The 129,978-nt window shown below is 40.0% G+C and overlaps 1 protein-coding gene and 1 long non-coding RNA gene across 2 annotated transcripts; both read right to left on the bottom strand.

Annotated features, from left to right (window-relative positions):
- Positions 1 to 26,912: 26,912 nt before the first annotated feature.
- On the bottom strand, positions 26,913 to 94,302 carry ntsr1 (neurotensin receptor 1 (high affinity)). Its single transcript, XM_061074331.1, has 4 exons — positions 93,513 to 94,302; positions 55,269 to 55,470; positions 38,437 to 38,521; positions 26,913 to 31,737 (listed from the first exon to the last, which is right to left on the bottom strand). The coding sequence occupies exons 1-4, from the start codon at positions 94,179 to 94,181 to the stop codon at positions 31,482 to 31,484; spliced, it is 1,212 nt and encodes a 403-aa protein (XP_060930314.1). The 5' UTR covers positions 94,182 to 94,302; the 3' UTR covers positions 26,913 to 31,481.
- On the bottom strand, positions 48,481 to 48,920 carry LOC133004808 (uncharacterized). Its single transcript, XR_009678343.1, has 2 exons — positions 48,833 to 48,920; positions 48,481 to 48,741 (listed from the first exon to the last, which is right to left on the bottom strand). It is a non-coding gene; the product is annotated as an uncharacterized LOC133004808 (long non-coding RNA).
- Positions 94,303 to 129,978: the final 35,676 nt, after the last annotated feature.

Genomic DNA, 129,978 nt, shown 5'->3' on the forward strand with positions numbered 1-129,978 from the left:
TGCTAACTAAACCAAGTGTTTATGTTTATGTGGTTGGCAGTTTGTCTGGTAAAATATAAAAGTTAAGTAGGCAGGAGAAGAGAGAGCTTTTGTTAGTGTCAGACTCACAAAGGGAATACCAGCCTTCCCTTGTTCTCGGTCCCAGTGATGGGACATGGTGGTAGAGTTTATAACAAATATGACTCAATTACAGCAGACAAAGAAGGCAAGGATTTCTGATTAATGCCCTGACAGTCATTTATTATCACCGGGTACATTAGGGATAGATTAGGATTAAAAATGAAGCTTCCATATAACTGTCTGAATATATGGAGAAAATAAAGTCACATGAAAAGCAGAGAGAGTCTTTCTGTTTCAAAAGCCATCACCACAGTAACTCACTTTCATATTTTAAATGGTTTGAGAGTGGTCCAGGTGTACCGCATTTTGTGGAGACCAAAGTTTAAAGTGAAGACAAGTTTTAAGGTTAAGTTAAGGTTAGGGTTATGGATGGGCAAGTACTCTAGTAACTATGGTTAAGGTTAGAGTAACTCTCCAGGAAGTCTCTACGAACAATCTGTCACACTTGGGCCTGACCATGTTCACTTCAGTGAAGCCAGAACATTCTTAAAACAATATACAAATGAAGGAGCAACGAGACAATATTGACACTAATTGTCTCATCTTTATCGAACCGCTGCAGAAAAAGACCTTTGAAACAGCTAAACAGTAAAATAGAAACACATACAAATAGAAACATAGAAATATGACATTTTTCATAAGTGCTCTGACATTCATTCCAAGTACTTGGCATTTCCACTTAGGCTTTTATGCACAAATTGAAAATTACACGTAATATTAGGTGTTAATTATCACATGAACTTTTGTCCCTGTCGTGGTTTGCCATATTCATCTATTTTTAATAATGGAGCAATGTGTGGGAGCCAACTCCAGCTGAGCTGCTCTCATCATGTGACATGCCTCGCTCTATACTGTCCTCTGTCAATACAACCTCCCAGTTTATTTCAGCTGCAAAGATCCCATTGATTTAATACTGAGCTAATGAAATCAAAAGTAATTATGAAATCACTTTGATACATGGATTTTTTTAAATTAAATTTCATTTGTACAGCACCAAATCACAACATACAGTATCTCAATACACTTAACATTGTAAGGTCAAGACCTTCAAAATGATAAAGAATCCCAACAGTTCTTTGCTGGAAGAAACCTCCAGAACCAAACTCAGTCATACTGTCTTATTCTATTTTATTGATGTGGTGTGTTCATACAAAGCTGTCACCCAAGAGGAAATGGGCTCTGAGCAAAGGATCTAGGCTGGTTTGAAATAATTTGCTTTCAGCTTGTCCCAAGGAGGATCTCCAAAGAATTGGGTGCGGTCTTTCTCCGCAGTTTTCTTTTCACTAATGCATAATACAGAGTGAGGTTCTCTGCTCAATCTCATTCACAACAGCAACAAACTGTCCACAGGATTCAGGTGAGGGGTGGAATGGCAGACAGAGGAATAATATAACGTATTCATGAATTAATATCACTGCAAACTCTCTTCATCGTGTATTCTACGTGTTTGACACCACTTTTTCATCCTAACATTTGTTTTCTTTTTAGTTTTATTCAGTCTTGTGTTTTTTTTAGTAGCGTCATCAACCCCCCCACTCACTAGCAGTGAATCTAGACAGGGATCTCCTGCTGCGTTCTCTTATCAGATTCTGCAGACTTTGTGCAGACTTTATACTAGGGGGTACCATCGAATGCAAGTACCTCAATATGTGACGTAAATAATTCAATAAATTTGCTTTCAGACATGCTATGAACTCTGTAAATCTGATAATCTTCTGATAATCTTCTGATATTATGTGTGTATTGCTGATGTTTCTAACATGCAACAAACGCGTAACAGAAAAAAAACAAAACAAAAAATAGACAATTAACTCAGGAGGAAAAGGAGGATTCATACATGTACACTGATGAAAATGTCAACTTGGAAAGACTAAATTTGAGAGTTTATGGTGATATGAGCAGACACCGGTTCTAATGTGCTGTAAACCAAATCATGATTTCCGCAGGTGTCGGTACTGCTCCACCCTTCAGATGGACAGATTTCTGTGTTGTTGTGAACATGTCTGAGCAAAGAATCTCTTGCTGTGTTGTTCATGTGTGTTCATTTTTAACGGCTCAAGAAAACAGCTGAGGCATATTTGAGAATGAGATATTATGAATTAAATGTTCAGAAGACATAAATTACTCACTTAAGATCATTTAGAGATTTTATATTTATATTACAGTAAGACACAGTAAGATGAGTATATGCAATTTAAATCAAATCAAATATTATTTAATGTCCCCATGGGGACATTTTTCTTGAGCCAAAGTGCTACACGGTTGTTTCTCTTAAGTTAAATTTTAGAAGAATATTTAAAAAAGCCTTACCTTAATATTAACAATAGCTCATCTGAGAAATTTAGGAAAAAAATCCCAGGAATTTGGCTTATTTATGTCTCCTTCCCATAGTTAAACCAGCCTTTCTAGTATGTTTTCATCCGATGGAACACAAAGTCTGTCACAGATGCTCACTAAAAGCAAAGATCTTCTAGGTAACATCTTTTCACAGTTTGAAATGATCCAGGTCAGATTATTCAGTCATTCTCTATTTGTACCTGTTAATTTATCAATGGCCACAAAACAAAGAGACATAATCTAATGGGTAAAACATCATTAGACTTCCTGCAGCCATGTACCGTCAAAATGAAAAATCAATTAACCTTTTCAGATGGTGTATTAATTTATATGATCATAAAAAAAAATTAATTTACCAGCGTAAACCAGCAAGAAGGGAGGATTGGCAGCTCTATAAATAAAATTACCAAGCTTAACATTGTTGGTGAAGTGAATACTGCTGAGGCTGATAGACATGAAAGATCCAGCTCAATTTAATAAAATAAAAAAAACCTTGTCCCAGAGGATTTTAACCTTTAAAATACTACATGGACAGATGACATTGCAATCACTGAGTCCTTATGAGGTTAAATGTATTTTGAGCAGTCTTTAAAAAGGAAATATTTGAAAGAAAAATATCATAATAGGCAGTGGGCAAAGCAATGCTTCTATTTCCTGTTTTGATCTAATCAGCTCCTCTGAACAGATCCTCAGGGTGCTGGAAATTGTGGATTTTTGTAGCTTTCATTATGTGAATTGTCAAATATGAAATGAATCCAGAGGGACTGTAATAAAAAGACGGCACAGATTTAATACTTCCTCTGATAAACTTGCGTCGTAATATGTATGGCTCATTGGCTCCGCGTCGAAGCAAGCAGAGGCACCAGAGAGAGCAGTGGAGATCAACACTTTTAGTTGGAGTTGATGGCTTAAGAATGAAGTTTAGCTGCAGGGAGCTAAGTAGAAGGAGAATTTTAACATCAGGCAGACATCCTTCACAGGATAAAATCTTAATCCCCTTCCCTGCCTGAGAGTAATGACATCACTGGAGCGTGGTGTGACGGGCAGAATTCTCAGCTGAGTGTTTAGCCTTCACTCTTCATGTGGCCCTTTAAACCTGTTTACTTTTATGCGTTGTTGTTCTCCAGCAAATACTCCCCTTTGTTTCATTCATTTAGGAGCAAATCAGAGAATAAAACGATTTACTTTGTCTCCTGTTAATCCATAGGACAGCATGGTTCACTTGGGTCCACCTGGGAGCACTGCTGCAAATGCCCCAAAGTCATTATTACCCGATTACAAGAGAGTACATCTGCAGCTGTGACACTTGTCAATGGCAAATAGCCGCAAGTTACAATTCCTGGTTAAAGCTCTTTTGTGCTAGACAGAAGGAGGCAGCTCAATTTAGTTAGTTTAATTCTGTACAAAGAAGGATTGAGACCAATAACTTGTTTCTTTCATCATTGCCGAGCCTGCAGCAATGCAATAACTGCACTCCCAATGTTCCACCATTTGCCCCCTTTTCCATTTGAGACTATGTACTCATCTGAAACTTGAAAAATGTCTCTTCCTGTGGCCCTACCTTCCAGTGCTTTGCAAAATAATAATTCCTCAACAAAGTTGTCCTGGGAAATAAATCGGATGTATACATCTGGTAAGATGTATACATCCGACGCCAAAAATTATGCAAATCTCCAAAGACCCTAAAGTTGTATACACTTTGCTTCAGGTGACCCCACTCTCTCTAACACTGTTTTTACAAGAGCCATGAGCACTGATGAGCCAATCAATGGCCTCGATAATGACACCTGAGACTCCATACGTCACTCTAAACTGAAGACGCCTCCTGGATGAGATGGGGATGTCTTCAAGTATCTACAACCAAGACAAGCCCTTGATTTTACCCTTCTTTGATTACCACTGTCAGATGTGTCCATAAGACTGTCCCCTTTGGAGTAAAATAATACATATAACTTTTTTATTAAAAAGAATATAACCATTATGTATTTAAAGGAGACTTAATATTCTTTCTTCAGTTTTTCTTTTCTCGGGTGTATAGAGCCTTAACACTGTGGTAAAGGGAGCTCGTCTAGCCAAAGAAAGCTCATGAAGCTCTTAAAACCCCTCGACAGTAGTTCAACCTATAATTTCAATGCGATGGCCACATGAGCAAAATACAGTGGCACAGAGCCTCATTAGCCACGTAAAGTGAGTGGAGGCCAACATTTCCTATGTGCTGGAAGCAGTTGACTAATCCCAATAAATGGGCCAGCTGGCCAATCAAAGAAGAAGACCTAATAAGCTACCTGCTTAGCATTATTTCAAGATGACAGCAGATCAGCCTCTTAACATTTTAGCAAGCTTGTTAGGCAACCGTATCAAAATGAACCACAGAGTGCAGACCATCCAGTTTACAATATGCATGATGTGGACTATATCATTTCTATTCAGTAATGTAAAAACCTGCCTAAAAGTCTGGGAACTTTAAATAAACGATATGTGGACTAGCTTCCTCGCTCTGTGCATCACTTCAGATTTACACTGTGTCATTTCCCCATTTGAAGAAAAGAGAGAAGGTCAAAATTGTACATGATATGTAGTATTTACTGAAATGCAGTTTAAAAGAAACAAGTCATATCAAATACTGAATAAACCAAACTGAAGCCAGACTCAACACAATAAACTGTGGCAACTTTCATGCTATTTGCACTTTTCACAGATATGTTTTATGCCTTGCAAAAAAAGCAAACAGGGAAAGTAGTAAAATACATTACTTACACCACATCCTAGTCACCTCTGTTTCTTATAACAAGAGCAGGAGAAGCTCCGGATGTTAACTTGTCCTCATCACTTGCTGCTGAATCTGTAAATCAGGTCATTCCGGACCTTTATCCTCTTTTTCCTATTGGGGTGTTTTTCTAAAGAATTCTCCGGATTACCATTTGAAGTCGCCGTATGTTTACAAGTCGGCTCACAGCGGACGTAACTAAGTGACAATCAATCTAATTCGGTTTTAAAAAATGTAAATCAAAAAGTATCTGTATATCTCCAATATCAGGTTATTGGAGTGGGAGGCGCCCCAGCACCCCTTATTGACCAGCCGCCACTGGATGCTACATGAGGTACACTTAAACAATTGTCCTCTGAATAAATAAAATAAACTCTAAAGAGATACTGCAAAAGACATTCTAAATAGAGATTCATACATATCTTCTAAGACCTGTACTGAAACCACTTTAACCCACCGCCTTTGAGTCACAGTCTCCATGCTCTACTTCTCAAAATGTCCTTAAGAAAACCAATTCTAAAGCTGTATTATTGCTCATATCTGTCTGAGATCAGTGCATATCTCATGACATCCCTTGTTCTCCACCCACACCTCTTTTTGTTTTTTCCACTTTATGTCCCCTCATGTTTATTCAAGTGAAATTTAAATGTTGTATAATTCTATTTAGCAATCGCTGATTATGCCAGATAATCACATTCAAGTGTGCGCTGCTTAGAAATACCCTTAACAACCACTTATGCTTAGGTTCATTTACTTAAATACAAGATCTGAGCAACACTCCCACTTCCGTATATTGGCTTTGTTGATTCTAATGAATGTAAGAGGCACTTTGTCTGTGTGTGTGTGTGTGTGTGTGTGTACACGCACACAGGTGAGTTGCTACAATGTTTTCTTCATGTCCAGAGAGTCAGGGAATTTTTTGACATTTTATCTTTACTGTTTGACCGGTGTTAATCCAACATTATTTTCTTCTTAATTGTTAAATTTATGCAACTTTGACTGAGCCACAGCGCCCTCTGCAGCCACACATGGTGATTAATTCTGTTAAGCACTGCGTCTGAGCCATGAATTGGTTTTCATGTAGAGAAAATACAAAGTCTATCAATGTTTTGATCAGAGCTCTGTCTCTAGAGTCCCACTCAGTATACTGGAACACAACTGAATGGTGGGTACCACTCATGATCTGCGGCTTCCTGAAACAGAAGAGCTGCCTCTTTAACAAATCCACCAAACTTTGTTTAGAATTCTTTATATTGTAAAAGTTAACTTACTTAAATATTGTAAATAAATTCTGGTTTTATGACTTCTAACTCTTTTAATTTTAAATAGAAGTATACTTGTATTTGAAATGAAGGTGAAATACATAGTGTAATAATCACTAGAAAACTAAATATTTCTATTGTAGACTGGTTTTCCACAATTAATACTTAAAGTACCAAAATAGAACTGTAAGCGTAACAGAGAGATCCATTTTAATTGTAGTGGGATACTCTCACACAATAATAAGGGTTGCATTTGTAATGCTGCCATAACTGCACTGCAATCTCACAGGAGATTTTGCCTGTTCACCAGGTGAAGGTTGGAAATAAAAACATTCTCTCGATTGAAAGTCAGCGAAAAAGGAAACTAACATAGAAGGTGCTATTTGTAGGAAAAACAGTAGCATAGTGTTGCTTTTAGAGGCAACAATAGTGGATAAGCTTGCACTGATCCATCATCTCTGTGCAGAAATTTGACATTGCAGTGTTACACAAATTGTAAACAAGTGAGGCGTGTGAGTTGAAATGTTGGAGAAAGAGTGAGTGTGTGACGGTGAGGCTGGTGACTGCAGCAGAGATTTAGAAGTTTGCTGTGAAACTGTGAACTAGCAGTGACATGTTCAATCAGTTCAGACTAAAACTCCTCAAGAACCAAGGCAAGTTCCAGTATTCTCACCATGCAATGAATAACAGAATTACTAGGCCTTTTTTTTTATCTCAAAGTGAAAAGTAAAGCTAGAGGAGAGTTTTGTTTAAATTAGACTCATTGATCTCTGCGATCTTAAATGTTTTAATTATTCTTGGTTTTTCTTGGTCGAATGTTAACCTTTTGAAAATGATGGTGGATCATATGACTTTACCATTCCTCTTGCTCTTCTGCTGTGATAGACCACTCTACAATACACGTCACATCCACCCATTCAGACACCCATAAAGTGCATATCAAGGCTTCAGGCTTTGTCATAGGACACCTAGGGATGCGGACTGTGGTAGCTAGGGATTGAACGACTGACCTTCTGTTTGGTGGACAACCATCTTTACTGTCTGTAATATTACTGAAATCATTCTTGTGCTCCAGGGTCTTATATGAAGTGCCCCCTTGAAGCATTTTCATTTTTTTCTCCTATTTTTCTCCTATGTGACCCAGTTTTCCCTCAAACTGCTTTCTTTCCCTTTTTCGTTCTTTCTTTTCTTTTAGGTATCTCTTTCTCACAGCAGGTGCTGCAGCCTCCAGCTCTAGCAAAAGTAGTCAGTCGGCTGAATTAACTGAGCGTGGAGTAGTCTCAACCAATGTATTCAGAATTTGGTTTACTAATGACAATAATTACTTGGAAATAAAAAAAAAATACAAACGGAAAAATATACTCTTTATTCCAGGCTTTATGAGAACCCCCCCCCCCCCTATCAATTCAGGATGCTCAAGTGCTCTTGATAATAAAATTGCTCAAAAATAATTAGCTCATCTTATCATTAATATAAGTAAAAACTTTGGATACGAGCAGAGGCTCTGAAACGGGTGAAGAAACAGGGCTTGCTGATAAACATAATTGGGCTGTCTCTGTGATTGACGCACAATGAAAGATGACTGAGATAGAACGTAATAGCTTGAGTGTGTGTGTTTGAATTCATGCACAGTCCCTCATTTTGTGTTGCTTTCATTCTGTGGGTGAACAGCTGTGCAGTTTAAACGTTACAGATAGTGTTGGCTGACGCTTTTTCTAAAATATGTTATCTGTTAATTACAGGGGGCGGAACCAGCTGACAAATTGTATGATACCTTCTCTTGGATGGCGAATCAACAGTGCCTCTTTGGAAGTGTGGGAATTTATGCATTTGTCTGGGCAGAGAGCCAAGATGTTTTTTTTGTTTTTGCTGGTTCAGTGAAAGCTGTGAATTTCCTTTCTTCCAGCAAAATCAGCTAAAGACTCCAGACACTCAATAGCTGTAGGGATTAGCTCACGGCTGTTTGTCCTTCCCATTTCCTGCAATTACTCCTCACAACCACTTACCCTATTATATTAGGCTATGTTGAGAAAATTAGCTAACGAAGGGAGTAAAGTGAATGAGATTAGGAAACAGATGTAAAGTTGCCAACTTGTTGCCAAGATAAAGGAGAATAGTTTCCCCAAGACTAAACAATTAAAACATGTCTACAGACAAATAGACACTGTACTCCATCCAGTTTAATACAAGGCTTGATGATCCTTGGCATGCAGATAACATAGATCTACACTCAGTTTCTTTGTCTCTTGCTTTTCTCTTTTCTTCTTCCTATAAAACTCCCTTTCAGTACAGTGCTATCTATTCAGAGTTTGCTCACTTGCTCTGAAATTCCAGTGCAGATTTGTCCAATTTATGAATGTCTGGAGCATCTGTGTGTTACAAGTGGACATAGTCATCTGTCAGGCCAAGCGGAAAGAGTTCCACTTAATATTCCGACTCTGTCTATGTCAGTGAACAGTCTCTATTATCTCTACTCACCTTGTGGATTGCCTCCTCCTATCAACAAGAGCTAAACTTTAATAAGTGATGGAAAAAATGCTTATCATGGGAATAACTCCAACTTTCATTTCAAGCTAAATCCTTCTTTTTTCCAGAAGGCCTTCCTAGGCGTGTCTGTGACCATTTCATGAGTGATAAGCAATTATTTCCCCCAGTGTTACTCGAGGCTTCCCAGCTCAGCTCCGTATACTATCAGTTCTGACAACAGATTAATTTTGTACCAGCGAATGTTTATCTACTATATAACCTGATGAGCTGTGGGGGAAAATGTGGCACTGCACCCTCAGGAATTCATAACAGTCCCATTATTGACTCTCCATTGATGCTTGTGTAGCCAACTATCACCCGTTGCATGCAAACATTAATTTATCATCCATCTCTTTGACTCATGTCATCCTGTACCCTGTTTATTTTCCTCCATTCACTCATTTTCAAATGTGCTTTTGTGGTTTTTACTTCATGTTTTTGCCCAACTGGATATTTTTATAGCCCTATTTGTGTACACAATGCCATGGCACATAATCCATCATACCCAGTCACTGTCTCATTAGTGCCATGCAAAAGAAATAGATTGCTATAGTGAAGGTCAACCATGCATTTCCTCCAAGGCTTAGACCAGATTTGGCATGAAAAGGCCTCAGTAATTGATTGATGGGTTATTGCTTTGTCTTCTTCCATCTGTTTCTCTGCATATCCAACCTTTGCATTGTTCAAATCTCTGCAAGGGTAACATTGTTGTTTTTACTCCATATCATTTCATATATGGTGCTATGGTGTCATACTCATTACCTTTGTCTCTGTGTATCTTTATCAAAATGTTCTCTCTATTTCTGCCACTTTAGATTCATGATGAAAATCTTTGGTTGTGTCCAATATCACCTACTCATTCCTTAACCCCTTCTCACAATATAGGGACATCTATGTAGAGAGGTATAGTGAGCTAAAGGGCAAAAGAAAAAAAAACAGACACTACTCTGCATATTTTCTCTGCGCATGTAATTATGTCATTGTTGCAGGATTATGACGTACAACAGTGGAAAGTCCCATGATGAATTTCAAATGTTTAGTTAACACTTAAGTATTTAACGTTTAGGTAAAAAGCACTTTGAAAGACCATGTTGAAATGTAGAAATAAATGTATATGCTGGAGTTTGTGCTGTAATGTGCTGCTCAGCTGTTATTAACATGTTGTACGACAGGTCCGGCTGTTCCTGCTGCCATCCCTCTTCATATCTCTCAATGCATGATGGTATATAGTTCTGTTAGTGACCACACACCATTTTTGATGATGCATTGTAGGAAACAATGAGAGCACTACATAGGGTTTAAACAAATTTACTAAACATTCGGACAGCACGACAAAATGATGAACTCACTATATAGTGGACTAGATAGTGATAAGTTGTGATTTTGGAAACAGCCATTTGCTGAAAAATGACAGTATCAGGCAATATACCATCTACACAAGAGTGTTAATGGTACGGTTCGTAATTGTATTCAGGTGACACTTTTTGTCATATTTGATGAAATCCTCTGAAAGTCCTGATGGCCCACAATGAATTAGTCTGTCTGAAAATAAAAATGAATAGTCGTTTTTGTAGCACTCACAGCCCAATAAAAAACACAACTGTAGTATCTGTCTGTTACAACTGAACCACCTTCCTGCACACACCCGTTTAGAGTCTTCTCTTGGAGAGATGCACCGCTGAACCAGAGACGATAGCCAGAAGTTAGAGATTTTGTCCTGGACATGTGTTGTACGGGTGTAGCTATGATGAGAGGGCTGATGGGAGGGGATGGAATGTATCAATTGCATTTGCTCTTGCTAGTTTTTCCAAGATTACCAATCCTCGTTCTAATTTTACCATGGAACCATTGGTGAAGACAGTGGGTTGGGGTGATGCAGTGTTCGTCACAACATGTAGCAGACTTATTTGTCTGGCCTAAAAAGCAATTCGGGCACCACTGGTTTAAAGAAACTTACTGGAGGGTTATAACAATACAGAGCAATCATTATAGAAGTGGGTGCTCGATGGTTTATGCTTCAGCATTAGGAGGCAGGGCACAGTGTGTTTCGGTAACTCTAAATCTTACGAAGTGTATTTCTTACAAGAAAACTGCATTGTGTGGCTTCATGGTTTGATGGAACCTATGGTGGATGTCATGTTTGCCTGAATGGTGGGTCATGTGCTGTAAGTGTGGGGACAAAATGCAGCACTTCCCTAGTCTTTTTAAAGAGGATCAAGTGTAAATCTACCACTATGGCTTAAGTAGTGTGTCGTGGTGTTTTTGTTGAGTTTCTAACTGCTACCCGCATGTATGCTTTCATCTTAAAACAGTGTTTTGAAACTAAAAAGGATCATAATCTACACAAGAGTGTAGCGTGAGCGGGGGATGAAAATTGTTGCAACGCCACCTGGGGGAATTTTACCCCCAGGAAATTACTGAAGCTACATTTTTAAGTACAAGTACATCAAAGTAAAAATGTGGAATATGGCCAAAATGGCCACTAAATGCAAAATAGCAGGCTTCCTGTTGTGTTTTTCCAATTGCACCTAAGACTTTTTTGTTTGTCTGGTCATGATACACCTGTATATCGATTTTTGTGAAGACCGGTCAATGTGAACACGTTCCAGGGGTCTCCGGGGCACCGTTGAGCCATTTTGCGACGCCCATTGAAAATTCCTTCAGAATACGTAAATTTTCACCAATTTTCTAACTTTCTGCAAATTTTGGTAAGAAGTTGAGCATGTTAAAGCCCTCAAAAAGCCAATTAATTTGCCTGAATAATAATAATAATAATAATCCTTACAATAACAATAGGGTCCTCCCTGACCTTTGATCAGTGCTCGGGCCCTAATAAGCAATGTCAAACAGGTTTGACAAATACCACAAGGCGAGAGACGGTTTCAGTTTAAAAAGAAAAGAACTTTATTTAAAGAAAATAATTGCCAATTTTTAACAGAAATTAAAATGTCAAACACCAGGATCAATTACACTAATAACGTGACATCAAATTAGAACTTAGTCAGAGGAATGAGGAGGAGTAACAGCAGTGCAAGACAAAAGACTCTTCCATGCCAGGCTGCAGCCGCACTGCCCAGTAAAAGCTGGAAGGGGGACGACCCCCGGCTACATCTGCACCAGCTACAAATCGTCATCCTTGCTAAGACAACCAACCATTCATGGACACTCCTGGGCGTGTGTGCCAGTGTTAACAGGAAGCAGATTGTATTCCCTGTAGTTAGTTGCTTAGTTAAAGAAAAACTACAAATGAGGATCCGCAATTGTAAAAAGTATGATGAGTCATTTGTTTTCTTCTTATGAGGAGGTAGCTGTTATGAGTGTATACTTTGCACTCAACACGGGTAGTCGAGTTGTGTCCATATCTGCTGGAGATGGTGTCGATGTGGATGTTAATGCTGAGGTATATGCAGCCAACCTCTTACCTAAATCTGATAAAACAAAGACAAGTTTAATTACAATCCGCAGTGACTTCACTTCATGGATGGTTCAAATTGAAGTTCAATTTCAACAGAATTGTATTTGTTCAGTGTATAAATAAACAAAGAGCAAACACTGAAGCAACTGTGGAGAGAAAAACGTCCTTTTCATAGGTAGACTATCAGGAAGTGTCAGGATATTGAAATGATTGTGAAGAAAGATCAACACAGACATGGAGGAAATTGCCTCTTTTGTCGGGAAGGAAATGTTGGTAGTGGTTGACTGAAAGGTCATCATTATTACTGTGCATCTGTGTGTTTTAGTCAAAGGGGTTTGGTAGTTTGCTAAAGATTCTAGATCCAGAGGGTGTAAAACTCCACCGAGAACTGGGTTTACTTGCTGCTTATGTTCTGAATAAATCTTTGTCTTTACTCTTTTGATATTGTGACTTTTTTCTCCTTAAATTACAACTTTATTTTCTCAATATTACAGCATTAATCACAAGCTTTTTTCCCTTTGATATAACCCCACTACTCAGTCTTACTTAATGCACACAAACCAGATTTCCATGTCCAGTATTACTTTGCTTTCACAGCAATCACATTGTGTTCATTAACAACAGTCCAATGGCTTCATAAGGAGATAAACCATGAACACTGTAATGATAACAGACAGCATGCAGTGCATTTTATAATCTTTCCTGCCATACTAATGAACATCATTATCAGCAGGATCTTATAAAGGACATAAAATTACTTTGAGGACTTTTTGAATATCTGTTATGGACTTTAGATTTTCTTTGCGAAACTTTGTGCTTGGATGCATTTTTGAATTCATAGACTTTGGATTTGTTTTTCAATTGGTTTTGTCTATTATTTCCTGTTTAACTTTAATAATATTTACCTTATTTTCTTGTCTTTGTCCGGTTTCCCTCCTCCTATGATTGTCTTTGTTCAATGATCCCTAACCCACTAGTCTCTGCTCCCCAGTCTTCTTTGTCATTTTATCTCCTCAGTTCACCTGCTGGTTTAGCTCCAGCCTTACCAGGACCAAAGTGAATACATGGGTCTGATGTCAATTCATTAAATCAGTCCTGGATCTCAAAGGATGTCTGGTGTCTACATTTTTTGGCTGGATTCCAGCTCCCATCCACCTTTCTGGTGCGGTGCAGTTCCTCTCAAGGAAGGCTCTCATTGGCAGACACCTCTGCAAGAAGGAACGACCTTCAGTCACTCAGGATGTTCTCAGAAATTAACTCTGGAGAATGTCAGTAAATTTGGGTCCAGACTTTCTCCAAAATTTGACATGAAAACGACTCAGGAGGGGATTCTCTGTTCGGACGATCTCTCAACAACTCTCTTTCTGTTTTTGTGTCCGTCACGTGTTAGAAACATCACCATCAGGCCCACTCCTGAATCCTGCAGAGGATCTCCTGCTGTCTTCTAACCTTCTGAGGTTTTACTTGGGGGGCGGGACGGAGCCACTACGGAGAAAGTCCAGAGGGTCTCACTCAGACACTTGCCTTACATACAGCCCCTCAGGAGAATGTCCAGAGATTGTCCGAAGTTCAGTGCATGTCTGTAAGGAGGTTTACAGTACAGCGTGATGAAATATGTCTCCAGTATTAGTATTGTAGCAGCAATTTCTATTTAACTGCTACTGGTGGCTGAGTTCGGTTTGATTCTGACGCGTGCATAAATTATGAGGAGTATAGGTTTGTCCAGTTGGTCCCTTTGACCATTTATTGTAGAAAAGATGGTTTACAATTTTTTTGAAACAAACTAAAATACATTAAACAAAAGAGTCTCTCGTAGAGCACATCGAACGTCACAAAACACGGTCAAAAAAGTGTTGCCTTGCTCAGCCACGCCCAGATGCTCTCGTGGCTGGCTCTTTAAGCCTTTCCCCTTGGCTCCACCCTTCGCCTCTCAGGTTCAGTTCAGGTGTCCTTTAGGTGGGGTAAAAACACCTACAGTAACAGTGTCACTCATACACACACACACACACACACACACACACACACACACACACACACACACACACACACACACACATACATGGCTAATAAAGAAAGATAACATAAAGGTTAATTTGGCTCTTACATATATTTATTATACATTATATTATACATTATATGTTTCTTGCCAGTTAGATAATAGGGTTTAGTTCATTTCGTGTTTCCATGTTCACAATGATCATGCTACTTCTGTGACAGAAATGAAATGATCCAATACATTGTCTATTAAAGCTACAGAAAGATAAATAATATTATTATCTCAACGTTTCTTACAGAAGAGCAACAGCAGCTGTGCGTGACACATTTTCACATGTCAAATATACTTTATTGTGACTTGTGGGTAAGATTTAGGTGAAAGGAATCTATTGCCAGAAATTCAATATAAAATCATCCTTGTGATGTTTTCACTAGTGTGTTTCATCTAAATTGTACTAATTGTTGCTTTCTTTACCCTAGAATGAACCCTTTATATTTAAATACTTAATATTTACAGGTCTTCTCTAAGGAGGCCGCTATGTTTTTTACAGTAGCCCAGACTGGACAAACTTTACACCTTTAGTTTTTTTATGACAACTGAGGGCGACCACAGGATCTACTGTAATTTATGTTTGGAAGAGTAGGGTGAGGTGAGGGGTATACAGCTGCAACGTGAAACTTCACCACTAGATTTCACTAAATTCGACACACTATACCTATAATGTGAAATTGTTCAGGACAGTTCTTGTAAAGGATTTGTTTAGTCTGTGGTGACCCTCTCTTCTTGGTCCATTCTATAAAATAAAATTGGTGTGACACCTGATGCACCATACAAACATGGCTCAATCATAATGTATCTATTTTCCTAAGCCTTTATTTAACCTCTACAGTCAAGAGTCAGAGCAACTTTGATACTTTGGCAACTTTGGAATCCAAAGATTTGATGACAGCAGGTGCGTGACATTAGTACGGTGGATGTTTCCAGATCTAGATTTTGTTCCTGACATGTCCTTGAAGTTATTCAACACTCTGCAGGTTTTCGGCTGGACACAAAGGTGACAAGTCAAAGAAACACGCATCAACTTTCTATGCTTGTTTTTGCTGGACCTCTTCTTTAATTCTGTCCAGATGGCTTGCAAGCTGTTTCTTTTTTTCTTTTTGTTTTCTGTCTGTTTTTCAGGCAAGGACGTGATGAATTCTTGTCCAGCCTCATATATTTGTGTGTGCGGGTCTAGTCTGAATCTCAGTCTTTGCATTTAAGGGAGGATGGTGACGTCATCAGAGGATGATGTGCATTTTTCTGGTCGAATTAAGGTAAGGACATTTGTCGGGAAAATTCTCCGCCGGCTGTAGTGGCAGGAAAACATTAAATTTATTTTTAAATATGGACTTATGTATATTTGTATAACATCTTAAGGCCCATTTGAAACACCCACCAGAATGTGCAGGTGACTGTCAGGATCATCTACAATTGGGTCAATTCAGCAGCTACAACCTTCAGAGGCTGCATTTGACGACCAATTGGCAACTTGCCAATGAAGATTGGCAAGTAACGCAAGCTTAATGCCATGCTTCAACTCAACTGAACAGCTAATGGTACACATGTAAAAAAACAAAAAACAAGGGGCATCAAAGTTTCTCGTCCAAATTTAGCTCTGTTGCTCAGTAGCTAAGGGCGGAATGAGCTGGTGATGCAGATCCTGGAAAGCCTCTATAGACCAGTCTTATTTCGGTCTACGTAGCCCACGAAGACCACCTCCTTCATTGGCTAGGAAGACCACAACGTCTGAAGGAGGTGATCCCTGAAATAGGAACTAGCTTTCTTTCTTCTATATGTTTGACTTTTTAATATTAAAATCTTTGCGCACATGCACACACACAAACACACACACACACACACACACACACACACACACACACACACACACACACACACACACACACACACACACACACACACACACACACACATAAACACAGATATAATGAATGGTTGCAATACTGGGTGCATTAGTTTAAATAACAGTCTGTATACATCCACTTTAACAATCCATACAATATGATGCTTGTGTTATATTTTCAATGTGATACCGTCTATGATGAGATTAATCACAGGCTCGATATCAGCCCTCAGTAAATATGGGGTGCCACAGTGTGCCTCACACTGCCTGCAGCGGTAAGGTGATTGGAACTGCTGGATAAATGACATTTTATATTCAACTTGTCTGCACTTCAAGTTTCATATTTGTTCTTTCAAGCCTGTGACAGGGGCACAGACATTATGACAATGAAAAGTGCCAAACAGTTTCACACATTAAATGTAATGGTGAAAATATGAACCAATTCCCTGAATTCCTAATGATTATTAACCTGATGCAGCAGATGTTGTCTTACATGTAGAGCCATCTGGGAGGGCTTCATGGGAAACAGGTGCTGGTGCTTTCAAAAGACACTTGGCAGGTGATTGAAGGGAGAAGGAATCAACATCCATCACACCTTGGCCATTGAGGAAACCCATCTGTTGAAGAATTTTGGAATGGGTGACGCAAGTATAGAGGAAGATAGATGGGGATGCTGGGGGAGACATCTTCAGACTTTGGGGGGAAAATTGCTCATGTTACTCTGTTAGTGTTTGTATATCGTTCCACCTTCTGGTCTCCTTGATGCATCAAGTCTGCATTAAAATCTTCTGCATAAGACATCAGCTGCTGCCTGAGTTCTCCTTTCACCAGCTTCCAGAAAACTTTCATAACACCGTCAGTGTTGTTGTTCTTTGTTCTTCTTTCAATGAAGAATGACTCCAGTTCTGATGTTGTCTCAGAGTTTACAGGTAACTTAAATCATTTTTTGGGATGAAACTGGTTAATATAATGATGATCACGACAAAAGTGCATTTCTGACTATTGCAACTGATTCTCCTGTTCGGGGTTCTGTGTTCTGACTGAAACTACTGAGTCAAACTTTGCATTCCAGCTTTTTTATATTGTAATGCCATTTCATAATGACATCATGATGACATCACTTTATACTACATGATAACAAATGATTGGCATCATGAATTGTTGTTGACCTGTTGTTCAATCAATCATCAATCAATCAAGTTTTATTTGTATAGCCCACATTCACAAATCACAATTCGTCTCATAGGGCTTTAACATGGTGTGACATCCTCTGTCCTTAACCCTCAACAAGAGTAAGGAAAAACTACAAAAAACCTTTTTAACAGGTAAAAATATGTAGAAACCTCAGAGAGAGCCACATGTGAGGGATCCCTCTCCCAGGACGGACAGAAGTGCAATAGATGTCAAGTGTAAGAAAACATCATCAGGGTTAAAGTTTTAGCAGCATCGATGAGGGTAAACATTTTTTCAATACTATATGTGAAGCAGTCCTGCTGCAATCATAGTCTCTGGTCAGCAGCCAGCAAGATCACGATCCAGCATCAGGATGGGATCCACTATAGTCCACAGTTATTGTCCGCTGCCGCCAGTTAGAATCCATTATCAGCTGCCGCCTCGGTCGTGGTCCACCATCAGCCGATGCCAGCGCGACAATGGATCCTCCATTACCACTACGATCAGCAGGCCCGATACAGAATCCACCGAACTGGATCCACCATTGCGACCTCTGACGTGCGATCCACAATCATATCCACGGTGCGGCCACAGCTGTGGCCCTGCATCCGCGGGCGCTAAGGCACAGAAACTCCGGGAAAGGGGTCAAGTTAGTAACATGTACTGATGAGATAAGAATTACCTTGATGTGTTAGGGATGGAGAAAAGGAAGGAGAAGCAGGAGAGGCAGGAAAGAGAAGCTCCGTGTGTCTTGTGTCATAAATTCCACTAATTAGCTCTAACTATAAGCTTTATCAAAAAGGAAGGTTTTGACTCTACTTTAAGAGACTTTAGGGACGACAAGTAAACCTGAATTCTGGGATCGGAGTGCTCTAGTAGGTTGATATGGTATTAACATCTCTTTAAGGTAAAAAGGTGCCATATCATTAAGGGCCTTGAAGGTGAGGAGGAGAATTTTTAATTCTATTCTAGATTTAACAGGAAGCCAGTGTAGCGATGCTAATACTGGGGAAATGTGCTCTCTTTTCTTAGTTCTTGTCAGGACACATGCTGCGGCATTTTGGACCAGCTGCCGAGTCTTTAACGACTTGCTGCTGGAGCCTGATAATAGTGAATTACAGTAGTCCAGTCTCGATGTAACAAAGGCGTGGACTAGTTTTTCTGCATCTTTTTGCGAAAGGACATGTCTGATTTTTGAGATATTACGCAAGTGGAAAAAGGCGGTCCTAGAAATTTGTTTTAAGTGACTATTAAAGGACAAATCAGGATCGAAGATCACTCCCAAGTTCCTGACTGTTTCATTGGAAGCAAGGACAATGTCATCTAGCGCAGCTATATCATTAGATAATGTTTCTCTAAGGTGTTTAGGGCCGAGTATTATAACCTCAGTTTTATCTGAGTTTAATAAGAGAAAATTGCGGGTCATCCAGGTTTTTATGTCCTTGAGACATGCTCGAAGTTTAGTTAATTGATTACTTTGATCAGGTTTTATTGACAAATATAACTGGGTGTCATCCGCATAACAGTGACAATTTACCGAGTGTGTCCTGATAATGTTTCCTAGTGGAAGCATATATAATGAGAATAAAATTGGGCCGAGCACAGACCCCTGTGGAACACCATGGTTAACTTTGGTGCGCACAGATGACTCATCATTAATTTGTACGAATTGGGAGCGATCAGAAAAATAAGATTTAAACCAGTTTAGGGCCGTTCCTTTAATGTTAATTAACTGTTTTAGTCTTTGTAATAAAATTTGATGGTCAATTGTGTTGAATGCTGCACTGAGATCTAACAGAACAAGGACAGACACTGATCTGAAGCTATTAGAAGGTCATTAGTGACTTTTGCCAGGGCTGTCTCTGTGCTGTGATTGGTTCTAAACCCAGACTGAAAGTCTTCATATATATTATTTTCCTGGAGAAACTCACACAGCTGATTGGCTACAACTTTTTCTAAGATTTTAGAGAGGAAGGGGAGATTGGATATTGGCCTGTAATTTGCTAAAACCTCTGGGTCTAGGGTGGGTTTTTTGAGTAGGGGTTTGATTACAGCTATTTTAAAAGACTGTGGTACATAACCTGATGATAATGACAGATTTATTGTGTTAAGTAACAAACTATCTATTAGGGGCAGAATTTCGTTAAGTAATTTAGTTGGAATCGGATCTAAGATACAGGTTGTTGGTTTAGAACCTGAGAGTATTTTAGTAAACTGATCACGGGTGATCAGAGAGAAGCTGTCTAAGTAATGGGAAGGATTCTCAGCCGTTTCTGAGATCTCTGTTGTTGGGAGGGTATTAGTGCCAATTGAGGGCAGGAGATGGTTGCTTTTATTTCTAATAGTTAGAATTTCATCATTAAAAAAGGTCATAAAGATATTGCTATTTAGGGATGGAGGAATACTGGGTTCGGTGGAGGTGTGACTCTCTGTCAGCCTGGCTACAGTGCTGAAGAGAAACCTTAGGTTGTTTTTATTCTCTTCTATTAGTTTTGAATAATAGGCAGCTCTTGCTTTGTGGAGAGCCTTTTTATATTCTTTAACACTACTCTTCCAGTCTAGGAGATTTTCAACACTGTTGCTGGAGCGCCACTTCCTTCCTTTCTAATTTTCTTGATATTTGTTTCAACTCATGTGTCTTGGAATTATACCACGGAGCTAATTGACTATGTTTTACACATTTCTTTTAATTTGTTTAAGACCTTTATGAAACAGAAACCTGTTCTCTAAATTCCTCGACTTCAAAACAGAAAAGTCAAGAGAGATCATCTGCCCGGCTCTGTGTTTTAACAATATGCCCGGCCAGCTCCATTTATACAGCATATCAGGTTGATTGTTTGCAACACGACTAATCAGTCAACCCCTCCATGTATACTGACGTGACCTGATCAATGGACATGACATATCAGGAATGAAAGCTGTCACCACAGGACTTTGTCATCTGACACCTAGTCGATAGCAGCTTCCGCCACCTGCCATGCTGCTCGCTCATGTTTACTGAGCACCCATTTGGTGCTTGTGTTCTCTCACTGCTCATGAGCAAAGTAATGATATGAGCTCCGGCTCGAAAAAGATCAACAATGTGTAGTTAAACAAAGATGTCAATATAAAAGGTCTTCTGTAAGATTACTGGAGCATTACATTTGATTGTGACATCATTTAGTCAATACAATGCTTTCTTGTAATCTGACAGCAGACATTTTATATTGACATCTTTGTTGATTTTATTCACACTTATGTCAAGCCCCTCAACATTTACCTTTCTCATGCACAGTGAGAGAACACAAGCACCATTCAATCACATTTGATTGTGTGATCATTTAGTCAATAAAATGCTTTCCTGTTTCTGAAAATGTGCCTTTTTTTATAGAGAGGTCTGTTCATGCAGTATTTTCTCTCCTCTACCTGTCCTCAACAATTATAACACTCACTGTTGCAACATCTTGTCAGTTTGAATGGCACGGAGCCCCTGAGGATCACCTCTGCGTTACCTCATAATACATTTTGTATTACCATGCAATACTTTTGTGTTACCAGACATACTTCTGTGTTACCTTGCAATTCTTGCGTAATCTAGCAATGTACCCAGTGGTATGTGTTTTCGGGTTGTCCAGCCGTCCGTCCGTTTGTACTTACGTCTGCCAGTCCGCCCAATTCTAGTGAACGGAATTCTTGAAGTATGCCTTGAGGGAAATTTTTTGGTACAAATATTGACTTGAAGTCGAGGATGACCTAATTTTGGCGGTCAAAGGCCTTATGAAGGTGATATATCTGAAATGCCGTCAAGCTTTCACATTGGGCACAAACATTTACTTAGAGTCAAGAATTGAATCACGTGATTTTGGCAGCCAAAGGTCAAGGTCAGGGTGGCCTCACAGAGTATGTTTTTCTTGAATGTGATATCTTAAGATCAGCTTGAGGGAATGTCTTCAAATTTGGTACAGTATATCATGAATTCCCAATGGGAATATCCTTACATGTGGCACACACTTTCATTTAGACTACAGGATGGCCTAAATAGAATTTGACGACCCAAGGACCAGAGGTCAAGGTCACTGTGACCTCACAAAGCGCATTTTTTGCCTTGAGGCTTCTCTTTCATATTCGGCAAAAACATTCACTTGGATTTCATCTTGGTAGCCAATAGTGTAAGGCGTGTTCGTTTATCCTATATATGAGAAGATGAGCCGAACTCGGTTTTCTTCAATCAAGTATTTATTTAGAAAGCAATGAACAGGTTATGAATCAGCAAAGCACTGGGCATCCAACACACTGCCTGGTACTCTAGCAGTACCGGACAGTCTTGAGTCGTATCAGAGCGCCAAACAGCCGGCGCCTGTCTATTTTATGACAGGAGATCTTGGTTGTTCCTCCCTGAAAGTGCGTAGGCCATCCTCCTGGAATTTGGAATACGTAGGTGCACAGGAGACACTCCCAATCTCACTCCTCCTTTGATAGTTGCTCGGCAACTTGTTCACTTCTTGAAAGGCCTTGACCCAGCAGATGCCATGAGGGGCAGTGGAGTTTATGACTGGAGAAAAGATTATTATGTTTCTGCTTCATCAAAACATGTCCTGACTGTGTAAACATTAGGATCCTCGAAACCAAAGCAACGAAACAAAATTAAGTCAACAAAGTCACTCTGTCTGACCCCAGAACTTATCAGACAGCTGTTAGAAATCTATATGATGTTGAATGAATCTAAGGGAATTAGGCTAGTGGCAAGTGGCAACAGTTATTAAAATCATTTGTATGAAGGCATAATATCTAACTAAAACTACTCATGCTTCCCCCCTTTCTTTATTCCAAATAGTTTCAGTCAGACCCAAACATCAGCTTAAATATTCAATTCTAACAATAGTCAAACGTTAACATCACACAGGCCTCACAAAGTATGTTTATGTTTTTGTTGAATATGATATTTTAACATCAGCTTTAGGGAATGTCTTTACATTTAGGACTAATGTTCATTTGGTACCTGAAAGTCAAAAGTAAAGGTCACAATGACCTCACATCCCTGTGATTGTGATATTTAAGGACTGCCCATGAGGAATTTTATTACATCTGGTACAATTCACTTGGACTCACTGATTAACTCATTAGATTCCCTGGTCAAGGTCCCAGTTACTTAAAAAAACGTATGTATTTTGGCCTCTTGAATGTGTAATCTCAAATAAGCTTGAGGGAATTTCTTTAACTTTTGATCAGTTGTCCCTTGGACCCTAATGTAAAGTGATTATGTTTCTGTGATCAAAGGTCACAATGACCTTATATGATCTGGAAAAATAAGAATGTTGAAATATGCACACAGTAACTGAACTGGTCAGCGGAGTCAGACAACCGCAGTTTGGTAATTCTAGTCCTATGATATTCTGTGTCGGATGTAAAAAATGTTTCCGTGATTTAGTTTTTGGCAATTTGTGAAACTGTGTCGGCTGACAGAATAGTGAGGAATGTTGAGTGTTGTGTCCGTGACCCGGCCATTCTATCTGACTGCTTTCTTTCCTCTCTGCAGCTGCAGCTAATGAGAGCGACGGCTCCCTCATGGAAACCTGTGGGAAAGCCATCTCTAAGCTCCTGTGTTGGCTCTAAAACAATCTGCTGTACAAATTCCCAGGGACTGGATTTGGATGCCTCCTGTGTTGATTTACCTACGTCCAGTGACTGGGCAGTAACATGCTGTTCATACGCTTGAACACTTATCTCCAACTCTCCCCCTCTCTCTGTATGTCTGTCTGTCTGGATCTCTTCCACTTTGTTTATCCACTTAGGCTTTCCCTGTTACTCTCTCGACTGTAAATCCTTTGCTCACACACTTTTTGTTTTTTTCTGCATTAATTCATGTTTCTTTGGGTGCTTCAAGATGATTGTCTGCCAGGTTGTGTTGTTGTCTTCACTGTGAAGAAAGTCTACCTGCAGGAGGATGAAGAGGCGAAGGAGAGTTATGGCTCATACACTCGGTTAGTCAGGGAAATAAGGACAGCAAGAAATATGGAGCGTGGCTGACTCTCCTTCTCCTGAAGGCAATTTATGCCGCTTTAGTTGGACTCAGATCGAAGAATATGATTTGTAAGTATCCTTCAACAGAATTATAAGTTAACTCTTATGCACAAAGACTTCTGCTTGTCCAATGAAATTCATGATTTTTTAAAACTTTGTGTCACTACTGCAGACAATAAGATAAGCTGTTAAATAGAGGAAGATGTGGGAGACAGTTACAATGTTTATCTGTCAAATATGTCATGTTGTTTTGAAAAGCGGAAGATGGACGGCTTCATACTGTATAGTACTGGTATTTATTTGAGTACTGGTGATCGTAAAAAAAAATCTGCTAAATCCCTAACGGAGATCATTCAATAACCTCAGCACTTTATTAAAAATTCTAACAGTGTGTCACGAATTCACCTTCCTATTAATGTTTCTACTTGTCAGATTTCCATATACTAATCCCTGTGTCGTTTCAGAGTCAGCCACTCCTCTCCTGCTCTGCACTTCCACACCGGCTCCACCCACATACGCACCTGTCTCCAATCGACTCATTAGTTACCACCAGTATATCTGCCTGCCAGTTTCCTTTGTCCACTGCCAGATCGTTAGTGTTTCGTACCTTACCTTCCAGCGTTTACCAACCTTACTTATCGCCTGCCTGACCTCCTTGTGATCTACCTGCCTGTTCTCTGGACCTCTCTCTCGCCTACTCCCTGTCGGACATTGTTGCCTTTGGACTGACCACCTGGCTCCTGACCTCGACTGTTTCCTGGATACCCCTTTTGCCTACTCCCTACTGGTTCTGTTTGCATCGGACTGTCTGCCTGGATCTTGACCTCTGCTTCGTAATAAACCAAGAACTTTGCTTAATCCTAGTCTGCTTCTGTGTCGTTGCTATTGGGTCCACGCCTGCCATTTCTGCCGGCCCTGACACAGTGGTTTAAGTTTATTGCAACAGTTATATCTTGAACTAACAAGAAGAGCAACCTATCGACTTTTTATGGATTAATCCGTCAGCATGATTAGATTTTTCTATGACCTAATGACGCTATGACGACCCAATAAAAAAAAAACTGACCCAAAAGCACAACTCGAACAACTTTAGTTTTTAAAAAGAAGTGGTCTTTAATACCAGGCAGGGTTGACATGGACTATGGGCATAAAAGGTCTCTGGTTCGTCTCTGGTTCGACTCCACGGAGAAACAACAAAAAGACAAACCTGGATTGATCTGTCCAAAAATCCAAGAGGATTCTCCCTACCCTGTCTAGTGCCCCTGAGCAAGGCACCTTACTCCCCCAACATCTGCTCCCCGGGCGCTGTACATGGCTGCCCACTGCTCTGTGTGTCCTGCACCAGATGGGTTAAAAGCAGAGGTTAAATTTCCCTCCTTGCATGAGCGTGCTTGTGCATGTCTGTGCATGTGTTTGGGACAAATAAATGTATCTTAATCTTAATATTGTATATAGTCTCTGTGAAAGAGATTATGTACAAGAGTCTGTTATGATTGTCTTTATTTCAAGGGAATTCTCTGTGGTTCTGGGATAGATCGGTGTTACTGAGTAACAATGCTCATTTCCCCATGGTCTGTAATGCATCATCATGAATTTTACTCCTCAGCCAGGCTACAAAATGCTGCGCATCACTGCTCACTGCCTGCCAGGCTTCTTTGTAAACTGTCATGCAATTCATCCAGACCAGCAAGCCTAACATTAGTCTTTACCGTACAACAGCTTACCCCTGCAGGAATGTGTTCAGGTGTTCCCCAGAGCTGGGTGAGGAGAACTCGCCATGTGAGTGACAGACCAAGAATGGAGGGATTATGGTCCCTTCTATGGAAGAAACAGGTTATTCTCAGCCACACAAAGCTTCGACCCATTTCTTATATGTGGAATTTTCCAAGCCCATGTTTCACTCGAACCAGGTGGAATTTATGCTGAAGGCCAGATATCGAGTCAGCTTTGGCCTTTTATATATTTTGGAATATATCTTATGAATTACATCATTATGTGCTCAAGGTTACACATAATTTGCATACAGGTTGACATGAGACACATTTCTGCAGACTGCAGATACAAGGTAAATGTATATCACAGCCTGTTTATTTACAAAGAAAGGACCATAAGGTATGTTTGATTGTATCAAATTAAAATGAGGTTGACATAGTAATAACCAAGGGAAGAAAAGAAGAGAAGGAAAAAGGAAAGACAAGTCAACAAGACACTGAATGAGATGCTGTTTTTCTGTTTGGACAAATGGTTTTATTATAAGTCTTGTTTTAATGGATTGAAAGCTCTTCCCTCACATTCAAGTGTGTGTCTGTGTGCATGTGTGAACAGCGGCCTGCTGTGATAAAGCAATTCAAATGCAGCCACTTGAATTCTGCCTGGTCATTAGAAGTGATATATGGACTTGAATTTGGTCTGCCTTGTGCTTAAATTTCCATTTGGCAGAATGGACCAGAGAGTGGACAGGGAGAGACAAGGGAGAGAATTGTAATTCCACATCCAGCTCCTAATGGCACAGCGAGGAGGCGGACCCTATTTATCAAACTGGATGAACTAGAATAGGGGTAAATGAAAGGTCTATGCATGGACATTTAAAAAATGGTAAACTTTAAATATGGCATGCACACATACAATCTGACATAATTGCTGGATGGAAATTTCTTTATTAAACTTAATCTGGTTGAGAAATATGAAATAGGAAGAGAGTAGCTGAACCCGAAACCTAATTCATGACTTTTAAAGCATTTATTTTTTCTGATGTGGCAGAGAATGAGCTCTCCAGTGCCTCAGGGTGACAGTAGACACCCAAACATACAGCCTTGCTTTCACTGCTGACAACTGCAGTTTGATTCAAGAGGTTTTGTTTTTTAGAAGTGGCATATGTTTTTCTTGGAAACATGTACCCAGCTGTCAATCACTTATGCGTAGTAGGGGAACACAGATAACAGTCACTAGCAGCTACATTTAGAACACAAAAAAAACCATTGAAATCGTAGCTGGTCCAAGCTCCCAAATTATATTTCTCAAGCTGGTTATGAGAATAAATGTCTCTGTCTTGTTATAAACAAGAACAAATTGGCTTCACCCCATTTTTGTTAGGTATATGGTTTTGTTGGTCAGGCTGCTGCTAGTGTATGGTTGAGGTTAAGATTAGGGCTAGGTAACTACAAATTATGGTTAAGATTAGTGTAAATCTCCAGAAAATCTAAGTAAGTCAATGTACTGTCCTCTGAAGTCATGAAGTGTTTGTGTGTGACTGTGTGTGTATGAAATACCCTGTGCCAGGAATACTACAGCCGAGACAAATCCAGTAATCATCAAAGTCAGAACATCATCCTATTTTTTAATTATTTTTATATTGAAATAAAATAACACTTTACAAGAGAAATGTGTGATATAGAGTTTAACATAGGTGATCTGAATCAAGTAAAATAAGCAAAATATTTATTTGAATACAGTGTGCACAAGGCCAAGACACATTACTGTAAAACGTTTGAGTGGTCATCAAGACTAGAAAAGCGCTATATAAATACAAACTATTTACCTTTTACATTCAACTCATAATTCATCCATGTGCAGGTCTGTACTGCCAAGTCCAGCGAACATAACTATTACTGCATGTGCAGTTGGAATAGTTTGCACATTTTAAGGGATATACAGTATCTTTTTCATTATAGCTGTCTGGAGAACCTGTTGAAAAAGGAAACTGAATGTTTGGCCTGAATGAAGTCAATAAAAGAGAATATATCCAGTAAAGTGGCTCCACAGATTACAAACACAGATGCTGTACATGAACACATAGCTACTGTATATCAACCATTACAAAGCACAGCAAATAACTGTCACCAACAACAATTAATATTATAATAATGACCAGTCATTGCAGAATATAAAAGTAAAACACAGATGTTGAGCTTGTTTTGGTAGGTTACTGCTGTGATGTGCACTGAGAAGGTGGCAGGAGTCTCAAGTATCCATACAGTTTAGCAAAAGTGCTGGGGTATGTTGTAGTTTCAGTGGGCAAACTTTACTGTAATAGATACCAAATTCAAAGACTAGTATTAACTTAACCTCCTTTTGGTTGATTTAAATCCAGACTGACATATCTCAACAACTGCCTGGAGGGGTCATCGTTAATTGTATTGACATTTGTGTAATAACTAGCTGCATTTCCCTGAATTCTCATCTAACACCATGTCAGCTCAAAATTCCCATTAGCCTCAAGGATACTTGTTTTAGTGCTAATTGTCAAATGGAAGCAACAAACATGGTGAATAAAATCCATTCATCCATCAATTGCACTGAATACACTGATGTACAACCTTTGGTCTCTGACTTAGCAAACAGCAAAGCATATTGAAATGTATCACCCCAGAAACACGAGCGTTACAATTGAATGATCCCGCTGCTATATCATTGCTACAGCCTTTCATAATGAAGTCCATTGATTTCCATTTGTAGCAAATCACTGTATATACTCTTCTAAATTGGAGACAGCCTCGGTTCTCTCACCACCAGTTAAATAACAACTGTCAATAAAAGTGCTGTTAATTCATTGATCCCACATGTTTGTTTTGAAAGACATTAAATGACTGAGGTGTAAACTGCACACGCCTATGAGTCAGAGTACTGACAGCAGCACCTGTCACATCTTACAGGGGAAAGTTTGGCCTATTTCAATTCATATGATTTTAATGACCCATTTTAAAAAGCCGGCGCCCCATAGGCCTGAATTAATTTTGATGTACCAGGGTAGAAATTACCTGACAAGAATCAGCTTAGCTTAGAACATATAACACATATTGTACAACATGGTGCCTGTACAACCAGAGTAGCTCAGGTTTGTTATCTGTAGTCAAAAACATTGTGGGCATGGTAATACTGTCATATTGCATGATGTAGTACATGAGCTGTAGATACCAAAGGTATTGAACACTTCTGCTTAAGGTCATTGACCAAATCTAGGTTCATAGCAATAAATCAATGTCTGCAAAAAGCAACTACAGTATGGTTGAAGTGATGGAAAGATCACTATGGAAAATAACGTGTGGTTAAAAAGTTTGAGCTGAGGTGATCATTGAATAACATAAAAATTATAAAAATCCATACGTCTTCATGTAACATTCTATAATGACAGGTAAAATGACCTCATGCGGCAGCCAAGCGTTTGACCTTCTCTCTTTCAATTCAGACACAGGACCATTATGTTTTTGAGGAAACCATGTCTAGACGCTTACGCCATTATCGATCAGCAGATCTTCCACCTTCTCTATGACAGCTCCTTTTCATCTCAATGCATTTGGACGTACAAAGTATTTTATTCTAGGCATTCCTACAGCAGCATTGACCATGGTTATGGTAAATAAACCTTAACACTTTAAGATCTGGAATGATGGAGGTTACAGTTAATAAGAATGGTAAACATTAAATGAAGGCATGTGGCCTCCTCCACCTCGAGATAATTATTTTCTGCCTCACTGAATAAAGGGCACAATGTTCTCGCAATGGTAATGAACACTGGCACTGGGCATAAATCATGAGATGCGCATATCAGACACAATTATTAGGATTACTGGCATGGTGCACTGGTCTAATAATAATTTGTAGAGAGAGGGAAATGCACTTCAGTTCATTTCCATTACATTGAAATAAGACCATTATTAAAACACTATCCTGTATAAATAATTTGAAAATGTTCTTTCAAAATGCTCTAGGTGCGTAGGTGTCTGTGAGTCGCATTGAAATTATACCTCCCAATCGTAGTGGCAAAAGAGTTTAAATGCAGGTGTATTCTGGTTTCTGGTCCACCTATTACCAAATTCTGTGGCTTCTCTGTTTACTTCAGTATAAAGGCGAGTGTTACTAAGCGGCTTGTGTTGGAGTTGGAACGATGTTGAAGAGCAATTCATTTTCTTAAAGAACAGCAATGGAGAAAAGACATATTACCTCACAGCAGTGTTGTTATTATCTACTGTAATTCATCTTACAACAATAGGACATTGTTAAATGGCAGAAATGTTAGACAACATCTAACACAACAACTTTTCCATACACTTAATTTCAGGTCATGTTGATTTAGAGGGCATCTATGACAGCTAAATAAAGTGAATTTGTGACATCTACTGATTATTAAACAAACACAGTACATAATGAAGGAGACTGACTTGGGCTCTGTCTGGCTCTTGTCTTGCTTTGTATGCAAAGAGATTACAAATATGTTTTTTACATAAGTAATTTAACGGTAGTTTACAACCTATCATAAACACTTACTGTTACAAAACAACCACAACACAACATAGAACAACACAACAGGCTGACTAAACCGCAGTATTTATTGCAGGTCTGTTGAACAAGCTTTTTTTTCATTTTGAAAACTTTATTTTTTTCTTGTTACTCTCTGATTGATTAATATTGCAAGCGTCCCTTAAAGGCAAATTTTTCTCATGGGGCAACTGCGACAGTCCACAAAATTAACTAAAAGTCCACAATTTATTTTTTTATCCTCCAACAAAGTTCTTGGTCTTTTCTAAGAATCTGGCAACACCATCTCGCTCAACAAAACGTCTGACCCTCAAGTCTGTTGAGGGAAGAAGGAGGTGGTAACGTGAATGAAAGTCAGAGTAAGAAAGAGATTTGGAGAGTGGAGTTTGGATTTTACGGAGAAAACTGTTATGGCTGAATCTTTTTCTGATGGACAATGTCAATGAAGCATTTGAATTTGATGGTTGTCACAACTTGTTGGAGCCTGAGTGTACTGACAAAGAGCTCCTTCAAACTGAAGAGTGAACAAAAACAGAGAGCGTCTACAAGCAGCAGAGGGACAACCCGCTGCTGCAGAGTTGAGAGTACGATTTTTAGTTTAGCGAGGCATGTGTAATGTTGCCAAACTATTGGTGAAAAAAAATCACTTTAAGTGAACATTTTAAGGACTGTCGCAGTTTCCCCATAAGATTACATCGGCTGCCACTGTAACAACCAGCTCTATGAAATTTTACCCCAAACATTTTAAGACTGAGCCAAGGTTCATTCAGTTTTTTTAAACTGACTCAAAAATATTAATGTTGGTTAAATATGACTGAATCTCAAGATCAAACTAAAAATAGCTGGTAAAATTAGCACAGTTTGTAACATATGTTAATTACTCCTCAAGGTCACTATTGATTTGTATGAATCCTTCAAATAATCAATTGCAGCCACTTCTGTAGCTCTGAAAGCTGTTTTTTATGTTTTTCTCTGGAAATCCCATAGCGTTTATATTTCAGAGTTTTAAGAGATAACCTGCCAAATTGTCTCCATTCTAGAATAACCTGGACATACCCTCTAAACTATTACATTTCTGATCAAAAACAATCCTGATAAAATGAAGAGAGGGACGAAAATGGAAGAGATTCTTCCGACACAGCTGTAAGTGCAACTCAGACACAAGGATGAGAAATGGCCACTCTTTGCATCCACCTTTTTTCTAACATCAAAGCAAGGATTATCCACAGATGCCCATTCTGAATTACTTAGAGGCTTACATCTGAAGTTTTGCAGCATTTTTGCCAGAGGCCATTCTTACTTTCAGGATACTTTTTAAAGTTCTTTCTTAAAGACACTGAAACATTAATTAGCACCAAGCAAGTGAGAATGACTGGTCTGCTAAAAATGTTCTACATGTACATATAGAAACATTGTACAAAACACCCATTTATCAGTTTGATGTTAAGGATTAACTCTTTTGAAATCCACCTTCCTTTCTTTTTTTCATTCTTCTTTTTACAATACAAACTCATGGTATGCTTAATAAGGATGTTACACCTCACAAGAAAATGTACAAAGTCTGAAATGAATGACCACGGTCTCAGAGTGAGCATTTGACCCTACATGACAATAATGGTGTCCCCTGTTCAGTCTCCAGCCCTGTCCCAGAATTTCCTTAAAGTCGGACCAGTAAACACCATGCAGCAGCTGATGGGTTTATAGTACAGCCAAAGTGTATTCCACCACACTTAGTAAGCCGTCTCTTTGATGATGTTGGTGCAGAGGGTGTGGTTGCTGGAGATGCTAATGGAGTGGCGGTTCAAGGGGTGGGGGTGCCCCCTGGGCCTATGTTGGCAGGGCATACAGAAGTAGCGTAGGGTGGAGAAGAAGATCTGGCGGTAGGTGGCTGACACCAGGTTGTAGAGGATGGGATTGATGGCCGAGCTGACGTAGAACAGGACATTGGTCAGCATGTAGAAATAGTGGTAGAAGTCATACAAGTCACTGTGAAATGACACAAACAAAGCAGAAATGTTACTTGGCATTTTTAACATTTGTTATAACACAGTATTTATAAATCTGTTGCCTATTAAACACTGACGAAATATTAGCAATTTTACTGCATTATTGGACTTGAGGTGTTAAAATTAAGATTTTTTTTTGGCATGCAATCTTTCTTAAAGACTGTTCAAATGCTCCTTGAGCCACAACCCCCTGCGGCTTTACTCAACCAGACTGAAATTTCTGGAAATCTCCCTTTGAAAGCAGAAATTAAATGGAAAATAAATCCATTAACACAGTTAATTTGATGGAATAGCTTCAATCAGAAGCTTTGAAGAAACTATAGCTACTTAGCTGTTTCGCAGTCCACTTTTATTTAAAGCTTTTGAACAAGCAGCTCTTGGTAGCTAAAACATGTACGTTTTAGTTACCAAGATACAACACTTCCCCTCGGTAAGTGAGTAAGAGGCACTGCCGTTGCGTCTATATTGGCAAACTAGGCAATTGCCTAAGGAAAGGTGGCACTTTGGCACTCCTAAGCAGGAGAGGACACACACACATACACACACTCACACAGGCCTGGGGGTCCGCCCCAACTCACGCACTCAAAGTGACACAGTGAGATCAGAAGAGCGTTAATGTGAAGCAGCCGGTAAGTTACTTCGTTGAAAAAGAGTGGAAACAGACAGTGAAAATACAGAGTTTCTCTCTTGTCAACAGCTGCAAAATTATCTGAAGGTTGGTTTGTATTGTGCTGGAGTTTCCTGTGTCCTCCTCCACTCTCCTGCAGACCTGCTCTCAACTTTAACTAATAAAAACCAACACCAAATCAAAATGTGGTGCTCAATGTTAGTACTGTGGCTGTGAACACCATGTGTGACGTCAGCGCTTCCTCAGTGAAGTCCAGGAGGCATCATGTTCACACAGCTACTCGAAAACGGTGTAGAAACATGTATGCATACATGTCCAATAAAGCTGATTCTGATTTCTAACAACATTTCTAACCACTGCGTTTGCTCAAAACTGGGCCTGAAAGATACGTACACCACTTTTCGCGCAAGGTGGCGTGAGGTGGTGAACTGCAGCCAGATTATTGTTCCACTTTATCATTAACATTTAAACCAACAGTGTTATTTGTGCTGTTCCATAAGAACAACGCATTTGGAAATTTATTTGAAAATAGTGCTATGGTCGTGATGTAAAAAGTTTGACGTATTTCTGTAGTACTTTGTACAATGATGTGTAGGATTGTTTGGCCTTGGTATTCACTCTGTCTTTGGTTGGAAGGCTGTGGACACAAAAGGTTTGCTTCAAAAAAACGTTATAACATTTCCAGCGTGAGCCAACACTTATAAGTTAGTTTAGATGAAGATTGTGTGTCCTACAGCAAAGTTGACACACATGGTCACAAAAAGGCTGAGGCCACCCGCTCCTCATTAAACTTTTGAATGAGTGGAAATCATATCTTTCTTTTTCCCCACTCGCAGATACTTAAGAACATTTGTGATGAGAATTGACAGACTAAGAAGATTTCGTTAGCCAACCAGAGAGAGTGAAGTCTACAGTGCGTACTTTTAGTTTGATTTGTTTCAAACTAACTCAAAATCTTCTCTTAAGATGTCACTGTTAATTTTAGGCCTCACTGTTACACTACCAGAAATGCTTTGAACGCCATCAACAAATCAACTATTGAAGAAGCTTCTCCAAGTTTGTACTACAGGTCTTCTGTAAAAGCTACAGTGAAAGGAAAGGGATCGAGAAACTGATGTAAATAATGATTCACACACACAAACGAGTTATAAATGTCATCGTAATACAGAACAAGTCTTCGGCAAGTCTGAAACGGATACCAATAATCAAATTTTCCTTTGCATGGACAACATAAAATATAAAATCAATTTATGCTCTCCAATACAGAACAGCTGTTTGGATTGACTGATCTGACTCTGATAGAGAGTTGCAGAGATGGATGAGGAGAAATAACAGAGCCACACAAAATAGGAGAAAATTATATGGCACTAAATATATCCAATAAATTTGGATGGAAACTGGATTATTGCCGATCCTGCACTAAATGTTTACAGGGGCAGGACCAGGGGACCTGAAATCTGATTGGCCACTGAAGTGTGCCTGTCCTTTCAACACTAATCACTTAGTCATGGGAGTGACTTGCTTAATAACAATAAATATGACAATTTGCTTATTTTTTATATTTTCTCCATTTTTTTTAGAGAACACAACGTTTAAATATTCTATAAATCATGAATTGTGCATGGCTGTTGAACATATAATTTGCCCATTTATGGCCTCCATTTTAGTAAAATCCTATCCAATGAGGGGTGTCTCGTGTTACCTGTCTCTGTCCGAAGAGTCTAGTTTTGTTGATGGAAACTGTCCAGACTGCCAAACATTGCAACATGGAGACACGGAATAATAAAGGTAGTGCTAAGTGACCTAAGCTAGGACTAGGGATGTCAGCTTCCAACTGGCTGCCTGCCTGAGTGCCTTGTTAAACAGGCATTTCACCAATAAAACAAATATTCAGTCATAATCAGGATCAAAAATCTACCCTCCACTGTAGGGTTGGTACACAGCCAGCACTTATCTGGTACCTCATGTCAGTGCCTGAGTTCTGTACTGAAATAGTTGCCCTTCGTCCAGGCAGCATCAACAGCACTACACATGCCAAGTTTACATTACACTCGACTCTGGTAACATCACACTCTCATCACACTCTTTCTGGCAGTAGGAAACAAATGACCTCAGGCCAAGCATTCTAAAGTGTGGCTGTATTTTTACACAAAAAGGATTCCGACACCGGGAAGTGCAGCAAATATCCGAGCAAAAGCCGAAAAGCAACGTACCGGTATAGGAAGAAATAAAAGGATACCGAACCCTACTCTGTTGAAGAACAGCAATTTATCAATGAAAACAAAAGTTAAGATTGATCAAATGTGTGAACAAGTCAGAACAGGCAATACAGTGGATGAGGTTCGGTGTGATAAGAGCAGATGATTTCCCAGGGAACATGCTGCAATCTATATGTCCCTTTAGTGCCCATGTTCTCATCACTTCTTGGAGAATCTGAGCCCCGTGTCTCTCATGAGAACACACAACATTGTATTTCTTTCAGTACACAGTCAGAGGAGTTACGGAAGGATGCTAAATGGAGAGTATTTATCACAGAAACAAGTGGTGAGATAAGACAGTGACACATGCAAACAACAGACAATAAAGGTAAAGGAAAAGGTTATGAGTCATAACATATCAATACATCTTAATAGATAGTGGAGATACATCTGAGCATCATGTCAGTTAGTAGTATCTGGTGTATTGATCTATTCTGCTCTCGCAGTGGACAAGGATCATTGAAGTGTGCAGAAAGTCAATGATGTGTGTCTGTCTGCATACAGAGACACATTAAAGATGAATGAGGAGAGGATTGAAAGGGACAACAGGGACAGTATTGAACATGACCTTTGTATTATACATACTCAGGTAATTCTGTGGGCTCTGCTTATGTAACGGACTATGACACATGATCCATGAGTCTTCGCTCAGGTAGAATTCTGACTTGGGCAGAAAAATCTGGCAGACTGTGCGCTTCAAGTGCAGACTTTTCACATGCGATGATTCTGAGTCAGTTTCCTCTTGTGGCAGCTTCACTCTGAGCCAATCTGGTTGTCAGGAATTAACCGAAGAGGACTGCTATTACTAGGAAAGAAAAGCAAAAATACTTGAGTGGTTATTTCCTGCTACCAGCCTCTTCATTACACACCGATTCCTCCTTATCCCCATGCACACTCATCTACACTTTGCCGCCTTTTGCATGAAATCATCGAAATCCATTAAGTGTTAAACTGAGCCCTGCTTGTGTTATTTTATCACATACTTAGAATCTTTGTTATTTTGATGCTTTTTCAGAGGCCAGTCTTTACACAAAGCAGGATGGGTGCGTGTCAGGTTGGAAGTGATAAAGAAATCAGTTAATCACCTTGAATTAAAATTGCACTAGCAGTTGCTTAGTATGTATGAAAATATACTATTGTGATTACTGTAGCAGGTGCAGATGGCAATAAGTGTGTGTGCTGATTACTTACAGAGGCTGCACATGCTGTAGAATAAACAAGCATCCCTCCTTCACTGTCAATTATCGCACATTTACCATAGTCCTTCCAATCAACATTCAAACTACAGTCATAAACTGGCCTGATGAGGTTTGTCCATCCCCGAGCAGCTGTTTTCAACAACCTCCAGTGAACTGATTGACTGTGATTTTACAGCCTAGGTTCACTTATTACCAGATAAAAGCAGTAAGATGACGTATGATGTCTGGAAATTGTGCCCAGCACATTTAAATACACTTGTGTGGTGTCCGCTCTCAACCTGCGTGTTTGGAATGGGCTGTTAGCTGGCCTGGTAATGCTAAGCAGCTGAACTATTCCATGTCATTTCAGAGTCTTCCTCAAACAGCTCTACAATATACTGTCACTTGTTATTGTTTGTTCGCTAGACGTTGTGTGCATCAACAGTCTATGATGCAGGTTTATCTACCTGGTTTATCTTCGATGACAGTTTTATTGTCAATGTTTTTTATAGAATGAAACATGCAGGGTTTAAACCCTATGATTTGAACAGTTCGTAAAATATATGTTCCACATACAGACAGGCATAGGCATTATTTGCTACATTTAATTGTTTGAATATGTCTAATGATAAACAACGGAAGAGAGATGCAGCAGCAGATATTTAACCGAAGGCATAATGTTTTTCATAATAATTATAAATAATTTTTTTCAATTTATTGTACAAATGTCTCATTTATATTTATTTAAAGTTTGCAGTGACTAGGAGCTATGCGATTGTTCTATAACAGCGTTATTATAGGAGAAACCTACTTTGATTTAGTTTTTTATCATATTTAACTGATTGCTTCATATTTGTTTCCATTTTCCAGTGCAAAGTCTCATTTAAAAAAAAAAAACATTTTAATCCAGACCGACAGGATAGTGCTTAAGTCACACCCATCTCACATATCCACCACAACATGGCTGTCTCTGTCCTTCCTCTGTCCCCATAAGTGTAGGCACAAAACTGATAGCTAAGGTCATCTGAACAAGCGGGCAGAAGTCCAAATCCAAATGTTACACGGCGACCTTATTTTATTGCTGATCTTTATCGTGCAGAGCATTTATGAAATGTAGCAAAACAGAAGAGCGTCGTCCTTTACTATTGCAAGGGAGTTAACTCATGGGGTCCTAATGACAGCCATGCTTATGCTGTATCCTGCAGGGCTTTGGATGCCTGTGGCAACATAGTGAGACGCAGACGGGATGCAGGAAAAACATCAACAATACAGGATCGGCACAATCCACTGATTTTAAAGACAAATGGCTGCTCACATGTTTTGAAGTGTTGAATGGGTGTTGCTTTTGATGTGATGCTAAAAAAATATTCATGAACATGTATTGGAACTAATTGTAACTAAATTGACTATTATAATTGAGTTGCCTCCAAGGTAAATCGGATCGAAGTGTCTCACTGTGCATGTCAAAGAAAAACAAAGATTATCCCTCCTGCCTTGCAGCAATGAAATAAAAAAAAAATCTGTGCATAAATATACAGAAGTGCATATGAACTAATGATGAATAGAAGCTTTCATCTACAGTTTAGCAGGCAGATAAGCAGTAGGCGTATGTTCAAAGCTCAGTGTGCCTCCTCAGGCAGCAATGATGAACTGACAACCTTAAAATAGGAAACATGACATGATTTTATCTGAAACATAAGTTATTTCTGATTAAAAAAATGGTTTCAGATACTTCAGTTCATTCATGCATGTCTAAAGCAAAAAATAACAGGGCTTTCATCATTTTACATTCTCATTTTTCTCAAGTGGGCTTTCTAATCTAACAAGTCAAAGTCTACAGATTTGAACTCTCCTCACTTAAAAATGAACTACATTGATACTGCAACTCTTTTCCCCATTTTGTCTTCTGCTTACACTGCTGAGAATTACCGTGCTTGTACATTGGATGGCTCCTCCTACACAACATCGCTGGACTTGTAGAATTTACACTGTGATGATGACACACAGATATCAAGTGCTGTGTTTTGAATAGGATACAATGTGTACACAGAGTATTAACTTTAATTCACAATGTACATTTAAACATATTCTTATATTAAAAAAATAAACAAACAGCTTCACTGCCTTCTTTGTTTGCGGTATGTTTTATTTTGTCGGCAATTGAGAAGAGGATGTAATATGAGCTGGACAGAAGGGCCAGATATAAAGCACTACTCCTGCATTTCAATGCAGTTTTTATAGTTTTCATACAGAGTCCAGGAAAGAGGTCTTCCCAGCAATTACATTAATTGACTGAAACTGTGTCTGCAAGACAGAGAGTGAGCCAGTGAGAGGGAAAAGAGGATGAGAATTTTAAATGAAAGCAATCTAATCAGGAAGATGTATTGGGCCTGCTCCTCTTTGTCAGGCGCTCTTAACTGATGACCCTAGATGATGGCCACAGCCAATGATTGTGTATGTCTGTGGGTTATGGGTTTGTGCACATGTGCGTGAATGTGTGTGTTATGTGAATGTCAATATGTGCATGCAGCTTGGGTGTGTGTTTCTGCAGAGATCAAGTAAGGAACAAACTCCTAGAGGTTCTACCACAAGAGAGGCCGGGAATCATTACTCACTCAGACCAGTCGGAGATGTAGCAAAACATGAGGCGGCGAGCGTGATAGGGCAGCCAGCAGACCACGAACGCAATGACCACCGCTCCTGCACACAAGGGACAGAGACACCAAAAGGATAAAGCAAGACAGATACAGTAAGGAGCAATATACACTGAGAGCATAAAACTGGTGCAATTATTCAATTGCCGTATTTGCAAATTATGCACAATGTTCAGAAGAGTAAGATGCAACAAAGAATAATAACATCATGTTGTAAAAGAATGATGGTGATGGTGTGCATTAGCCTCAACAAGAAAGCTGTGTTTTATTTTTATGCATAATTAGAATTAGAATGGAAGTATCTACCATGTCTGTGTGTTCAGATACCATTGAGAACATGTTGATGATTGGGTGTTAAAAACCTAAACCACATTATATCATATCCCTTTTTTTTGTGGCAGACACTTTTGGAACCCCCAGCATGATAAGAGGAACTGATAAGGATTCATAATCTCAGTATTAAGGTCCCTTGAAGGTTCCTTGCTGTGTTCTTATTGTGCAGGTTTGCTTTCCGACATGACCCATGGGGCGATTTTTATTATTGTTAGTATTATTAATTAAATTAGTTTAACCTGTCCGTGTCAAAATGCAACGCCATTCAATAGATCTATTAATCAAGAGACAAGAGACTAACCAAAAATTCAAACTGTGTGACTGTTAATGTTGGAAGTTGAACTGGGGAGTCAGAGTCAGAATATCAAAAAATAGAATATTAAAAAGTCAGACTGTGTCAGGTCACAACACATCATTAAAAAGTTATGTTTTTAAATAGACAGAAGACACAGGGAAATTTTGTGTTGAATTTTTATAGCAACAGAGCAAAAAGGAGATTGTGCATTTAATTAAAGGATGTCAAGATGACAATACAGCTGGTTTGAACGACAAATTAAAAGACACTTGCAAACATCTGAAAAGCTTTCTTGTCCACATTTTTGCATGGACATCAGTCTCCAACGATGAATTTGGTGTAAACCTAACAATCGTGGAGAAACACTTACCAAAACATGTGTCTGATGACACAGATTGTGGGTATGAGAGTGAGAGTGTGTCTAAGCAAATGTTCTTCCTTTCAAAACAAATCTGTACAATTTAATAAAATCAATTAAAAAGTTATTTCGGTTAATTCTACAAACAGGTTTCCGCTGCAAAATAAAGCGGTGGCCTGGGTACTTTGTACCACGCTGCAGAGGTGGACTTACCCATTAGGCAAACGTCGGTAATAGCCTTGGGCCCTGATCTATCAGGGGCCACATAAAGCACATAACAAACATAAATATGAATTCAGCATTCAGCAGGTTTTTATAAAGAACAGTTTTAGGTGTGAGTGATTAGAAAAGAGTGGAGGAGTCACTTGTTGACCATTGCTGAGTGAAGCGCCTCATGAGTGGGGGATAGGGGTGCATTAAATAATCATGTAAAAGCATTCAAGGTAAAAGTTTGAAATACTTGTGATATTGATTTGAAGTCTTTTGAAAGTATTGTTTGCCCAGCAACAGAGATACGGACAGAAAAGTTCTTTTGTTGATTAATTAAAGGTTTTTTAACATATTGTTGCCATATTGTTGAAGGCAGAGACACACATGGAGAAGAGAGACTGACACATGAAAAGAGCCACAGTAAGACTATGTCACGGATGAGAGCTGAGCTGCCAAGAATCAAGATACCTGAAAAGGTTATGTTTTAGAGCAATTTATATTTTGATTGATGAATTCATGTTGGTTCATTTGATGTATCAAAAATCTGCTACTACTTAGCAAAGAGTCTCAGTTGTCTGGTTGTTGTTTGGAGACCCCAGTGGCAAAGTCCACTGCCAGAAATATGAACTGTTAGCTGTTCAGTTGTAATTTCTCTTTAAAATATTTCTTTTAAAAATATTCGTCTTTGTTCCAACACTCAACCAGCTCATTCAGGACGCTGTCAGGAAGTCTAGTAGTGATTGTTTAAACTCAGATACACGCATGCATGACAGCATTCCTCATTAAAACAGAAACTATCTTCCACAGAAATCCATAACCCCAGAGAAAAGGCCCACAACATGCATTAGTGGGAGATCTGACCTGTGTCTCAAAGGAGCTAAAAATAGCAACTCTTTTCGTCCAGACAGGATGAGCAGTTGGGGCAGAGAAAGGCTCAAATCAATGGTTCCTTCCTTGTGTGTTTAACTAGATTATTCAGGTGGTCTCTTCCCGTCTGCTCGTCTTCTTTTCTTTCATTTCCTCACAGGGCCGCAGCTCAACTGCACATTACACTATGTTCAATACACTCTATTTACTGTGGCTAAACAGGATTAAAATGGCTTTGAGAGGAATGGGCATAAAGTATTTCAAATAAAGCTGAAATTGGTGTCCAGGCTTTACTTTTAGCCAGGAAAGCTTCTAGCCAGAAATAAATTAGATAAAACAACAAATATTTTTATAAATATAAATATATATTTTAATAAGTCACACGTACTGAAGAAATGTTACAAAACTTTGCAAAGACAGTATTACACTATAGAACATGCAAAACATCAACACACACACACACACACACAAGTATTTGAATGTTCAAACTTATCCAATAATAGAATCCAAATAAAGATATTTTAATAATCAAATACAGCTGTTTGAAGATCCCTGACAACAGGATGGAAATGGACACCAAAAGAAGCAACTCGAAAGGAAAAAGCAGCACTCCAGCATGATGACATCATGGACCATGTTCAACTGGGAAGAGGATGTTTGGGCCTAGGTCAGAGTAGACCCCTGTGGAACAAAGCAACTCCTTCAGAAGGGCAGAAAATGTTAGTCCTTGAAATATAGCGTCAGGATGAAAGCAGCTAGATGTGCAAACGCTGTCACTCAAGCAAGCCAGGGGCAGGAGCATAGAGAAGAGGAAGCTCAGCTGGGAGGACCTGTACGGAATGGAAGCAATACAGGATTATAAACCTATAAAAGTCCTTCCCTCACCCAAAAACCTACAGCAGTGGCTGAACGAAACTCAATCCCACCCACTATGCTAAACTCAGCTATCATCAGGCACAATCTGACTGGTTGTCCATGTCTTTCCCATGGTAGGTATACCTTGGGACACAACCAGGTTCTCAAATGTCTTTTAGCAACAATTGAAAAAAGAGTATTGCCACCAATGCCCTGCCATCGAGAAGGGGAACAGGGACAAAGAGGTCCTCCTCCACTGACCAGGAGTGGTCAGGTGTCGCACACCCAAGATTGGGATGTTGGTGAACGTGGGCCAGCGGCTTACAGTATCCATTACATATGGTAACTGCCACCCTAAGACCTGACCTTATATTCTGGTCCAACATTTTACTGCAGGTGTTTCCTTGCAACATAACATCAACCATAAGGTTGCTCAAAGATCTGGGGATCTATGGACAAGCCCTGCACCAGACCAGACCATAAAAGAAACATGAAATGCTGCAGAACGCGGCAGCCGATAAATACAAATAAGAAAAACACAACTGTTCAATTCGTCACACACACACATAACTAGAATGTCACAAAATTTTACATATTTTACAACATTTTAATTATCAATGTTGCTACTGCTGTTAAAATTAAGTAAACATAAATATAGATTAGTAAAACAGAACTATACAATTAGTCACACAAAGCAGAAGAAAAGTTACTATATCTGAAGAGGACAGTTTATATTGCACTACAGAACAGGCATTTTCAGCAGTTGCAGGAAGCTGTACAGATGCACACTTTCAGTCCGGTGCAGGGACCCAGGGAGCTAAGCACAGCTTCACTTCCCCATCCAGAGTTCCCACCACTGACTGCATTATAGGTCAAATTATGACTAGCTTGTTTCAGCTCACGAGGGTCTTTGCTGACATTATACTAGCTAGTCACATCCCTCTGGGACCTCTAGTTTGAAATCTTAGAGCTTGATTACTCCAAGAAAAAGAAATATACACAAACATATTACCAGGGGTGGTACCAATACATACATTTTTTTTTTGGGAAATATCTTAGCACTAAATGGTTAATGGTATATAGTTTATTTTTATACCATTCAGAGAGCTTTACATTTTGCCATTCACTCATGCACATGCATATATAGAGTGCATGTAAGTACAGCCCTGTCTTTATCACACATCAATTACACACTGCAGGTACAGCCGTCTGAGGCAATTTGAGGTTAAGTGTCTTTCCCAAGGCCAATCTACAAGGTCTTGGGCAAGACATATTGTCCTTAGATGAGGTTTTGTCCTTATTTTCAATTACATTTTAAACTGTAATGCTATGAAAAGAACGCCTCGACCTACAAGAAGGGATGGTACCATCTTTTAAGTGTCAAGTCAACAATAAAGGTCCATGTCTTATCCCTTTATGACAATCCGTCAATTGTAGAGGCATTACACTCAAAACCATATGTCAACTTCATGGTTTTGAGTGTATGGCTGGAGCAGTGTTAATTTTGACAGCAAAATTTGATTTAGTTTTAGTTATAGTCTTTTGACTAAAATGTAATTTTATTTTTAGTCATAATTTACTCATTTAAATTGTTTTAGTTTTAGTCTAGTTTTAGTTGACGAAATATCATAAGATTATAGTCGACGAAAACTACAGTAGATTTATTCGACTAAAGGGTAATATGTAAACTTTCCCTTCAATTTCTGAAAGTCATTACGTTCACCTAGACTAAATGAAACCTCTATGAATGTGTTAAGGAATTTTAAGGTACTGCAATTCATACACAGACACAGATTAACTTGTTATTTGCAAACAAACATTTATTTACCTGTAATACTGTAAAATCAGCAGTGCCATTTGTGCAAATTGCAAAAATAAAAAAACATGTAAAAAAAGTGCATAGGCTCCATTGGGCCTGCTCTCTCCAAATCAGTGTAACTGAGCTATTAAAAAGGCAAAAAAATTGTTCAGTTCACTGTTCAAACTGCAGTTCACTTCAAATCGCATCAGGATTTAAACCTATTAACAGGAAAAGAAAACATTCAAACATGCTATCAGTGGCAGGGACTGCAACCATTCCATTACAACATTTTCAACTTCAAAATAACGAGCAAATTATTTAATATATGGAGCTATACCATAAGTTAACAGAAAAACAAAAATCAGTACCATAAAATGTGCATACAAGCATCGTTACTGTAGACCACAGATTTATTTGGCCCGATTCATTTTAAGGAAAGTACTTCGTGCCAGCATGACCCTTGCTCTGTTGCGCTTGCCTCTGGTGAGGTCACCTGTGACGCTGAAAACCCTCTCCGCGAAAGCTTGAGAAGCTGGAATAGCCAATAAGTCTAACGCAAAAGGTTTTAAACTGTGATAAAAAGTGTCACTTTTTTCCAGCCAGAATCCTGTTGCTGTGGCACAGGTGATTGGTTGTGAAAGCTCTTCCTTATACTTTCTGATCTGCTGCTTAATGCTGGTTGTGGAGGAGAAGGAGATCCTCTGTTTAGGCTTTATGCCAGACTTTGACAAAAACCTGAAGGCTGGCTGCTTTGATGAGGATGGTGCTGGTTCTAGCTCCTCTGGTTCCTTCTCTTTCTCCTCTCCATCATCTTCAGGCTGGTCCTCAAGTTCAACATGTTGTGAGTGTGACAGAGTGGACTGGACCACGTACACTTCAGCCTGTTTCAGCAGTTCCTGAATGTTTTCATCATCAAGTAGGGTTTCACACACAGTAGGGTTGACAAAGCAGGCAGCTGCCACAAGTGGTGAAAACTTTTCATCTGTTGGGTCCAGGATCCAAGCAAAACGCTGGTTGATATTTCTTTCCGTTTTCTGTGCAAGAGCAGCAAAGCCTCTGTGGTTTGTGTTCTCTTTAAAGTCAGTAAGGTGGCTGAGCAGATCAAAGATGGCAGGGACCACTAGGGACATGGACATGGTGTCACTCTGAAGGGTCTGAGTATGTTCTGCAAAAGGCATCAGTAGTTCATGCAATGATTTCAGCTTTTGCCATTCACTAGGGAGCAAGCTGTCCCATCCCATGTCGGTGGCGACTTGGCAAACTGCGTCTTTCACTCTGAGGAGTCGTGCAACCATGTTGAATGTGCTTGACCAGCGTGTGGGGCAGTCATTCACAACAATAAGGCCACACTCTTCCATTATCCTCTGTGTCGCAACCGAGGACTTGCGAAAAAGTTTCACGACTGACCTTGCTTTATCAAGGACCTTTTTCACACCAGTCTCCTTCTGGATCATGTGGACTACCAGTTGTAATGTGTGTACCACACATGGCGTCCGGTATATCCAGGTCATCGCATCTAATAAGAAGAATGCACACAAATAAGCATAATTAGATTTTAAGAATGTTCTTTTTAACAGGCATACTCTTAACAATAGAAATTACTACATTTTTTCCAATGACTCACCTCTGATCATCTTCTTCAGTCTCAGACTCACTTTCAGTCATGGTGGGGTTTTCTTCTTCTGAATCCTCAGAGGTGGCTTCTTCTGCCTCTGGTGTGGTGTGTTTAAAGGCTGCCACCATATTACTCCCATTGTCTGTAATCACTGTGATGATCTTCTCATGTGATATGCCCCACTCTTGCATACATTTGTCCACACATGCTTTGATTATTTGTGCGGTGTGTGGATGGGCTACTTGTTCCAGGGCCAGCAATATGTGTTGTGGTTTTTGTAGTTCAGTGCAAAACAAGCATGAACTTATAGCCAGGAAGGAAGCAGTCAGTCCTTTTTTTGTCCACAGATCAATTCCAATTGATACCTTCCGCACAGCAGCCAATCTCCTTTTGAATTTTTGTGATTCAGCTTGCATGTTTTTCGATCAGATTACTTATTTTTGTTTTTTTTGGAACAGTCAGTTTCTTATCCATTGTTTCCATCATAAGAACAAAGTCCTCATCTTCAACTGTAGTAACTGGGAGTCCTGTGCATCCAATCCATTTTGCTATAGCCTCCTCCTTTGTCTGTTTCTCTTTCGAGTCAAGTTTGTACTTTGAAGCATTTAGAATGGCCACTGAAATGTTTTGCTGGGACAGTTTAAGTCTCTTTGCACTCTGTGGTCCATCTGAGGTCTTCTGTAGCTATGATGAAGAAGAAAAAAAGGAAGAGTTAAAATGTTTCTTGTTACACCAACATTTCTTATGCACCTTTAATCAGTAGGCACCTTTAGCTTTGCAGGACAGTGGTGTGTTATATTTGTAGCTTATATTCACGGCTCTATTAAAGTCAGTCGGTGTGTCTCACGTGCGTTACGTCTGACTCGCTCTCAGTAGAAGCTGCAGCGACTGTTGTTGCTGCATGTAGCGCTAAACATCAACAAGCTATAGCAATAGGCTGGCTGCATGGAAGTTAGCAGTGAAACACAACGCAGCCAGCCACACACTCACTAAACAGGGGTAGCAAAACAGTGGAAAAATCACGGATTTCGGAAGTCGTAATTTGATGAAAATCATGTCTCAAATTTAATATTTCACTAGTAAGCCGTGTAATAAACGGGATAACGTCGAGTGAGTTGTATGTTGTGGAAAATGCTTACCTGTGTGTGGATTTCGGGGTGATTCGACTGTAAATGTCGCTTCAAGTGTGTTTTTCCCCGTAATCCTCGCGCTGCATTTCGTACACTGAGTCTTGTTATCCTTCACGTCAAATATAAAATTCTCCCATATGTCCTCTCTCCTCTTTCTCCCCGGCATTGACATGCTGTCTTTTTCAGGTGCAGAGCATGCCCGGGCAAGTCTCAAACGCAAATTACGTGTTCACGTAACTTCCTTACCACGTCTCTGATTGGTTCTCTTCCCAACTCCTCCCGCCTCTTCCTAACGAAATGTGTTCCGATTGGATCTCGTCTCTGGCAGACATTTTCGTCTCGTTTTTATTCGTTGACAAATATGTCAATACACCTCGTCATCGTCTTAAGGCTCTTATATACTACTACGTGTCCGTTTCTCGGAGAGTTCTCAGCAGGGGGAAAAGACTCTTTTTGATTTTTACTTCTCCGTCAGTCTACGTCCGGAAAAAATTCACCGCCAAACCCATAGGTGGCGCAACGGAAGACGAGCTCAGAGAAGCCTACCCCATTTGGGAAGAAGAAGTCCACGTGTCTCTGTTTACATGTTAGCTTGCGTCCCACACACTGAACCATGGCAACTAACAGAACTAAATAAAGTGACACCCAGCGGGTCAAAATGCTGATGTAATCGTTTCTTAGCGCAGCGGTTCCCCGGTCTTGTTTCCGAACTGTGTTGCTGATTCCACAGCTTGAATCTGCTTGAGGCTACATGTAGCTAGAAGCTACACGGACCTAGCTCCCCCCAGCTTCCACACACAGTCAGTGGTTTGTGTTCTCTTTAAAGTCAGTAAGGTGGCTGAGCAGATCAAAGATGGCAGGGACCACTAGGGACATGGACATGGTGTCACTCTGAAGGGTCTGAGTATGTTCTGCAAAAGGCATCAGTAGTTCATGCAATGATTTCAGCTTTTGCCATTCACTAGGGAGCAAGCTGTCCCATCCCATGTCGGTGGCGACTTGGCAAACTGCGTCTTTCACTCTGAGGAGTCGTGCAACCATGTTGAATGTGCTCGACCAGCGTGTGGGGCAGTCATTCACAACAATAAGGCCACACTCTTCCATCATGTAGCTAGAAGCTACACGGACCTAGCTCCCCCCAGCTTCCACACACAGTCAGCAGGGACTCCCGACACTAACTACTACTGTCCAGTGTTTGCTTCTAACCTGACGGTATTATAGAAACAGTGTCATGATAGAAGTGGAATTAAAGTCGTGACGGCGGGTTCTTGCACTGTTACCACCGCAGTTAGCATGGTGGCTAGCCTAGCCTGCTAGCGCCGTTTTGAAAGCTCGTTATAACCGTCTGTGACCGTGCACACATGCCCTCAGTGCTCGAACGAGCCACCGTCAGCCGGACAACTCCGCTGGCTTAACACACACGTCACATTAATCGTAGAATCATAGTTGTGTTTGGGTTTGATGCTACATGGAAGTAAACAGGAAGTAAACAGGAAGTTTGAGGTCCGGAAATACGGAAATGACGTCATACGGAAATTATGTCGTTCGCGGACCAATCACAGCCAAGAGCGGTCCGTCGGGTCTCAAACATGAAGACGGATAGTTAGAAAAATCAGACGTGTACGAAAAGCTGTACGAAGCATTCGGAGAGGGCGTTTCACGACGGATAGGGCGGTCTTATCTGTCCGTAATAGAAGAAACGGAGAGGCATAAATTGGCCTTTAGTCGTCGTAAATCATTTTTTATTTAGTTATTGTCTCGTTTTAGTCAGGAAAAAAAGGTCGATGACTATGACGAAAATTTTTCGTCAACAAAATTAACACTGGGCTGGAGGATTAGTCCGGCAATCATTAAGATTCATCGTCAGAGGACCTTCAATTTCTGTACAAAATGGAAATCGCAACAATAGTTGTTGATATAAGGACCATCTGATATTTCAAGTATCATGCTGCTAGCTGTTTTTATACTCAAGTTTGAAATAATAGAAGGTATATCACTAGAAGAAAAGCAGTATTATTGTCACAGTAAACCTCTTCGGACAGGCCTAATCCCCTGCTGTAACCTACTGTTTCCATGATGTTACCTCGGCGTTCGCCAGTGACAATAAGCTGGGTCTATCAGCGTTTGCGGACCTTAAGGGGGATATGGAGAACAAATGAGAGAGCCGCGCGGACCTATCGCGACGTGTGATCTAATTAGCATATGAATCGGAGTCCAGCCGCTGGCTAGAACCTCTCTCTACTCACCATTGGAGGATACCACAGACCCTTGAAACTAATGTCACTCGTGATTGGTTGGTAGAAGTGTTGCTATTGGTCACCTTATGGGTCATTGCAGTGCACACGTGGGGTCACAGCATTCCGCACGTGGGGTAAGCCCCTCCCACACAATATTAATAATAAAAATGTATATATTAATATTTATTATTATTTATTAGTAAGCCTTTACCAAAAGCACTGCAGTTAATTAAAACTAAACATTCATGTGATGCTTGATGTTATAGGTGAACATATTGTACAGGGAACAAATGTGAACAAGGTATATGTGGAGTCAAAGCTTTATTTACATACAGCAAATATATTGTACAAAAACTCAGGTGAGGCTTGAAATGTTTCTCTGCAGCCTCTGGGTCATGACTTCTTTGTGGGACTCTGTCTGAATCTTCTCCAGTGTGTAGACGTCTGTGGTGTGTAGCTGTGAGATCAGTGTAGCTTCCAGTCTTATATGAAGTGTGGGACACAGGTCGGTGCGCTCCTGGCTGTGGAAGGATGGATTCCATGTCATCTGTCCCGCTTCAATCAGCTGTAAACACATTCAGTAAAATTAGCACAGTTCAATGACAACATACACCTTTACATGTAACTGGAAAATTATTTAATGAATATAACCTTACCCTCTTTCTTCTCCGACAACTCCTCAATGCTGATGTAAGGTCTGGTCGGATCATACTGGCTCATAGTGTGTCTTACTACGTCATGGACAGGCAGCTGGAAAACAACACGAGTAACATAAACGGAAATAGCCGCGCTGCATCACCGTTGGAAGATCCACAGCAAAAAAACACCAAAACAATTCATAAACAGTTACTTACATTTAATGGCTTCATTTTCTGCACTTTAAATCCGGACTTTCAGCGTCTCAGCCTAACGCCTCTTTGTTTGTGTGTGTGTGTGTGGGGGGGGGGCTGAGGCTGTGAAAACATACAGAAAAGTCACGTTGATGAAAAAACTTAATGAGAACAAACTGTTACATCTAAGTAATTCATACATATTTACACATGCACTAGATCTGCTCCAGCACTCGATGCTGTATTCGTATTTTAGCAACTTTCTCGCTATCCCAAAGTGGCGGACATGCTTTCAGATGAACGAGTTAGCTTAGTAGTTAGCATGGCGGCTCCTAGCTTAGCTTTTACCTTAACTCAGGGACTGTGCTTCCGTCTTCTCCGCCTCGACTCGTCCACACCGGGCCCGAGGCTCTGCTTCCCACGCACCCATCTTCTCCTCCAGGGAACAGCTTCGTGTCGACTTCAGCAAGTTATTTACCCCGAAGACAGAGTCACTCGTTCCGACCATGCTAAACACGAGCCGCTTCCTGTGTGCGGAAGACTCGACGCTGCTGCACTGCGTATACGAGGCTGTGATTGGACGAGTCCATCAGCTGATGACGCGAGCGGGTGACGTGAGCAGCGGTTACTTCATATGGGATGAGTATGTGACTGAGGCCCAGTTTATTTTTTCTGGTGTTTAGTAAATTTACACACATGATTCACGCTGTTCTGTGTTCGTAACCTTATAGTTTAATGCACTTATTGTAAGTCGCTTTGGATAAAAGTGTTGACTGTTTTAATGGAATACTGAGAAAGTTTAATAACAACAATTACACAATTGAAGTTCAAATTATGAAGGAATTTCAGCTCTATATTGTGTCTTCTTTATATTTAAAATAATAATCAAACTGAGTGGAGATGTATGTTGTAGCCAAACAGCCGGCTGCTGTGTTTTGTCACTGTGCAGTCCATGGGGGATTAAATATTACACTGAAAAAATAAATCATTAAATCAATGAATGTTTCATAGCAATTTTGAAAGCGGTGGTGAAAAGGTACCATTTATAATTCATGGAAAACAGCTTAGTTTGCCATTGACATGTGAATTTGATGCCAGTATTTTGGGAGGACAGATATTTTTATGGAAAGCCAGTAGAAGTTTGGAGCTTACAGGACACAGATGATCATACCCAGCATCATTTATTTGCTGGTAGAGGTGTGGTTAACGCTTCCTCTGTGCATTTAACCAGCACAATTGAAAAAGTGACTGTAATCATGCCACTCTGTACAGTTGTTGAGATTTAGGATTGTTTTGGATGACAATAAAAATTTGAAATAAAGTGCATTGTTTCATTTATTTTGACTGCATTGACCTTTGTTCGTGGTATACAATATAATTCATTATAGCACACTTACTTACTTAAGAACAATTTAAAATTTCAGGTTTAATATTTATTTTAAGCCTGGTTAACTCAGCCAGATAGTTTGTTTGGTGCCTCTTACACAAAGGTGTTATCTGCTCTCAGGGAAACTGATTTGCATTTGTGAAGCTCAGAGCATTGTCATTTGCATGTGAAAGCGTCCTCTAGGCGTTGGAGCAGGGGGGTCACCTCTCAACAGCTCACAGGCTTGACAACTGCAGGAACCCTGAGCGTTTCCTTTGCTGCCTGCAGATACGTGTGAAAGTCGTTAACCGAAGGATGTGCCAACACTTTCCTGCGACACAGATTGACACAAACGCTTCTTTTCATGCAGTGTATTTGACTGATGAAGCTCTGACAACAACCTCACAAAACAGTGATTTCACCTCCAAAAACATAAGTTTCGATTCAAGATATTCCATTCGCTTGGAGTTAAATTTACGTGGAGGTTAATGTTACTTTATTTAATAATGTTTTATTTCTGTAAGTGGTGGTCATGTACAGCTCAGGTATTCTTAAGGGTATTCTACATCTAGCGAAAAAATACTTTCAGGCCTCGACGTTGCCGGATTATTTTCTGTTCCATGAAGGACATACTAATGTTTACTGAAATACTGACACACCTTAAAAGGGCAATGCTTCTCCATCTTTTACCTTGAACTATCAACATCAAAATATACACATACAGTAAAGGAATACTTAAACCGATATATTCAAGTTACAAACACAGTGGGAGAGGACGAGTAATGAGTTCTAAAGGTGTTAAGGTATGTGTGTGTGTGTGTCTTATGGATGTTCACTTGCAATCCATCAATGAGGCAGCATCAGACAGGGCACTCATTTGTCTGGAATATATTGCAACATGCCACCTCCGTCTTCAGCATTCTGCCTTTAGCTATTTGTCACTGTAAGTCTGTCCCAATATATTAGTTGGTCATCACACTGGCATAATTATAAATGAATGTGTACGCACACAAATTTATAACAAACAGGGTGAGCCATCTTCTCTTAATGGATTCATAAATTAAATTTTTACCATTAATGTCTAATAATGATGGGACCCTGATTTCACCACAATTTCAACTCTAAACTTTGCAGTTTTGTTCCTGAGCACAATAAGACAAATATGTTTGACCAGAAAACACAGATAAAAGTTGTGGATTAGCCCAATATTTCTGTGATCGCCTTTCTCAATAGGATATTTTCCCCACAAGCAAATAAATGAATTGCACCTCTGCCATTAAACAAAGCAAATCTTGCCATGGAGCTGATGACTTAACATTTTTAGCTGGGATCCATTACAGAGTGAGAAAATGTTGTTGTACTGAAAAATAAAACGTCAGATTCTAACGGTTGGATGGCGAGGATTCACTTTTTGTAACCATGTAGTATAATTGGCCAAAGCACTTTTAAACTTTTAAGGGGCTGCTAGGTTTTTGTTAATGTTTGGCTGAGCCGAGGTTGTTGTTTTTCAGTCTTTGGGCTAAGCTAAGCTAACATGCTGCTTTCTTCATATCAAGCAGACACATATGAGAATGGTATCAATCTTCTCATCTAACAGTCGGCAAGAAAAAGTATATTTTCTAAAATGAAAAATTATTCTTTTAAGAAATCTAATTGAATGGTTTTCAACTGTCTTCTTGTTGCCTTGATATTAACAAATTTGTTTCAAAAATGGCTTGAATGCCTTGAAATGTGTTTTTCTCTTTTGTATGTAACAGTGTCTTGGATAATGATGTGTCCCATCTGTTAAACAGCTGGAAGTATTTCATTTGTACAAATAGAGACAACATACAAGTTGTCAGTCAGGTGAGTTGGTTTAGTTTAGCCTCTTCAGTACCACACCTCTGGGTACTGACTGATGCAGGAAGACGAAAATGATGACTTAAAAACTTCTTTATCTACTACATGAGGAATGTGTTGTTTTATATAATGGACTACAACTGTTATGTAATCAATTTTAAAAGGATTTTTGAATTGTATCTGGATTGCACTAAATACCATAATTGCTCTTACAGACCTACACTCATGTAAACCATTTTAAAGGGCCTTGTTTTAAAGCTTATAGAGTCTTGGGCCTCTGATTTGTGTATGTAAAGCTAGAGTGAGTAATGCATTGACTCTGGACTCCAGGATGCAATCTTTCAAAAGGACAAGAAAGACATTGACTGTATGAGTATCTACCAGAGCTCATAGCTCCACAGTGAACAGACGTCCCTAGAGCACACAGCAGGTGTAAAATAGACTCAATGACCACTCTGCTTTGTAGTGAAAAGAAAATGTCACAGTGTGTGAGGTGAATATTATATTGACGTCTGTGGCTGCTTTAAGAAACCAAGACTTACTGTGGACAGCTTTAATTAATGTTGGCAGGATCTAGAGTTTTACTGTGCAAGTGATTATTCCAAAGCTGATGCTGGATTAATAAACCATGCAACAGTTGTAAAAAGACAGGCTAATTATGACAAACTGGGGTTTCAATTTGGACCCACTGAATTGGGATTATTACACCCACACACACCCACACACACCCACCCACACACACACACAAACACGAAGAGCAGTTGTAGTGAAGTTACAGAGAAAGGCGGACAAGGTTGATGGGGATTTAAAAAGGAAGATGCGATGACTGTTCATCATCCTGGTCTGTATCTTACTTGGCTTTCATAATTGATGAATGCAGAATGGGAAGAACATTACAGAAGAAGATTAGTTTGTGTAGGTCTGACACAGGAGCAGAAATCATCTCATAACGCTCTTACTGTAATTGGCATTCAAACCAATTGGATTGTCACTAAAGTGCAACACTACTCATCGTGCATTAGGACGGATCGATGGTGGAACGAGCTCCCCAATGACATCAGGACAGCAGAGAGTCTACACATATCTTCCGTCGCAAACTAAAAACACAACTCTGCTGACTATACCTTGACTAAAAAGTACAGTTTTAGTAGCACTTAAATGGCACTTACCTATAGCACTTTGTAGTTTGGCTTTCTTGAAGAAAATTGTACTTTCTTGTTCCTTGTTGTTCTGGGTTTATATCCTCATGGTTGACTGCACTTATTGTAAATTGCTTTGGATAAAAGCATCAGCTAAAGGAAATGTAAAATGTACAATGTAAAAAACTGGGGGAGAAGGCTGTGATTTCTTAGAGAAGTTACTGGGGAAGATGTGGAGGGAAAAGCGATGCCACGTTCCCCCCCTAACATTGATCTCATGATTAAGACTGGCAGGAGAGCCGAGGAACTCAAATTGGTGCTCCCTATTAAGGAGGTGGAGGTGAGGAACAAAGAGTTGGACCTGCAGGTGCTCGCTCTGGAGCTGGAGCAGGAACCACTGCTTATGTCTGCTTATTTGATAAATGGTGTCCTGCTACAAAAAATAAGGATTTTGATTGGTTGCGGGAACTTGTGCTAGTTGAGGAGTTTAAGAAATGCCTGCCTGAAAATCTTTTGGTGTACTTAAATGAGCTGCAATTGGGTTAATTCAAACAGTTCCTAGAGCAGCTCAAACAATAGTTCCGGTACAACGGGGGGACAAAATAGACGCTGACTTTAAAGGGCCCATATTTTACACCTTTCTGGAGTTTAATTTGAGGTACTGGTTCCACTAAGATGATATATCAGTGGTTTAAAGTAAAAAAACTGCTGCAATGTGTATTTCCATGTCCTCTCTTCTGCCTCTGTCTGGAGCTGCAGACCGCACAGGCTATTTTCGCCTGCCTCTTGAGCCCCTCCTCTGATTGGCTGACTGCACATTGAGTGACGAGTGACTATAGGCCTAACCGGTCTCATTCTGGCGCATTTACAATCTCTGGCTGTAAACGCAGCTGAAAGTCAAATTGTTATGTTTGCAGTTATAGAAGACCAGCCACATATTTCGTCGTTTACAACGGGATGTGTCTGAACGGTAAGTTACACCGTCCTCATGTTTGTTCAAGTTTTAGCAGGACAATCGGCCAATGCAGGAGTAACGTTCTGAGTTAAAGGCCTAATTACAGTACAGAGTTTCGAAGTTTCAACACCAACACGGCACATCAGAAGAAATCAGTGGTGGGAAGAAACGAAGTACAACTACTTTGTTACTGTACTTGAGTAGATTTTCCACATATCTGTACTTTACTTATTATTTTACCTTTAACTTTTACTCGATACTTTCTACTTTTTATATTCTCAAAACTGGCTTGATATTTGAGGAGCGTAGGTTGGTGCAATGTGAGATAAACAATGAGGGCCTGCGGGGGGGCAGCGCGAGATTCTTAGCGTCCGCAGATTGGTCGAACTGCCTTGGTCGATGGGGGGTCGCAGATATTTTTCAGACCCATACCTCAAACCGAGAGTTATGAAAATTTCACAGAAATGGTAAATGGATTTGTATTTATATAGTGCTTTTCTAGTCTGATGAAGACCACTCAAAGCGCTTTACAGTACAGTTTCACATTCACCCATTCACACACACATTCATACAGTGCATCTACTTGCAGCACTTTGTTATTCTATGGGGGGCTATTGAGGGTTCAGCATCTTGCCCAAGGACACTTCGGCATGCAGATGGTTCAGACTGGGGATCGAACCGCCGACCTTCAGGTTGGAGGACGACCACTCTACCCCTCAGCCAAAGCCGCCCAAGAAATGCCTTGTGTATCACCGGCAAGATGGGAGAGGGACCCACAAATGTAGCATTCTCTCTATTACTAAGGATTTTAAAATTAGGATAATGATTTTCATATCTTAATTTAATATAATTTAATCATATTTTTTTTTTTTCACGACAACGTTTTATCTGTGATTGCAGCAGAATTTATTGGTGAGTGTGTGTGTGTGTGTGTGTGTAACGTGTGTGTATGTGTGTACTTACGGAGAACAAGAACTCCATGGCGAAGCGACTGAGCACGGTTCGGCTCCACCGTGACATTCAGCATGGTGGGATTTCCCCCAATGATGCAGATGCGGTTTTCTTGCTCTGCCTCGCGGAACATTCGCAGCAGCTGATTGGCTATGACCCCGTTCAGCACAGATATGGCCACCATGGGAACCACGAAGGACAGAAAGGCATTCACCTGTTCAGGGAGAAAAGACAGAGACCCGTGGTTAGAGTTGAAACAAAGATGATGGTCAAGTAAAGATATCGTCACCTAAGAATTTATCTTTCAACTTGATGGTTGAAAACAAATTGGGTCCCAAGACAAATGTTTTGGCTTTTCACCAAATGCCAACAGCCCCATGTGTCGGTGTGTGTGTGTGTGTAGTGAAGCAGTAGGTTCAGATGGATAGGTCTATGGAGAACCCGATGTTAAAGCTGTTGCAGCCAAAACATCTGCACAAATTACCACCTCACACGTCCGTGCACGTTTCCTCTCTTCACCAGCATCTCACACAGGCTCCACACAGCTCCACAGAAGCTGTTGTAAGAAGTCATCTGTCATAACTGATGTCTGGCAGCACCTCCTCTCTCTTTCTTCTTCTTTTTCTTCCTCTCTTTTCTCACTTCATTGTTCTCTCTCATTCATCTTCACCTCTCACTTTTGTTTTCCATCGGTTTTTCTTTTCTATCAGCAGCGAGTCAGCAGAGTGTGGGGGAAACCGATGAGAGTGTTCAAGGAAGGCGCTGTTCATTTTGCAACACATTTCTCGAGCACAGTCATATTCTACGAGAAAAGCTTCAAAGCCAGCACGGAGAGCTGGGATAGGAACAACAACCAAGACCTGTTCTCACATAATAATGAGCAGTCATTTTTTTAAGACGGACTGAGAAATATCTGACCTCTTGTTTACTGGTTCACATCCAAAAAAAAATCATGGCGGCCCAGTTGCTTATATAGCTCCACCCTCTGTTGGATTCTACATAAAAAAAACTAAACACTTTTACTATGTCATTGTTTTCACACCTTTCTCTGTCACTCCAGGTTTGTCAGTCAGAGGAAATGTAATCCTATCATGTCAAAAACAAAGGTAATTTTATTCTAATGCAATCCATTATTACTTCAAAGCAACTAATGGGCAGAAGCATGTATAATACACTGTTCAAACAGAGCAGACAACTTCTGAGAGAAAGACAAGGGATAAAAAGGAGGATTTAAATGTGAGAGGAGAGAGGGCACGAGAGGTGGAGGTGAACTGGATGATGCCAGAGAGGAAATAAGCAGTGCAGCAAAGCTAATTGAGAACCATTATTTGTGCGTTTAAAATTTTTTTTTGCAACCAATGCGAAGTAGTCCTGCTTTTATTAACATTCATTTGGCAGACACAGATAGCAATAGTTTCTGACTCATAACGCATATTGCCATCATGGTAATTTTTTCTTTGTCATTCAAAACTTACATCGAGAGACACTTGATAAAATTACATTTTCTGAGTGCCAACTTTGATCAGAGTCGGAATAGAACGTTTTTTGTTCAAATTATTTCCCCCACACTCTGCTGACTCGCTGCTGATAGAAAAGAAAAACCGATGGAAAACAAAAGTGAGAGGTGAAGATGAATGAGAGAGAACAATGAAGTGAGAAAAGAGAGGAAGAAAAAGAAGAAGAAAGAGAGAGGAGGTGCTGCCAGACATCAGTTATGACAGATGACTTCTTACAACAGCTTCTGTGGAGCTGTGTGGAGCCTGTGTGAGATGCTGGTGAAGAGAGGAAACGTGCACGGACGTGTGAGGTGGTAATTTGTGCAGATGTTTTGGCTGCAACAGCTTTAACATCGGGTTCTCCATAGACCTATCCATCTGAACCTACTGCTTCACTACACACACACACACACCGACACATGGGGCTGTTGTTTTTCTAAGGGATAATCATGGATGAAAAATGTTAATGGCTTTAATGAACAGGCTGGCTGACTCCTGAGGGTCCCCTGCCTTCTAGTCATTGATGACTGATTAAAGCTGAAAAGCACAGCAGTGGGAAAAGCAACAAGGCAAAGTCTGGTTTAATTGTGATACGAACCACCCCCCCCAAAAAGAACATCTGCCAAAAAGCTGGCAAAGCTAATGTTGATAATTGGGACAGAAATTTGAGGAAATTGAAGATGATGGGCAACACATTGAGAAAATCATAATTCTGAGGTTTGAAATGTCCTATTGTGACATTTCAATGAGTACACAAAGTGTAAGATGACATAAATACAAAAAATGTATATGTTTTAGGTCTCCTCAGACTACAGGACTACTGACTGCTGCCAGAGCTTCAGCTGTGTACAATATGTATCTCTTATAGAGTATTGAGATGCTAATTCTAATTTACCTCCTTATCCCTGCCATGTTTGGGGACACAAAGCTATTGAGGCGTAGGAGCCAAGCATCACGCCGCACGCTGGGAACGTAAGTGTTTACATGAACACATTGAGATCTGCTTGAGTATAACAAAGGGAAGCAAAAAGGAAATAGCTATTTTAGTGCAGAAAAGTGAAAAGGCAGGGTTTCTGCAGGGTCTAAACAAAACTTTTAAAATAAATACATATGAGATACTAGGTCTTAATTAAATATAGGCAGGTCTTGAATATGTTAACATATATTTAATGCTTCCATCGTGCTTTAAAAAGGGTCTTTTTTTTATGCGTAGCTTGTAATGTCTTTTAGCACATTGTAATAAAACTAAAAACAAGACCAATATAGAAACAAAGACTATGCATGCCTGCTGTATCTGCATGTATTTTGCAAGAAAGTGTAGCGTTGCAAGGGTTATTCTCTACTCGGCTTCTTTATCTTTAATCATGGTAAGATATAAACAGCTCTATTCCATCATATCTGTCGTTCTTTACATAGGTCTTAAATTGGACCCTCTCTGGTCTTAGAAAAATGACTTAAAGTATTTTTACTTGATGAAACCCAGAGTAGGTGTCAGTGTAATTTATGACACTTTTTATACACTAAGTGTCAAAGAGGCCCATGTGATAACTACCACTTTGTTCTTCTTTTTTTGGGAGGATATAAGGATGACCATGTTGGTGGGTTGGTTAGTCTAACACTGGGGTATAGAGCAAAGTATCTTTATAACTATTGGATGGATTGCCATTAAACTTAGTAAAAAAACATTCATGATCCCCAGTGGAGGAATCATCATAAATTTGGCTTTAAATGTATGATCTAGTGTTTTCATTTGGCGAATATTTCTGGAAATGACTTGTATTTGGAGATTTGATATTTAATTTTGTATAATCTGAGATAGCCAGAACTTTAGAACTGCTAAAAACAGCTCTGAAGAGTTTGTTGATTCATGGAAGAGCCCACCATCCAAAACAGATTCATGTTGGCTGCTTGAGAAAGCATCAGTGGATCAATCAGTCTCTTAATGCATGAGTTTCAGCCGGCTGTGCACTGCTACTTTATTGCACTGCCTCCAGTCTAAGGATTATGCTGCCTAGCGCTAGTGTGGCAATTCAGTTGTAGTTCATCTCTTGCCTACCAATGGAAAGTACTGGATTCCACATTATGCTCTCTTAACCTCCATAAAGTAGTTTAGTTGCCCTAATTTAATCATATCTTCAGCAATAAAATAATTGAAACATATGGCTATTGTAGAAAATAATGCATTTCAAAAGTTTTAACATTTCCATGGTTTGGTAACCAAGATTTACTTATTTCAGTAAAATCTCCCTAAACTGTTGATAAACTGTTGACATATTTATTTGAATCATTCAATTTCCCAGTCATAAAGTAGCAGACACTCTCAGATGACTCACTGTTGATGGCAACTCCTGTGTTTGATTCATCAGTAAATGATGAACAGATGTGTCGCAAAACATCTGGTGGTCTGCTTCATGTAAAATCTTATTAACTTTGACTCCCAAGATACATTATTGTGAGAAATATCCGATCACAGATCGGATTCTGTCACATCGAAGGGTTGAGCTTAGAGAACTGAAAATACAGCATGTAGCTCAAAACACTTTCAAATTGTGGGTTGATTTTGGACATATTCATTAACAATGGTGCCATGTTATCTTCAATCTAAAAAGCTTTGATTAATTAGCTCATTGGTAACATGGTGTCATAACTTAAACTAAATTACATAACAGAACCAATGGACTCTCTTGGACAAAGTACAGAAAATGTAGGACTATGTAATGAGCACTAGTTTTACATTTTCACAAATCTAAATACCCATGAACCCTGCCAACTGTTGCTATAATAATATAACAAAATGAAATAAGACAAAACTTAATTTAACCTTAAATTATTCATGTACACAGGCTTGTACCTTTGGAATTTAAAAGAAGGGCCAGTTTAAATGTAACATGGACATTCAGCTTGATTATTCAGCTTAGATATTTTCAAGGTGATTAATTACATAGAAAAGCTCCAGCTCTGAGTCATGTAACATTGTATATTGAGAAAATGAATGTAACTCCATGAAGCAGGTGCATGAAAGAGTGTCTCTCACAGAAGTAAACACACTGTGAAATTCTTTAGTTCTATTCAATGACTCTCAGGCTGCACTCAGCCTCCCATTAAGGAGTCGTATTCATCCGTTGGCTTGTTGGAGTTTAAAAAATTAAACATCACCCACACCTTCCAGTGTTAGAATGTATGTGAATTATGAACTATGTTTGTAAAATCCAACAGATATATACATTGAAACAGTTATTTAAGATAATTTTCACTGTCTACTTTGGTTTGAGCTAAATGCGGTACACGGAGAATGAAGGCGAAACCCCGACTCTAGAAGTGAAGAAGGGCTTTAACGTGAAAGAGACCCAGCTTGCCCAGGCCGTGTGGCTGCTCTAACCTGATAACATGAGTGCCAAAATGAAAAGCAAGGTATTCTGCGACACACTCGTGCCGCTTACGCATCCAGTGTTGCCCGGGTGTTATGGCGTCTTACCCCTCTCCCATATTCAGTCAGGAGCAGCTGAAAAAAGGACTATTTTGCAATTAAAAAGACCACCCTCCCACAACCTCCTGCTTGCTTCTAAAACAACACGTACGTCCCAGCTCATGTATGAGGACTACCTAGACTTAATGAGAAGTGTGGAGTGTGATCTTCACCAGTGTTGGCACGTATAACGGATGACCATAATTAATTATTATTTATACACACCCTCATGGTCAATGAATTAGTGTATTTCCAATTTACAAGCCACGTTAATGCTAACATGTTTTAGCATTGAATTGACAGATCTAACAGCATTTCAAACACCCTACTCAGAATAAGAAATTACTTATGGTGTTCACATGAGTTGCTCCTTCTGTTCCTATTCCTGTCTACATGTGACAAGAGCATAGCCCGATTATGACACATTAATTGACATATTACAATCCACTTTTCCATTTCGTCCCAAAATAATTCTGCCTGTTTTAAAATCCTAACCTTAAAGAAGTATAATGTAGCCTACAATGCTACCATATACCATTTTGGTTGTTTCTTTCAAATTTTGCAAAAGTCAGAACTGTTTTTTTTATTTTTTAAGCTTGTTTACATCCAGGACATGTGTTTTCAACCAAGTTAACTTCATGTCAATGTCATTAAATTCTGGGAAATCTGAATTAAGATGTTTTGGTGGGATTAGTGTCACAGCTCCTCTGTGCCCCCTAGTGTTTTTCCCCTTCCCTTGTTTTGGCTCCCCTCTGCAGGTGTGTGCCATTTCCCTCTGATGACTCAGAAGAGGCGGGGCCAGGGGCAGCAAAGGGGAAGCACACCCCCTCAACTGCAGCTCATTCACTCATCACAGGCAGGATATCTAGTTGTTCTTGAACTTCCCATACTGCGATGTGCTCTATGTTCTGTCTCTGCGCTGGGTCGAAGAGACATTTTACGTGACAAATAAAACATATACATGACTCCACATTTCTCAATTGGATTATTGCTCTTTCTGACTCTGACGTTTAATAGCTATATAATACTGGAGGCTCATATTATTAGCAATAAATAGGAAGACTAACACAGACTTTCCTAAATTCTGCCTGTACACAATAGCATCCAGCTAAGATGTATGTATGGCAGCAGTGTACAGACATTTTGTAGACATGTTGGCAGATAGCTTTTTCCCTGCAAGGTAATCGTCATGTCATAAGGTTGTCTGCCTTATGTAATAAAGCTCTAAAAAATTTGGTTGCCACTGTATAGAATAAGAGATGCATTTATTGAGGTGAATAGACAAAAACAGTGGCTCTGACACATATATTTATACATATGTTTATATTAACACAGATGTTGGTGACCAAAACTTTAATTTCCCTTAATGGAGGAATATTATTGAACTTGCCTGCTGTTCCTTTATTTTATTTTGGTCCTTTCATGTCCAAGCTTCAATTCCTATGAACATGTATGTGAAAGTCAACACACTCTCTCCTACTTGAATGTCAAACATAAGACAGCTGAGCATCTACCAGATTCATTCACATGAAAAAACCCAAGGACTACTTAGCTGACTCAATACGTGTAATCATAGTAGTGGTTGTGTCACTGTAACTGCAAATCTGTGAGCAATTATTGATGCAAAATCTGCATCTTCATCAGAAATAAAGTGACAATGTGCAAATACTAGCCCATTTTTAGGTGAACAAAATATGCAGGAGGAGTCTTACATGACACTATTTATAATAATGTTTATCCTTTGCTGGACAGGCTGCTTAAACAATTTAAGAAAGAAAGAAAATAGGATACCCACTTCTACAGACACCATTACACCACTGCTCATCAGTCCATCCCCTTTGCTAGAGTTTGAGAAATGTTTATCTGTGGACAGGGCTCTGACATGACAAATGTTTTTTTCCCAGCTGATGCTCGAAAGGACACCTGCTTTGCGTGCAATGAATGGAGTCATTAACTGACCAATGAAAACTACAGTTCCTTCATCTGTAGTCATTCACAATTAAATTGATGAGACATCTAGAATCCTGCACATATGCTACTTTTACACATTAGCTGGAACCAGCTTGTTTGCTAAATTACCATATGCGTCTCCCTCCGGCTGGCCCGAGCACAGCACAAACTGCACACACTCATATAGCATTTGCTTTGCTGTTGTGTCAAGTCAATTATGCATCTCAAGTTCAACACAGTGAGGCTGCCCTGTTGTATTTTGACCAGCTCTTAGACTGTTCACACGGTTAAACTCCATCACCTTGCTCCATCAGGCAGCCCACAGCTGTGGACGTCTTTTGATTTAATGCTTTGTGTTATCATTAACCTGTCCCCTAGCAACCTCTGCCAGATGGATTTTTTTGTGTGATATTTCAGGGTCATTTGCATTGTTTACCTGCCCTCTTGATTTCATTTGCATCACAGAGACAGGCCGCCGGAGGTTGAGACCTCCTTTCAGAAAAGCCAGAGTGAATTATCAGTTTTAACATTTATTCTCTCTGATATTTATTGTATCCTCAAATGCACAATATTTCTATATTAAATTTGGACTCAAATGTATTTTACATTTAGAAATTTCTTCATGTCAGATGAAATAATATGTAAAATCCCTGTTGCAATAGAAAGCACAGCATCCACATGCACAGTGAACAAACAATTTGGCAACTACTGCAGCAGGTTAACATGGTAACCAGGAACATGTGGGCACTTTTGCAGAAAGCAGTTTGTAACTCACTGATTCCACTTGCTATCCATTTAGAGCCTGTAATCTGTAATAAGGTTAGAATTGCAGAGTTACTCAGAGTTTGATGGCTGGATCACAGCAGTGGGTCATTGTGAGCTCAGTGTGAACACTTTGGAACATATTACAGAGGCAAGAGTTGGGGGAAACTAGCTAGACTCAACCAGGGCCATGCACATAACGACAAATGTGACTCTGGGTATTTCCAGACTTCATATTTTTAAACAATAAAATTAATGTTAAACTGTACTGCAGAGCGCTTTGTGTGGCTGTCAAGACTAGAAAAGCGCTATTTAAATACAAAACCATTTACCATTACACGTGATTCTCATGCATTGAGCTGGCGCCATCACCTTTGAAACTCGTTTCATCCCGGGATATATTGGATCCACCAATAAATAATAATAAAAACCATTAGGACAGTGTAGTCACGCCGCTGTAACACTATTGGTCTTCAAATGCAGCCTTAGATGGATGCAGCCCTTGAATTGTGACACAGCTTGTATCCTTTACAGCTGCTATAATTAGCTATTGATCATCATCATCGTGCATGAAAATTCACAAACGTTTCAAAACAGCATATACGTTTGTGTCTGAGTGTCATAAAATGTTTTTTTGCAAAGCAGCACATATATTGCATGCTCTGCTCAGTCGTTAACATATGAGGATAACCCAGAGAACCACAATCAGAATTGCGATTTGTTTAAATTCATTTTGATTTGTTTGGTGCCAAATCCCAACATCAAGCCACATCGATCTGGAGGCACTTTACAGATAAAAATATTATATAGAAACTCAACAGACAATGAGGGATCCAACAGTTCCCATAAGAAATTTTTTTTTTAACAGGAACTAAACTTCCAATAGAACCAGACTCCGAGTGGGCGACCATCTGCCTGGACTGGTTGTGTTGAGAGGAGAGAAATGGGTGATTAGACTGCTGAGGGGGTGTGTGGGAGCTGCAGCTCATATCACACAGTGGCATGGCTGTCGCATGTTGAGCCGCTATCATTATCTGCCTTGTGGTAAACATGCTGAGAAACCTATGAAGGCAGGTGATCAGAAAAACAACAGAACTCCTGCTGGTTTAATCATAAGCACTGCTTAGTGAAATAGAGGAAGAATAAAAATAATTTAAATATTTTTCTTTTTAACATTTTATGAAGAAACCATCAGAACTGACATACACACATGAACTGACACATGTGCTAGCAGCTGCTGCATTGCTATACAGATTATTGAAAGACTTGATTCAGTTTGAATAATGAACGATGCACAGTAGGACACAGCATACAGGCTGGCTCTTCTGATGTGACGTCGCTTAATGATGCAGCACAGGCTAAACAATTACAGCAGATGAGAGCAAACAAACTCTAAATGTTTGCAACCATTTCTAGGCTTCATGCCCTGCAGATTTTTCAATTACCAAACTTCTTTTTGGTTTGGAAGAGGGAGACGAAGAAGCCACACAGTCATGGCGGTTTGTGTGATATTGTGTATGTCTTGCAATAATGTTTTCTCCTATCTTTATTCAAGAGGGTGGTCTTTCAGTTTGAGAGCAGATCATAATGATTTCACGATACAAAAATGTAATGCTGTCATGCAAACCTCCAACTCTGTTCTTGCACTCAAATATACTCTGCTTATGTTTACATTCCCTGCACTTCAGCTTTAGCTATTCTGCTCACGCTGAATCTGTGCCTGTGTGAAATGTCTGTTTATTGTTACTAGTGGCAGTTTTCCCGCAAAGTAGAAAAAAATTAGGTCCTTGATTTTGCTGCTCCATGTTTACAAGCAATCTGCTGGAATCCTGCTCCATTAAGGTATTGGCCCCTGACAGGAAGCTGGTGTAATAATAAAGACTTTAATGTGAGTGCATTAACCCGTATGGGACTCTGAAAGAAATTAGCCTTCCACACCCACAATGGACAGGGCAGTTTTACTTGTCACCTTCACCTTCTATTGGTTGTGAAATGTTGTTGCACAAAAAAAGCTGGAGAGCAGGAAATCTAAGCACATGCAGGGTATATTTGAGTGAGTGCAGTGTTTTGAGTGAAAGCATTAGATAAGTCCTGCTCTCACGCTCGATTTGATTAAAGAAAAGTTCGAAGATCATTCCATTCTGCAAAAGTAGAACATCATAATCAGAAGCTTAAAGGGATAGTTAACCCAATATAAATTCACTCTGCTTATCACTATGCCAATGGAGGGGTGGATGAAGTGTTTGAGTCCTCAAAACACTTTTGGAGTCTCATGGGTAACCAGAATTGCAGCCGAATCCACTATACAGTCCCTGACAAAAGTCTTGTCGCTTGGGTACAAGTTGACCTTAAGTGCCCCTCAAATATATTTGTAATCAATTTTTTTTTACAAGAAATGGCTAATTTCAATCCCAACAGCTTTTGAAATAATGTTTTGGTGCCAAACGGAACTGCTGAAAAGCATTCTAACGTTCACAGCTCGGTAAAGCCCACTGAGTCAGTTTTTGCAAAGACAAAAGTCTTGTCGCCTTGTCATATGATGGACCCAATCCTAGATTACAGCCTCACCTTTGATCAATAATTGATCAATCAATTAGTGGGTGTGTATAAAAAGAACCCCAGCACACCAGACCGTCACATCAACTGCAACTTGACCTCTGACAACATGCCTAAGATTCACCCTGAGACCAAAGCATTGATTATCAAGAGGCTGAAGATCAGATCCACTGCTGAGGTGGCTGACACCTTCAATGTTTCTCAGCATCAAGTACAAAGAAAAAGAACAAGATTTGAAGAGACTGGAGATGTTTTTGACAAGCCCAGGTCCGGCAGACCCCGCAAGACAACTGCTCGGAAATCCAAGGCCAGCCCCTTTTCCACTGCAGCAGAGCTCCAACAGGCCTGGTCACCTCAAGTCCCCGTGTCAACCAGAACAGTTTGTAGAATTCTGTCTCGAAATGGCCTTCATGGTCGAATCAATGCCCAGAAACCAGCACGAAACAAAAGGCAATTAAAAAAACGTGTGGCCCACAGCCTGCTAAAAGGATGGACGCTGGAAAAGTGTCAGAAGGTGGATTTCTCAGATGAATCTTCGGTTGAATTACATCACAGCCGCCGCAAATATTGCAGGAGACCTACTGTAGCCCGCATGGATCCGAGATTCACCCAGAAAACAGTTAAGTTTGGTGGCGGAAAAATCATGGTCTGGGGTTACATCCAGTATAGGGGTGGAAGGCAATATCAATAGCCTAAAATATCAAGAAGTATTTGCTACCTCTTACATTCCCAACCATTAAAGGGGTCAAATTTTGCAGCAGGATGGTGCTCCATCGCATACTTCCATCTCTACATCAAAGTTCCTCAAGGCAAAGAAGATCAAGTGCTCCAGGACTGAACATCATTGAGCATGTCTGGGGTAGAATGAAAGAGGAAGCATGGAAGACGAAACCAAAGAACCTTGATGAACTCTGGGAGGCATGTGAGACTGCTTTCTTTGCTATTCCTGATGACTTCATCAATAAATTGTATGAATCATTGTCGAACTGCATGGATGCTGTCCTTCAAGCTCATGGAAGTCATACAAGATATTAAATATGGATCTCACAGCACCACTACTTAATTCACTGATGTTATGCAACATATTTTCGTATTTGAAGTAAATTATTTGTTAAATTTTCACATTACTCTCTGTAGGCGACAAAACTTTTGTCTTGCCAAAATCTGACCTTTCTGTGTTCATTAAATGATCAATCTTTCTTCAGTGAAGCAAATTTATTTTAGTATATTAAACATAATTTGGGAGGGTTTAAGCTTTCATATGAGCCATTTCTAAAACCAATGGATAAATTAGAAGTCAGGTTATAGGCTGTTGTTTCTACAAAATGGATAAGTGACAAGACTTTTGTCAGGGACTGTAATTGAAGAAAATGGTGACCACTTCTTAAACTTAAAAAAACAGAAAAAGCCTTTTGCATAAGTAACTGCAGCAATGGCGAGTTCATGATGTGAATGACTGCGTTTCGTTGAATTTGAAAGTCTGGCCTTACAGACACTTTGATGACACCACGGGAGCAGTATGGAGGCATTTTATGTATTTCTCATGTTTCATGTCACCCACCCCTCTATTAGCAAAGTGGTGAGTATATAATGAGAGAATTTCTTTTTTTTTTCCTTTTAATTTAAGATGAGAGGGGACAACATGAAAAACTATTAGGCGAGAAGGTATTATTTTTTATGCTGCGGACAGTAACTTAGTTTTGGGAAAGGAATTATTACAAATTACCAAGACAGAGACAAACTCAAATGAGATTGAAACCATGTGTACTGAAACTGATACAAGCAGTAAGAGACCAAAGCTCTGTTTTCCCTACATATGGTGTGTTGTGATCACTGTGCTTCACACCTTCTTTGGCTGTTGCCCCCGCACAGCTCAGCTTTCAGCTTCGATCAGTTGGATAACTCTCAAAGGAGAGGGCGGAGGTTTGGTGTTAACATGTAACAAATCGCCCTGTTTCAACCCCAGGGCAAAGTTACTACGCATTAAATTTAAAGGACACGGGCGGAGCCGACCCACTGTGTTTGTTGCACGCTGCCTGAACAAGTTAACATAAACGAAAAATCCCTAATTGGACCGATAACCTAGTTATCGGTCTTACCAAAAATTAACTAAATATATATATAAACGGAAAACACTCAAACAGGTTGCTTATTATATACTGTATTTACACAAAACACCAATAACCCCCCTCGCTCATGCCCGCAAACATTGGCGGACCCGTGAACATAAACAAGCTATTTACACACACTCAAACAACAATATTTTCCCACCCCAGGACCAAACATAATCCCCAAACAAACGTCCAAAACAAAAATGTCTGCAGGTGTGGCGAGGTGAGTGCCGCAAACAAATCAAAGTCCACGCTTTCTCACCCCCTTCCAGTGCCCAGAAAATGTTCAGTCCACGATATAAGCCATTACAAAAATCTCCCAGGTAATAATCCCGTTCCAGAGAAAAAATCCTTTCGGTTGTAAATTATATATCCAGTTCCTCGAACCACTGGCCGCACCGCCCGCCCGCAGCTCCAAAAAAAACACACCCCTCCCGGCGGGACGTCACTTCCCCATATTTAACACATTTCCTTTACAAAAACCCCATATTTACATAATCACACAAATAATAAACAATCACACAAATAATAAACAAATACATACATAGATCCACTTCCTCATTCCTATAGTTTTAAGGTGTCTGACCAATGACATATGTAGCTTTTTTTTTTGATCCATAAAGTGCACTGCGGTGACCTTTACATTCCCCCCCCCCCAGCCAGCGGCTTATCGGGACCATAGTAGGGTTTCAGGTCGACCACATTTATATTGTCCACCTTCATTTTGTCAGACACCCAACGAACTCGGTAATTAATAGGACCTAACCTTTTCTCTACCCTTACAGGCCCTGACCATCTGGGTGCAAATTTGGCAGAGAATTTAGCTGAGGCTTTAGACAAAGGATGTGCCCTAACCCAGACCAGATCCCCAACAGCAAAGTGTACATCTTTGCGTCGTGCATTATAATATCTGGCTTGTCTAGCTTTGGCCACCCCAACATGCCTTTCAACCTCCTCCAGCAATTGTGTGTGTGAGTGTAGGATGTGATATGCTGATGAGCTAGGTGCAGGGGACTGGTGTATGAGACGCTCCAGTGGGCCTTTGAGGGTGCGACCAAGAGCTAACATTGCAGGGGTCACCCCAGTGGTCTCGTGCACTGCAGTGTTGATCGCGAACCTAAATTCTGGCAGCCACCGGTCCCAATCATAATGGTAATTCCCCACAAAAGAGGCGATCATGGTCTTCAAGGTCCTGTTGACCCTCTCTGTCAGATTGGTCTGTGGGTGGTAGGCCGTAGTGAGCTTATGGGTTACGCCCCACGACTGAAAAAGGCTAGCCATCAGCTGGCTTGTGAATTGGGGGCCTCGGTCTGACACCAAGTACTTGGGAACCCCCCAGCGAGTGAAAATGTCATTTTTCAGGACCTGACAGACTTTTGGCGTCTTAGAATCCTTCAGGGCGAAAAGCTCCACCCATTTGGTGTAGTAATCCACGACTACCATCAGCACTGAATTCCGGCCTTTGCTTAGTGGTAGGGGTCCCATGAAGTCTACTCCAATCATTTCTCCTGGAACCTTGACCTCTGTGGATTGGAGTTGCCCAGCTGGTTTCTCGTTGGATGGCTTATATTGCTGGCACACAGAACAGGCTCGGACATGGCTCCACACATCTTTTCGGACCGTTGGCCACCACGCCACCTCCAATATTTTCAGGAGGGTTTTCATCCTCCCTAGATGTCCTCCAAAAGGGCTGTTGTGAAAATAAACCAGAAACTCTGGCACCAATACATCTGGGGTAACCATCTGGTAATTAAATCCCCCGTACTTTGAAGGCACACCCCGGTACAACACTCCTTGTTGGTATTCATAGTGAATGCGACCAGGTGTGGGCTGCTCGATGGAAAGGCCAAGCTCTTTACAAAGTGTGTCAGACTGCTGGGCACTTTCAATATCTTGAAGGGAGCTGGGTAAGGCAGACCAGTTTGATTTTGGAACCGCAACACAAACGTTCCCTTCTGATAATGGCGGTGCCCGGGATAGTGCATCAGGGACAATATTACAGCAGCCCTTCTTATAGTTGACTCTGAAGGAGTAAGGCTGGAGCCGCAGAGTCCATCTGGTCAGGCGAGACGACGTTTTAGGGCAGTTAAAGGCCCAGGTTAGAGCACTGTGGTCCGTGAATACTTGGAACATCTCCCCCTCTAGGTAGTGTCGCCACTTCTCCACTGCCCAGACGACAGCTAGGCACTCCTTCTCCGAGGTGGAGTATCTCAGTTCTGCACCCTGCAGTGTTCTTGAGGCAAAGGCTATGGCCTTCTCCTCCCCGTCAATAGTCTGCATCAGGACGGCCCCTAGTCCCACGTCGCTGGCATCACAGTGCACCTGGAAGCCAAGGAGCGGCTGCGGCTGAGCCAACACTGGTGGTGACTGCAACATCATCTTGAGATGTTCGAAGGCGTCGTGACATTGCTCAGTCCACTCCCACAATACCCCTTTCCTCTTGAGGTTATTCAGTGGAGCCACAATGTCCGCTAGTCTAGGTAGAAACTTGTGGTACCAGCCCACTAATCCAAGGAATCTTTGGAGACTCTTCAAGTCTGTTGGTGCTGGATAGGCTGATATGGCCACAATCTTTGCTGGGTCCACGGCTACACCCTCCCCTGATACTATATGCCCCAAAAATGTTAACTGAGTCTGAAGAAGATGGCATTTCTTCACATTGAGGGTTAGGCTGGCCTCATGCAGCTTTTGGAAGACAGCATCCAGATCTTGTAAATGCTGCTCCTGAGTCTTGGAAAAAATGATGATGTCATCTATATACACGAAACAGATTTTCCCCTTTAACTCCCCAAGGACAGATTCCATCAACCGCTGAAAAGTGGCACCTGCGTTCCGCAGTCCAAATGGCATAACTCTAAACTGGAAGAGGCCTAGATGGGTGGTCACGGCGGTCTTCCTTTTGCTTTCTTCGTCCATGGCCACCTGCCAGTAACCACTCTGGAGATCCAGTGAGCTAAAATATCGGGCCCCCTGCATGGACTCCAGAATTTCATGCACCAACGGCATTGGATATGCATCGTGATGCGTTTTGGCGTTGAGGCCTCTATAGTCCACACAGAAACGGGGTGTCCCATCCTTCCTTGGGACTAAGACCACTGGGGAGGCCCAGGCCGACGAGGAAGGCTCTATCACACCATCACTGAGCATCTTCTTAATCTGCTCCTCGATGACTGCTTGCTTATGTACCGATGCTCTATAGGCTCTCTTTCGCACTGGCAGCTCATCCGTGGTCATGATTTTGTGCCTTACGATTTCAGTTGCACCTGTGGACTCTGTCCAAACTGTAGGCCATTTCTGCAGCAGTGGCCTAACCACCACCGGTTGAGCCTCTACTAGAGGCAGGCTTGGCTGCTTGATGCTAGCCTCTTCAAATACTGCTACGTAAAAATTGATTATTGAGCCTTGAAACCCCCACTGCAATGCATCCCGGGTTTTCGTTAAAAACTTGTGCTCTGTCCCCCCTGGCATGACATACTTCCTAAGGTGGGGCATTAAGACTATCTGGCTTGCACACATAAAGTCTAACCCGAGTAGTAGAGGCATATACAGCTGATCATCACTCAATATATGAACGCTGATGGAGACATGAGTGTCATTGAGGGTGAGGAGCAGGTTAGTTTTCCCTAGAGCCTTACTCTCATGTCCATTGGCCATAACGAACCTCGGGACTTCACTCACGTTCAGAGTCTCTCCAGCCCACCTTAGGTTGTTCCATAAGGTTCTGTTCATCAATGTGTATGTGCAGCCTGAGTCAAGGACGGCATCTCCGTGTGATCCTCTGATCCTTACTGGTACGACCAGGAGGGTTGGACTGCCCAGAACCGATGCCACATCCGCACCATGTCCACGGCCCTGACAATGTTCAGGTTTCCTGCTGGATTTTTTGCTAGTACGGTCTGAAGAGTGGGACTGCTGAACGCGGTTCCAATAGTCTTTGGAGTTGCTCCAGTCTTTCTCGATCAAAGACCCCACCTTAACCAGCTGGTCGACTGTGGACACAATGCCACGTAGGCCACTGGCCAGCCGTGGATTACACGATCTGAGGATTCGCCGCACCACCTCTTCCTCTGCCATATCGGAACTCCACTTCAGGCAGAGTGCCCGGTGATCATAGGCAAAGTCCCTCAGGCACTGATCGGGTGATTGCACACTAGAACGGAGCTGCTCCTCAATCTCCGACTGGTAATCAGTGGGCAAGAAAGCTTCCAGGAATGCATTTTTGAACATCTCCCAATTAGCTATTTTGCTGCGAGCGGCTAACCACCAGCTCCGTGCTGGTCCTTTTAGAACGGCGTTAAGGGTGCCCAGGAACTCAAAGTCACTCAGTGGTCTTGAAGAAAGAAAGTTCTCACACTGTTCGATGAAATCAGTGACATCAGCTGAACTCCTCGAGTCACCAAACTGGGGAAACTCCATTCTAATAGGTGGTTTAGCTGAAGCTGCGGCCGCGGCCGGGAGTGAACCATCTCTCACAGATGTTTGGCGGCCGGCAGACAAGACCACAGCCGGAGTGGAGAAACTAACAGGCTTCCATGAAGACCGGCTTTTGTTGATGGTCTTCTTAAGTTCTTCATCCCACCGTTTATCCCTCCGCTGCAGGCAGGATACCAGAGCTTGATCAAATCTCTGCAGCCTTGTGTCAATATACTCCTTCGCCTCCTTAGCCATTGCATCAATTGCTGCTCGGAGCCCCTCCTCCCGATTGAGCGTACTATCGGCTGCTTCCTTAAACCGGTTCTCCAAAGACTCAATTTTTAACTGTAAGTCCTGCAGATGTTCCTCCACTCCAATGGCTCCATTATCATCACTGTCCTCTGACTGATGTTGATCCTCAACCTGGGGGTCAAGATACATCGATTCCAGCATGCTGGTTACCTCACTGAGGCCACTGCGGTTGTGTCTACAGGTAACATGCCGATAATTGTCATCTTCAGGAGGAGAAGGGATATTTCGAGCCAAATCGATGAGGGGCAGTGAGCTCTCTTCAGGTGCATCATCACACCTGGGTGACCCCTGCTGCCTTGAAGCCGCCATTTTAACTGACAAGTGAAGCTAAGCCCTCAGGGAAATGTGTGCTTAATGTTGCAGTATTCGTTAATAAAAGGATGTATTCACTGTACTGTAGTTGCAATATACATGTATGTATAGAGATATATATATATATATATATATAGGTAGGCCAGGTTTGCACAGCTACCCTGCTCTGATCCTAATCTTCACAAATCAATTAAACTTAACTGTCCCTGAATATCTAATACAGTTATTGGAAAAAACAACACAGTTATGCCACAAATCAATTAATTAAACTTAACAGTCACTGAATATCTAATACAGTTATTGGAAAAAACAACACAGTTATGCCACAAATCAATTAATTAAACTTAACAGTCACTGAATATCTAATACAGTTATTGGAAAAAACAACACAGTTATGCAACTTAATTCTTAATGAAATATAGATAACACGTAAAGTGCCGTGATACTGAAGAATTCGCTGTATCAAACACAATTTTCGGCCCGTGTTATTTTAACTTGAAACAAACAAAAGCCCGACGGGAGAAAAAAACTCCTCGGGACAAACGCACATGCTCCGTACACAGCGATATCGATTTTAATTTTATCATCCACTGGGCCCCATACTGGCCACCACTCTGTAACAAATCGCCCTGTTTCAACCCCAGGGCAAAGTTACTACGCATTAAATTTAAAGGACACGGGCGGAGCCGACCCACTGTGTTTGTTGCACGCTGCCTGAACAAGTTAACATAAACGAAAAATCCCTAATTGGACCGATAACCTAGTTATCGGTCTTACCAAAAATTAACTAAATATATATATAAACGGAAAACACTCAAACAGGTTGCTTATTATATACTGTATTTACACAAAACACCAATAACCCCCCTCGCTCATGCCCGCAAACATTGGCGGACCCGTGAACATAAACAAGCTATTTACACACACTCAAACAACAATATTTTCCCACCCCAGGACCAAACATAATCCCCAAACAAACGTCCAAAACAAAAATGTCTGCAGGTGTGGCGAGGTGAGTGCCGCAAACAAATCAAAGTCCACGCTTTCTCACCCCCTTCCAGTGCCCAGAAAATGTTCAGTCCACGATATAAGCCATTACAAAAATCTCCCAGGTAATAATCCCGTTCCAGAGAAAAAATCCTTTCGGTTGTAAATTATATATCCAGTTCCTCGAACCACTGGCCGCACCGCCCGCCCGCAGCTCCAAAAAAAACACACCCCTCCCGGCGGGACGTCACTTCCCCATATTTAACACATTTCCTTTACAAAAACCCCATATTTACATAATCACACAAATAATAAACAATCACACAAATAATAAACAAATACATACATAGATCCACTTCCTCATTCCTATAGTTTTAAGGTGTCTGACCAATGACATATGTAGCTTTTTTTTTTGATCCATAAAGTGCACTGCGGTGACCTTTACAAACAGACTTGTTTTCAAGCCTGTGAGCTGTCCTTGTGAATAAGGCTGTGTTTATATACATCCAACACTTAGAGAATGGTCTGTGAATACTTGGTGAGCTATGAAGTCAGTTTGACTTTTCCAGCACAAGTTACTTAGTTCAAATACCCGACACTAATTGAGATCTAGACTTTTAAATATTGCATGGTGAACTTAAATAAATGGGGATAGGAAAATAGTGTAAGCTTATTTGATAATTTGCCATATGTTCTTAAATACCACATGATATTAAAACCTATTGTCAAAGGGGAAGAAGAATGGGTACAGAAACACAAGTAGTTTTCAAATACAGCAGTCACGTGCTGTCAAGGCAAGCCAAGCAGGGCCTGACCTTTTAAAGCTAAAATTAGACATCATAGATGATGTAAATGGTTTTGTATTTATATAGCGCTTTTCTAGTCTTGACAACCACTCAAAGCGCTTTATAGTACAGTTTTACATTCACCCATTCACACACACACATTCATACAGTGCATCTATTCGCAGCACTTTGTTATTCTATGGGGGCAATTCGGGGTTCTGTATCTTGCCCAAGGACATGTCGGCATGCAGATGGGTCAGATCTGATCTCAGAGCAGCTTTCTTCCACATAAAGAATCTGATGTTGCTCATCTGCATTCAATTTGTAAGTTATAACTCACTTGTGGTGGCAGCGAGTTATTTATACAAATGAGGAGTGTGAAAACTGGTCTTGCCCAACTCCAACAGTCTTTTCTTCCTCCTTGTCAAGAGACAGCAGCAATATGTAAGTGTGGAGGTGAGGGGAGTGGGAGAGCACCTTCACCTGCACCACAGAGGATCGATCAGCACAGGAGAGAGCTGTTAGCTGATCGACCCTCAGTTTTAAAAGGTATTGGCTGAGCTACCTCAACAGGACGTTCCAAAGTCGGTGAAAGGCAACTCCTTTTCCGTCTGGCTGTGTGAGGGAGAGTCCCTTGGCATGGTCCTTTGGCACAGTAAGCAAGTAAATCATTATGATTTATCATCTCTGTGTAAGACATCATATACTGTATAGATAGATGAGTTGTGTGCCTAGTGAGTGGATGACGGAAAGAGATTTGCTTTTAGGTGGAGGCTGGTGAGTTATAGAAGTTGTCAGCATAGCTGTGAAATGCTGTTTAGGTTGTTTGCCAGTAAATTAAAGCTGCGTCTCCAAAGACCCAAGAGAGGTCCCTATACTCTCACGGGCCCTGGCTGCATAACTTCGGATATATACTGTGATCAACTGTCAACATCTGCTGTTGAATGTGAACACAGGATGAAAAGTTACAGTATCATTCACTCATTACTGTTGCTGTTCAACCCACACGATGAAAGAATTTTGAAACACTGTCACATACAGGTCGGCCTCACTTCTGTCAGTAACTGCTTTCTGCCGTCAGAGGCTCTGCTCCACCTCAAAAATTATAAAATAATATGGTGCTGCTTGACTCCATTCTTAATTTGATAAACCTGGTGTTTCATATTTATTACATTTACAAAACTCACTTATGAGCCTGGTGTCGACCAAACACATTTTTTAATACACTGGGGAATTTATTGTGTTACGCCCCGGGTCTAGGGGACCCCAGAGACGTGCCATGTGGTGCTCCCCCCATTCTTCCCACTCCCAAGCAGGCCAGTGTCACAAAGGGGTTTGGTTTAGTGGTAGCTTTTATTTGCTTCGGAGGGAGAAAGGCCAACACAACAAACAAAACAATCTTATTCCCTACGTTCCTATCTATCAAACAAAACTGTTAACAAAAAGACAAATGCTTATCTAACTCCTACTCAGGAAAACACAGGAGAAAACAGGGGTAAAAGAAAAGGCTTCTCCCTCCTACAGGGCTACCACCAACACCCACTTCAGATATATACAACAGAACAACACGGCATACAAACACTGGTCCTGGTTGGAGGTGGGAGATTTGGTGGAGAGAGGGAGACTGCAGTCAGTCCGTGCTTCTTGTAGGCTCCTCTCTCCAGTCTGGCCAATCCTGGAGCAGCAATCAGGCAGCTCACTCCAATCAGCAGGTCCAACCTGCTAACAATCAGGCCACACACACACACTCAAAGGGAGATGGCTCACATACAAGGAGGAGAAACAGACAGTGTCACACAAACACACAGGGTCGTAACAATTGTCCTATTAGGAACCACGTTAAACCAACAAGTCTCCATAATGACTCATTAGCCCTGGAAGCTTTCATTGCCCTCTTTGATAACTATAAAGCAACCACCACACAACATCTATAAGAAACACTATCGTTATTTTCATCATAAAAATTAATCTGACACAACCCTACTGTTCATGGTCTCTCACCCAGCTCCTCTTCCCTTGATTTGTCTCCCCTCCCCAGGTGTGCGCCAGCTCCTCCTGCTGACTCAGCGGAGGTGTGACCAGGGGCAGCTCACCACCTCACCTGTAGATCATTTGTTGATCTCCAGCAGGATATCTACCCTTATGGTCGTTCACCCAGTTATCACCAGTTTGTTCTTCAACGCTACAGTGGTAGTCACTTGTTCTCGTCAGCTCTGCATTGTTTATTCAGAGTTAATTTCATTGTGTTACTTACTGACTGTATTCTCTTCTTTGTGCCTCCAAGATTCCACTCCCAGGTCCTCCTGCTTTCCCTCACCACTAAGATATCTTTCTGCCTTTGTCATCTATACATCAGCCTCCATCCAGTTTTATTAGATAAATAAACACCCTTACAATTTCCATACTGCATTGTGCTCTGTGTTCTGTCTCTGCGCTGGGGTCGAAGACACACTGGACGTAACACTCTCTCTCTTTCTATCCCTTCTTTTCTACCCATGTCTCCTCTGTCTCTTTCCTTTCGACAGTTGCTCCTTGTTGGAACTGTTGGGTCTCTCTATCATTTTTAAGGTCTCAAGCTTCCTATGTAAAGTCCCTTGGAATTTGATGATGCAAACAATTTGAACAGATCATGTAAATAATAAGAACTCTTCATGCTGCCAATCCCTGCTTACAGGTTTTACTGAATAATAACAATTTACTGACTTAATGCTGTCCAAATTTATTTTATATTTGCACGCTTTGCCTGCCATTGGAAGACGATTTATTTCTCATGAAATGTTCTCAATGGCAGAAATTTCAGTCCCCCAAAAATTCCTTTTTCCAACTTTAGTGGACAATCAATTAAACAATCTTTTAAATTATGGATGTTGTAAACGGACCCCTGCTGTAAAGCATTTATTCTGTAACGTTCTGTCAAGTGGTTTCTGGACTCCTGGTTCAATAATACAGTTTCAGTTATTTGGCCAAAAGAGTGTGCAGAAATGCTTTATATGCTTGCTTACATTAGTGTCTGAAGATTTAAATACAAACTCCCATTCTAATATAAAAAAATATAAGCATTATGCAAATAGTGTGAGAAAGAGAGTGTATACTGTAAGTATAAATACAAATTGCATTTTTTGTTTGTGAATGTGCAGAAGTTGGTTAATCACCAATAATAATTTGCCTTCTGTTTTGTTATGTGGGCTTTATGGAGGGCTCACAAAAATATGCACTTCTGTTTTTTGTTGACTTTATCCATTATTTTTTCGCTTTTAACATTTGACGTGATGCATGGCTTCATACTCTATTTTTCTAGCATTTAGAATAGAATGTATACAGAGGGTGCTTTTATTTGAGGAGATACAGTGATTCACACCAGAAACCTCATTGTGAGGTATGGCTGGGCATGGAGGTGGCTCAAGGGGGCACCAGTTGTTCCATGGGGTGATAAGCGTATCTGCTTCTTGTTAACCCATCACTCCTTGTTTAAAGTTGTCATCATGACAAAGCTGCGATGGACAGATAGACAGAGAGATACACGTACAGAAATTAGATCCACAGAGATCACATCAGAGACTAGATAAATGAAAACAACCATTCGTCAGAGCAGCCAGGCAGCAAGGTGCATGATGATACAGGCTTTTTGGGCTATAATCTGTGTGCAGCAATAAAAAAAAAAATTGTTATACAAATATTCACTTGGAAGGATGAACTGGTATTAGTGGTCACAGGTCAAAGGTCAAGGTCCCAGTAAACGCTTCAAGGGAATCCTTTTACATTTGCACAAACTTTCACTTGGATTTGATTTTGGTAGCCAGAGGTCAAAGGTTAATATCACGGTGGCCTCGCCAAGTACTGTATGTTTTTCTTGAACATGATATCTTAAGATCTTCTTCACGAATGTCTTCAAACTAAGTCTAACTGTCTGATACTCAAAGAAAAACTGATTTGATTTTGGTGCCTGGAGGTCAAAGTTCAAGGTCACAGTGATGCGAATCAGGACTGCCCACTGGGAATTTAATTTAATTTGGCACAATTCACTTGGACTTGTGGTAGTCAAAGTTATTGGCGATCAAAGGTCACTGTGACCTCTCAAACAAAAGTTCCCTTGATCATGTAAGTTCCTCACTTGTGTCCTAATGTGAGACATTGTCTGACACACAGTAAGTTTCGCCTTGACTCAACTTCCTTCAAAGTTTCTATTTGAACATATAGCTGTAACCGTCTAAATAATAATTATGGTGCACAGTTGCGGCTGACATTACACTAGACGAAAAGCTGAATTTCCGTTAAAGGAAAGCTTACCCCAATTACTATTAGTTTTTACTAATGACCTTCCACATGCAGTAAATTTATGTAATTTTCCCACATGAAATCTTCAGACTAAAATATTATTTTGTATTTTGCAGTTAACAGTCCAACCACAGATACAGAAGTTAATGGATTAAGCTGCTCAGACATCTACATGAATTGATATTCTGTTGGTTAACCCATTTTTTAATAACCCAGGTTAAGAGGGGATTTAATATTATAAATTCAATACAGACTCTGGACCTCTTCTCAAAATACAAATTAAGTCGAGTGTGACTAACTGAAAATGACACAATAAGATATTGCAGTGAGTTTCTTGTTGAATAACAACAATCTCTCCTGCTCTTCCAGGACTTCATTTCATCCAAAGTTGAAATTTAAAAGGAAGATAGAAGATCAAAATAGTTCAAATTCTGTTTTCTGATTCCTCTGTTGATCAGATTTGTGTTAACACAGATCCTTAGTCAGAAAAAAATATAATCTAAAGGGTTGATGTAACATAGCAATACAATTCAATCATTATTGTCAGCATAAAAATCATGGAAAGGTATCTGATAAACAGAAGCACTGCTTAAATTAAAAAAAAAAAAAAAAATCTCCTCTCTGGAACCTCCTTGTCTCTCCTCCTCCTCCTCGAGACAGAAAAAAGGAGCAGCGTAATATCCTTCATGAAGGCACAATAAATCAATTTCTGGGTTACATGAGAGGAACGATGAAAGTAAGGAACAGCAATGTATATACACAAAGATTAATGGTGGGCAGCTGTAGAGACCAGCAGTGTGTCAGGGCTGATGAGGTGAAAAGCAACAATTGTGTAAGGTGAGAGCTAAAAACGAAGACAATGTATTTCTAAAATGCTGATGAGTTATTAGTCAGATTTTGAATATATGTCCATGGTTTGACCCTTATATTCAAGTGCAATTTGAGACAACCATTTGCCAGAATTACGACCCTTAAAAACCAAACAGCAGGCAGTTAGTGGTTAAATGATTGCCCTGACCCAGTTGCTCAATATCTAAATAAACATATATCTCACTTTCAGCAGGGGGATAATCCAAATGTTTGTATCATGCTGACATTGTTTAGACCCAAGTATCTGCTCAGACATAACACCACGTGTCACTTGGTGTGTTATGACTTCAAACAGAAACAAGTACGAAACACATCTGGCTATTGTCTGTTGTCGGCTGTAAAACACACAGATCAGAAGAGAATCACAGAAGTAGTACTGAAGTTGTTTTTGAATGACCTGCAGGTTCCAGTGTTGAGCGGATGAGCAATTGTTAGTAAAGAGGATAACCTAACTAAGACCTCATCCTACCCCTGGACAGAGCCGTTCTTCATTTGAATATATTTTTTTAACCCTGTAAAAACAAGAGGCACTTGTCTAAGGCTACATCTATACTACTACATTTCCGTTTGAAAACGGTGCATTAGAAGTAAAATGATATCAGTCCATACAAGTGTTTTGGCTCCAGATTAGTTTTAAGTCTCATCTATACTAACATGCCTGAAAATGCATTTCACGTGAACACGCACATAAGACATTTTCAGACATGACTTGCGGGGAAAATCTGCAGAATTGGCTAAAGGATTTTACCTTTTACACATGCACAATGCAGCAGGAGGTTCTCTGCTGTGTTCTCAAATCGACTTCTCCTGGATTTCTACAGACTTTATATGTACGCTGAAACTACGGATCGTCTCAATCAGACATTTGCGTTTACACATCCTACTACTCCACAGAGAAAATACTGAGGAGTTCAGTGCATGCCTGAAAGCAGATAAACTGGACGAATGTGAACCTCCCTCGATTAATAATCTATTTAGATTTTTTTATGTAATCAGACTAATTCTAATAGTTTTTTGTAATCCAATTATGAAACCCCATCAGACTATGCTATTGACACATTAAGGCTACAACAGGCTAACTTTAGCTTCCTCTTAATCTTGTTTTTACCTCATCATTCTTATTTTAAAGGGAGATTCGATCATTTTAAGACTATGGAAGGCTGCAGTTTAATTTTCCGGCTGTGATTCAACGCGGCCTGGACGGCTGCTTTGAAGAGGAAAACCAATCATATGGAGTGGCTCTACTGTAGCCAGGAAGGATGTTTAAAAGAAGAGTCCTGACTGTCACATCAATGAGTTACATATGAAGCTTTGTTGAGTTTCAGCAGAGCTCCAGAGTTGTTACAAGTTCCGAAATATTTGTTTACTCGTTGGGTAGCTCTTACGGTAGAGCTTAGCAACCATAGCACATTGATGTGTTGAAACCATGGGTAACATCTTGCTGTCTTCTCTGGCTCATGCACTGAATTACACAGAACTGGACACTGCAGGTGGCAAAATGAATCGAATGAGAACGGTTGATTGAATAAAGAAAAGCTTCAACATGCTCTGTTCACCAAACGTAATGACGGGCAAGGACTTGTTCTGTGTGACGGCGGGAGGCAAAAGGGTTAATGAGCAACATTTAGAAAGGCACTGTTGTCGGATGGAGATAGACACTACCAGTCCATGTGGATTCAGTCTCATCAGGTAATGGTACAGATTTGTTTAAGAGCATATTATGATTTATTTTGTAATTTATTTCAAGATTAGATCATGTTTTAAATGTTATGCATTCATCCTCCATATCAAAATTGACCCTTGGGTTAATGTGATGCACACTGATGAAGGCTTCTCCTTCAGTATTCTACTGCATTGCGGTAATAAGAATTGACTGGAGAATGGTCAATTTTGCTCACCATACACAGCAAGGAGGATGGTCTTATGAGACACCTTCTCTTTCAAAGCAGTTTCTGGGGTCCCACATTGGAAATACAGACTCACAGCTTGTCGTTCAGACATAGATTGAAGTCCTGTTCTGAATTCCCTGTTATAGACAAGGCAAACCCAGTGTGGCTTCCACAAGTGATTCGTTGCTCAAGACACAAACAAGTGGTTGCTTTCTTTTAACCTTTTGGTTCTATTCATATGCATTGGGCCTGTTACAGTGTGTGAATCCATCAGTGTGAACAGACAAGGGTTTAAAGGACAGAAAATCAATCAGGGAACATGATGCTAACACCTTCAAGCAGGGTTAGGTTGTGTGGTCACCCTTACATTCCCTGGAGAGAACTCACTGCACATTGGATGTAATGAGAACCTTAATCTCCCCAAATTCTGTAGCCAGTGGGGGAAATGCTACACACATTCATTAAAACAAGCGTCAAGAAAGTGGCCCTCCAACAACCATGTGGAAAATCACCAAACATGGAAAATAGTGTGAAACATTTAAGAAGGCCCTACACCAGTGATGCCAGGGTTACGGCCCGCGGGCCGGACCCGGCCCGACTGTACATCACATCCGGCCCGAGGGTGATAAGGGGAGAATATCAATTTTAATTTAATTTTGATGGAATTTAAAAAAAATAAAAAAAAATTAAAATTTTCGGTGGACTCCGTTAGTTGGTCTATTGCTGCTGCCCGCCTCAGCTGCAGCAGCGCCGGTAGTGCTGATCGAGATGTTGTCAAATAAGAGGAAGGTCGACACTGAAGCTCGCATCTTTCAGGATAGATGGAGAGAAAATTATTTCTTTTGGGAAGTAGGAGGCAAACCCGTGTGTCTTATCTGTCGTGAACAAGTGGCTGTACTAAAGGAGTACAACATCAAACGACACTACGAGACCCACGCCGAGAAATACGGCGAGTACACAGGGCAACTCCGGACTCAAAAGCTAAACGAGCTAGCATCATCGCTACAGAAACAGCAAGCCGTATTCTCCAAATGTCGAGATACACACGAAGGTTCGTTTTATTTTAATACATATTGTAACGAACTGATAGTTGAGTTCTGTTCTGTTTGACTGCTTGATATGTGGTTGTTATGAATGTTCCGCTAAGTACACCGTGTTGAATAAGTACTGAGATGTCCTGAGTGTCTGTGAATAGGTCGGGGTCGGACATGTGACAGTTCTTGACCAATGGCTGTGTGGGATGACAGGCTCTCATTGGCTGGTTCGTTGGCGTGTCAGGGGTGAATGAGGAAGTGGATGGATGGATGGATGGATGGATGGATGGATGGATGGATGGATGGATGGATGGATGGATGGATGGATGGATGGATGGATGGATGGATGGATGGATGGATGGATGGGTAAAAAGATGGACAGATAGATAGATAGATAGATAGATAGATTACTTTCCGAAGGGAAATTAAGTTGTCATAGCAGCCGGTACATTTGAATACAATAAAATACAAAAATACAATACAATAGAATAAAATAAAAAATATTGAGGTAGAAAGAATAAAAAACAGATGGTAATGTTATTGTTAGACAGTATATAAGAATAGAACAGTATATATAGTATATAATATAACATAATATATATTTATATATGATAGTAATTATACCAATATAAAAGCAGTACATAGTAATAATGGCAGCAACAGTATATATAATAATAATAGTAATAGTGATATAATAATAGTAATTATAACATGTACACATGTATAAATATGTGTATATAGACTTATGTATACAAAGAATATACAGAGAGTATGATATATTTTATAATTTCCAGTGTGATATGGGGGGGAGGGAATAAAAGGGGCTGGGGTTGACTGATAGCCAGGCTAGTGCCATAAAGGCACATGGGTGTGTGGAAATATGGGTTGGTGACTGGTGATGACTGGCAAAGTTAATGTGCCTCATCTGTTATTGAGCCAATTTAGTTTTTAGATAGCTCATATTTGCCTATTTTTTCAAGAACCGTTTTGTTTTACTAATTCCTACTGGATATTCAATCACATGGTCTAATGTTGGACTACTTTATTCTGGCGCTTTCTTTCTGTGACTCGTTTAGGCCTACTTGGCCTGGCCTTCTTTTAATTGGCCTTATTTTGCATTGACTTGTTTTCATGTGCAAGCCTTCAATAAATATAATAAAAGTAATTAACAGTTTACACTTGTGTTATTTATAGGAAATGTGTTTTGTTGGCACCTAGTCTATTTTGTTGCATTTCTAATTTATAAATGTAGGCTACTTGCATGGATAGGAAAATGTAACGTTTTTAGAGGGTAACTGTCTCCTGCTTTAGGCTATGTAATTTTAGGCCTCATTGTGAGGCTATTTTGGTGCCGATGCAATTTCTTATTGATGTGTAGGCCTTCATGAATAATTTCAAATAACCTACCTATCCATGTGTTGAGTCAGTGTTTGGCCTTTTCAGTCCGAAAGTGTAATCCGGCCCCCTGAGGTCTTGCTTGAAAAAATCTGGCCCCCTGTCCAATTTCACCCTGGCATCCCTGCCCTACACAAAGCAAGAGCTGCCTACTACTCCACACTAACAGAAGATAATAAAAACAACTCAAAGTTTCTCTTCAGCACTGTAGCCTGGCTGACAGAGTCACACCTCCACCGAACCCAGTATTCCTCAAACCCTGAATAGCAATATCTTTATGACCTTCTTTAATGATAAAATTCTAACTATTAGAAGTATAATCAACAATCTCCTGCCCTCAGTTGGCACCAATACCATATCATGAACAGAAATCTCCGAAACAGCTGTGAATCTTCCCAATTATGTAGACAGCTTCTCTCTGATCACCCTTGATCAGCTGACCAAAAATAACCTCATCTACTAAACCCACAACTTGTGTCTTACATCCCATTCCCACAAAATAACGCAAAGAAATTCTGTCCCTAATTGATAGTACGATACTGAACACAATCAATCTGTCATTATCATCAGGATATGTTACACAATCCTTTAAACTAGCTGTAATCAAACCGCTTCTCAAAAAATCCACCTTAGACCCAGAGGTTTTTAGCCAACTACAAACCGATATCCAACCTCCCCTTCCTGTCTAGAATCCTTGAAAAGGTTGTAGCCAATCATCTGTGTGAGTTCCCTCAGGAAAGTAATGTATATGAAGACTTTCAGTCGGAGTTTAGAACAAATCACAGCACGGAGACAGCCTTGGCAAAAGTCACTTATGACCTTCTAATAGCTTCAGATAAGGTATTTGTATCTGTTCTCATTCTGTTATATCTTAGTACATCATTCAAGACTATTGACCATCAAATTTTATTACCGAAACTAGAACAGTTAATTAGCATTAAAGGAACTGTACTAAACTGGTTTAAATCCTATTTTTCAGATTGGTTCTAATTTGTGCAAATTAATTTTGAGTCATCTGAGTGGGACATACTCTTTAATTTTCCTCTGCTATGCGGATGACAACCAGTTATACATTTCAATAAAAACCAGAACAGTGTAATCAATTTACTAAACTCCAAGCATATCTCAAGCGCATAAAAACCTGGATGACCTGCAATTTTCTCCTATTAAACTCAGATAAAGCAGGGGTTCTAATATTTGGCCCTAAACACCTGAGAGAGACATTATCTAATCTGACATTGCCCTTGCTTCCAATGAAACAGTCAGGAACTTGGGAGTGATCTTCGATCCGCATTTGTCCTTTAATTCACACTTAAAACACATTTCTAGAACCACCTTCTTTCACTTGTGTAACATCTCATAAGTCAGACATGTCCTTTCTCAAAAAGATGCAGAAAAACTAGTCCACACCTTTGTTCCATCCAGACTTGATTTAATGATAGCGCATCCTGTATCTAGCTAGCTGATTGTGATAATAATCCATATTCTTGTTGAGGATAAAGGGCAGAGGATGTCACACCTTGTTATAGCCCTATGAGACAAATAGTGGTTTGTGAATATAGGCTATACAAATAATTTTTGATTGATTGATACTTACACACACAGACACGTACAAACACGCATGCCATGGCAAGCTAAATTGCCTTCATTGTTAGCATTATGTACTCTACATGTTCGCATGTTACCAGAGTATGTTAGCATATTCATATTATATTATGGTATTATAATTGTGCTGCTTGTATTTCTTTCTGAAACCTTTTGGGCTTATAGTCCAATGGAGGAGGGATTAGTCTATCATTTACAATATTGCATTTTCACATTTTGTGTCTGCCACAAAGCCTCACAATCTTTGGACCAGTTGGGAATATAGCTTATAAATGTCTTTATTTTAAAAGTTCTCACACCAGCAAATATCAACAGGATCAAAATAATGACAGTTATGTAACGGACATTTTTTGACCTGAATATGCTCAGTGAGTTCAGTCAAAATAGCCTGATTCAGCATTATTCTCTACTAGGTATGTTTGTTTGGATGTAATACTTGGGAAATGTTTGTGTGCTGTGAGTTGAATGAACCGGTGAACTGTTTGATCAAATCCACAGAGTTTGTACACTAAGGAAAGAGAGATCAATGACCACCTCCTCCACCATGCAGCAGGTTGCAGGACGAATGACCACGGATTGATGGTGGCGTGACTGAGGACAGCTGTGTGTTCCTGACTTTGTGTATAAAAGCCAGCACGTCATAAGAGACATTTGTCTGATTCTTGATGCCTGCAGTGGCTTTGAGAACTCCAAAGCCAAATAGTAACACTGTTACCCTGTTTGAGTGCAATATACTCCGTGTAATTTAGCTTTGATCAATGTTAAATACCTTGATTACAATTATTCTGTGTAGTTGTTTATTTCCTCCCCAGAGAATTAAATGCAAATTCCCAGCACAAGTTAAAGTTGTTACCTGTAAGTTATAGTTACAGGCAACATGAATGCTCCCACTGAAAGTAACAAAACATGGATTTCCTCTAATTCTCCAAGCTGTTTATATCACTGAACAAGCAGTTGATCCATGCAAAGAGAGGCCCTGTCTACATATCACTGTAAATGTGTTGAACTAAGCAAGAATGTGCTAAAATATAAATTAGAATAAGGACTGTTATTTAGTGAATCCAAGTCAATTTCACAGATTTTTTGTGGAAAAAAGGCAAAAATTCTGTAGCACACAACAAAAGCAAACAAACATGTCAACTAATTTGATAAGTAATACCATAACAAAGTATTTCTTCCTGGATGAATTCAGATTGATTCTGCTGCACAAACAAGGCGGCCCTGTTCAATCCCAGTGGAGACTCCTGCACAGCAGCAGAGCACTCAGTTCAACGGCAGCAGTCAAGCTCACATGTACACAAACGAACCCAAAGTAAGTGAAAACAGTAGCAGCAGGAAAAACCCACATCATGTAAACTGTAAATGTACTGGAAACGTCCACTGCCCACTTCACAGTGTTAACTTTGGTCGCTTAAATCCTGCTACTTGGAAAGAATTAAACACAAATCGTCTTTCTCATTAAGTCCTTCTACTCCTCGCCCTCATTCACACCCCATCTTCCTGCGTCATTCACTTCGTCTGTTTCTGAGGATATACTTTACAGACATGCAAGTTTACAAGTTTTTCTCCCCTGAATGCTGTCGTGGCTGTGCAAACAGGGTATTGTTTTCACCCCAATGTGTGTGTGTGTGTGAGAGTGACTTCTCAAGGTTCTCAGTCAAGGTTTGGGCCAATATAAAGAGACAATCTAAAGCTTATATAGATCAGACCATTATGTCATATGATAAGTGATGTCATGAAGAAGTCAGAAAGTGACGTCTTGCATAGTTCCAAAATACATGTTTCCTGATATCTCTATTCTATAGAATTGCATTAACTTAAGCAACCAATAAGATAAGTCACATCTATTAATATTAACTAATAAAACTATCATATTGTATAAATAACATCATGATGAATTATTGTTAAATGGCATGATTACAATGCAGTACTACAATTACAAAGCAGGATGTTAAAATATAGTAGCTTTGAACTTTAACATAATGATGTGGGTTAACCCATACAATATAACTTAACAAATTGTAATAATCAAGTACAAACTTGCAGTACATTTCGCATTCAATTTTACGAGAACAAATTTCAAAGGTTAGTTTTCTGTTTATCGAATAATCATTAACAGTCTAAATCAGATATATTAGATAATGTAAACGTTATAGATCTTACACAGGGAAATTAAAAAAATGACTTGACCACATCAGTATCGACATCAGACAGTTCAGTGGCTGAGAATCAAACCTGGATCAACAGCTTTAGCCACCATACCACCGCTGCACCAACTCGTGGTTAGTGTGAGAATGTCAGAAATAAAAGATCCCAGGTTGTCTGTGCAGCTGCTTATTATGCACCATAGTAACGTTTTGTTAGGCAACCTCTAGTGGTGCTAATAATTATAATGGAAGAAAGAAGTCAGCAGCTGAAGTATAAAGTCCACGGAGGAGGTTGGGGTTGAAAAAAAAAACAGTAGACGGCTCTGTCGTCTGGCATCCCTTAAATTAGGGTGACCACATTAATGTCGAGATTTTTAAGTGGAATAATTATTCTAATCATTTCAGAATCAAAATAATAATGCTTAACGACAATATTAAATATACATTGTGAGTGGTGGGGAAGTAACTTGTGTTCACTCTAGTTGTTACAAGGATCAGTAAGGGAGCACCCACTTCTGCGTTTGTCATGTTATATGGAGGGAACAAGATGCACCGTGTCCTGAGAAATAACCTTTTACTTTCTTAATACAGGTCAGTAAACTGTCAATAAACCACAAATATTTACTTTATTAGACAGGGCTTTATCAGCGTGAGTGCCTGCATAGAGTTTAAGATTGTTTTTAGCGGTTTAGTTAAATGTAAAAGAGATTGAAAGTAACTACGTTTTCCAGAGCGGGTGCCATTTTGTGTCTAGGGCTTCTTGGCACAAGTGAAAGTCTTTGTAGATCCAACTCAGAGGCAACCTGGAGGAAACGAGACGCACAGTGTCCTCATTGCTCCTCTTACCTGAGTAGGTTGCAGTTTTGTGACAGTGGTCTTCAGCCTTTAGACCCCAAAGATTTAACAGTGTATCTATTGCAGCAAAATCAGAGACAGAAGAAGAAACCATTTTTTTAGAGTGGGGAGTTCAAGCATCCAGAGGGCGCTTGGAGTAGAACCGGTGCTCCATATCAAAAGGGGAGGGTTGAGGTGGTCCAGGTTTCTCCGATGCCTAATGGCACCTTGCTTCGGAGGTTTAGGTATAACCAACCGGGAAGTGACCCAACCAAGTCTCCTGCCGGTTGGGGAATTGGAGAGCGAGAACAATCGGTCAGGAAGGATAACAAGAGAGCAATCGTCTGTGGCCACCGCATGCAAAACTATTTCCTTTTGGGGGGGTTGTCATGCTTTTGCATCTCGTCTTTGTTATTATAATTTTTATTATGTATTTTGGAGGGGAATGTCAGGCCTGGACTGGAATGAGGACTCAGAAGCAGAGAATATCACGTACCAGCACACTTTATTGATTTCAGAACCTCAATGCAGAGTGACAAACAAGAAGGCTATGAAAATCTCACTAACTATATCTATAATATAATATAATACTTGGCAAGCAATAAATGGGGAAAAAGAACTTCCTAATAAATACAAAACATACACTAGAAAAAGAAAAAGCTTTTAAACATAAACCACTCCCGAAGGAGGACAAACAAATGGCAAGAGCAAGAAATCAAAAGCGCTCCCGAAGGAGGAAAACCAAACTACTAATAAATGGGGCAAAAGAAAAGGCTCACCTAAACAGGAGGCTCAACAAACACTTCGGCACAAGACAAAGGGGAGACGCAGACTATAAGCACATGAGGGTGAAGGGAACAGGTGGAAACAATCAGAGACAATCAGACCGGTGACACATGAGGAAGGGCAAGTGACCTGAAACGAGAGGAGAGTTATGATTTCAAAATAAAACAGGAAGTTACGAGACAAAAACCCCAAGACAAGACAAACCTCACCGCGGTGTGACAGGGAATGTGTTTTGAGTGGGGTGGGCTGACTAACTACACTAACTGTCATGACTCTTTGCTATGTTTCATTGTGAGATGTTAGAAAGAGAAACGTGTTGGAAGAAAATAAATGCACCAGAAATGCACCTGCGTCTCGGCTCTCAGATGGACACACCAATGACGCACTTCACCATAAACCACGACAAATTGTATGTTACCTACAGAGCAAAGGTACATACTAGCAGCCACCAGACTTTATTTCCCATGGTAGGTATGGGACTGTATCTTTAGTGGAACATTTTCACAGTTAGGGTAACTCACTGCCTGACTGATGCTGGTATGCCCTGCTGAGGGAGGATTAGTCACTCAGTCAAGCTGCATCTATTTGGGCAGTCACTTTGAACTGAAAGAATTTTAAACAGTAACACTTTTGTAACCCCTGAGACTCTGGACTTGTAGGTTCTCAGAGGTCAGAATAGTTTTCAGATGTTTCCATGCTGTATATTTCCCATTGAGATTAGTTTTCTTACATAAGTAAACACACAAACACACACACATCTCTCCATGTAGTGTCACTCCCTGTTGTCAAAACAGCCAGAGTGCATGGGGACCCTCCACAACAGCAGGTCCCATCGTGAGCCAGGTTATCCTGTCACACACACACACAAACACACACACACACACACACACACACACACACACACACACACACACACACACACACACACACACACACACACACACACACACACACACACACACACAGTATATGCACAAACAAACACGCAGGTATATAATTGTTACGGGAGATTTCCTCTTCAGAGCATCTACTGTCTCCACTCTGCTGTGATTTATTGATTGTTCTCGTCTTTACATTTAGTGGAAAAATAACAGGCTCATGCTATTTCTTTAGACGTCTGGTATGGGGAAATGTTTCCACTGGGCTGACAAATGCCAATATTCTCAAAGAATTGTTAGCCATTCAAATAGTCATCATGTAGAAGCAATGGATTGCCAAAAAAAGAGACGTACAGGGACAAAGAAGGGGAGAATAACACCAGACGTGGAGGACTGCTGATTGCTGATTAAACATAATGATCAAACAAACTACCTTCAAAGATACTTTCCACACCAGGTGATGCCATGGCCCCTTTTGCTTTGTAGAGTCCACCTCACATAATGAGTTCTAATTTCAGACAGCGTAGGTCACAACACCGAGAATTCTGACCACCTTCTCAGTCTATGTCAAGGATGTGCATCGTAAACAAAGCCGGGGAAATTGGCCTAATCATTAATACCACCTAAGACTTTCACAGGCACACTATTTGTCTTGGGGAGCAGTGGGGACAGCCTTAAACATATAGCCTTTTCTTTTGTCAAAGAGTGCTGCTGAGCTCAGAGTATTACGCAACTCTCTTGTAGGGCAGCTACACACTGGAGGATAAACCAGAAACTGGGAACGACACCAAGCGGATGTTTCGTACTTGTACAGCTGCGACTAAAACAACAATACATTTCAAACTCACCTCCAGCTCACTCTGCAAGACTAAGCCAATTACTACATGACTACATCTGTAGTTCCATAGCCAGCTGGCTACGTCAGTCCTCCTCCATGTTAGTTTTCCACTGAATCATGCATGTTTCTGAGAAACGGCAAGTGTGTTGTCTTACGTTCTGGCCAATTCATCTAATGTGTGTATTGCTGATCACTCACAGGCTCTTTACTACAAGCCACAAAACATCCACAGAATGATGATTTCATTACTGATTATTTTCCAGAGTGATGCGTACCTAGTTTATTCGGGAGTCTTGGAGACAGAGTAACTTCAGTTTGTGTCTCTCATGTATAATCATTATGTTCTCGTTACAGAGCCCGAGGATTTTCTAGGAAAATAAATACCATCTATTAAAAACCCAGAAGGTAATTTATCAACATTTACTGCTTTTCTAAAGCCATTTCCAAAATACTCAGACTCTTCCAAACATCTGGATGAAAAAGTAATCATTCTGCTGCACAGTGACGTGATTCATCACTTTCCACGAGGTGCAAATGTTTCTATTATTATTTCTTGCAGTCAGAAATGACAAATCTTTATTTTTTATCATACTTAATAATACTACATACTAACTATGCAAAATGATAGATGGATGTTATTGTCCAAGAGAAATAAATTCATACAGAATGAAGAGATTATAAGATAAATTTGGTAAATCAATGTACACCTATATCAACCTGATTTTTAAAATTTAGATTTTGGGTCACATCTACCTACTAATTATACAGCTGCCTCTATGTGGAACACATATTCTATGAACCATTCATCTTTGGTATATATATGGTTAATTGCTATAGAAAGTTCAGGGGGTCAGTGGGGGGTGGGGCAGTGTGCCTTCAGTCTGAGGGCCTAGGTGAACACGTCTTCTACATCTGCGGATAAATTACAGCAGTGGTCGGAAGATGGGTCAGAATCAGTGCCAGATCATTTAGATAATTGGACAATTTTTATTTCACCTTATTGAACTGACGGAGACATTCAAGGGAGTTGCAGGTGCTGATCTCAATTATGGCATCATTCATACAACCACTTCCTCTTTAGCAAGTTGTCTTCAAAGAAAAAGCACAGAGTATGTTTCGCTGCTCTGATGTTTAGTATGGGAGCGTGAAATTACGTAGATTTTATTTTGAAAAGTTGTGAACATGGCTGAGTCCTTCGCTTAACAGACTTCTGGAATAGCCAAAATGCAATGCAAAAAGTTAAGTAAAGTTAACTAAATCATTCAAACTATATAAACCAAACACATGGACAGAAAAACAATCAAATTTTGTTTAATTTTATAAAAAAGATTGATGATAAATCTTCACTGAAGATAAATCAGGTAGGATAAACAACTTCAATCTGCACCACAGACTGTTAAAAAAGCTCTGCAAACAAAAATTAAAAGTGACAGTCTATTGTGAAACTGTTTGAGGAGGACTCACTAAAGACATGGAATAATTATGAGGTAAACATCCAGGCCATAAGCACAGGCCAAGAAAAAAAGCAAATTAAGAACAAGCACTTCACTAATTGTAAACATTTAGCAAGGAACTGGCTGCCACCTTTGTTTGGATATGGAGGCAGAGTCGCAACTTAAGAAATAGGCCGGTTGTTAATTTTAATGTCCTTTATCCAGATGGTTAGAAGAGGCTTCTGGAGGCACACTCACATCAAGTGTGTGTCAAGTGAGATAGAGGAACATAAGCTGGCTTCAGAGGACTGTAAAACCAAGTAACTCAAAGATATTCCCGTTTACCACAAGGTAATAAAGCATGCCACAAATTCAAGGAGTTTAAACCATCAAATTATTATTATTATTTAAATTAACTTTTTTTCTTGAAAGATGATTTAATAAACAGATTATTTGTACGTCCAAACACAAAACAGATTCCTGATTATTCAGCTCTACCTGCACCTATAGGAACGAGGCCGTTTCACAAAACGTCCCACCTGTGGCGCCCTGCGTGCCGCTGTAACTTTGCGCACCCTTCGCGTCAGTCCCTGATGTTTTTGATTTCAGTGATTTTATGTTGAAACAACAGTTTCTGCTGTCAAGGCCCAGATTTCCTATGGGTTCAGCATGTTGTTTGATTAATTAAGGGAGTCTACCTCGTTCATTTGCTGGAAGAAATTCACCTTCAATGAAACTGAATTACACACAGCTCGCTGGTTTAATGTGTGTTAATACACCGAATTACGGCTATCAAAGCTTAATAAAAACAACGTCATGGGCGAAGGATTAGATTTGGTTTATTTTAATAGTTTCCGATGGAAATCAACAGATGTCCGCGCGCCAAAATCGAGTTGTCGAGACAGATTTCACGTTTAAAGCTGAATAAACGCCGATGAGACACTAAGACACAAGTGGGGGAAAAAAACTACCATCAACACCCACCTGCCTACTTCTTGTGGCTGGACAGCCCCAGAGTCATTTTAACATTTTCCACCATATTGGTGCGTCAGGAGCAGCCGAGGAGACCTGTGCGTAAAACCTCGAAACCAACCAGTGACAGGACTTTCCTCCGACACTCACCTGCAGAACAGACTTCATGGTGAGCGGGGAGACGATGGCAGTGCATATCTTCTCGCCTTTGAGCATCACTTGGCCCATGGTGAAGAGCATCGGTGAAGCGAGCGCGAAGGACGCGAGCCACATGGCGCTGATCAGCTTCTTGGTGCGGCTGCGGGACATGATGCTCTTGGCTTTGAACGGGTGGCAGATGGCCATGTAGCGCTCCACGCTCAGGCTGGCGATGTTGAGAGCGGTGGCGTAGGAGCAGCTGTCCCGGAGGAAGTAGTAGCCCCTGCACACTGCGTCCCCGAAGACCCACGGGTGGTGGAACCATATGAAGTTATAGAGCTCGATGGGCATGGAGAGGACCAGGATTAGCAGGTCGGACACGGCGAGGCTGGCCAGGTGGTAGTGCACGGTGCTCTGGAGGTTCTGCAGGGTCTTTTTGGTCAGCAGTGTGTACAGGGTGATGGAGTTCCCCATAGAGCCCACAGCGAACAGAGCCACGTAGAGGACAGTGACTATAATCTTAGAGTAAATGTCCGTGTTTACTTCCAGGTCGTCCTCCTCTGAATTGGAAGATTCGGAGCTGTTATCAAGTGGAGACAGTGAGTTATTCCCAAAGAGTCTGTGCGCCAGCGCGCCCAAGCCCGCCACATCGCACTTCGAGAGCGTGCAGTTTAAATCCATTTGCTCCTTTATGGGTGGAAGTGTAGGAACTGAAAATATCACAGAGTCGGCATTTGACGATTTTCACTGGGACATCAACAGGAGGGAAGCGGGTTCAGTGTCTGGAAGTCGGAGGAGAGCAGCTTTAATACTTGGCACGACAGGAGGCGTGCTCGCTATTGGCGCTGCTTCGATGACGCACAGCCATTCAGTGAGTGGAGCCCTTGTCATTTTGTCCCTTCATGATTTACCTTGGAAAGCTAAAGACCAAAAATAAAACATTTCAAATCTCTCTCTCTCTCTCTCTCTCTCTCTCTCTCTCTCTCTCTCTCTCTCTCTCTCTCTCTCTCTCTCTCTCTCTCTCTCTCTCTCTCTCTCTCTCTCTCTCTCTCTCTCTCTCTCTCTCTCTCTCTCTCTCCTCATCCAACAATGCAGAAGTACATATAGATAATTGGTGTTCAGTGACAGCTGGAGACAACAGTACAGTATATGAACTCGGGCCCAAGGCTGCGGTGTCTTCAGTGCTGATGTTCCAGTGTCACTATGGAGAAGTATTGTTAATGGACAGACAGAGAGGAAATGTCACTCTTACTTTGCAACTGCTGTCAGTGCAAGGACCAATGTAAAAGCACACAGACACACACAGACACACACACACACACAGTCACGCACACACAATTTAAAAGCATGTATGTGTTTACCTGCTGTAGTATTAATGTGGTCTCAGCATGGCATCAACAACCTGTTAGTATCGTTCATCACACTGCGAGCAGGGCCGGCCCTGGCAATGTTGGCGCCCTAGGCGGGGTTTCAGAATGGCGCCCCCCCCAACATACACATGCAAATTGTCATGCATCCCCAAGAACTTTTGGACTGTATACAGATGCACACACAGGCAGACAAAATTGTAAGCTATAAAAAATAATAAAAATATATAATAAAAATATAAAAAGTATAAAGTATAAAGACATATCATGTCATGTCGACAAAAATAAACATTAATGATGTCCGCAATTGGGGTGATTCTACCTCTATATTGTTCTTTCTTCTCCTCCCCTACTTTGCTGCGCTTTCTGAATCGTGCACCTGATAATTTAATCCTTTTTTGACTCATCTTCAACTCTTACCACAGTCTAACACGCCTCCCCACACACACACACAAGAGAGTATGTGCTTGTGTGTTTCTGTCTGTTTAGACACAACTGACAAATGTGTGGATGAATATGAATATGAACAGTACTGAACAGTCAAACACAATACATATATTTTTTAGACCTATTTATTGTAATCAACAGGGCAACAGGCCCATTTGTGGGTCATTTGGTACCGGGCCGCACAGAAAGAATAAACATTTTACATGTTTTCTGTTTTATCTATTATCCGGTAATTTTTCAAAATATAACCGTTTTATTTTGAAAAATTACCGAATCCTCTGCGTTATGACTCATGCTTTATGCATGTCAAGACGCTCGTCTCGGTCACGTCACTTTTTCGCTGAACAAAAACCAGCACGGTATTTGTCGGACCCATTTGTCAACAAACCAGGTTAATCCAGAATGTCTGGTTAAGAAAGAGATCAGCTGCTGGAGATCGCAAATGACGGCGGCCCTTAAAGTATGTTTGAGAAAACAACTCTGCCGGTGTCCTGGATTAAAGTCACGGCACAATGCCCTGAGATCGCCACAACAGCACTAACAACTCTGTTGCCATTTCCGACATCATATCTGTAGTGACATGAATGATAGATCGTTTGAAATATATCAATTTTCAGTGTGTTTTCCGGCCCAATTTGCTCGCGGCGAGCGAAAAAAATAGAACAGACCCCGGAACCATCGCTGCAGATCGCGAGCCAGCCGCGGCTCTTCCCGCAGCTTCCGGCACGACGCTGCCGGTGCGAACAGCCCAATTATTTAACATGGGCGCGGAAAGGAGGCGGACAGCTTTCGTGGCGCCTCGCGGCGCTCCTATCTCCGGTGCGTCCCCGGGTTTAGAAGATGATGTTGTGATGTGAATGTTTTGGTTTATATTGCATGTGTCACGTCATGAGCATTTTGCGCCCTAGGCAACCGCCTACTTCGCCTATGCCAGGAGCCGCCCCTGACTGCGAGGAAATATTGCATTTGCATATAAGACTCATAAAGTTCAGCGTCACAGAGGAATAAAACCATACAGAGTTACTCAAACTGTCAGCTGGTTAGTTCAACCTGTTTTCACGTTCTATAGGAGGAGAAGTATACATACAGTCAACTCTGCACTACATTAAATATCTTGTTTACTGCAGTACAGGATGTGTTTTGTCACTTCCTAAATGTGGTGGGCCAGTGAGGTGTTGGAGGGGAGAGAAGATAAAAAACATATTTGTTAAATTTGTTTTCCCCCTCAAGTACATTTTGTTGGAATTTGAGAATGTTTCAGGATCCACAAACAAAAACAAGATCAATAAATGTGATGATGATGATGATGATGATGATGATGATGATGATGATGATGATGTGTGAATAAATGATGGGGCTCACATATTCTCCAAAAATAACCCAGCACGCATTGGTTTGTCAGTGATCTAGGAGTATTTTCCCAGTTCGGACTTTTGATGAATACATCTTAATTGTTATCTAATATATATCTCTGTGGGCTACTGCTATGCACAGTAGGTGTTTACATTTGTGTTGGGGTAAATGAGAGATACACAGGATTCAAGAAGGAGTCACATCAACCAGACATATGTTTAGCATGAGTCACACAAGAAGAACAGATGACATATCTTGGTCACGTTATATTTGCAGCCGAAGATCAGGGGCCTGTAATACAAAGCAGAAGTTGTGGTTACCGGGGTAACTGTATGTTTAATTCAGACTTTACAGACCTTGCAGCTCATTCACCTGAGCCTTGTTCTGCCAGAGGTGTCTTCCAGTTAATGTGAGAATTGTTTTCTCCCCACAGTGGTCAAAGTGATGCTCATTGTGGGAGAGCTGTTTGGTTTTTCTAAAAAGAATTTAAGGTTTCTATGTAAAGTGCCTTGTGATAATTATGATTTGGCACAATACAAATAAAATTGAATTTCATTGAATTGAATTCTCTTCTTATCGGGGTGAATCACCATGGTAACCTATGCTGAACAGCTGACCTGCAGGTTAAGTTCGAGATCAGTGATCAAACCATATAAGAGCACCGCCCACTGATCAATCAGCTCATTTGAAACCACAGTTCTGAGAGGATCCTGTGGAGTCCTCTCTAAAGAGGACAAGGGTCCTCAGACACCCACAGAATCCTTTGACCTATCTGAATAGTGTCTTAATGAAAGACATAGATCTTCAGCAGAGGAAATGATAAACCTTTGTCACTTAGTTTTTTCCAGCTGTCCTTCGAGCCTTTAGCAGCTGTAACTGTCCTTCTTTGAATCTGGATAATGTGCTTGCACTTGTTTTCTAATATAATAGTTTGAGCCCCGTTTTTGAAATATGTCTCTATTTCACTATTTCATCTCTCAAGTCAACCTTTCACTAATATTTTGAGATTTATAGATTACAGATGCTGACAAATTTGTATGTATCTGGAAATTGACATATTATGGGCGTAAGGAAACATGACATTCGACTTGGATGACTATTTTGGACATACATAACATACATACATACATACATAAACATGTCATACTTTGAAACAGCGTTACAAATATAACAGCTCCGAAAAACCATTAAGGAATTTCAAATGCCTGTCTAACAATTGAAATTCTTTCACTTGGTTTTCAACTGACAGCAGCAATGTATGACAAATTGTCCCTTTGGCCCAAACACTGAAGATCTGCTATCTGATCTGAATTCCTCATTTACAGTAATTTCCTTTTGCAGCTTAAAGCAAACAAGCCAGGCCCAGAACATATACAGTTAATGTACACATCTTGCAGGGAGCCGCAGAACGAAAGGGGAAACTAAATGCACCAAAATTACAGACTAACAATTAAACAATAATAGCCCATTTCTTTCTTATCAGAAAACACTTTCCTGTTGTACTGTTTTGTTTTCATTAGGAACACAAAACCACAAACTTACAGGGGCACTTCAGGGGGCAATCAAATTTCAGTTGGAGGCCAGTGACCCCCCTGGATCTACCCCTTTAAGTTTTATACTTGTGGTCTTGAGGTATTCAGAAATGTTTGTTTTTTTCAAGTCAAATTTACTAGGAAATAAAATATTTTTGTCCAGGAACTTTCTGGAATTGATGACCCAATAAATCCACTTTGCAGTCAGGTTTAGCAAAAAGCTGTGATTTTAATCAAGAATAGAATATGAATGATAGGATGGAAGATATGGCCAATGCTTGAAGTTGTATTATTGTATTATAAACTACCTCAAAATCATACAAGACTCTCGTTGGAGAACTGGTGTTCATGGAAGCAACAATGTCCCGTCTGTTAAACTTAATCCAGTTTTATTTTTTTTTAGCCTGGATACATTATGTAATACTTGTGTTTTTAAGTAATATAGATGGTATTTTTATTAGTTTGTCAACTTTGTGCAGGCACCTGAGGAGTCTGCAATATTGCTTGCTTCATGGATACAAGATGATGTGTCTGACATGCATTCAGGCCGGCTACGTGGAGTCTCAAGAGACAATCAAGCCTTTGCTGAAAATACTGGATCCCCACGGAGTGCAACTGAGACGCCGGAATCACCTTCGGAGACGTTTGTTTCAGAATCCAGGTCCGAACTTTTTATGGCACATAGATTCATATGATAAACTCAAACCATATGGGATCTGCATCAATGTTGGATGAGGGTTAGTTAGTTAGAGTGGAGTCTTCTCAGATAGTTTTGCCATCAGATGGTTTTGAATCTGAAAACAAGCTATCTGCGTCTGAGATGTAGGGGAATAGAAGAATAAAGTTGCACAAAATAGCCTAAATGCAAATACAATTCAGGTTCTTGTAAGTAAAGTACAAGAACCTGAATTGTACTTTAAGTAGGCCACAGTAGTTCAGTAAACATCGTTAAATTCCCCCAATGCAGACAGTTGTGGTTGAGAGCTTGTGACAAAAATCCTCAAATATGAAGACTTGTCACGCACTGAAGACAAAAAAACACTAAGTTAGTTATTGCAAACTCATCTGTATGCAGCTTCGGCGAGAGATGCAACCCTTTGTTGGTTCTGTTAAGGTACGATCCGCTCTGGCAAACCCTTTTTTAATTCTTCTAAAAGCATGAGCTATCGCAGCTGCGCAAAATCCTTGGTTTAACTTGCCTGACACCATTTATCAAAGAGGATGCCTTTCTCACATGCAAACTCCACATAAGTCTGGTTGACATTTTTATCACAATTTCTACATTTTTGTCGATATACTACAGGCACTAATTCGTAAGAATGTAACATGCTAGCCTTAACAGTATCCTTATTGTCAAGCTCTGCTCGACTTTGAGGGTGGCACACACCTCCCTGAGCTCTCCCTACTAATTTGCATTCAAGCAATAAAGACCACACATCCTTTGGCCAATTTAAAGTGTCTACAATGCCAATGCTCCAAGTCAGCTTTCCCCTCTCCGTCTGCAGTGGATGGACCAGCCAAAAATCCCTTCTCCTCCAGCTTCTCAATCAAGAGCTGTTTCAGCTGCTGTTTTTTTTCCATGTTGTGGCACTTGCACATCAAACACATTAGCAACGAGAACTAAATCTACTTTACTACATTTGTCAACATTTTTTCATGTGGGGTATCTAACAAATAAAAATCAATAATGCCACTCTGGGAAAAAACAAATACCTATCGAAACTTATCCGACTAGAACATTTTGGGGAAAAACGGACGAGCCCCCAATTGTTTTTACGCCCCGCCTAGGAGCAACCAGAGAATTACATAACATGCTCCTTTCTTTCCCCACTCCCAAGTACAACCAGTGCCACAGCAGATCTGCAGTCCAAAACCGTGGTGATTTATTTGATAAATCAGGCAGAAGGGTTAATCACAGCGAAAAGTATCTATAATATCTAACTAACTTGCTTATGTCCAAAAGAAACAAAAACAAAATACAGGGATCTTACTACCTACACAACAACAGGAGAAAAGAGTTACAAAACAAAAAGGCTCTCTTCCCCTCAAATTATCAGGACTGCTCAGGCTTCTAACAGAAATCACTGCATATAGCTATCATAACACCATTCAGATCAGATGGGATTCAGAAGGCGAAGGCACAGTCGTGTTGGGACCCAGGAAAAGACGAAGGCCAAGACTGGCATCGGCAGGTGACTTTTTAAAGTCATCTCCATCAGCCTATCCTCTAATCACCTGCTGGACCTGAAACTCAGACACATGTAAAACACAGAGCAGGGTGAACAGCACCACCCCCAGGCAGGGAGGAAGAACAACTACCCCAAAACACACCCAAATAGAATTTAACATGCGTCCTTTTGAGGGTATATGCTACGAAACCTTTTCAAAAATCCCTGCTCTACTGTCGACGAAAGAGAATTTGTTTTCCTTGCAGTCGGTTAGCCATGTTAACTGATTTTCTCACTTCCCCACTCTTTCCCTTATATCTACAAAGAACTGCAAGGCTGTCGTTCTGGAAACACTCACAGAATTTGCTCATGCAGAAATGTTGTGTCCCCAGGAGGACGTCCGGTGATGATGAACACCCTACAACGACTATTTGGCACTAGGGCGTACCTTAAAGAGGTATCCCAACAGAAGATACAGGCTTTCAGGGAGGAATGACTACAGAGAGGACTGTATCCCTGTGATTATATTGTGTTTGACATTTGTTGCCTTGTCATGACATAAAACAGTCTTCATCCACCCACCTCTCCACAGGAAGCTATTGAGCTTTACATGTTATTATTACGCGCTTACAAGTTGTTCTACTGGATCAAATTACTGAATGTGAGCACCCATCCTCAGCAAAAAAACTACATCATTGCAGTTTGTCTATTGGTGGAAAATGTTATGTTGACTGCAAATTTCAGTTTAGGTGGTTGACAGAGGAATTGTCTTTAAGTAGTGAATAACAGTGAACTCTTAAATGATTGTCATCTCACCTCTGAGCATCCTGTCATCTCTTTTCAATCATCATTATGGAAAAATGATACATCCTAACAAGGTAACTGGGGCAGTCCTGAAATTAAGCGTTGCATCAGATTTTGTCACTGTGTAAAAATGTGATGATATATGCCATCCTTCATTTTTTTTCCCCTTCTGATCTAGTTATTTCAATTGCCACCAAATAATTAGATGACAGAGGTAGGGATAATGTAAGGGGTTGAAATATATTGTCTAAAATTTGCTGGTGATACATCAACTATCTTGGAGACTTTTAAATAAAAGCAGGTCAGTCTTCCTTCTGTAGCTTAATAAAATGTGGTCTGTCATCCTAATAATTCATCCTTCGTTTGCACTGTGGCTGCTATTACACCATCAACAATAAAGACTAATTTCCACTAAGTAAAGTATGCCTCGTTTTTTCTTTTTGAATTATAGCTCATGTTTGATCACATAAACTTTTCACAAAACAAGCGCCCATAAGTAACAGGGAAATGTCTACTTTAAAGATTATCTAACAGATTAGCAGTTATCCAAAGTCACCAATTTTGCTCTTTGAGACAGGATCCATGTTTTTCGATCACTAGTTTTAGAACATATAAATGAATACTGTACAGAGTCTAGGACCATTTTTGGCAAAGGGTAGTTAAACTTATCTGCAGTAAAAAATTAGTTTGAACACAAACGTGCAAAACAAGAGAGCTACCAGTGCTTTTTAGGTACCATAAGAACAGATTCACAAAATTCCACTATTAACAGCTGACATGAGGATACAGACTCCAATTCAATTATAATTTCATAATTATAATCATAAAATGCAACTGTGAGAGAACGTATGTCAAAATGATTTCACTCAAACTGATAACAGGAAAACTCGATACAATATTCTTTATCATTTATGAAATAAAATGTATGCAAATGTAAACATGACTTTTGTATTAGGCTCAATTAGTTTATATGTTCAGCTTTTTTTATAGAATCACAGTGTTCAACAGATATTCTTTTTTAATTAATGCAAGAAATTTGAAAGTACTAGAAAGGAAAATCCCAGGCTTTTCACGCATTTCAAACATCAGTATTTGCATTAACAACACTTTCAGTCTACTTTAGTGTAAAATCTTGGACATCTTAACACAACAAAATGCACAAGAGACTTCCTGCCAACAACATTATATCAAGATGTTTAGAGGATGATGTATTTTGTACCAGTTAAAGACTGAGCAGGTATATTTAGACAAAACCAGTAAACAATTTTATACATTTGCATATTTGTAGAAGTAGTCCTTCAAGTGCATTAACAGAATGTCACATACAGTTAAAGTGAGGTGATGACTTTCTTGATAAAACAGAAAATGTGAATCATGAAAAAACAAACTCTTAGCTCATAAAACACCTTCTGAGCTAATGACCATATCTTCCCCTTAGTATCTCTGTCACACATTGACACTGTTTTAATCTCGACTGTCGGCCCTGACAAGCCTACAACTGGGAACAAATAAAGCAAAAAATAGAAAAGTGTGTACATGTGAGTGAGTGAGTTGATCTTGAGGAGCGAGGACAAGAAGTATAAATAAATAAAAGTATAAGAAGCTGGTGCAGCCTAGAACCCCCAAAATAAAAATATTAACAACTCAAAAACAATTTAAATGACGATACCACCTAGTATCTTGCGGCCCTGTCGATGTGCATCCCATTAATGGGTCAAAATTATTCACCATTTTCCTGCTTGGTATCCATGGCGAAAGGTCACTAGCCGCTATGTTTCAGGCTCTGGTGGTGGCTGGTCTTCGGGGGGGTGAGTTCTGCTGAGGGCTCACAGCTCGGCTACCGTTCCGTGGTTCCCTGCTGCAGGTGCACATTGATCCGTTTATCATGGACCTGCTTTGAATGCCATCCCCCTGCTGGTCTTTTATCCACCTGTGCCAGCACACCAATTCCAACTTTGCTGATTGTTGTTCCAGGGTTGGACAGGATCTGTTTGGTTCAGCTTTTCCCCCCAAAAAAAACAGTTTTAAACATGCAGCCAATCAAAATTCTCATCATGCACGATGCCCCGTAGCTGATCTCATCCCAGCAGCGAGGAGGAGGAGGGCCCTGACGAGCCTGCCACCTTCCAATCAAACTATAAGAGCTCCACTGATCATAATAAGGACTTGATTATTAAAGGCACTTTCAGTTAAAAAAACAATGAACTGGTTGTTATGTTATTCTAGGATTATTTAGGTTTCAGAATTGGCCAGCTTTTCCCAAGAGAGAATGGAATATGGCGTTGATAAAGTACGATATAACACCTGCTACTTTTCTCTACTTAGTTTAACTCTTTAATTATTTGTAAATATCTTTGCAATAAATGTATATCATCATTCAAAATTCCAGGAATTCCTCAATTAACTTGTTTTTGATCATTACACATTCTTATTTTTATCTATCCTTATTTACTTTTTTAATAAAAAACATTTTTGTATCACTACCCCTCTTAGGCACAACATGGGTCAAAAATGACCCTTATTCATTTCACATGTTATTTCATGCATGGCTGTGCTTCTTTGCTATATCTTTTAAAATCTATTTATTAAATCATTTAATATTACAAAGTATTAATTAAAATATCTTGTTTTTGATTACCACAAATCATTATTTTTATTTTCTCTGTCTTAATTTTTGAACTAAAATGGTTTTTGTATTACCTCATCACGTTTACACACATGGGTCAAAAATGACCCATGTATGCAAGTGTGAATTTGATAGGAACCTTTGATTTGTAAATGTTTGTAGTTAGGAACATGTTTACTGTGGACAACTTTTCACATGCCAACCTTGTCAGAACTACTTGTCAGAACTAAACGGGCTGCTTTTGCACATCTGATTTATGTAAGTCTTATTTTACAATTGTTTTACCTAAGAAAATATTTGATATCTTGTGAAAAGATAACTGCACATAACATTTAACATTATTTCCCTCTACTGGTGGGAAAGATAAATATGTCCAATATTATTGGCTAGCTGTTAACATATTCTCTTTTAGCTAGCTAATGTTAGCTTATGTAAGCTAGGTCAATTCTAGCTAATGATAGCTAGGTAAACAGGATTTAGTTCTGACAAGTAGTTTTGACAAGTGTGGCATGTGAAAAGTTGTCCACAGTAAACATGTTCCTATCTACAAACATTTACAAATCAAAGGTTCCTATCAAATTCACACTTGCATACATGGGTCATTTTTGACCCATGTGTGTAAACGTGATGAGGTAATACAAAAACTATTTTAGTTCAAAAATTAAGACAGAGAAAATGAAAATAATGATTTGTGGTAATCAAAAACAAGATATTTTAATGAATACTTTGAAATATTAAATGATTAAATGAATAGATTTTAAAAGATATAGCAAAGAAGCACAGCCATGCATGAAATAACATGTGAAATGAATAAGGGTCATTTTTGACCCAGGGAAGGGTAGTTATACAAAAATGTTTTTTGTTAAAAAAGTAGAAAAGGACAAATGAAAATAAGAATTTGTGATGATCAAAAACAAGTTAATTGAGGAATTCCTGAAATTCTGAATGATGAAATAAATTTATTGTAAAGATATTTACAATTTAAACTCCATCGGGTCATTTTTGACCCATGTGTGTAAACTTGATTTACAAATACAAAAACTACTTTAGTTCATAAATTATGAAAGATTAAATGAAAATAATGATTTGTGTTAATCAAAAACAAGATATTTAATGAGTATTTTGAATATTAAATGATGAAATAATTAGATTTCCAAAAATATAGAAAAAAAACACTCAGCCGTCCATGAAATAACATTGTAAGTCAATACGGGTCATTTTTGACCCATGTTGTGCCTTAGAGGGGGTTTGCATAGCTTGTGTATCAAAGGGTTAAATGATGTGATTCTCTCTGAGAGGTAGCCAGCACTGTTATTCTTTTTCAGAACTCAGTGCTTAGTTTAGTGAGTTTGTGTTAAGAGACAGGGAGAAGCTTTTCACTTTAAATGCACAAATATTATTGCACATCTTAATGTGGAGTAAAGACGATTTCCCTACAACCCTCTTAATCCCTGCAGCAAAAATCCATTTAATTTCATTTGACTTTAAAATCTCTAGTTGCATCAGAGGGAGAGAGTTCACTTGTACAGCGAAGCAACAGACTGCTTTAAACATTGTAACAACTTTACACACAAATGGTATAAAATGGTAAAAAAAGTAAACTACTTCAATTACTACAGATTGTATCTCCCTGTTGTTATGCCTTATGTATACAGCAGTTTGAATGAATGTAGGGAATGTACTGACTGAAAGGCAAGTGACCTCCGATTCTGATGTAAATGCCATGAATGGGAGTCCAATTATAACCGATTAATCCCAGTCCATTATGAGGCTGTTGCTGGTTACATCCATACTAAAACATTTTAGTGACATTGAAACACATCACTTTTGGAAACAATGCGTTTGAGTCTGGAGGGAGAGAAACAGATAAGTGCCACATCTGCCGCACAGATATACACATAGAGAGACACAAGGGTAACCACAGGAAAACAGGAAAAGCTGAGGTCACAGCCATGGCCATAATATATAGCCTCTTACACAGTGCTGTCACTGGCCGTGATTGATATAATCTATCCTCCAAGCAAATTCATAGAATACAGGTTTTATGTTATTTCTCTCTCTCTGATTGATATAGCAGTATGGCTAACTTAATCCCTTAATAATTTCAGATTCAAAGTTAATTTATTTTCATTGTTACTGTCGCAGACAAGAAAGGAATGAGGACTGAGACTCCTGAGAATGGGTGGAGATAGGGGAAGACTGAGGTGCCAATGCAAAAATGGAGGTGCAGAGAATCCCCCAGAGAGGCGGATGACGTCAGACTCGACTGCAAGCTCTCACAGCACAGCCAGAGTTGAACACATAGTTACAAAAACATAGCAGGTCAAGCCAGATGAATGGATCAAACTTTCCAGCAAGAGTCTGGGGTTTAAATCTGTTGTCTTTTTAGCTTGGTGTAGGCACACAGACAGGACTATCTGGTAAAGAGACAGACAGGGAAAGTAAATACAATTTTGTCTTAATGTCCACCAGCTCACCGATGTGGCAGCCCAATCTTAATAGCCAGTCTGACTTTGGTTAACAATAATCTCTAAAAATCAGTCTCCTAGAAAATACCTACCTTCCACTAGAGAAAAAAACCTCACTCTCCTTTCAGAGACCCTATATTGATGGGGGGATTTAACATTAAAAAAAAAAAAACAACAGCAAATTGTCAATTGGTTTAACAGATCAGCACCACTGTGGATCTTAGTGTGCTCTGAAGCGTCCTGCACATAAGCAGCGGTGGTGGAAGGGCTAAGATGTTGCTCTTCCTTCAATTAGTCCCTCAGTGACATCCGCCTCACCTTTCAGCCTTACAAATGTCTCCATCGCTACATGAATGATTAACCAGGGACTGTCTGGTGGTCAAGAAATTACATTTAGGCCAAGCACTGATCCCCCCCCCATCATGAGAATCTCTCGACAGTGCCTTTCTGCTTCCACAATATCGATTTATCCAACAGCTGTGCGTGTCCTGAATAGTGGGTCTCATATTTCATACATGTAGGATAAGGAAAGCCTCAAGGTTGTGGGCTATTGATTCAAGTGTGCTGCAAAATTGGATGACACAGATGGGGTGTAAAGAAATGCCAAAGTTGGACGTGACACACATGGAAAGGTCAGAGTTAAGGGTCATATGTTAATATAGACAGCAGTGTATCGCTTACAGTTCAGCAGTGGACTCTTAAACTAATTTTAATGAAAAACAAACTGCAACTTCGACAGAACAGATTCTGGGAGGCACAGGAAATGATGACAAGAGCAATTAATGTCAGGACGGGGGGGGGGGGGGGGGGGGGGGCTAATGTGAATTTTTTTATTCACATTAGCCTAGAACTCATGTTGTGAGCATCGACGATGTTAACATTCATGAAAAATATTAGTGAATCACATCTGTGGAGAACATTTTGTCAATTAAAAACATACTACTTTACATGCACTAACAATGGTGATCCACGTCAGATGTACAGTGGTGACGTCAATGTAAGCCCTTCATTACCCAAGCCCTTCATCAAGCCCTACATGCAAATGAATGAGATAATTTCTTCATCAATCCAATTATATAAGTGTAGCCCATATTCATCATCACACATCACAATTTGTCTCATAGGGATTATTCTTTTATTTGTGGCTATTTGTTTTTCTGACCATATTTTTGTTGATTTGACCTTCGACCATGTGCAAATAATAATATTTTATGCATTCACGCAAATTATTTTGTACACAGACACAACCACACACACACAGTATTCAATTATTAAACAGCACTTATAATCGGAAGACTGTTTGAAAATCCCTTATGGTACAGAATTAGAGATGCTCTACTCAGATGTCTCACATAAAAATACAGAATAAGTTGAACTCACCAGTCTGTCATGTGTCATGTGTCATGTGTAGATGTGTGGTCATTTTGTAGAAGCCTTGTGTTGTTTTACTGGTATTTAATAATAGTAAACACAGTGGACTCTAATTTGTAATAGCATCGTGCTCTGGTGCAGCCCATGTATCATCATCTGTGTCCTGCTGCCTTCAGATGGCTGCAGGGATTGAATCAACAGGGAGGGGTGTCACCAGCTCAGTGTTTGAAGTCTGTGCTCTATAGTGGTGTATTGCATAGCATGAGTCAATGGTATTTTCCCCCTCAATTTATTCAAGAGCGTAGTCAGTTTGAGAATGGAATTTAGTGATTTCACATTGAGATTTTGTCTTGCGCTCACTCAAAACTATACTTAAACTACACTTAAATATACATTACGTGTGTTTGGATCTCCTTCGCTCCAGCTTCTGTGTGAAACAGCTGCTCACTGATTTCTCCTCTCTCCTTTCGTGCAACAAGTCTGTCGAAATTCCCCCAACGAATGGAAAGCCAGGTGTAGTGTTGATAAATGAAATTGTCCACCCTTCGGTGGGGGTGTGTTAGCTTCATGTCTGTGAGAGTCCGCTATGGCAGATACTTTAACTGGGTTCATGCCCTCCCGCTCTCCACGTTGTTATGGACGTTTTCTGGAAGCTGGTGAAAGTTGAACTAAGGCAGCAGCTGATGTCTTATACAGAAGATTTTAATGTAGACTTGATGCATCAAGGAGACCAGAAGTTTGAACAATATTGTGATTGATTATTTATTTTAGCCTTGGAAAACACATTGAAGAATAAGACCCTCATTTACGATACAAACACTAACAGAGTTACATGAGCAGTTCTGACCCTAAGTCTGAAGATGTCTCCCACAGCTTCCACATATATCTCCCTCTACTTGCGTCACCTGTTGTAACAGCACATCCATGAATGGCTAGAATTGCTGTCACTCTCTATGTTACATGTAGGTGTTCACATCCTATTGGATAGTTAAGTCTAAATATGCATTCCTAAATCACATTGTGTCCTTACGTCTTGCCACTGGTGAAATACACAAAAGTGTTGAATTTGGTGCCTCTCTGTCTGGAGCATCTAGTGTTGGGTACGTTGACAGACGTGTTGCAGAGAATTAGAGCAGAAGAAAAAAATCAAAGTGGATTTGATGGACTTTAAAACTTTACTTTACTTCTAGATATTGTTAATATTATATTAATGTTTATATTTCATCTGCCAATTGTAATTCTAATGAAATGAGAATTTGACAACTAATTCCATCCCAACGTCAACAACTAATTGCTGCAGCCTTGGCTTATTCTTATATAGCAGGTTGTGCTGACGGAGATATTTCATTTTGTTTGTTTTTAACTTCATTGTTGATACATATAATAAATAATTACGTTCTACATCGTATAGTGGCTGAAGACAACCATACTCTCTTCAGCTACTTCTGGTGACTTTGTTCACATCCTCCCTGCACTAAGACTCTCTTTCTTAGCTCAGCTCTAAATTAACCTTATACTCTGATCAATACACAAACCAGACCTTCATTTGTTCAGTCTATATTATTATTTATCATGTCATTAACAACGTCCTCTTTTTGTTTCCATCGACCACTCCATTCGCTTGGTGTACAACCTTTGCTGAAAAAAATTCTTTACCACACTAATACGACAAAAAATGATGGGAAGTGCACTGTTGAAGTCACAGAAAAATAGTTTTATTTTCATTTCTGTCATATATTAAATCTATTTTTGGGTAATTTTGCTAAAGAACTTGCTATTTCAGAAACAAGTCTACTACTGCCTGACTGAAATGTCCATGTCTATTTTGTTGATTTTATTTTTTTTAACTGGACTCTGAGGTGAAAATGTAAGAGGGAAAAGTGCTATACAAGGACTAATCAATCACACGCACACAAATGTGTTTTGTATTGTGTTGTTGACTCATTATTTATTAACACTGCTCTTAAGGAAATAATGCATTCAATAAAGAAAATAAATGGATCACGCAAAAACACAAGTTATAATAACGAGGACGACCATCGACAAGAACAAACGCGTTGTAAATTATGTTCTTGGCTCCTGCAACACCTCAGAGAACAAACATATGGACATACTGAAAATTATCAGCCTTTTGAATCATGCTGAAACACCGTCCGAATCTTCTTTAAAATAAAAAAAAAAGGAATATCTGGCCCTAATGTCCCTGGAGGCATGCTGGTGTGTAATGTGGTGTAATGCATCTGTGAGAATATTAGCAGGGCTGTACAGTACAATACAGTTTGGGAATTCTGTGCCACCAAATCTAATCTTAGAAAAAGGAAATGTATTACACCAATGAAAATTAAATACTTTAGTTATATTTATCTGCAGGCTCTCAGCAAAAGCACAGATCACTTTAATGTTAACCAACTACAATGGTAGCTAATGTTTTATCAGAGTTTATCAAACCATCAAAAGGGTAATGCATTTTGTACAGTGGAATGCTCAATACATCATTAGTAATGGATTAACTTAATAAAACAGTCAAATAAAACGTATAAACCCGGATAAATACTATACCCCTCGTACAAGGAACCTGAGTACAATAAAACTGTAACAAACTAAATAACGCCGCTGCTAACAGCAGCTCATCTTCTGAGCAATGCTATATTCATGGTTTAGTTGGTGTTTACCTATTCACCATGCATTTAATTAACTTCTTAATTGCCTTTTAATCACAGCTGTCTAACACACAAAGCTAAATGACCACTTAATGCTGTAGCTCCTATTTGAGAAATTATTTGAAAAGCCATGATTACAGTTTGGCCATGAGCTGTGACTGAGCTGTGAAACAAACAAGGAAAACAAATGAAGTACTAATGGTTTGCACACATTTTCTTAGAGAGGTTTTAATTTTATTTGTATAGGGCTGTTAGGTCCCCAAACAGAGGATGTGAAAATCTGGCTCAACCTTGTATAGCCACAACATAAAATGAGTCTGGGCAGACTCACAGGACTTAGAACTTCCTCCACAACTAATAAACATGAAGGTAAAACTAGACTAGAAATAAAGCCCAAAAACTAGACAACCAGACATCCAGCCTTAAACAGAAAGAAACAAAAGAAACAGACACCACACACAGGGTTATGTTCTGTGTAAAGGGTGACAGGGTCAACGATAGCTAACGCCTCCTTTTCCACTGTGGAATATAAGCGCTGGTAACAACTCTTTGGAAAACTAAAACACTAGATGTTTTATTCCATCAGCACCATCCGGAGTCGCAGGGTGCCCTCGAGCAATTTCACCAGACACTCAAAATCAATGTTAAGTGCATATTGCTTGGAATTTGAAAAGGACTAAGCGGATGGAGTACACATGATGGGGTTTGCAGTGAGGGAGGTTGTACAGGAGTCCTTAGGATTTAATCCCTCTGAGCTGGTATTTGCTGATCCTGTATGTGGTCAAGTGAAGTTGTTAATAGAGAAACAGCTAGGTGAAGCTCCAGGTGACAAGGTGCTGGTTTCACTGATTGCTACCCCAGATCGGAGTCATAGAAGTAGGCTTTGTCGCAATAACGTAAGCCTTATCGAAAGCGTGAGGTTAGGCTGGGCTCGGTGTCATCAAGCCCTTCAGCTGTCAATCCTGCCGTTTCAACTGAGGCACTGTCCAGTGCTGAAACTATCACGCCGGCTGTAACGTTGGAGGCATTGTCACCTTTGGAAGAGGGTGTTGTTGTTCCGTCTAAAGCAGTAGTATTGGGCAGGCTGCAGAATTCTGAGATGTTAACCCAGCTTGACACTTATTTGGCTCACCTGCCTGATGCTCAGCATTGTGACATTGTGCAGTTAATTTTGTCGCATAAGCCTGCTGTTTAAGAATGTACCGTCAGGCACAACTGTCTTTCTGCACGATATAGACGTAGGTGATTTTCCCCAATTAAACAGCACTCATATCGTGTTTATCCTGATAAGTGTCGAAGTTTTAAGAGAGAGGTTGAATATCTGTCTCAGCATGGAATTCCTGAGCCTAGTAGTTCTCCATGTCTCTTGATCGGTAAGTCTGTTTATGGTGTGATGAAACCCGACTATTAACCTCTTCCTCCAATGGAGGATTGTGTGGACAGAGTTGGTTGTGGTTACTATATGACCTAAGACCAGTTAAAAAGGTACTGGCAAGTCCTGCTGTCTGACCGAGCTAAAGAAATACCTGTATTTGTGACTGCTGATTACTTTTTTGCAATGTACTGTTATGGCCTTAGGTTGGTGAAATCTGTGCTGTCTGGTCTTGCGGGTGGTGAGGTTTACTTGGAGGACTTGGTGATTTACACTGACTGAAGCCACATCCAGCAATCAAGATATGTGTTTGAGCAACTGAGTGGTGACCTAGCAAAGTGAAACATTGGTCAAGCAACTGTAGCAACTACCTGGGCATGTGGTGGGCTGGGGTGAGGTGCGTCCGGTTCAGTGGCATTCCATGTTCCTGGTTCCTGACGGGATCTCTGTTTCCTAGGGATGGCTGGTTATTTTAGGGGGTTCTGCAAAAACTTCTATGTTGGTTCTATGTTCTATGACATGTTGAGTCCAAAAGTGTGTTTTGTGTGGTCTGACAAGTGTATCCATGCTTTTCAGCAGATTAAAACTCAGATGACTAATGGCCCTGTGCTTGCAGCACCACATTTTCAAGCGTCAAATCACAACATACATTATTTCAAGGCACTTTATGTAGTTAGATCGAGACCATACAATATTGTAGAGGAACCCAAATAGTCCTACAACGAGCAAAGATTAGCGTCTTCTAGCGACCTCTTAAACCAGACAACTGGGATGGTCAGACTGGTTTCAGGACAGGGAACATGAATGTGTAGCTCACAAATCAAAAACAATATAAGACTTCGGCTGTGTCCAAAATCACCCACTCATTTAACCAAATACTAACCAGCCCTACTTTCCCATATAGTGACTTCTACATAGACAACCATATAGTGAGCTCATCAACAAGAGAAAAAAATGATTTCAGGAACTACTTGGCACATTTTCCCTGCGCCTGTAATTATGTCATTGCTGCAGGTTTATTACCATCTGCAAAAAACAAAGTCAGCCAGTCAAAAATACAACAATACACTTAAAATGTTTATTTTACATTGAGTATTAATTATTTTAGTTAAAAGTTAAATAGTTTGTTACATGACCATGTTAAAGTGCATTGCATGATGGTATATATTGCTCGGTTAGTAAATATCACTTGTACACGACTTTATTGATGCATTGTAGGAAACAGTGGGTGCACTATATATATATATATTTGGTATCAATTCACTAAACATTTGTACAGCACTACAAAATGGCAAACTCACTATAAAGTGGAGTATGTAGTGATTCGTGAGTGATTGTGGACACAGTCTAGTTGAATGTATGTGGAAAGCTACACTCATCATTGACAGAAAAATCCCTTTTGTGTCATAAGGCTAAAAGTGCATTTCCTTACCTTTTCCTTCGGTCTGTGTCACAGCTCCTACCTTTGATTAAACGACTACAATACTATTGAAGTACAACTAGCATGTTTGGTTCATAGGCCTACCCTACACAGAAAACTACTGCAATAGCAACTGTAATAATTATTTCAGTTCCTGCAGTGTAAACATTTGACTTGAATAGTCAAACATCTTTGCGTGACCTAATGGAATCCCCTGCACTCATCACAAAGTTCTTAGCTTGGCCAATGTAGACACTGTGAAGAAGTAACACATTATTTCTTTTGCGAAGATCAGGTGTGCTCAACCACACACACATCTCCTCTGGATAAACTGAGGAGGACCTTCTGAGTTCTGTGCATGTGTGAAAGCAGCTCTACAGATGCAAACCATCCTGTTCAGCTGGTTGAAACAGGGGTCTGAGCTAAAGCTTAGTGAAGTTCCACCTTAATGGAGGTCCAAGCTGGACTTTGGGTCTCCATGCTCAGCTAGCAGCCGTTGCGTTCCTTTGGTGTCTCAGGTATGTCAAGTTGCAGACTCAAAGCAAAGTTAAAGCCCTACAACTACTGAGCCCTAAACACAATTTCGATTTCATTTCATGATGGTGTCGTGTCCTCCTGGAGCAGGGGCTGTGAGTACATCTGCTGATCGATTTTATGCTCCAGTGTTTTGAGTCATGCCATTGCATAGTAACTCTGACTTGTTTACTAATGTGCGTGCTAATGAGGTTACCGTCTCAGTTGTTTGCACATTGTTCATTTGTTACACTTTGCCCTCCAGAGTAATTCTGTAAACTGGCACAAGTCAAGACCTCGATGTATGTAATTACATGGATCGTCCCCAGGGGCCTGTGTTATGAAGTTGGTTGGTGATTATACCACTCATCTTGCTCAGTGAATTACAGAGTTACCACCTGTGTGTGTTCTTGTCAGATGTATCTCGTGACCTGCACACCGATGGACTAAATTGAGTTATGGAGATGAAACGGTTCATTCTAGGGCCTATTAATTCTAGCAAAAAAACTAATTAAAGTAAGCAATTCTATATGGGTAAGCATGTTTCTTAATTAAGTGAGGAGCAGGAACATGGACATTGTCATAGAAAATAATTTAACAGCCCTAGATAGAAGAAGAACTGTTGCTAAAGATTCCTCTGTATTTAAATATATAGCTGCAGCCAGTAAAAGAGACTGCTGCAAACAATGAAGAGCTTCATATACAATAAAAACAAATTTAAATCCAAATGAGTCGCTAAAGCCAATCAACCGACCACTGAAGGGTTGCTTCAGGGGTGTGAGTGTACTTTCATTAGCTTAAAAAGTTTTTTGTATTTGTATGTTGCCATAAAGAGAGTCCACCTGCAACTGAGTCTTCCTTGTTGATGCACTAACAGCTACGACGTCACACACGTATTTAGACAGAAATTAAGCAAATACGATCTGAACAACTTATATGTAATGCTCACAGGCACTTACGATCTACCAGGAGCATTGTACGAGTAAAATTGTATCTAATTAAATCATGTTTGACATTTTTATTCAGGTTTGTTAGAGGATGTTGGAGGGGGGTGGCCCCGTATTGACCAGCCGCCACAAGCCTTACTCCCAAAGCTCCTTTTTTTTGGTACTAACAGGGTCCTTTTTTTGGGGGGGGGGGGGGGGGGATCCTGGTTCCCACAGCGTAAAGCAATTGTTCCTTCTTATTACGTTTTAAGAGCTTGCCATTCATTTCAAAATCAGTGTTTTTAAAGGAAGAGTTGAATAGAAATGTGTCAGTTGTGTGGTTTATCTGAAGATAAGAGGAGGATCACTTTTGATGAGGGAAGCGTTTGATTATATTTGAGAGTCATGATGTTCAACCGTTGATCTGGTCAAGTTAAACTATTGAAGCACTGATTGGTAGTAAAGTGTAATTGTAAGTTCAATGAATGAAGGTCACAGTTGCTTGGAAATGAGATACTCTGTATCTGTACCAATGGAAGAGAGATGATGTCTGTAATAGTGTCACTCAACCATGTGTGTGGATTGTTTGTGGCAGCTCTGGTTTTAAGAAGTTGTTCTTGCCTTTCATATGTTCCCAGTGAGGAATGAATGGGGAATGATTTACACGTAAAAGTTTTGTGTTTTAGTAAGTGTGGTAGTGGAGCGTAAACAGGGTCAGCTTCAGGAGGGAGGGTGTGGGTATGGGGTTCTGGGAGCGGTGCCAGGGAGAGAGTCTGATTGTGTGTATATATTTATGTGTGTAGATAAAAGAGTAAAAAGCAAGAGTTACAAATATCATACCTGTGGGCCTGAGAGTTCCTGACGAGATACCCGCGGCAACACAGTGGCCTGTTACAGTAGGTTAAAAATATACTTTTAAAAAGTATTTTTTTTATTAAATAGAACTCAGTTGACAAAGGTGCTACTTGGAGTTAAAGGTCACAGTGAATGAAAAGAACAGTAAAAAATCCGGGGGAAACTGTATACTTGGTTATCTTCCCTTCAGTTCAATGTGAAAACCGAAAACAAATAATGTTTCAATATTAGTGAAATATAGCTTCTTTGATTCGACAGTCAGTTATCTAACTTTCCCTTGGATTAATAAAGTATCCATCTATCTATCTATCTATCTATCACATTAGGTGTCGACCAAAGTATTCACAGACCACCATCTGCCCAAATATCCACAAATAAACAAAAGACCTATGTTAACAGTTTAGTACAAATGAGAGTCTTAATAAATGAAAGTTAGGCTACTCACTCATCATTGTCTCTGTTGTCACCTTAATGGTCAGTGCAGCAATATCTGGCTCCAAACTGGTTTAAGTCTCATATCGACATTAATCCAGTAGCGTTGCTTTGTTTTCAGACCAACAAGTGAAGAAAATCCAACTTCCCAGTCGTAGGTGGTCGGCATTAGCAGTTTCAGAGCACAGTCAGCCATCTCAGGATGCTCAGGATGGACGTGAACGGGTCTTGGGGGAAGCTTCAATGAGTTTTTTGTCCCCAAATAGATTTCTGATCTACTCTAAGGTGAGATGGCTTTAATTTTGTCCTGGATATTGAAGACAGTAACAGCTTTTCCTTTCAGTGCTAAATTTAAAGTGTTGAGAATGCTGAAAACATTTGCCAGGAATGCCAATTTTGCCAGCCATGCATTCTGTCATACTAGTCATTAGTATGATGCAGTATGATAACTATTTTTACAGACTCGTCCAGTACTGTTTTAAGGCATTTTGGTATTGTTTTCACAGCCAGTTCTTCTCTGAATGAATGCCACAGTGTGTTGCAGTGGCAGATGGTGCAGCTGCATGTCTGCACGTACCCGTGCTGTCCCCTCAATTTCCCTGTCATCGCAGTCAAGGTTTTTCTTCGCATGAAATCATTTTGTGAGTCAAAAATAGCTTTTTATGGCAAATAATCATGCACTCCGCCATCATAAATGTACTTTACAAAACAGAACAGATTTGCCTCATTCCGGATGTCAGCAGAATTATCCAACTGTGATGAAAAAAACTTGATCTTCAACATTTTCAGCCATACATGTTACTTGTCGCTGGACTGTGTCATTGGACAGAGGGACCTTGTTAATTCCATTGCTGGCATCCGTGGATCACTTTTAAGAGAAAGGCTGGTCTAGACATCAACAAGCCATATATTACATTGTCTTGTTTGGGCTGGAAGCATTAATCACCGTGGAGATATGAAAAACAGACACATAAGTATAGCAGCACACAGTGTCAGGAGAGAGAGGCAGAGCGAGGTCAGGAACACACACAATTCCAACTATGGCCATGAAGCTGCTGCGCTCGAAAACACACAACACATGGCAAAACATCTGTTTAAACATATGCAGTGGTGCATTGAACACCCTGTCATATTTCAAGTAGCCTTGTTTAACTTTCATACAATGAAAGTGAGAACTTTTCTGGATGCAGGGTTTTTGTATTCACAGTTTGAGGAGCAATAGTATATTGTGCATGTCAACAACTTCCCCTTGTGAATTTCTTTAGGTGGTCTAGCGTATGGATCCATTTTGTACCTTGGAGAGGATATTGTGTAACTGCAGTGCAACATATCAAAATATGACAACAGACTGAAAATAAAATTAGATTTTTGTGTTGAACATTCTTTATGAGTGGATACACTGCGACTGATAAGGATTAAAGCAAGTGGAGATATGAAATTGATTTGTTGTATTATTCTCAGTATGTTTGACTAATGTCAATACTTTTGGTTTCTGAACAAAATAATCTATATCCTTTACTATTTTTTCCATTTGGGAATATAAATCATATTTTCAGCCCTGTTTGTTGCTCTGAATAAAATAATAAATAATGCTAACAGAGCCACATCTCAGCGCCTGAAAAACATACCTTTTCCCCCCATGGTATTTTCAGTGAATGCATTATATTTTTATTGCAGTTCGGGAGCTCTGTCTGGTTGTATTTGATTACAAGAAATTGAAGGATAACAGCAGAAAGCACATTTCTTTTTTAGAGAAATTGTCATTGTTGTCTGTGTGTGTTTCATCTATTGGCTGCTCTCCAAACATAAAACAGCAGTTGAACCTGTATTTCATCTTGTACACTGAGGATACCCTAACATAATTTAAAATATTAGACTGGATAATCCCTCACTGAGTGGACTGGCCAGACAGCCCACTAGCTTTTATGTAGAGAAAGGATGCAATGAATACAAATGGAGTCTGCTCAAAATGTATGCCATTTTGTATTTGTAGTGGGGAAGTCTTCCAGTATGGGTTAACATAGTGTTCAGTAGTGTTGAACGCAGCCCCAGCCTGTACTCCTCCTCCAGCAAAACCCCTTTTTAAAATCTATTTTATTGAGCATCGACGATACAAGTTATCCACAAAACAGGACCGAGAGACAGTCCAAAGAAACAATGCTCACATTTTTATTGTTTTTTACACCCCCTTTCGACATCCCAGCCCACACCCCACTTTGTCTCTGGGTGATAGACGTAACAAAAGGTCAAAAACAAAAACACACACTAACGAAAAATTTGATTAAATTAAATTAAATCAAATATAATAATAATTTTTCTTTTCTTTTCTTAGGTTCACCTGCTGCTTTTTTGTTTTGCTGCTTGTTTTTTAACTAGGTTATACTGTTATGGTTATGTTGTTGATTGGTATACTGTTTATGGTTATATTGCTTTTAATTTCTTCATTAGTTTTAGTGTCAGTGCAGCTGAGTGCCACATTGCTGGGAGGCACTCCGGTTGAGGTTCCCTTGTAGATGCATGTGAGTGATAGCATCGGGATATGAATGTTGTTTGCACAATTGTTGCTGTGCTTTGCTGTGTTGCACCCGAGGTGAGTAACTGGTCAAATTCCTTAGTTCGTTTGCCTTTCCACATATGGTCCAAGCTCACATACCCCATTTTTTTTTAAGTTGGGCTGTCTTTTATAGGTGGTGTTATGTATAATAGTAGTTATAGCTTAATGTAATAAAACAACATTTCAATCCTCTCATTTGGTGTTGGTATTTTTGTCAACTAACCTTTTCTTCTCCGAAGCAGTTCCAGAATCTGCTATTCAATTATTTTTGACTATTTCAATAAAGCAGTTGTTTTTAATGAAAAGAACACATCTGTGCCTCTCAGAACGAAGAGCTTGAGCAATTGATTGGTGTCCAGGAAAGGACCTTGAAGCAGTAGACCTTGGGTGCAATTCCTCAGGTGGTGCTTTTGCACATACCAAACTAATGTTTATTGATTCGCAGCGACCCTGTAAAGAACATGAACATATCTCTGTTATTAATTTGAATAGAGCAGGTATGGTGCGCAGGTGCCCTCGGAGGCAGACATTTTTAAACTTGCAGAATTTTATTTTTAAGCAACACAATGTCATGTCGTGTGTCTTTTGGACACACCAGGGAGAGACGGGAGAAAGAACACACAGTGAGAATGCACTTGGAAAAAAGTTAGACTGGACAAAGACAAAGATAGTCAAATGTCTCATATGTACTGAGACCAAAGTGATTTTGAAAAGCCGTAATGTAAAAGAAAGTGAACCGTTCCCTTCCAGTTTTAAAGTAGACCTATTACTGCAGCAGGAGACTCTCACATAAAAGGAAGCTGTGAACAGACGTCGCTGCATTTAAATACAAAACTGACGATTATTTTTTAAAATTTGTTTTTACATATTTTAAATGTAATTCATTAAGTGAATTCAGTTCAACAGTCTGCTGCAGCTTAATGAAGAGGCAAACTGTTCACACCGCAAGCCTTTAGCTGGGTTGTGCCCAAAAATGAAATTTAACTACTCCACTCTTTCCTCCTCCCTGCCCAGCTTCGGTCATGTAGATTGTACATTACCATGTCAGTTGGGGGTTGGTCTGACTATCAGCTGGGCGTATGTTATGACCCTCATCTTGATGTAGAGAAGGGGAGAAAGTAATGGAAAACTCCGCTAAGAGCCGTTTCACCACACTCCAGAGAAGTGAGTTAACAAAAAGGGGGAAACTTTATAAAACTTTTACTTAATTGTGAAAACTGAAAACAAATAATGTTTAAATATTTGTGAATTATAGCTTCTTTGATTTGACAGTCAGTTATTGATCACACACACTGAATGATAAGGCTGGTTAAACATTGTGATATTCTGGACCTTTGCTGGAGGAAATTGTCTCAAAACTACCTTAAGTTAAATGTCTCTGCCCATTAAGAGGACCGGATAATGTTGACATCCAATAAGCCTCCTCCACCACCTTACCTCTATCAACCTCCTCATCAGGCCTCTTCCCACAGATATTTTGACTTGTCATAGCTGGAAAATCACTGATGTAACTGAGACATCAAGAATGGCTCGGCAATGACAGTGATGCAGCAGGACTGTGAGTCACCATGCATAATGCTTGCTCAATGGCCCCGAAAATAAATCACTCTGTGCTTTTGTTGCTATGACATATCTGCCTGGACATTCTGGCCTGATGTGAGATACAGTTGTATACAATGTGTGTAAGAGGTTTGTTTATGCTTGAAATTTTGATCAAACTGACTAGTGAATCTAGTTGGGGGAGTTTGTTGGCATGGAGAAAAATTGGATTTTTTTTTAACCATTATGTGAATGACTGTTATCTGATCTGTGATTAATGTCAACTGGATTTCATGCAGTTGTTTTATTTTGAGAATCAGAATTTCAGAACACACATAAAAACTAATATATAAACACTTTGTTCTGTTATCTTTTTGTTGAAATATATCACAAACATAAATTTTCTAACACTCTGATTGTGTTGACAGCAACACAAAATGTCCTTAACTAGATGTGTTAATGCGTTGAGCACATTGTAACCCAAACACATGCTGCATTACTTTTAACACATCTGTTTTGAGAGTGAATTTGAGAACTTGTTGTGAGTATTAAGTGTAAACTAATAATGGCTGCACAGTCAATAGTGGGTAGTGGGTCAATTAAATAGATATCAATCAATTAAATTTGAGTGGTGCAACACTCCTAACTCTGTGAACATTAATTTAAGCCTTCAGCCGCTCTGCTACCCGGCACTGGAACTTCTTCCCACCAGACATCCGTAACATTGACTCTCTCTTCAAATTCAAATCCAGTCTAAAACCCCATCTTTTTAAACTGGCATTTTCAGTATAATTGTTTTCCCATTTGGCCAAACTACATTTTATATTCACTGTTCATTTTAATTGATCTTTTTGATACACTGTACTTTTTTCAGTTTTTATCTCTGCCTTGTAAGGTGACCTTGAGTGCTGTATGCTGCTCACGTAGTAGTTTACACATTAAAATGATCCCTTTAAACTATTAATTCTAAGTATGCTTGATGCTCTACAAATATGCATACAAAGAAAATGGAAAAAACATGTATCCTCAACAGTTGGATGGCATACAACGATTTGAAAATCAACAACTCAAAGTCAGAAATAATAAAGTTAGGGTTAACCCTAACCCCTTTATTTAAAGGGTGAAGCCTATAGCACCAAGCAGTATCTTGAAGAGAACATGGAAAAAGTACTGACAAAAGTGATGAAACACAGTGAAACATCTGAAAAGAAAGATGAATGAGGAAAAACAGGTTGAAGGAGAACACATGGGTAAAGCTATGGGTGAAACTGCAGGTAAAGCTGGTGAGGGTGCAGTGATGAACACTTATGAGGATTTAATGAAGGAAGGTGCATGTACTGAAAAGAAAACAAGACAGCTAGTAAGAGTGGCTACAGACAGCAAGCAGCAGGAACAACTGTCAGAAGCTCGGGGAGGAGCAGAAGTATGAAGAAGGACTGAGCTGTAGACAGACTCACACTAACTCCCTATTCTGTCATTACAAACTGATAATTGGTTTGCAGACAGGGCTGATCTTGCATTCTGTTTAACCTCAGATAAGCAATGGCAAAGAAGGTGGTGGTGGAGGTAGTCCTGAAAATCAGTCCGAAACAATCCAACTCACATGATCTCCAAATTTTAAATGGAGAAAAAGATGTGAGAAAGATAACCCTCTTGAAGATGACATAAATTATCTTTGTTCAGGAAACACACAGCGATAGCACAAAGAGGCTACATCCACAGGGCTACATTTTCATTTCAAAACACATTGACCCTGCTACAGGCAGCCCGCCTGCTGCTACACCTGGCATTCACAAGTTCTTCATTTGCCGCTGAAGTGGAGAACTTTGGTAACATTCCCAGTTTTTGGATGGGCAAAAACTGAGATGTTTGATATTATGACGGACACAACTGCTTGCTGAAAGGACTTTTCCGTCACAAAATTGCTTTTGGTGGTTCGTCAGGCTCCCATCATATGACCTCTTTCCGGAAGAAAACAACTGGCATTAGCCTCGGCTACCAGTGTAGAACTCAACATGGATAATCAATTACAAGCGTTGCTGACCCGTTTGTCTTTGCTAACAGCTGTTGTACTGTTAAATTCTGCATTTTACAATGAAACAACTGTTAACATGTGAAGGAGACAAGCTGGCATAGAAGCAATCTGCAACAATTACCTGTTTAAACTTCAGGTGAAAAACCAAAGAGAGTCCTTTAATTCAGGCCGATTTCTTGTACTATTTGAAAACAAAAGGCTTGGTTATTGGTAACAGGTGCGTCTTCTCTTTCCTCCTCAGAGACTCGGTCTATTAGGTACATAATGTGCGAACCTTCCACAGGAAAACTGACTGAGTAGATATAAAATGGAAAGTTGTTAGGCAAAACAGTTCAGCAGGATAGCAGTGGCTGTGGCATGCTTGCATGGTGGCAAAGGCAGTCAAGGAGGCCTCTGCGGAGATACCAAAAATGTCATGGCACATGAATGAACACAGTTGGGTCTGTAAATTCATAATGCTTCAGTTTTAACCAGTGGCGGATTTAGCCCTCTTGGGGCCCAAGGCGTCAGCTTCCACACACAGTCAGCAGGGACTCCCGACACTAACTACTACCCAGTGTTTGCTTCTAACCTGACAGTATTATAGATACAGTGTCATGATAGCAGTGGAATTAAAGTGGGGTCTCCGAAATAAACACGGACAGTTAGAAAAATCAGAGGTGCACGAAAAGCTGTCCGAGGCGCTCGGAGAGGGCGTTCCCGGGCGGAGAGGGCGGTCTTATCTGTCCGTTTTAGAAAAGACGGATAAGCATAAATTGGCCTTAAGAAATGATGTGTGTGACCCCGTATTAACACCCACAGACCTTCTTATGTCACATACCACTCAATATCTGTGTCTCTCCTGCATGTTAGGACTCCAGGTGTGAGTGTAAGTGTGTGAGTGCGAGTGCGAGTGCGAGTGCGAGTGCGAGTGCGAGTGCGAGTGCGAGTGTTAGTGTGAGTGTGTTTGTTTGTGTCTGTACTAATTAACTAAATAACAAATTGGTTTTCTTCTTTTACAGCTGCAAGGATATGGTTGTTAGATAGATCTTGATTTATGTCATACTCATAATATTTGAGGTGCTGATATCTATGTGTCTAATTTAGTGCAGCTCCAAATCCAATTCTGGATTAGCTGTTTCAATTGTGGTCTTATTTACTAAAAGATAATTTCTTTCAAGTGGTATATAGAAAGGCAAGAGACTGAAGTAGAACAGATACACACCTCTTAAGAAATCTGTAGCTGATAAGGTTGATGTGAGCAGATTGCAGACACAGGTTCAAGTGACAAAACGACATTTTACCAAATAACCTAATCCAAGAGATACAGTAGGAGATAAAAAAAACAAAGGACACACAGCTGGTGTGAAAAAGGGCAGGGAAACAAGATGAACAGAAGCACAGAGACTTAAATATATAAGGGAGGCTGCAGGGATGATTGAACACAAGTGAAACACATCAGGAACAGGTGCAGATGATCACAAGAGCAAGAAAACTGCACAAAGACAGGAAATTCAGTTAGAGACACACAAGGAGCATAATCTCAAAATAAAACAGGAAACAGAACAACAAACAAACAACAGAACGCAAGGAAACCCAGGTAAAAGTCCACAATCTCAGAAGTCTGTAAAGAAAATCGGGACCAGAGGAAAACTACATAGGCCCGGGGCAGAATCATCATCAACTTACAAAATATTCAGAAGCCTCTGCACAATGAAATTAATTTGAATCTCATTTCTGAGTGGTTGTTTCCAAGGATATTAAAGTTACAGTGAGTTATGTCACAGGGAAACAAAATATAATAACATACTTGTTTATTACGATCATCAGCTTAACGGTCATTTCCACTGCGTTTAATTAGTAAACCAAGCATTCACATCTCAGCATGCGGAAGTCAAAGTAAACTGTTAATTTTTCTTTCAAAGATGCCATAAGCAGCATCTAGTGAAATACAAATTAAAAAGAAAGCGATGAAACAAATAAGGTTTATTAGGCTTACATCTGGCAGCTTGTTTCCTGACTCATTACTTCTCCTGACTAATTTCTGATTTACTTAGAATCAAATACTAAAAGACACTTTGCATCTCCATTTCCCAGAATAGGCATGTAAGGGAGGGATGAGCAGAGCTAAACTTGTGAAAGTGCTACTGCACACTGTTTATTATGCAACGTTTTGGTACTGGACCTTCATCAGGCAGACCTTTGTCTGATGGACTTCTAGTAATAGTAATGATTATTTCAGCTGACCAATATATGAAAAAAACCTTTTACATAGGATTCACCTGGTGTTTCTTTGGTGCCTCCTCATCATCTAGAGGTGTTTATGGGATGGCAACGTCCTTAATAATATAGGACCTCATCGGACATTTGATCATAGGACAGAGGAGGTAGAACTCAAGGGAAGCATAGGTAGCTGGTTGGAATTGCTTGCATGAGAAACACTTCCAGGAGAACATGACTGGGAGTGACTGTGAACCTCCACATTGACAAATACCACCAAGGTCCAGGTGTCATTGCTTTCTAACACGAGACAGACAGAAAGGTCAATTCACTTATTATGGCTAACAAGCATTCAGACACTTTATGGACCTCCTACAGATGTTTACATGTTCCTTTAGATCTGAATGGTCACTCATCATTATCCTTGATTGTATGCTGAAAATAATTATACAAAGAACATTACCATGGTAACTGGGGCTAGGCTAGCATACCCATGTTTCTGTTCATCTATTTATCCATTGTACCGCTTACCTATTAGGGTCAGGGCTGGCTGAGGGGCAATGGACAGTTTCTGTTGATGTGCTTTATAACTGTTTGACCTTAGAGTGTATAAGAAGAAGTACATTTTGTGTTATTTTTTTTCTGAACATTTCCAATTTCTTGATGAATGTATTTTATTTGTTTATTATTTATCTATTATAATTATTTATTTATACTTAGCAAAATAACCTCGAACACAAATATGATGGTGTATGTGCTGACAAATGTGAACTTCAAAGGAGCTATTTAAAAAACAAATCAGCAAACGTTAAATACAGTGATGGGAAGTTACATAGCACCATCAAGTGGTTAGGACTGGGCAGTGAAAATAACTGGACTGATGAGTGTGGCTCATTGTACTTGGGTAGAAGAAATATTTTAGACTCGGTATTGTCTACATATCAAGATTAATATGGAGAACTACTTGTTTGATATAATGTCCCAGAATATTTTCTCTTAACTTAACCAGTACGCTATGGTTGTGTAAAATGTGAAACCTCCAGACTGCGCACCAAACAGATGCAACTATCACTTTTCCACATTTGTTGAACAGGTGGTTTTATGTCTCTGCTCTGATCACACTGTGTCCCAGCCGGGGATAAAATTAAACATTATGAATAAAAATAACCCTTTTAACTACATTTTTTAAATGTTTGGTCCGAAGTTCAAAGTTGTGGAAAAAAATAGATTTAGGCTATTTTAGACTGAGCTCTACAGGTGGCTCATGCCATGTTTAGAACTCCTCTGCTGGCAACTATTTGGCTGCCTTCGGGCGACCTGGTGTTTACCGGCACCGTGATGACTACTGCTCTACCTTGTAGGCTACTATTAGTGAACATGATATCGAAGACGTCCATTTCAAACACAAAATTAAACAGTGGTGAAAAATGTATGCTTTTACTCAAATACTGTTGAGTAAAGGGTGGAAATGCGCTATATAATTACAATACTACTAATAATACTACTAATAATAATAATAACTTTATCTGTATAGCACTTATTTGAACAATGTTACAAAGTGCTTCACACAAAAAAAAACCATGGCAAAATGAGGAATTAATTTTTTAATAAAAGGTATTCGTCAGTTACATTTTAAGAGCCAGATTTTAACATTAATTAAAACCTTCAATTTAGAGAAACCCAACAGTTCCCACTCACCTCTATACATTTCAGACAAATATGTTCATAATCAGATGAGGATAAGCCCTTTTTATTGTGTATTTTTTCTGTTTGCAGAGTTGTCAAGCCAAATATTTACTTTATGTGGGTCATTTTCTGATGTGTGTGTGTGGTTGGCTCCACGATGCCTATCTGCGTGTGGTGTTCAATGGTCTGTGTGCGAGTATGTTGCAAGCAGGCTTCATAAAACACGTCAGCGAGGAACCCATGGACAACTTGCATCCTACCCCTTCGACACCGTCCGTCGTCGTATGATGATGCAGTCTGGACGCAAAGGAGCCGACATCATGTACAGTGGAACCATCGACTGCTGGAGGAAGATCTCACGTGATGAGGGCGGCAAGGCCTTCTTCAAGGGAGCGCTGTCTAATGTGCTCCGAGGCATGGGTGGAGCCTTCGTGCTCGTCTTGTACGACGAGCTCAAGAAAGTCATCTAAGGTGTTTTTGTACGTGTACTGTTCATGTTCTGAAGTTTAACTGTAACATATGTACATTTGAAAGGACTTAAATATATCTCTATATTTATAGGGACCAACTAGTATGTTCTGCACTGTTTTTTTTCACAAGTTGTGATCTGACAGATGTCATGGAAACGCATCCTCTGCATCCAGTCCTCTTCCGTTTCTTGGCTGTACTGACTGGCTGATGGTGCAATAACGTGGTCTTGTTGCTTGTTTAGATGGGCAGTGATCCTGGCAACAGAGCAGGAGATGGCCTGAGACAATTATATCTTCTCTAAATCTTATATAGACATTTTTGACAAATGTATTGTTTGTAATCAACATTTGATTTGAGGAAGAAAGGCAATAATTGGAGGCAGAAGTCACACACACACACACACACACACACACACACAAACACACACACACAGAGACTTCACCTTGAATTTCACACCATGACAAAATAATTTAGGCAGAGAAAATGATCCGCTGTTCAACATTTGTAATAAGAAAACATTTGACATCTTCATTCCATAAAAAGATCAACAATCTCAAGTCATCCACTGCTTCTTTTTTCAAGAAAACATACAGTACTAAAAACAAACTAAAAAAAAAAAAAAATCTGTTTACAGGGTGATTTGTCAAAATTTGGAGATTGACTGCAGAGCACAACTGGGAGGACTTTATATTCACATTCACATGGCGCTCAAACTCCTCAACATCAGCTGCAGGGTGTTAAAGAGGGGGAGTTCACCCAGATATGAAAATACACTCATTATCTACTCACCCTTATGCTGATGGGGTTGGTGAAGTTTTTGAGTCCACAAAACACTTTTGGAGTTTCAGGGATAAACAGTGTAGCTGATTAGTGACCTATATTCAGACGTAATAAAACATAACATGTCTCCATACTGCTTGTGTCGTGTCCAGCAGAAGTGGCTAAGCTAGTCCACCCCATTGGCATAGGGGTGAGTAGATAATGAGTACAATAAACATCACGTTTCACTATCGAATAAACAAAGAAGACGAGACAAGAAAAACCTTTTTTCGTGGAGGAAGGACGAGAGGAGTAGAGTCAGGGCAGCATTCCTTTTTATCATCACACAGGGAATTAATTAAACAAATAGCTCCAAGCGAAAAATAAATAAATAAGGTCAATTATAAAAAAATATAAAACAACAGTTGTTAGGCAATGTTGCTTTGGCACATTTCTGGACTTATGTTACAATGGTCCCAAACATTTGTTTATACTGTGTGTCATGTCAGATTTGCATTATGCCTGACAGCTCCACAGTGTCACTCTTAAAGGCACCATCACACCAGCATTTAAAGGTGCAGAGGTCGGCGGAAAAATGTATGTCCTTCAAATGAAAGTTCCACTATCAGTGGATTTGGAATATAAATCCAGATTTTTCACAGTGATTTCAGCTTAAGTGAATATGCTACAGATGAGATAGTAGGAGAGTCTTGGCTGTAATGCCTCTTCAGTATAGTAGCGACTAAAACAAATGTTTTCAGACAGTTATAGACAGGAGTTGGATCTAAAAACACGTCTACATAAACTGTTTGAACTATTTGTCCTTTTGTAAACCAAGCTAATGTGCATGCTAAATGACAGTAAGCAAGCTTGTTTACTCAAAAGGCTTTGTTCCTGCTTCAATAGATTGTTATTGGAAATAATGCTCAGTCATTGGAACTAAATGCCAGGGGGCTTAAAATAACACTGTAGCCATGTCTAAAGTCAGGGGCTGCATCCTTTGGAGCAGAGCAAATAGACCGTTCCATTTCGAAGGCTCCTTCAAATGCAGCCGACAAATGGTTCCTTCCATCCTACAGGAAGGCTCCAATGGATGGATCCATCCGGGCCTAACCTATCGCAGGATTAAACGTGATTCAGTGGTGAACCGTCTTTCAGAGGGTTAATAGCGACAGAAAGCAACAAGATGGTGAGAATCTGACGGTGGGAATCCTCTGCATACATTACATCTCCTCTCTGGTTGGCCCTAGCACTCTACATGGCCCATGAAGGAGGCTTTCTTCATGGAGTAGACTTCTGTGTAGACCATGTCCTCTGAAGGATGCAGCCCCTGAACTGACACACAGGTTCTATGTGACGGCTGGCTAGTGTTTGTTTGTTGTAACAGTTATCACTCAGGTAGAGAAGGGTTTCACTAGATTCTGTCAAGCGCCTTTGTCTTTGTGAGGTCTACTTTTGGCCTGGCATCCTCGGACCAAATCCCATTTGCAGATGGTTCTGCTTTACAATTGATTTTCAAGCTGTGACATCAACTGTCTCAGATCAAAATGCATCTGGATTCAACGAATCAGAGCACTTAAACAGCAGAAGTGCAAACAGACAAGATGTCTGGATGCACCGTTTCTACAGTTGTAGAAACATTGCCCCTTAAAATCAAAACCGGGGTTTTGATTTTATTCCATAAATTTAGCGTATAAAATGCGAGTGTTAGCAGGCCTCTATTTTGTGTTCAAAGTGCAGTGATGTAATTTCTATTGAAGCACTAAAGCCGTTGCTACTAAACTGGCAAAAACAAAAATGTATGTGTAGATATATGAGAAGTTTCTGACTGCAGTGTGCAATTCGGGGTGGTGCTCAACACGGGTGGAGTCAAACTTTGACTCCACCCGTCAACTTTGACTCCACCCACATTGGCCATGTGCCTCCTGTTTCCTTGTTTCCTTCCTAACTTAGACTGGACTGACATGCTGGATTTACAGCACCACCTCTGCAGAAACCATCAACAATGGAAGTAGCTAGGTATCACTGACATTGTGAATAATTTACTACGTAAAAGTCGCGTTAGACCAGAGCAGTGATACATTTAAAATTACCAACTAATGTTAAATTATTGCAGCACTGTTAGCATATAAGTAATCCCACTGAACGTTAGCAAAAGCACCCTTTTGTACACAAATAAAGCTTAAGTTAGCTTGACTAAGTTAAATTTGCATGCTTTAGTCTGTAATCGTGGTTCTACATGTGCAGTTATCTGCTCGACGGAACCTTTGATTTATAGTGTTGCTTTAATAAACGGTGTCAAACCCAGACCTTTTTGCGGCGGGGTCTCCCTCCCCAGTCTCATTGGACTGGACAGGGAGGATTGCATCACAACTCTCCAACAACTGTGGTTGTATGATCGCCAGGAGGAAGAGGAAACCACTATACTCATAGAACCTTTCATTTTCACGTTTCAGTTCTAAAAGGACTACAAGGTTTCCTGTGTGGAAGTGGTGGACAAACAGAATTTGAGAGTCTTTGCTTCATTTGAGTTGTGAACAATTTCTGAGAAGTTTTTTGTTTTGTTTTTTGTTATTATAAACAGATGTTCACTTAAGTTCATGTGGAAGTCGTCTAAGTCTCTGATCTCTTTACTGGAGCTGGTGTCACTCAATGTACAAAGCACATTATTTTCTCAGTATCTTTAGGTGAGATAATATAAGTAAAAATAAATAGACATCACACTTATGTCAATAGCTTGATAAGGTGAAAACAAGAATTACATAAAACATTTTTTTATGTATAAGGCAATTGATGTCACTTTATTGAAAGCCTCTTTAAACCCCTCCATCATATCTCCAAACATGAAATCAAGTATCTATCAAAAATACAGTGCTTTTCCAATTCAAAATATATTTGTGCTAATGTGCCTTGACCAATAT

This window comes from Limanda limanda, chromosome 7, assembly GCF_963576545.1.
Source record: "Limanda limanda chromosome 7, fLimLim1.1, whole genome shotgun sequence".
NCBI lineage: Eukaryota > Metazoa > Chordata > Actinopteri > Pleuronectiformes > Pleuronectidae > Limanda > Limanda limanda.

What these genes read in the sequence shown, in the direction of transcription:
- ntsr1 (XM_061074331.1), bottom strand. Translation starts at nt 94,181, where the DNA reads ATGGATTTAAACTGCACGCTCTCGAAGTGCGATGTGGCGGGCTTGGGC. An exon ending in CCATGAAGTCTGTTCTGCAG is followed by an intron (nt 55,471 to 93,512) that starts GTGAGTGTCGGA and finishes CTCCCTGAACAG; the next exon opens with GTGAATGCCTTTCTGTCCTT. An exon ending in CCATGGAGTTCTTGTTCTCC is followed by an intron (nt 38,522 to 55,268) that starts GTAAGTACACAC and finishes CCTTGTGTGCAG; the next exon opens with GAGCGGTGGTCATTGCGTTC.